Source organism: Rhipicephalus sanguineus, chromosome 5 (assembly GCF_013339695.2).
Source record: "Rhipicephalus sanguineus isolate Rsan-2018 chromosome 5, BIME_Rsan_1.4, whole genome shotgun sequence".
Lineage (NCBI taxonomy): Eukaryota > Metazoa > Arthropoda > Arachnida > Ixodida > Ixodidae > Rhipicephalus > Rhipicephalus sanguineus.
The window spans coordinates 31,296,435-31,440,613 of record NC_051180.1 but is presented as its reverse complement, the minus strand read 5'-3'; the positions used below and the strand labels follow the sequence as shown (position 1 = coordinate 31,440,613).

The 144,179-nt window shown below is 45.2% G+C and overlaps 1 protein-coding gene across 1 annotated transcript; it reads right to left on the bottom strand.

Moving 5' to 3' along the window:
• Nucleotides 1-40,286: 40,286 nt before the first annotated feature.
• On the bottom strand, nucleotides 40,287-112,495 carry LOC119393430 (hemicentin-2). Its single transcript, XM_049416248.1, has 13 exons — nucleotides 111,850-112,495; nucleotides 69,685-70,047; nucleotides 68,933-69,043; nucleotides 64,741-64,947; nucleotides 63,288-63,602; nucleotides 62,250-62,504; nucleotides 60,891-61,175; nucleotides 59,188-59,511; nucleotides 57,755-57,880; nucleotides 55,914-55,941; nucleotides 42,215-43,699; nucleotides 41,625-41,798; nucleotides 40,287-40,656 (listed from the first exon to the last, which is right to left on the bottom strand). Exons 1-11 carry the CDS (start codon nucleotides 111,995-111,997, stop codon nucleotides 43,477-43,479), a joined length of 2,385 nt encoding a protein of 794 aa, XP_049272205.1. The 5' UTR covers nucleotides 111,998-112,495; the 3' UTR covers nucleotides 40,287-40,656; nucleotides 41,625-41,798; nucleotides 42,215-43,476.
• Between the last annotated feature and the right edge of the window lie 31,684 nt (nucleotides 112,496-144,179).

Below are 144,179 nucleotides of genomic sequence, written 5' to 3'. Positions count from 1 at the left end.
GCCTTCCGAGTGCGCATGCTCCGCGGCACTTCAATGATTTTGCGTTCTGAATGATAAGCTTGAACATCGCTAAACTTGACATTGGCAAGGCTCGGCGTGCAACCGTTCAGTGAACGATGAGCTCGCTGGCATGCGGGATGTACCCTCATTCTCCTCGTTTCACTATAGAGGTCATCTCGGTGACACTGGGACGATAAGTGAAAGCATCGTAGCTATATCTTGCCTATACAACAACAACAACAATAATAATAATGATGATGATGATAATAATAATAATAATAATAATAATAATAATAATAATAATAATAATAATAATAATAATAATAATAATAATATCTGGGGTTTTACGAGCCAGAACCCGCGATATGACTATGAGGCACGCCGTAGTGGAGGGCTGCGGAAATTGCGATCACCTGCTGTTCTTCAACGTGCACTGACATCGCACAGTACGCGGGCCTCTGGCATTTCGCCTCCATCGAAATGCGACCGCAGCGGCCGGGATCGAAACCACGACCTTCGTGCCAAGCACCGTGACCATGGTGCCACCGTGGCAGACCTTGCGTCTGCAGGCTTGTGCATGTAGTATTGGTATAAATAGGGGCGACACCCTTCAAATCCAGCTATAACACACAATATGCATGCATAGCTCGCCAGTGTTTCTAAAGTTGCTATGTATTGCGCTGACCGTTGTAGAGTAGTGCCTACAGCATCCATTGATGTGTCACATTGTTTCCAAACTGAGCTTAGAGCTCGTATAGCTTCGTTATTCGAGGCTCATCGGCCTATCTAAGCTGCTCAGCTATTTCAAGACGAAGGAAGCATTGGCAAGTGCGTTCGAGGCGGCCGAGAAACGCCGTTTCCCTCTTGCGACATCCGCCAGACATCGTTGAAAGGTTTAAGATTATCCGCAAGTTGACAGCTGAAAAATGCAGCACGACAGCGGTTTCCAAAGACAAGCTGCGGCTGGGAACTGCTGAACCTCGTCGGAAGACCTCGTGTAGGCGAAAAGTGACAACGTCCCGTCTTAGCCTGCGGCTCAGTTCTCGTAAGGTGGCTATGAAGCCGGTGCATCGTTGTTACATTAATTTATGACAGTTTTTTTTAAATTGAGATGGTATAAGGAGATGTTGGCGCAGAAATAAGGCGCCGGCTATTCCTTAGCTCTTAGAGGGTCGAACAGAGAACATAACAGTTCTTCCTCACATATCAGGAGTTCATATCAGTGTTCCGCAGCGCACTATACATCCGACCGCGTACACTAAACTTGAATAGGGTGCGGGGAAAATAAATGAAAAGAAAGAATGACGAAGCAAAAAAATAAATAAGTGGTAGAGGGGGGCGGGGGGAGGACATGTGAGTGCGCAGTTTCCTTATACACTCTGATAAAAAAAGAGGTGCAACGTGCGACTCTTTTCAGTGAGACCTGACTTGCCACGTATCTCTCTCTTTAAATAGAGTCATGTGCGTGGCAAATCAGAACTCACAAAGAAAACTCAAGGGACTCTCTTTTTTTTCTTATTGGTGTAGATTATTGGACCGAAGGAACACCAATAGCGCCTTGACCAACTTAGAGTTTCGAAATCAAAATTGTACACGCGAGTACAAAAATGCGCACCCCATGCAGGGCATGACGCGAACCATTTTTTTCGAAATCAAACACACAGTTTCTGCAAATATCACTAGTGACCAAGCTAGTTTCTTGGAAAAACTTGAAGCCGTGTTATATCCTCCTTAACAGAGGAGGCACTTACGAAAGCGCACAGTCACCGAGCACTGACATTCGAAAAAGACAGAACCCGGAGGTAAGCCCGCAGGCTTTGTAGGTTTCGCAATCGCGTGCTTAAAACGGGCCAGCGAAGAAGCCGCAAGGCACGCACGTGACTAACGACTAAAGAACTAAAAAGCGGTCGAGTTCAAAAATATACAACTAATCTTTATTCGCAACGCACAGCGTATGTACATGTCAGCTGATAAAATCCCGGCTCTAACGGAATCTCGAGCGCTGTTGAAGCGGCATGATAAGTAAAGCTCCAGTCAGGAACAATGCTTCTTTGTGAAAGGCGAAAGAATTTTTTTACTAACTCTTTCCATGGTGCTTGGTTGACATTCTCCTTTATTCATCAAGTATGCACACAAAGGAGTAAGGAACGTGCGGTGACCAGACTGAGAATAAGAGGCTCGCAATGTCAGAGTTATTGCGAAAAAGATTACATCAGTCTCTCTGAAAGCATTGTACAATTTCCACGCAATAATACAGGAGTGTCACACGTGCCTTCTCGTTTTCTATTATATGAAAAGCCTCAACTAACCTGTGCATTCCTGTACATTTTGAACATTGTTAGAATTAACACATTATCAAATTTTGCGACGCTTGCGTGTTGAGCCCGGAATATGGAGCGCAGCTCCTGGTATGGCGATGCAATTTTTCGAACTGCTCACTCTCTCAGTTGCACAGTACAAAGACAGTTCATTTTCTATCATCAATGGTTGCTTGCTATATAGCATAACGATTCGCTGAAGCTGCGGACAACCGGTGCCTGTCACACCAGGAACAATGTGTCGCTTCAGGGACTATATGTTACTGTGCTGACAATGCATGTCGTGAATTCATGGCGAATTCTGGCGCAATTAGGGTTACGCGAAAAGAAAACGAGACAAGGTATGCTACTCTCAAATGCCAATTTTATTGGGTAACGCTCCTACCTTGAAGTCCTTCGTAGCCGAAGTCGATCGATCGTGCTCGCTGCGCGGGACTACAGGCGACCCTATCGGAATGGCGAAAAATAATTAGGAGCTTTCTTTCTTTCTTTCTTTCTTTCTTTCTTTCTTTCTTTCTTTCTTTCTTTCTTTCTTTCTTTCTTTCTTTCTTTCTTTCTTTCTTTCTTTCTTTCTTTCTTTCTTTCTTTCTCTGTTTCTTTCTTTCTCCCTTTCTTTCTATCGCATTTTGCGCACTGCTCTCTCCTAACATTCTTCCTTCCTCCATGCCGGGAATTCGACCTTCACCCACGTGCTTAGCAGCGCTGCACTTCTCTTACTGCCGGCAACAATGACGGTCGTGCGTGAAACAATGATAGGCAACAATGAAACGTTGCAACGTGAAATGACAAATGACCTCGATAGAAGATGAGGTTTCTATGCCGTAAAAGGCTGATTGTCGACAAGCCCACGGTCGAGACAGCCTCAGTTATTGGAAAATGGCGCAAACAAATACGCATGTAACCGGCGTACCTTCGAAGGCCGCATTTGTGTACACCCGCATTTCCGTATATACACTCGCCAGCGCCGTGTTTTTCGTTAGCGATGCCACCGCCGCACCGAAAGCTGTAACTCGTATAAGCTTGGCTTAACATTTTCGTCTTCAAGCGAATCACAGCGTTATGGTGGAGCCCTTTCTTTCACGTGCAATCGACCCTTTTCATAATTGCAAAGCTAGCTTTCCTGCGATGCAGTTAGCCCAACTATAGTGGCGGCTTGTCACTTCTGCAATCAGCGTGTTCAAGCGCCGTTTTCTTTCGCAATGAAGCGGAAAATATATACTCCGCTCTCTTGATGCAAACACGCATAATGGACAAACCCCAGCACGCGCAACTAGGACGTCGTCTCCACTTGAAGCACGACAGGTGCACCCATTGGTTGGGCGAACGTGCAGCGCGGGGAAGCGCACTTGCGGATTATGAAAAGGGCCTAATAATTTCTGAACCGCCAGTTTGAAATCTTCGATAAATTCATAGGAACTTGCCACCAAGAAGAAAAAATTTCGAATGAGGCACGAATGCTTGAACCACACCAGCGTAACAAATAAAGGAAGATGTGGATGCTCTGCGGCGTCCGCACCGGGGACATCAATTGAGACACGTTTCAGTGCCTGTTTTCTCGTCTCTGCCGGATGATCACCGCTGAACGCGGCATCGCGTTCGTTGCTTTCGCCAGTCCAGATGCCGAAACGAGAGAAACAAATAGACGAGGAAGGAGGAACCAAGAGGCTCGGTCGCGGCGTCGAGATAATAGACGGTCTCTGGAGTAGCGCATCCCGAGCGGCTCGGTTGTCACGTCCGTGCGTACCTTGCAGCGTGATCGGGGACACTGGAGGCATCAACACGCCCACACACAGAAGACAGATCGGAGAACCTTTTGTCCTCTGGCGGAAGCCGGCAGATTGCAATAGGATTCCAACCCTGGTTGTGAACAGTTTTGCTTCCTTCCAGATAATATCCCGTCAACCTTACATTCCAACTCTTTTCTGTCTGTGCTCTGTTTTCCAACCATGCACCCGACTGCTTTTGCTTTTTTTCTTATTTTTCGAGGGAGACGCAGTAGAGAGGGGATTGTTATCTGGTGGGGGGAGGGGAGGGGGTTCTGTAAGGCGGTCAAGAAGCGCAGAGTGATGCGGCCAAATCATTCCCACTAGAATCTCCCCTGTCCACTACAGCTTAAGCAGAAAAAATATAAAGGGAAGCATCTTAAGACAGATGGGAAACTTCACTTCCATGCAGCTCCCTCTGTTCTACAGTGGGTGGCATCTCCTTCGGGAAGAGTGGGTTCTCCGGACGTGGAGGCTTTTTTTTTCGTCATTCGCTTGCGCGACGATGTGTGCCCAGGCAAGAATGCAGCTACGATGATAGTTTTTAGAAAATATGAAATTGATATGTGCACTTATCTTTTTCAGAAAACCGCACGAAGAATTTCTTCACGCGGGGCAGAGAAATTGGTCGTCAAAGTAACCCAACATCGGCAGAAAATTATTTGATACAATTATTTCAACATAATGAGTATTCTTATGTGGCCGAGGGAAGTACGACCGTGCGGACGTACAGTTTTCTCAACCAGCCTGCATAAACTTACTTACGCATTTGTAAATTGATTGAAGTCACTTTTCAAATGCGTAAGCTCTTTGGATAGCGAAATTCAGCGATGCAATTCACAGTGTGCTTATGGGGTCCTACTTAAACAACGCTATGGTAAAATCTAGCGCGTCCCCTTTTTTGGAAGGCCACACTGCTCAGCTCGAACCTGGCATCACAACTCTGGGCCGTCCAGCGTGCCAAGGAAGCCGCTTCGAGACAAAGTCTCACAACCGCGTCCGCGGTGGGTGCCCAGGCCCACTAAAAAGACGCCGGACTCAAATCTCATTGATTTGACAATAAAGTTTTCGTTCCTTCCCATTTGAGGCTTCTCAGCGTTCACACGACAGTCCACTGATAGCCACGTGCCGCTTTTGGAAAAAGTGCGGTTATTGATTTCGTCATTGATCCTGAGCGCTAACAAATGAGAAGCATTTCTCTTCTGTTTACCTTTCGTAATGACCTCCCCTGTTGAAGATAGCGTTTTGCTTTCTTTCCGTACCCGCCGTAACAGCGGGTTAACGGGCTCTGCTTTAGAGTCGATTCAGAACACGTATATGAGGCGTGCTTACACGCTAAGGTCGCGACAATGACACGTAATATAGGCGACTGGGGCAGCTACCGTCAACGCAAAAAAAAAAATAAAAGTACTGTGGCTACCTTGCGCGGCTAGAGCACAAAAGGGACCCTTTCACGCGTTTCCGGTTTCTTTAGCATTGTCCGTGGGGTATGGTGCATTGCTAGGCGCCTCGCCAAAGAATGAGCAAAATCTCACGAGGCGAAGTTGATGACTGTGCTTCCTTTGGCCGACCACACGAGGCCGCCATTTAGTAACTGTAACCGCCTGAAGATTTTGCATAGTTGCTGCTGAAAGGACGAACTTCGCTTCGTGAATACTGGTCATGACGCATTTTGTACCTGGTTACTACGGATTCGAGGAAATATCGCTTGGGATTTTATCGTAGAACGTAGTAAGGTGTGCAAACATGGACACGAGAGAAGGACCAGAGAACACACACGCGGCTTTAGCGTTGTCTTGTTCTCTTCTCTTGCGTACGCATTTGCTCGCCTTTCTTTTTTTCCGCGGTGAATCTCTACCAACAACTAGGTCACCTCTCGACCGGTTGAGCCGGCCATGCCCAAAAGGACGCGATGAAATGAAGACATTAATGCTGCACGTTGACTCGCCCACTGAAAGAAACCTAAATATCAATCCAGTATGCTGAACATACTGTACATAAGAACTCTTATACTATACATATGAACGCATGGTGAAATATTTTTATTGCGATAGCAATTATATGGGCACTCTCGGCTGATTTATGCCGTCGCCGTCATGCCCCGGATATGTATATATATCTATATGTATAAAAAGGCACACAGAAAAATAAAGCAGAAGAAAAAAGTTTTGGAGTACCCGACCGCGGATTCGAACCAGCAACCCCTCGCTCCCCAGCGCGCTGCGTTAGACAACTCAACCACACGCCATGTATGCGCCGGCGAGGCATTTTTATGCACCATTTACCGCTGGTGGTACGGCGAGTCATAAAAATGGCTCGCCATACCACCAAACTGCGAGCGATTTTTATGGCCGCAAAGTTAGAAATTGGGCTAGTTGGTTGTACATGTTGGAGGGGAAATGCGCCCCAGTTAACTGAGACTTAACAAGGCTAGAGGACGGACGAACGTAATGAACCCGACAAGCGCAATAGTATCGCAGTAGTATCGCGCTTGTCGTGTTCATTACGTTCGTCCGTCCTCTAGCTTTGTTAAGTCTCAGTTAACTGTAGCGCATTTCCCCTCCAACCACTTTTATGGCTCGCCGGCGCATACATCGCGCAGCGTGGCAAACGGCGAGCCATTTTTGTGCGCCATTTACCGCTGGTGGTAAGCAAATATCGGAGAAGCGTGAGCATGTTTTCTATCACGCAACGCTCCTAATTTTCTTTCGATTTGAAAACTGCCCTTGAGACGCGCACGACAAAGTGGTCTTCTAACGCGATAGCGTTAAAGAGCTCGTATCGCAGAAATTCCGCTGTCGGCGTCGGCGCGGTTGGTTGTGAGCGAAAAATCATCATCTTGTCCGTGATCGAAAAATCGAGAAAGCTGCAAATAAAAATAATAATAAAAATATTGGGTCCGAGTGAGAATCGAACCCAGGCCGTCTGCGTGGCTAGGAGATGTTCTACCACACAGCCACGCCTCTGCTTGGAGCTGCATCGAAAGTAACTTTCATGTTCCCAAAAATATGCGTCATGTATACGGGTGTCACAGTACGAGATGTAATATCGCAATAATATTGCTTGGTACAAGCGTACATTGCCATCGGGCGTCACACCATGTCAATATCATAACGACTTGGTGGTTTAAAGACAGCCACCCATTACAAAAAGGCACACACATTACTGCGCGTATTCCCTGAAGACCACGTAATGGGTGCATCGCAACTTCGAAAAAGTTCCTCGCGCATAATTGCTCCTGGTTTAAAGCATACTACCCACTACATAAGGCACATACCTTAGTGCGCGCATTCTGTTAAACACGCGTAGTGTTCGTAGTGCGCACTAGGGGCAGGATATGGCTATAGTGTTCAACTCTTGAAGGCGAAGCCCCCAATTTTTTCTGTACCCACTCGTGATGTGGAAGAAAAAAAAACAAAGAACACCGGGAACACCTTGCACCAGACGCCTCCGAGTCGCAGGAGACGCAGGCGGTCACTCCACTCGCCGCACTTTAAAAGAAAAATAAATATCTAAGAGCGTCTGATTCTCCATTGTCGACATTTGCAGACGTAGCGCTTCATTTTCTATCACGCAACGCTCCTAATTTTCTTTCGATTTGAAAACTGCCCTTGAGACGCGCACGACAAAGTGGCCTTTTTCTGTACCCACTCGTGATGTGGAAGAAAAATGTCTGCGTGCTTCGCTCCAAATGTCGTCTAAAGACGATAGAACAGGCGCTGCGTGTGATATGGACGCCATCTGGCAATACGTCGGGAAACATGAGTACTGTGTTACGGGCTGGTAGTCCCGGCGCAGCGGCAGGAGAAGACCGGCGGTGACCAACGCGACCGGTGGGGACGCCGGCCAGCCCGAACACGCTGTTTGGCGCGATGCGCCGAAGGAGAAGAAGCGTCCGCAGCTCAACGAAGTACTCTCCACAAACTCTCTTATTTACACGTCGCCTGGGTAAAACAGGAATGCCAGAGCGGCACCCCCTGTCATTCGTACAATGCAATATTGAACCGAAACCGAAACGCAACATGAGCTTGTGCAGAGGGCACGGAGGAAGACAAGTTTCAGCGCAATCGCATTTTCAGCGCAGCTTAAGAAACTAGGGTCTTTAAAATTGCGTATCTATGTATTTTCTATTAAAGGAACACACCACCTAATATTTACCTAATGATGTTGCGCCTCAGATATGCGTAATATTTACTTTTTGATCGTCAACGTTCACAAGTATGAACAGCCGTACCAGTTCAAGATGGGTGGGCGGTAAGCAAGTGGTTCAACTTTGGCCAGGTGGCTGAATCGGGTGACGTGCCGACAAACAGGAAGACAGACAGAAAGACAGACCAAAATTTCTGCGTTTAAGTTCCCCAAGAAAGACTATCGTCTTTAAAAAAAAAAAGGAGAACACCGGGCACACCGTCTGCCACACTGGGGCAGACGCCCCAGCAGGAGACGCAGGGGGTCACTCCACGAGCCGCTGTTTAAAAGAAAAAGAAATATCTAAGAGCGTCTGATTCTCCATTGTTGACACTTGCAGCTCGTTGGTCAAGCACATAGACGTAACCACTGTGACAGTTCTTAGTTCACGCTTGCCCTGTGCATGCCTGTGCGTTATTTTAGGGCATCCTTCTTTGTGCTTCAGCGGCGCGCTGCAAGTATCGAGCTGCTTCTGGTTATTCGTGTGATATTTCAATTTCTTGCTATCGCATTCATTGCTTCACCCTCGCGGCGAAACCTGGACTTTTTCGTTTACTTCTTTACTTTTTGAGCTTCCGAATGTTTCTTCTAATGTTATCAAACACCCACCACGGTGGTTATGACACTCGACTGCTGACCCGAAGGTCGCGGGATCGAATCCCGGCAGCGGCGGCCCCATTTTCAGTGAAGGCGAAAAGGCTTGAGGTCCATGTACTTAGATTTAGGTTGATATTAAAGAACCCCAGGAGGTCGACATTTCCGGAGCCCTCCAATACGGCGTCTCTCATCATCATATCATGGTTTTGGCGCGTTGAACGCCAACGATTATTATTAACGTTATCAAACACAGTTGACAGGCCTATACAAGTGGAATCAGGGCGTCAACAAACCATATACAAACACACTAGAAGAAGTCCACAGCGGCTCCACAGCCACCATAGTCCCCCATAAAGAAAGCGGCAAAATCCCAATAAAGAAGGGTGTAAGGCAGGGAGACACCATCTCCCCAGTGCTCTTCACCGCGTGCTTACAAAAGGTTTTCAGGGCCCTAGGTTGAGAAGAGTTAGGGATACGAGTTAATGGGGAATACCTAACTAACCTTGCGGTTCGTTGATGATATTTCAGGAGACGAATGGCAACTCATGGTTACTGAATTGGACGAAGAAAGCAGACCCTTACGTCTCAAAATTAATATGCAGAAAACTAAGGTAATGTGCAACAGTCTCGGAAGAGAACAGCGCTTTGCGATAGGTAGCGAGGCGCTGGAATTTGTAAAGGAATGCAGGTAGTAACCGCGGAGCCGAACCATGAGACTGAAGTAACCACGGATGGTATGTCAATAATGCGTGTTGCTGGGAAAGTCGGTCATACACCATTAAACAAGGTGCTGCGCAAAGGAAACACGGACAATGAAGTGAACGACGACGGTCGCAGACTGACGACTGGATTTTATTGAAAACCAAACGCATATTTATACGACAGAAACCGCAAATTCATCTATGCGCATGCGAGGAACCTGCTTTCATTATCGTACAATGTTATGGAGGTATCACTGACGCAAATGTCTCTTTTTTTATTGAAGAAGAAAGTCTCGTCAAGCTCACGTGCCAACTGGTTCTGACTACGCCTCAAGATTTCTGTTGTTGCCAGCAAAGGCTGGCGCGGTTTGTACACAGGCAGCCGACGGGCATGGGCTGCAGTGAAGAGGCGAATTAGAACCTTGTCTGTTCTTTATCGAAAGCTGGTGTTCCCTCAGTCGTTCATTTATACACCGGCCCGTTTGGCCAATGTATACGTTCCCGCAAGTCAGAGGGATTTCATATACCACCCTCGTCGAGCACTCGACGAACTGAGTGGCGTGCCTTCTAGTGCGAACTTGCACGCTCCATTTGCAGAGGCGATGCGGGTGCATGGTGAAGCCAGATTGCATGGGGCAGAAAACACCATCGGTACACCCTGGCGATTGCCAATCGCCATGGTGGGCCACTCCCGCATACTTCGATTTAGATAACGCTCCCGCATACTTAGATTTAGGTGTACATTATAACGCCAATGTGCAAAAAGATCCGAACACCAGTACTATGCACTACGTTATAGACGCCCCCTGGTTCCGCAAGGTGCAGCCTCAAAGTATTATTTTATTTTATTATTGTGCATGGTTTCATTTCTCCGAGCTGACTACCTTTGAAAAGCAGGTGCCTCGGGCCGAAAGAAGGCCGTTACGTCACATTTTATGTAACTTGGTTGAAACGGTGTCCCTCAGAAACATGTATATGTGCGTAACTGGAGTAGAGCTGCAGAAGAGCGTATACGTACTACTCAACCGGGCTGCACCTTGAAACTGAGAATGCATTGAGTCTATTGCTGCAAGCCCACGTGTGTTACAACCGCATACAGGAGTGTGTGGTTTCCGGTTTCCCAAAACTTATTCAGTGGAATTTTTCTTTGTGCTTTAACATCCACGGACAGGCGCGTTAAGGCTCTCGTCCTGAATTATAGATGTAGGCTTCTCTTATCTGACGGCAACTTTGCTCTTTACTTGGAATACGAAGCTCTGAGCCAAAGGAAAGCGGTGACACTTTCGTAAGAAGTAGAAGGAAAAAATGTGAACTCATCACCCATCACCGTCACGGCCGCGTCTGTCTGATTTGTTCCCAACTCGGGCTCAGGCCCCTACAAAACCCAGGTATAAACTTTTCCGAAGCCGCGACACTTCAGAGAACGAGTTAGTAGCCACCGATTGAGCTTGCACTCGAGTAAAAATGAATAAATATACTAGCGGGAAATCCAAGCTGCGGGTTCTTCGTCTTTTACCTCTCTGTGACAGCTCGAGCCTTAGCTCTCAAATGTTTGTAACGGCAGCCGCCGGTGGTACTGTGTTGACAAAAAACACGCAAAGGCGCTTTAGGTAACGCAATGTTCCTTTTTTTTTCAGATCTTTGTGAAACATCATTTTTTGCACGCTTTTATCGTGTTTTGTTCGCCTCCTGCTCAGAGTTTGTCAAGAGGCCCTAAACGCCCAATGGCCCTAAACGCCCAATGGACTTTACGAACATTTGTGAACTGATAGCGCGTCTTTGTATTCCGTGTGTTTACACTAACTGCCCCTCTGTTATTTTTTCAAGCGAAGCTTGTTGTGAGTTACAGATATCGGTGGTAGCTGTGGCGGCGGCGGCGGCGTTGTAAAGAAATGCGGCAGTGTACAGAAGTGCAGCCGTCGACGGTGCGCCGGTTACGCGCATATTTGTATGCAGCGTTTTGACGGTGCGCCGGTTACGCGCATATTTGTAGAAGAAGCGTGCGGGCGTTCAAGGAACGCCCACACGCTTCTCCAGTCCGGCCGTGCTTGCGCATGGAATAAAATGAAGACCAGAATAGGAGGATCATTTTCCTCTTAAGGGAGCTTTCCATCAAGGCGGTTGACTTTAACTCGCAAGCAGGTCTATTACGCGTAATGATGACAACTTTAAAGCCTTTAAATAAAAAGGACTGATCTAACCAATGAAGATGGCGCCTGTGCGCAAATGGTTGTAAACAGTGGACGATGTCACCTTTGCAACTGTGAGTTAAAGGACGCGCTAGGATAAAGTAGGAAAGCGTTATCAATGGTTCTAACAATTGTTTCTATTTTCTTTTTTTCTTTTTCATTTAATGACACACGTATATTTACCAGTACTATCAGATTGAAATGTTTACGTCACAAAATGAGTATACAAGAGAAACAAAAGTAGCAAATTTACAAGACACCAATTTTAGGTGCGAGTACTTCCTTAAAAAAAAGAAAAAAATAAGGAAAGGATTTCTTCACCGGAAGTGAGCTTACAATAATAGACTTGCTACTGAGGGATTTAGAAAGTCAGAGACCGCGTCTAACTATAGCAAGAGCGGGTTATTCCGGGATAACTATATCCTCATTTAAGACGTTTTCTTTTTCTTTTTTTGTGCGGTGTCCATCGGCGATTAGAGCGCTCTGGAAATACAGTATGGCCGAGCGACTCTGTGTATGAAAAGTTTAAAACTGCATAGTACGCGTTTCGCGTTTTTGTACTCTCTTTTAACTCGGTTGTAGCGCTTTCTATTATCGTGGTTTACTATTTATAGCAGTCTTTGTTTTTTGCGTGTCATTTAGAACTAACAATTCTCTGCGAGAGGGAACAAGATAGTAGATGAAAGAAAGGCGCCGATGATAACCAGATACATTTCCCACTTTGCTGCCCCAACATTAGCTTTGGTTTATGTGGATTACCTATAGTTCAGCAGTAATCTGAGCCGTCAGTATCCGTTGTTGAAAAGTGCAAAAAAAAAAAAAAGAAAACTGGGAACTCGGGAAACTGCTACTCGCATGTGTCTCCTCCTCTAATTTCTTGCCTTTTGGTTTTGTCTTCTCATTTATGCTCCTGTTATCCTACATAATAAGTCCTCTCACTTCTTATCGAAAAACACAATGTGGAGTTTTTCCTACGCTTGCAGCTTCTTGAGTAACGCCGGAATGGTAGACGCGGATGAGCGTCAGCTCGACCCGCGTATTTTGTCTTCTTTTCTTTTATGTTTGTGTTTGGGCAACACAAACAAATGTGACCGATAGGGCATTGAACGGTTCCTTTCATTCCCTCTACAGAAGAGCGCAATCGCTGACAAAACTCTCTCTTTCATGGTTTCACGGGTTTCATGGGTGAGTGACCGGGCCCTATAGCGAAGGGTGTCCGTGCACCTTCCCGGATAATTGAACGTTGTAATCCGGATTGATGTTCCGCCACGAACCTACGGTCGTGTAACTCTAACTCGTTCGCTGTATTTCTTTGTATACGGACACACACGGGATTTCGAAAAGAAGATCCACGCAGCAGCGTCTCAGAAGTACTGATTTAGAGATTACTGCAAATAACGGATTAAGTTGCAATAAAAGGGTACAGAACGCGCCCGCCGTGGTGATACTTAGCGCTTCTTGCTCGTTAGAACGGCAACAACGCGGTTGAACCCTTCGACTGAGCGTTGCGCCCCTCCATTCTAGACCATCGCAAGGTATAGAAAAAAAACTTTTCATTCGGTATAAAGCAAGGAAACAATTAAACCTCAGTATTGAGAAGTTATCGATCGTTTTTGTATCGTCTTGTTTATGTACCTTTGTTACGCGCCCGCGCTCTCAACTCGGTATGATTGAACACAGACTAGCCCGCTCAGCTACGCTACTGAAATAGCTTACTGCTACTGAAATAGCAGTAAGGCGATCTCAATGAAGGGCCCCTAAAGAACCTCTAAAAACAAAAAGAACGAGCACATTACTCTCTCCTAGCGTTTCCCGTCTTTTCGGCAGAATTAGTGACGCCAGCAGTCAGCTGACATGACGACATGATGAAATAAGCTCTCCATTGGTGCATATATAAGGGATATCAGTTGTGAATTGTCTCCTACCCTGCTTTGCCTTGCAGTCGCTCGCCCGTTTTGCCTTGTCTCGCGTGGCTGTCATACGCGAACAACTGATTTCACTTCGTTTTGTGCGTGTTCGACTGCGCCAGCGGAGATAACGGCGCGTACTCGAAAAGCGCGAAATCGTGATAGGCTCTACGCTTAGTGCTGACATTGACAACGTGTTTTATGAAGTAATAGGTGGCGAGGAGGAGATAGTGCCTGTAGGAAGGGTAGTGAAGGCGAGAGAGGAACCACTCTCTCGTCTTTGAACTCGAAATGGTTTGGGGGCCCTTTAAAGTTTGATTATGTCGCGCATTCTAAGTACTGCTCATGCTTACGAAGTCAGTTTTAATGCGAGCTTCCTGGAATTATTATGTTCACGTGGTCGCCTTATTTGCTCGATCCAGATATGGCGCAATACTGAAGACTGGCCCAACTGCTCGTTTGTTTCGTTCTGATTTATGAAGGCAGTACAAAAACCTGGATGGTATCTTTGCTGAGAAGCACAAGCTACGCGAAACAAAGCGAAGGTTTAGACATCGCGTTTCGTCTCTGACGATGGTTCTTCCACTTTACGTTAGTAGGGTCGAACGCATGAAATGACAGAATAAAGGAAAGTGGGGTGGTCGAGATGTAGATATATTTTGGCCTTTGGAAGAAAACCTGGAAGCATACCATTGAACATCGAATCAAAATTTACAAAGAGTTGCGGGGGTAATGAAACCTCGCCGAAAGTTTCAGAAGTAACATTGAAAGGCGTCGAGGTTAGCGTCCACAAAAGCAGGAAGTTGAAGCTGTCTCTTCTGTAGCGTGAAGCGCAATGAAGTCTATACTGCTAAAAACGGAGACAACTAATACCGCTCTGTGAAAATCGATCCTTCAGATATATATAATAAGCAAAAATTGGCAGCGCCCATCAAAAGCGTGAGTAAGAACGCTAGGATGAAATGCCCCAACGGCCCCTCCTGTGCAACTCTTCGCTTTTGAACAGAGATTTCGTTTGAGATAATGATGACTTCCGGAGCTCGGCCGCTTCTTCTTCCGTTACACTCCCTTCTGCTTCGTTGAGTTTTTACCGATGCCCATGGCCTACAGATGTAATCATAAAGTTTCGGCAAGATTCACTTGGCGATGACGGCCGACGTTAATGCGATTAGGATTTCAGCAATGTCCTACAGCGACACCCCGCATTCTTGAAAACAAGATTATTTACAATAGGCAGCGGTCGTATTGAAGTTTACATTGTCTCGGGTTCGTTATTAATTGCATGCGGGCGATTGCATATCCCATTGGGCACGACATTGTACAGTCTCTACAGCAGAAAATCTGAAGTCAAAGTAGCTTCGACATTGCGTCATTTTCATTATGTGTTCTTGTATAGATTGGCGATTGATAAAGCCGTCGTATGTAGCATATATTAACTGTAATGGAGGATCTGAAACATATTTTCGAAGGTGTAGCTTCGATCGACGCTATATAGGAGACGACATGCAGATTAGCCCCGCCATGGTGGTCTAGTGGTTATGGCGCTCGACTGCTGACCCGAAGGTCGCGGGATCGAATCCCGGCCGCGGCGGCTGCATTTTCGATGGAGGCGAAAATGTTTGAGGTCCGTGTACCTAGATTTAGGTGCACGCTAAAGAACCCCAGGTGGTCGGAATTTCCGGAGCCCTCCACTACGGCGTCACTCATAATCAAATCGTGGTTTTGGGACGTTAAACCCCAGATATTATTATATTACATGCAGATTATGCATTTTGTGACATTGCGCATTCGCTGTTGTTCCTCGAGTGCCAGCAGCCTCAGGTACTGTGGATGGAGGTAGAAGCAGTATGCTACAGTGGTAAAAGCCGGTTAACAATGGTGGTCATTAAAAAAAAATATCTGGTAATGCGAATGTAGCGAACCGTGGCCTGCGCAGTACGTACTGCAGCTTTTGATGTTTTGGTTAATGCGCCATCATTCGGAGCGTTCAGAAATTGGCGCGTAATTAGAGCGGGTTGTTCATGAACATTCATTCACACATTTTTAGTTTTGTCACAGTTACTTCACATCTAGCGCGATACAATACTGTGCCCCCCCCCTCTCCCCCACCCTTTTCAGGAGAATGAGGTGGAAATTCTAACCTTGACTGAGACTTTCGACGCGGCTTAAGCATAAGCAGCTCGCATATTTTACCAGGGTAGCTGTATTTGGACGTATAATAACCCACACCACGTTGCCGTATAAGCAGCCTCCTCATTTACTAAATGAGCGTGCGCTCACTGTGGCATGTGTAGCTGGACCTCATTTGTTTTTCAGGTACGTTATTACGGCGCAGCTCTAGTTAAAATGAATCTTTCCAGCGGAACAAACTTAAACGCAGAATAAAGACCTGAAGGACAAACACTAGAAGGCTGTAATTTCTTTGAGCGCAGTACAGTCCCTAAAAAAAAAAAGCTACATAGGCTACCGTTCTGTCGCTTTAACGATGAAGCAAATGAAGCGTGTCACTAGCAGTTATCCTTAATTAAGTACACGACAGCATAGTTGCAAGGCAAGCAAATATGATGTACATTCACGTAGGCGTTCACAAGTACACTCGCGTTGATTTGCCATTGCTAGTGAATTTCAGTTTGTTGGTAGACTTCATACCGATTACGTATGACGGTTTACTGGAGACGCGTACTAGATGTGCAACGCTGGTATCGACACCTGATGATGAAGAGCCTAACCAGACACACACACACAGCTAACATTACCGCGAAATGTACAGCAAATATGCCGTTCATTCACGTAGGCGTTCACTAGTTAACTAGCGTTGATTTTCCATGACTGCAGCGGGAAAGAAACAAACTAAAGGAAAATGAGTTACGAAATGGCAGGGTGTGAATAAACGGTGTTCGGTAAAAGCCTTTTCATTATAGCATGCCCACGCCATTCACACCTTGTGGTGAGCTTTTTATTTCTTTGTCCTATGCAGTAAACTAACGCCTTCTTGTAGTAGGCAATCTTAATATAACTCTTTATACGCGTCAAACGCACAGTGAGTAATCAGTATAGATAACATTTCTGGGCCTATATAACTGCGGTGCCTAATCAGACTACAAGTTGATTATTGCATAACATTATCTGACATTAACTTAATTTGCCCGATATACAGTAATTGTCCGCATTAATTAGCACCGCCTTAGCCGTTCGAGCATTCTTGCTCCTTTGTCAACTGAAGTATCATGCCTGTCTCTTTTTTATGACTGATACGTTTTATGCAAGATTCTGGCGCCTTCGTTGGCGTTGATTACTCCACTTCGTTTGACAAAAGAAGTAATAACGCAGTAAAGGTTCAGGAGACTGGAAAACGCAGAAAATAGATGTCACGAACAGTTGCTTACCTGCTCGCCCGAATAAAAGGAGGAACTGTGGCATGCGGTAAACGAAGAGTAAATGACTTACACTCTCCTCTAAACATTTGTGAATGCGTCTAAAAACACGCACTTGTATAGCATCTGTACATAACTACATAACAGAACACACGAAGACACAGCAGCATCAGATGTGGGGCAGACACATAGAGAAGCGAGATACATAAAATCCGCGCCTGAGGTCCACATCGAAGACTGATGGTCTGGCTGACCATGAATACGACTGACATGAAAAACCAAAGAACAAATGGAAGGGGGATAAATTCGCGAGCTATATAATTCCGTTCACTCGGGAAAAAATGCAAATGGAGGCGCCGCAATATTAAATCGTGACCAAAAGGAATGCCACTGTGGTCACGAAGATGAGAATGTTGGGCATATTCTTTTGGATTGCGTCAAGTACGCAAATGAAAGAGAAAAATTAAGGAAGAAACTAGCAAGTTTGGACAGACGCCCCCTCACCTTACGGAAATTACTTGGACCGTGGCCTGAAATGCATCTTCAGAAAAAGGCCAACATCTTCGTGAAAGACTTCTTAGTGCACCGGACTAGATAAGCGCTTCTGATGAACAGCTATGTGTTGCTATATACGGAATGATGTTTTAGTCTATATACTCTGGGCAGAACTATAACTGTGTACGTGTGGACGCTTTATTTCAATGTAAACTTCTGCAAGCAAACTGTACATTACCACGTTATTTTAACTCGTTTCAGTGTGCTATACGTTTTTTTTTTTTAGTTGCTCAATTCTTATTTTGGGTAACCCGTCTTTTTTTCTGTCTTCGCTGCAGAGCTTATAGAAATGGTGTGGCTGCGGTAATATAAACCTCAACTTCTTCGCAGCAAGCCAGTTAAAACAGAACAGAACAGCAAAGCAGTGTACCACTACAGGGATGTTCTGGAAGTTTGCACATAGATTCAAAGAAACGCTGAAGAGAGAAAAAAGATTTTTTTTTTTCGCATTACATAATTAGTCTTTCGCAATTTCAAAAGTCCGATTCTTGTACCGAGAAGAGGCCCCCTCAAGGTTCCTGCGCCGACTCCCTGTGATGTCGTAAATTTTGACGACGTCTACCAGGGCCTCAGTGGCTGTTAATTGGCAAAAGTGAAGTACATGGTCCTCTGAAGGAGCCCGTGATTTATTGCGAGAAGTTTCAGGAAATATCTTTTATCCAGTGCGACCAAAATACGAAAAAACACTTTCGAAATCTCTGACGTCGCGCTCACGCTCACGTGAAGATATTTCTGCACGAAATGTTTAAGAATGGTACTATGACCTTCATTTTATCTTGTATAATAAACCTATGATAACGAAATAAATGAGAGTAGAGTTTTCGAAGAACAATTTATCCATTTAAATTAATTCATTGTTCACTTAAGAGTCCCCTTCAGTAGTTTATATACAAATGTTATTCAGCCATTTTTCGAGATCGCAATGGATTGCAATGATTCTAAATCTCAGAAGTATACTGAAGAAATACTAAGTTGTCTCTCGGATGAAGCACTGGCATTCTTGTTTTAACCTTAAATTTTTTTTTCTTCAGTTCACTCTAGGTCGGTAATCGGGAACCGAGAATACATTGTAACAAGCTGCTGCATATTTTTAACGACCTTCGTTTAGGCGCGACATGAGTGCTTCGAATAAAGTTCTTTTTTTTTTGTCATACACTGATAATATTTTGTCTACGATAAATAAATAAATAATTAGTCTGTCATTATTGGCCCGCAGTAGCCTTACATAAAACCTGTAACGATGTGTTTTTGTAAAAGTTTACGAAATGACTGCCTTTCTTTCAACGTTAGCGTGGCTGTTATGACGTACACCGTTGAAGGGCCTTAGCGATGCTCAACAGGTAGATTCACCCCACGTTCTTTTGAATAAAGAACATGATGCTAGCCACAGCAAGACTTTTTTTAAGAAAGGTCATTGATATGTTTTATTGTTGTTGGCATCTTTTATTGAAGAAGGCTGTGTGTCGCAAAATTGATTCAGCGAAACTATCTGCTGTCGCGTTGTCCTAGAAACCAACGAAGATGACAACCGCGTGAAGGCAAGGAAAAATAAGAAACAGGAAAATGACTGAAAATTTTGTTCTGAGTGTCTGAGTAGTTTTTGATGGGTGTCGCTGAGTGGACAAGCGTAAATCGATTTTGATTTTCCGTTGAAGGCTGTCGCGGTGGAAATCGCGACAGAGTGAACCCCACCGCTGAGAAAAAACAATCGCCCTAAAATGTTGCCGTAGTAAGCCTTATATCCGGTTGGCTGATTACTTACTGGCTGTAAAATTGGCACGCCTAACTAAAAAAAAAGGAGTGTGTCAACTTACAGGAGCCATTTTTATAGCATCCAATATTTCTCTTTTTTTTTTTGTTTAACGTTTTTAAGATGCCCCTATTGGTTTGGTTGTGCGGAAAAAAGAAAAATCACGTCGTAAGAAACAGCGTGAAATTTGTCGTTAATGTGTTCTGCCAATGTCAACAGGCAGGAGGATAGAACCACAAGGAACATTAAAACTTTTATTTTTGTCGATTAGCGTAGTCGTAGTTTGCTTATATTCCCATGTTTCTCACATTTTAATGTTTTCACATCGAAGGAGGGGGGGGGGGGGGCTTGCCGCAATCAGGAAGACAGTTTACCGAAGGCCGATCGCCTTTCTGGGAGACGCGAGGTTGACGCTTAGCCTCGACCTCTTCAAAGGTTGAAAAAATGGCGTCTTTCCCTCATTTCACAGAGCGTTCATGTTTACATTCTTCATTCTATGTTTCAGCAATCTTTTTTCTCGGTCTGGCTAAACGAAGACGCTCTTGATAAGCTTACTTCCCATCATACAATGACGTATGTTTTATTTGTGCATCTTAGCAAGCGCAACGGAACGAACACAGAAGAAAGAGACACGCAAAGACACTAGCGCCCGTCCTGTTTACACGTATTCTTATTCAGTGTTTGTTCCGTTGCGCTTGGTGAGATGCACAAGTTCTACATCCACCAACTAGCCCAAGTTTATGCGTTGAGTACCTTTTAGGTCATCTTATGGCGTAAAGGATACGATGACGCATCTTTTACGTAACGAAATATCCGGGGATCTCGTGGCACCTGCGATGCGTAGTGATACGAAAAGAGCTGCGACGTTTCTTGAGATCTTGCGTGTGACCCTTGCGACTGTCCTGAAAGATTAGCGCTTCACTTCGCATCACGCCCACTGTTTAAGTAATGAATGCCCGTCAAGAAGGCTCAGCGGGCATTAGGTTTTCAGCTTGTACATGTCGGGGTGTCCAAGTCGATTCTGAGCAAGCAACCTAGTGCTCAGCAGCAAAACGACAAAGCCTCTAAGCCACCCACGACCGGTGCGACCATCGAGCGTTTCGCAATGCCATTGATCGCGCTCGCTCAGTAGGCCCCACACATCGTGAATCTTGCATCAGGTTGCTCGGTAAAACACAGTATCCCGCATCGCCTAAACTTTTCAAGAAGAAATTGTTCAGCGTTGACTTGTTTTTGCTTTCCTATAAATGAATGTTTCCTTTTTTCCGAGAGAAGACGAAAAATACTCCTGATTTGTTGTGTGGAGACCTGCTATTTCTTTCTTGTATATTTTGTTTTAAATAGGTCTATATAATCAATTCGAAGAGCCCGGTATAAGCAGTGACTGCGCGAGAGTAACGATGAAAGCAATCAGCGTTGAGAGTGAAGCAAGAATGCCTAAAAAAAGAAAAAAAAAACATACCGTGGTTTGCCTCTCTTAGCTAAAGCGTTCACTGTTGTGCAAGATTGTGCATGGGTTCAGCAAAAACATTGAAGAGGAAGGATGGGAGGAAGAAAACAGAAAGGCAAAAGGGAAGACGGTTAACCAGAAGAGATTATGGTTGGCTACCCTACACTGGGAGATTAAGGAAGGGAAAACGAAAGATAAGAGAAAGGGGAGGGAAGAGAAGAAAAAAGAAACATGGCTGATCCCTCTCTCATAGGAATCGGCATAACATGAAAGTAAAACGTGTCTTCACAGACGTAGTTGAGCGCTTGTTGTGCATTGTTTCGCCCCGAGGGCGAAGGAATGAATGCCATAGCAACAACCAACTTGTAATGTCACGCGAAGAAGGGCAAGCAGCTAGAAACTTGCAACGCGCTGCTCAAGCAGAAAGGACGCACGGAGCGAACATACACGGGATGAGCGCGAACTAACAACTGTCACAGCTCGACAGTTAAAGCGCGCTAGTCAAATAAAAAAAGGACGACACACGAAACGAACGCACAAGTATACAGAGGATGAGTGCAAACTGTCACAGTTGTAACTTATTTGTTTATGTGCAGCGCGCTCCTTTCGCAAAAGCGACCGCTGCAGTGAGCGAAGTGACCTTCGTGCTGTCTGTAACTTCAACGAAACTTGCGGTGAGAGCGCAAGACGTACAAGATAAGCGCGCGCGCACGAGCGACCACACCCTGTAGAGGCGCACGCTCATCTCAGCACGTGGGGCGACGACCTTTAAAGCGCGCCTATAGTGTACTAGAATAATTCTAGTACACTATAAGCGCGCCCTTCGAGCCCTTCGCGCCATCTCGAAAACGAAAATACGCTGATGTACCCCGATCTCTGAGTACTGCCACCGGCAAATGGTGTATATAAAAAGCACGCCGTTAGCAAGACGAAGAACGTGCCGTCTGTGGCCGAGCCGTTACGCGCTGCGCGCTGGGGATCGAGGGGTTGTAAGTTCGACTCCCGGTGACGGAGCTTTTTCTTCTAGTTTTTTCTTTGTCATATGTTAGCCTTTATATTTTACAATGTCATATCCGTGACGGAAATGCGTCAGTGGAGCCATGGTGGACCCCGGCATAAAATACTTTCGTGTTAAAAAAAAGGGGGGGGGGGTGCAGTGGATTCACTGCAGCCTGCGGGATTGCACCACAAGTCAGAGGCGTTCGCACAAGCCCGTCGTCCTCAAAAAGCACAAGAGTGCCTTCACTGCCTTGTGGGTCGATGCGACAAAAAATCTTTAAAAAAATACGATTAAATCGACAGTGCTAAGCGGGACAGCGCTTGATATGAATGACACTTTAAAGCCGATTAATCAGAACATATACCTCCTACTTAAAATCCTCATTCTTTACAAGAGGAATAGGTCTACAAGAGGAATAGATCACGTGTATGTGCGTTCGCAGTAGACGGAAAAGTGACCCAGACAAACGTCGTCCAAATAATATAAAGTAAGGCAAACAAATGCAGAACTTACATGACAATTAGTGACACAGTTTATACGAGCATGGGTTCTCTTGCATCAAAATACGAGATAAATGAGCAGGATGTCATTGAACCTCCTTGCTAGATGCGAAAGTGTAAGTCTCATAATCTAGATATGAGTTTGCCCGAACAAAGAAATTGCCTTACTTCGGTACGTATAACCTTCGTTTAGTTAGTCGCAGGTGCTTGAGCTACGTGCACACAAAAATCCCTGATAACAAAGCCGAGGAATAATGAACGCACGCAAACGAAAACCGCAGCCTTGACCAAGGTCTTGCGTAAGCAGAAATTTAGCCCCGTTCTCCACTAAACTCACCGTCGTCAGAGTCCCTAACTCCCATTATGGGTCATCTTTAAAGTCATTTCACAAAGCGCCCGCTGTTTTCCCAGCACTGTCAGGTTCGCCGCACTCACACTTTCAATATACGGCTCGGTTACCCTAGAGGCGCAAACTTCTTGTGGTGCTGATTACCCGAGACGACAATTCTGACTATTCTTGCGTTCCGTTTTCTCTCTTGTTCGGGCCTTGAAAGAGGAGCGCATCACTCCCTCATCATTAAGAGCCCCAGAGATAGCCATGGACTCGGTTAGGGAGCTGTGGGGAGTAGGTTTTTTGCGAGGTTGGTCCGTGAACGCTAAGTCACTGATTAGGTCCTTCATTTTGATGCTGTGCTACGCGAACGTCACCGGGAAAGGAAAGTAGCCGTATGCAGTCGACAGGAGAAAGACCAACATCAGGACGACGTTAGGTGCAGCTCCTAATTACCGCGTCGAGTGCCCCCCTCGCACGTACTCCTGGAGACTGCTTCTGCGAAGAACTTCGTAACAATGACGTCGTTAAGCAGGGCGGCCACGAGATCGCATTAAATGGAGCGCATTCCGGTTTTCCCAACAACCTTCCACGAGACTAGAGTTCTTTTTCCTTTTGCCACGGCTCGCAGTTTCCTTTGTAGTGCTTTCTCATGGAGCAATGCGGCAACGCGAGAGGGTACGAGAGGGTACAATATTATACTTCGCGGCACACTGTTGCCCAACGCAAAATTTTCACTTAGAAGCTACACTCGGAATATTGTTCCAGCTCTTTTGAAGTTATGAGCACTGGGAATGTAGCAGCATGCGCATTAAGCAAAAAAGAAAGGGAAAAGGAGACAGAGAAGTACCTTACATTTTTTTCACATAGTCGCCGCACAGTGCCAAGCTACAAAAGCATGACGCGACAGGTATGCTCAAGCTGCCTTCCTCTGAGTTCAACGAGGTTTAAATCACTTTAGACGCCATATATATTTTTAGACGACAGCATGACGGTGGAAGCTGTTCATCAGCTATAATGTGTCTCGCACGTTCATGTAAATTACCTCGAAAAGAAAAATACAGTGAAGAAAAATGTCACAACGACGCTCATTTACATTTCTGAATCAATAACATCTGAACCTTGTTTATGTATTATGGATGATGGTTTGTTCTGCTGTGCACCTAAAACTGCTAAGCAGTTTTTAGTTGATCTTTTAATTAGTCTCACTTGGCATCAAGTTACCGTGAAATTCGAAGGTGGGAAATTTATGCATAACGCATATACGAACTGTGCATGGGAATCATCGTGCGCATAGGCATGCAGATAGGAGAGAGGGAAGCCTCCCCCCCCCTTCCCTAATCCCTCGTCTTTGCACTGCCTTTTGATCGGAAGTGCTTCCGTGAAAGGGGGTTCAAGCACGCCTATGGTCGTGCTTGAAGCTCTTATGATCCATCAAGGAACACGTTTTTATCGAAGAGCTACCAGTCAGCATAATATTATCGTATTCGTAAAATGCTACTAAATGTGTGTACATATAAATTTGATTCTGTCTTTTTTCTTTTCCCTACATTCGTGTACTTGAAAATGTGAATGTGAGTTGCGATATAAATTATATGGTTAACATTGTACTCGCTAATTAATACTATACCACAATATGTCATCTTTGTAATGGATCCATAACTGGCCATATTGGCTGTGAATCCAGACGTTTTTTCATAAACTCTGTGCATATTTTTAGTGAAAATAAAAACCATTCTTCTTCAAGTTCATTGACGAACGCATACCTCTACCACCATTGTGGTTCTCGCAGAACAAACTTGCTGAATCTTCTGAGAATATGCGATGTGCTTGACCGTGTTGAAACCCGTCGCAGTGTCATAGTTAAATCGGACGCGCGCAGTGAATTTACGGTTGCGAATGGGTCCCTTAACACTATGGCAGAACAGCGCATAATACTGGACAGTGAAACAAGCAGGACACAACGCTGGCTATGAACTGTTCATTTTTTGTTTATTTTTTTCCCCCGTTTTCTATACTTTTCTGAACAGGCAGATGGATCAAGCACTATCAAGTGACTCGGCCGGTCGGTAAACTATCAACTTCGATAGAGATTGCCAGTTTACGTAATGCAGTGAATATCAGATTTCATGAAACGACGGTCAAAGGCGAAAGAATGGCAAAACAGAATCAGAACTTGACAGCCGGTACGAAGATAATTGAAACAGAAAAAAAAACGACAACTAAAAAAACCACGGAAAACAAACGACTAAAGCTAACAAGAAAAGTTTGTTGGTTTTTCTTGGTTTTTTGGTTTGTCCGTTTTTGCTGCTTCGTTTATTTTCGTGCCGGCCGCCAAGTCCTGATCCTTTTTTGCTTTTCTTTCGGCTTTGAAAGATGTTTCGTGCAATCTGCTTATTTACTGCATTACGTAAGCTGCTAATCTTTATCGAAGTTGATAGCTTGCGGGGCCGCCGAGTGACTTGATAGCGCTTGTGCCCTCTTTTTTATTGTTCGCCTGCCTATACAGGGTGTTTCAGCTAAAAAGCACTAAGTAATAAAAAATAAGCATAGGCGCTACGAGTCTGCAATTAGCGCAATGTTGTTCTGAGCCATGTAGAGCAGGTCAGATTATTTTTTTCAATCCGCCAAGCTCGGCAATTGACAAAGATTACTTAATGAACTTTTCAAATAATAACTCTGGAGAACAGTTTTTAATACAAAAGTTGTAGCGCTTGTTCAGAAACATCGAATCTTTCTATCTGTGTTAAGATAACTCCCTTGCTTAATTCTTTTCCGGCCTTTCTTTAAAGCGCGCGAATTTTAAAAAAATACCACGTGACTGCCGCCAAACGCGCGGCGCTCTAGTGCCCTCAAATATAAGTTGAACGAATTATCAAAGGCTGCTTCGTGCACGGAGATCGGTGTAGCAGGTTATCGGTGACGGCGATGGACGTTAAGCGACAAAATGAGCATACCGTTTCCACAACAATAACAAAAAATTCTTCATCAGAAAAGCGGCAGCCACGGAACAAATGCTGCATGAGACCGTAGGTAGCATTTGATGTAGGGTGGGCATTTTTTTCTTTTTTCGGACCAGTGACGAAACAACACATTTGAAGGTGCGAGGGTGACAGCGCGGTGTAGGACCGAGATAAAAGATGCACTCACACGTTACGGCCGCTCTTTCGTAGATCTTTTTTTTTTTTTTGGATCGTACGCCTCTATCGTCATTCAGCGTCCATCGCAGTCACCGGCAGCCTGCTCAATCGACCTTCGTGCGCGGAGCAGCCTTTGAAAATTCGTTCAACTTACATTTGAGGGCACTAAAAGCGCCGCGCGTTAGGCGGCAGTCACGTGCTATTTAAAATTTGCGCGCTTTAAAGAACAGCCGGGAAAAAATTAAGCAGGGGTGTTTTCTTAGCATAGGTTAAAAATATCGATGTTTCTGAACAAGGGCTACAACTTGTTAGTGAAAACGTTTCGCTAGAGTTACCATTAAAAAAGTTCATTAAGCAATCTTTGTTAATTACCGAGCTTGGCGGATCGGAAAAAAATATTATGACGTGCTCTATATGGCTCAGAACAATACTACACTAATTAGAGATGCGTAACACTGATGTTTAATTTTTTAATACTTGGTACTTTTTTGCTGAAGCACCCTGTATATGCTCTGCCTTTTCAATAAAAGAAAGATTATGACAGCTTGTACCGGTCTGCCAAGCCTGAAGGAAGAGCGGAGCTGGGGTGCTATGCAGGATGGCCCGAATTTGGCGAAACTCGGAACCTTTCCAAGCTCTGGAGACACCCCCTTTTCAACGTGCCAACAATACGAAAAGGTCAAATCCATCCCTCAGCGCGGGCTGCTTTCCAGTGGTTACGATGGAACGCGGCGTCACGTCAAGGGCGGTCGACAAAGTTGGGTGGTGTCGTCAAACTAGAGGCACCTTCTTTCCTTTGTCTGTCGTTACACTGAGTGCAGAAGTGCACCCATACAAGAAAACTGTCAGAAACTTTTACTAACGATATTTTTTTAGAGGCACGGGCTGTTTAAATTCCCTTTCAAGCGTTTAATGTCTGCACTAAGTATCCTTTAGAATAATCAGCACCGTGGACTCTGAGATTAGCTCCTGCCAAGCGCCTTACAACACCGCGGCCGGAGCTAATCGCCGGGGCCACGTGTGTAATCGTCATGATCGGCCTTTACCTTCTAGCGTGTTGCTTGGCCGGAGCGCGCCCGGCTCTTCGTCCTCTTGTTAATCGTCTGCTCGCTCTCCAAGCACGTGCGCCCGGCTGATTAGCTAATTGGCTGGGTGGTATACCTGGCTAATTAAGTCAGGACATGCTATGACCAAGCTAATTAAGCCAAGTCATGCTAACATCTAGCCAATTAAGCCACGTCTTACTGAGACCATGCTAATGAAGCAGTGTAAAGCTAAGATCATGCCGATTAACATGACGCTAATTAGGAATGAAGTCAATAAAATCACGCTAATCATTGCCTTACTCACTAAGGTTATGCTAACTAGGATCATGCTAATTATTTCCATAATAATGATTACGCTAATGAAACCTGTCTAATTAGTGTCACGTTTATTAAATAATTACAGATTAATACATAACTATTGTACATGATGTTAAGATTTAGCTAATTAGTGCCATCGAAATTAAAGACCGTACTGACGTGGTCTTTACTCCGAAGCAGACCGAGCAGACTGAGTAGACGAGCCGCGTAAAAAGCTGGAAGAAGCTAGGTGATCTCAAGCTCCTCCAATGGCCCCAGCCTTGCACAAGTAGTGCAAGCTCACCAAATTATTTTATATGCAAAGAAGCTGCTGCTTAACGTCCACCGCATGAAACGCTTGACAGGCACACCGGCACTATGACAGTCACGACTTGAACTGGGGCCTTTTCAGAATCAATAAGTTTGTACTCGAGTTCGCGCGTCAGTCAGTTTGATTGACAAACGCCCGCGGCGAAGATCGGGTCCACCCACCGCGTTTGCTGTTGCCGAGGAGCAATGCTCACGCCGCAACGCCAGCCAGTGGCACGATTCATCTATGAGCTTAATAGCACAGACTATGCACACACGCACGAAGAACTAAAGGTTATATATCATCACGTGGCTACAATGTCTCGCATTCAATTTTACCGCGCTCAGGACGTACCACTCACAGCCATGAAGCAAGCGCTCCTGGTGGAATTTGCGGCGAGAAACTTTGCTATTTACTTGTTTTTGAAGACATTGTTTCTACCGTATCTTTACTGCAGAAACATCTTCAGACGTGTAATGTAAGTAGCAGTAACCTCTCCATTTATTTATCTGTAATTTTTCTAGAAAAGCGAAACGAACTGCACGAGAGTGCTGCGTGTGCGCCCTTGTTGCCTTCGAGAGTGAAAATTTGCATGCTGCAGGTGGAACGAAAGAACTTGCCCGAAAGAGTACAAACGCCCACGAACACGCCTGTGGGAGGCGCGATGTTCAGTTGGCAAAAAGATAGCGCGACAATCACGCTAACGTCGCTGCACTGTTGAAGTGTTGACCGAGTGGCTGCGCTGACGCCTTTGCACGCGGTGTTCCTTTGAAAAGCGCCGCGAATGCCGCACTTGAGTTTGTGACGCCGTGCTCGTTCTTGTGGCCGTTTTTATCGCCGCTGCTATCGCGCGCTCCGCACTGTCTTCCTGTCATGACCGCCGTAGTGCGAGTTCCGAGCAAACTCGTGTTCCCGAGAAGCTCGGGCCATCCTGCATAGCATCCCTGGGCGGTCTTTCTTGTTTCTCTTTATTTCTTTCTTTCGTTCTCCTTCTCTTTCATTGTCTTTCTCTTTGTTTCTTGTATCCCATCGGTTCCTTTGTATTTCTTTCTTATTCTGTCTATCTATTGCTTTCTCTTTCTCTTTCTTTCTTTCTTTTTTTCTGCCCTTTCTTTTTCTCTGTGTATTTATCGCTTCCTCTTTCTTTCTCTCCCGTTCTCTCTCTCTGTTTCTTTCTACCTCTCTCTCTCTCTCTATGCCTTTATCTGTCTATCTTTTTATCCCTTTATTCCTTTTACTTCTCTCTATCTTTCTCTTTCTCTTCTATTTTGTCGCTTTTTTTTTTCTCTCACTCTCTTCTTCTCTAATTGTTTCTCTATCTCTTTCACCTGTTCGTTTTCGTTTATGGATCGCACCTGCTGTACTCGGTAGTGGGACTTGTCCAATTCCTGTGGCGCATATCCGCCCGAGGGTTACGTTCACGATGGACAGATTACGGCTGGCTTAAACAGCTCCGCTGCTAAAAAAAAAAAACAGTTAATAGTCAGCACTGTGTCCTGTGTGTATCACTGTACCGTATTCTACGCTGTTCTGCCATAATGTTCATGAACCAACTAGACCACCTAAGAACCCTTGTGCGCATGGAGGAAGGAATACTAAGGAGAGGCCCTGACGTCACATTCATGAAGCCTCCACATCGCAGACATCCGCATCGCCTCCTAGCGAAGGCGCAGCGAAACATTTCGCGACTTCCGTGGCGACGTTTGCAAGCGCATGCGCGCATCGCGAAACTTTGCAGCCTTTTTGTTTGTTTGTTTGTTTGTTTTTTCGCCGTGCAAGCGGTGTAGTCGATTCACGCATGCTGCTCTTGGTGTGTGTTCTTTAGGAAAGCTACGCAATGCCCAGCTGTTGCGTATACCCGGTGCAAATCGCGTGCACTGCGGACAGTACCGGGTGTCACTTTTCATGTGTACGTATACGTTCGCTTCATTGCTGATCACTAAGGCATGGTATTTGCGTGCGAAGCTCTCGGATGTGCGCTCTGTTGCTTGTTACTCATTCTGTCAACTCAGAACTCATGTGAACTTTTGTTTTTGGCGTCTGACGCGCCGTACATAACATGCGCTGAAGGCATCGTACGTTTTAGAGGCTGTGTCGTTCAACGAAAGGGCAATAAACTTTTGTTGTTATTATCAGACTACGTGATGTATGTATGGTTCGGTGTGCGCTCGCTGCGTGCTTGTGTTGTGTGCGCACTGGAATTACAAACTTTACGTGCACGATCGCCTATACAATACAGCGGTGTCCTCTTTTCGACGTGAAGTTACGTCAACTATAGGTTGGAGTTGCGCCGCAACCGCTAATCGGGCAATAGATCGGGAAATCGGGCTACGAGAAAGGAAAAGAGAGATCTAACGCCCTGTAGAACGCGTAAGTCACGGCTAGGTAAGTTCGAATACGATGATGCAGGGGATGAATGTTTTTGATTACGGCACGTGCCGGTACTTTCTGTACTGTTGCACAAAAACGCTCCACGAAGAATCTCAGCACGCAGTGCTCGGGCCTGCCACGCACGAACAGTCTGGTAAACGACTGCTTGCATCGTTTTACTACGTGCAAACCGGACAATACGCGCTAAGTTTACGTCGGGACTTCAAATCCGAGCAGAAGCGAACCACCGCGGAAAGCACGCCGCGGGGCGTCTGCTGTTTTGTTTGCCCCATACCGGTTTGTTTGCCCCATAAATCTGACGTCACTTCCGCCACACTTTTCGCAATGCATTGGGATACGATAGGGCCTCTCCTGAGTTTTCCTTCCTCCATGCTTGTGCGTCCCCTAACTTGTAACTTCAACGTCAATTTGAAGTGCGAAGCTCGACTGTTGTGATCCTTGCTATGCGATGCCTTTTACGGTTTGAGTATCCGAAAAAACCGGCGTTTACCAGGTAAATTCGTAACATTAGTTGTTTTTTTCTTCGTGTCAAAGTCACTTATAGAGGCAGAGAGAAGTAAATAGTCAAACAGCAAAAGGGACCAAGAGTCAAATAAGGCTATCGCTTGAATCTAAACAATCAGTGAACGTGCCTTACTCGTCCGCGTACGTAAAGCTTTGCCGAATCCCAATGTTCTTGAAATGAATGTAACATCGGAGCTTCCCATGTTCGGAGGGATCACACATTTTGATTTTTTCTTTAAAACCCCTTTCCTAATGTGTAGCGTATAGTTGGCGCATAGGTGCGTGTGTATGAACGCAGAATATTCAATATAATAATACCACGAAAAAAAAAACGGATGTGCTGGACATAACTGAATTGCAGCACTTATGATCTACACCACGAAAACTGCAGGAGCCTGAACAGTCACAGCTACGTAACCACCAATTCTTAGCAAGAACACAAGAAGGCGCATCGCTTTTGCTTAGGACAGTTGTGTACTTATAATGTGTTGTTAATAAAAATTTATCCCGATTTATCGGTACTTTATTCACGCAATATTTCACTGGTACATACTATGTGGACAAAGTAGTGCACACTGCAAACGCAAACTAGCCGAATTGGGCGTTTTAAGGGCTACAATCCTCCTTAATACTACCTTCATCTGGACAGTACTACCTTAGGGTGTAATTAGGTGGGTGTAATAAAGTTCTGCGTCCTCAATTTTACTTCGTTAAGAAATTATGTGGAAGAAAGGAGGTAAATTCACTATCTGACGCCATTCGTCGAATGGAGTTAGAGGAACAAAAAACTCCCATCTCATTTCCTCTGGCATGTTTTCTCTTTTTTTTTTCGAAGCTTTCCGTAATGCCTTCAGTGCTGTCGGGCATGCATGCAGCTGTACGGGGGAAAGAAGTAAAAGAAAGAGGCGGCATGCTTCAGCGCACTAAAAATCCCTTGCACAGATAGCCCAGAACGGCTGGAGAGGAAGCAAGCAAGCCCTTTGGCCTCTGCAGCCTACTGCGGCCCGCCCCCGCCAGGTCAAAAGCAAGCCAGACGAGGCGCTACCGAAGTGAAATGGGACAAAGCTTCCCCCGCGTGCGCGCAAGAAGAAAAAAAAAACAAAAAAAAAGAAAGGAACGTGAGGAGGGAGTAGTTCCCGCGGCGGCGCGATCGTCGTAGCCAACAACCTCCTTGGTCGTAGCTACGCCGGCTAGGCCTTGTAAACGCCACTTCTCAAGTGATCAGCTGTGTCGGTCGTGTGTGCGCGTTTTGTGCCTGCAGCCTCACTGTGTTCTCGCCGCTGGATGTGATATGCGTGGTTTGACGACAGTGCGACATGCTGCGCTGCGAGTGCGATAATCGCGACGGCCCGTCGACTCAAGCGAGCGTGCCGCTGTGCATTACCAAGCAGATGATGGGCGCCCTGCGTGCTCGGCACAGTCAGGAACAAAAATGGTAAGTAATACTGATGTTCTCTCTCTTTGCGAGCCCTTATCGTCGCTTATGCACCTGTAGATGACCTTCTGCACATTGCGTCGCTTGAAAAGTGCTATGAAAAGCAAGAAAAAAAAGAAAGAAAAGAAAATCGGCATGTCAAGCTTGCGAAATGCCCGCCAGCGCACCATGAGCGTGGCATGTAACCCATGCTGTACATTACACGCATGTCATTCATTGTTTCCATGTTACCAGCTGTCATTTATGTACGTCATACAGTCACGTCACGCTATACCAGTCTTGGTATGATATCAAGTTAGAGAACCGGACGCGAGTGCACCAGTCTCCATGCCGTAAATGACATACATGTCGTTATTTTCATGTTACTATATGTCATTTATGTTCGTCGCACAATCACGTCACGCTATATCAATTTAGGTGTATGTCAAGCTAGCGAACCGGCCGCGAGCGCACCATGAGCGTGGCGTGTGTACATGACATGCATGTCATTATTTTCATGTTGCCAGCTGTCATTTATGTTGGACGTACAGTCAGACTGCACAATACCAATTTTGGTGTATATGAAGCAGGCGAAACGGCCACTAGCGCCCCCGAGACCATGTTGTCAAAATAACGCCATACATGACAAGCGTGTCATGATTTGCACGTTAGAAACTGTCGTTTATGTGCGTCATACACTCTTGTGACGCCATACCTATTTTGGTAAATATCAAGTTAACGAAACAGTCGCAAGAGAACCAAGAGAGTGACGTGTAAATCATGTCGTTAATGAAATGCATATCATGATTTTCAAGTTAAGACCCATCATACATGTTCTTCATGCAGTAGTGTCATGCCACACGAATTTTGGCATACATCCCATTAACGAAACACTCACACGAGCTATGAGTCGTAGGTGGCTAGATAGATGGGTAGATAAATCCGTTCAAAGTCGTAGAAGTGTTTAACAAATGCTTCGCATTTAAGTCGTTAATCTCAGATAGCAATGATGTGTGATGCATGTTTTGGAACTTCTGTGAATATCACTCATGCTTCATACGACCAGTCAATCGACCCAGGAGTGCGCCCTGATAAAGTTGTTTGCACGATATAATTTTCTTGCCTGTGATAAAGCGTGAATGAGGCATGATGCTTTCAGGGAATATACATTAGAGCAAAAGGCCACGGTTATCACATTGTCACATGATAGAATGTGCATAAAGGACAACTTTCTTTTCGATTTATTCTTTTCTCCAACTTCATCTGTTTGTTTTAATCCTTCGTCATCGTGTCAATTTGCGTACATTGACATGTGACAAGACCGTGCGCTCTCATTTTGCAGCATCTACCTTGGATGCAGTCAACTACCCTGGACATCTTTCTCCCGCCATGCAACTGTGAGAACCCACCGAAGCACAGATTGTCAGGAAGTGAAAAGACTTTTCGGCAATAATTTTGCATTGCGCACTCTGCCCGTCTCCTGAAATAGCATATTAAGGTACATAAGCACTGTACCTTCATACATATGCATCAAGGAACAGTGAAATAGCATATCAAGGTACATTAACACCATTAGCTTGGATTCATTTAGCTAGAACGAATAAATCATGTTAAAGCTATACAATAACAGCCATATCATGTGACAGACATCTGCTAAGTGCAGTGTGTATTGTGAAGCACATGCGTTTTATGGTATTGAATGAATGGATAAATGTTTATTCCAGAAAAATATAGGAAATGGGCCTCAAGAAAAAAGCGACAATGGTGCCTTGAGAAGTGCACAAGGCCCAGTAGAGCAAAAATAGAGACAGAGCAGCAGAAACGTGTGCACGTTCAAAGGCAAAACATATACGCATACAAAAAGAAACAGGAAAGACAAAGCAGAAGAAACGTGCACATTCAAAGGCAAAACACCTATGCCATCTGCAAAGTGACAAAATCAAAAAGGGTGAACATTTACGCTAGTGAAAACAATGAAAAACAGTGAAAACAGAAAAGAAGGAACGGCCATTCAACGGCATGGAAGGAATGCAACTTCATTGGTCGCGTATCAACAGTGGAATTTGCCAAGGTTACGTGTGCATATTCTAAGCCATTAGGAGATGTGCAAGGCTAATTTAATCGCATTGATATAAGTCAGCTGTTGAGTCTGTTGAACCAGATTGTTCAATCATCTTGTTTATTCCCTCTCATTAATTTGCTGTTTTGCATTATGTTGCCATAGTTTTCAAGGTCAATACATAGTATCATGACTGTTGACACAATTTGACAAGGTGAAAGCGCTGTTATTGTGCCCAGGCCTTAGTTTATTCTCACTAGAAGTGCGCTGTTTATTTTTGCCATGGTTCAGTGCCAAGTTGCCCAATCTTCACTCCTAAACAGAGTAGGTGCGGTTAATCAAGACCTTGCTAACATTCACAACCCTTTTAAAGTGTACTTATAATGATAACTTTACTGACATCAAAAACTACCCACATAATGGTAAACATGGCAAGAGTACACTTCTGGTGGTGTTTCGCATTTTTTTTTACATCCGTTTGTTTTTCGCCCTGTGCACACGAAGTGAAACGCTCACAAGGAAATACTTAGCAGCATCTCAATATTGTATTTATTTCGTGTTTTGACAAAATGTCTGCAATAAGGATAGTCAAGTGCGAATCTTCGGTAAGACATTCATTTTTATGTATACAGAAATCTTAGTGGACTTCTTTTTTGTGTAATTTTCAGGAATACACTTCTGGCAAAGCAGCAAGTGTTGCTTGCCCACCAGTCTGTGTTCCAAGTCAAGTGTATTGTGGGCATGAGTGTCGGCAGGATTTTGTCTTGGGGGTGCAAGGCGGTGTAACGTGTCGGCCTGGTGAGCAGGAAAGCATTGGTGTAGCTTGGGTGGGGTGAAGTGCTGGTGTATCTTGATGACGGCAGGTGCCCTTTGTGCGAACCCCTGCCGACACCCATGATTGTGGGAACATCCTGATGTGCCTCACTTTACACTATGTCGAACAGCTCGTACATCTTACCACATTTAGGCCAACACTGGTATTGATGCAGAGTGTTATGCGCAATACTGCGTGCAACCTTTCTGATATCGTGTGCATTTGAAAATTTCGCATTGTTTAAAAAGACGCTGAGTGGACCCAGTGTTATTCAGCAAACATAAGTCTTAACAGGGGCAGTTGGGCGAGTTGGTGTATATTCATAGTTAAAGAGGGTGCAAAAAATCACAGCAAAGAGAAATGAAGGGGACAGGATGACGCGCTAGTAGCAACTGAAGTTTAATCGAAACCACAGAAAGATGTAAACACACAGTACGAAAAAATTACAAGACTAAACAATCACACATCCACAGAGGAATGAAGGGGGCAGACAGGACAGTGCGCTACTAGTAACTGAAGTGTAATCAAAACCACAGAAAGATATAAACACACATGACTAAAAAAGCCGCACATGTTCAGCTTCAGTTGTTAGTAGTGTGTCGTTCCGTCCCCTTTGTTGCTATGTGTTCTGATTTCGTTTTCACGTTTTCCTTACCTATGGAATGAACTCCTGACTGTTTCACAGTCTCTATATATGTGTGGTCAATTTTTATTCATCCTCATGGCATATCAAGTCCTAGGATCTAATGTGCAAAGCGACCAGTCACTATTTACAGGAATTTTTTTATTTAGTGCCTGTGATTGCCTAATTGCAAGTTGACGTTGCAGCCATGGTGCTTGGATTATTTTCAATGTGGTAATTATGTGTAAGCCATCAAGTGAGGAATTAAGGATGAACTTTTGAGTTACAGAAGGCACTAGCTGGCATAAAAACATTGAAGCATGACTGTACTTGTTATGCATATTAGAAGTATTGGTACACTGCAGTCATGTGATTATGCCGACAAGTTCCCAAGCACACTTCCAGAAATTTACGATGGCTTCCAGGTATCTGTGAGTAAATATGTACAGCAACATATGAAGGCAATCTTGTAATTTTGTGGGTATTGCTGAATGCTTTTATGCACCTTGGTAAGTGGACCTACAGTCAACACCACAGGTTCTTTTTTTTGCTTTTTTGTAGGAAACTCAACTCCAAAATCATGTGCGACATGTTTTGATGCCATAGGGCAAACTAATGCAATAAAAAACTGTACAACTGCCTGTCTACACGGTTTCATATTTCCCAAAAGTGATGCTAGCCTTATTGTACTAATTAGTTGCCTTCGTGTGTAGGCTGACACCAAGTTCCTTGGGTAGCTTATTTTTTGGATTATACTTACATACTGGTATGGTGAAGTGCACACGTTAGTGCGCATCATGATGAGATTTTACACCCTACTTTCGTATTGCTTTACTGCTGTGAATTATGTATAGTGCTTAGGCTGTACTGTATATGTTGTTCCACGTGTTCAGTTTTGGGAGTAGGTTCTGTGCACGACGATGGAAATATATACCTATATCCTTACATTGACACGAGAACTGCTGCTGTTTTGATTACAATAAAATGTTGCAACCACTGGTTCTTCTATCAATTGAAGTATCACTGCTTGTCGTGCATGCAAATTGAAGAAATGAATTTGTGCTTGCAAAACAAATTGCTGAAACACTGCCTGCTCAATGTAACTGCTTGTGTTTTATTACCAAACACATTGAACAGATGATTCACAGATTATGACACATTGTAGAAGATAGGCAACAGAAAGACAGAAAGTCATCACTGTGTTCTAACGTAGATTGGGTGATCTTTTATCAATAGTAGCATAATTGAAGGTTGCTGTTGTATAAATAAAGTTTAACGTAGTGTGCAGGTGGACGAGCGAGTGCACATATGATAGTTTTTCCAGTTTTCTGCATATTTGCTACAGTCCTCGTGTTTCTGTGTTACATTTGTGAAATTCTGAATTGCAAACAAGCCAACCTCTCTGCTGCTGTGGTGAAGTAATTCAACAGAACCATATTTTCTCAAGAACAGCTGTTCCATTGAGGAAGAGGGTAATGTTTTTTTTTTTAATGGGTACTGCATCATCTGTCTGAGGGGAGGGCCAAGTACACATGGACGTTCACAAGAGAGAAGTGCAAGTACATTAACTTTTTTGTTTTGTGGGAGACCTGTCACTGGTAAACTGGAGAGGTTGTCCTTGACCTTGGGGCACGCGTTAGGCATTCACTTTAACGCGGTGGCGTGATGCTTACCAATAAAAGCTAATTAGTAAGAAATGTAGGTAGTATCCGAGTATGAAAGCAAATAAATACTGAATATGCGTTATAGAGAATCACTGAACGCCGCGCTAAAGCGTGCATTGCGAATAAGCGCTAATTGCGGAAATAGATAAGCGTTCAGCTGCTCAGAAGGCGCTGCTCGCGGCTGTACGCGCGCATTCAACGCACTTTATGTAGGCGCGTTACAATGTCCTTGTAACTCTGCAATTTTCTGCGTGTGTAATTTTCATATGCGAACGCAGGCGGTCCGCGCTAAAGGGTGCATTGCGAATAAGCGCTAATTGCGGAAACAGATTTTTGTTCAGCTGCTCAGAGCGCGCTGCTGCCCCTGCGTGCAGCTCGCGGCAGTACGCGCGCATTAAATGTACTTAATGTAGGCGCGTTACAATGTTTTTCTAAGTCGGGCCTCTGCGTGTGTAACTTTCATATGAGAACGCAGGCGGTCTTCGAACCGCTCATAACACGCTGCCGCATCTGGACGCGCGCAGTTCGCGGCTGCAGAAATAACGAAAATTGCTCCACAGCATACGCTCATGGAATGCACATACGTTCGCTCATCTGAACATACCTTTGTCACGCTGGTATTCACGAATTTAGCGCGAGCGAAGAGGGCACACGTTTATAATTTTTCTAGCGGCACGACACGGTGAACCGGGAATTCGGAGCCGAGGGTGTTTACGTCGATCGGCTCGGCCTGCATGACGCCCCACGAATTATGTATTAACCTTCCGCAAGAGCAAACACACGCCGATGGTACAAGAACAGAAGTTCGAAGTTGTGCCGATGGGCTACCAGCCGCGTTGTACATACATTGGTACATATATAAGCCCACGAAAAAAGCAAGCTTGCAAGTGGTGGCGCTGTGGTGTAATGGTTATAGTGCTTGCTTTGAGTGCGTGTGGTCGCGAGTTCGATTCCTGTGCCGTGCGTACTTGTATGCAAATGTCATGATTGTGCATAAATACTTTGATGTCCATTTTCTATTATGTCCTAGTGATGAATAGTAGCGGAAATTGGCCGGTGAACGTAATATACTGCCTCAATATACTTTTTTTTTCATTTCGCGACCGCTCTAGGGCCTCGTATAAAAGGAGGCTTTAACAGCTCTCAAAAGAAGCAGAAAAACTCTCAATGCGCTCTGTTCAAGCCCCCAAAATGGCTTACATAAAAACACCAACTTTACCTCCAAAAGGAGGCTTTAAAAGCTCTCAAAAGAACCAGAAAAACTTCCAATGCGCTCCGTTCAAGCCCTCAAAATGAGTTCAATAAAAACACAAATTTACCTCCTTAGTTCCGTGTAATCACTCCCTTAAAGGATGTAAATAAAACCTCCTTTTGAACCTCGTTTTGAAGGGGGTTTTGCGTAGTACCTTTTGGATGCACGTTATGCGTCGAGCCCGAAACTCCCTAAAAGGCTCAAACCCGTTTGCAGTGCAGTTCGCAAACACCAGACGTCGCTTGCCTGTGTAAGCACAATCCCCTGATAAAACTGGCGTAGCTACGCGCTCGATAATTAAACATTTAACGCTACGATAACATTTGCAAGGGTTGACGCTTGGGCAAGTTGGTGTGATTCATTTCAAAATGCTTCTTATCGAAATAAAGACTAGTTGGAAGTCAGCGCTCTTTACCTTTGTTGTCTCGTCCCTTCCTAATCGTTCTATGGGCTGTTAACATTTTGAAATGGATACGATAACATATTCGCAAATTACCGCATCTTGCCAGTTATACCCCATCACTGAAGGTTAATCAGAGCCCGTCCACATCGTGAGGCGACGGCACGTGATCAAGTCAGGTAGAGAGGTAAAAAAAAGCAGCTCTGAAAACAGAGCTCTCTATGACAAAGCTATATGCTACAAAAATTTTCAAAATATTTTAGCGCACATACATCACCATCAGAGGCATAGCTCCGCGCCTGCACATGGGCTGGAACCGAAAATGATGACGAAACAGGTTGCGTTTTTTTCTTCATTTACACAATATGTGTTCTCGCACTTACAAAAGCTATGTTAGTATATTACACTTTCCCTGATACACTACATAAATAACGCACTTGAAAATATCAGTTTGCGTGCTACTGTCGTTGACAGCGACGCAGTTTCGATAGGAGACGACAAAATAGTGCAGATGACAAGACAGAGAGCAAGATGTAACAACATGAGTGCTTATGTTGCTTTGTGTTGCTTGCTCATTTTGCTCCTTTTACCCTTGTCAACGCTATACCGACTAACCCGCGCTTCTCACTTCTCATACTTCGCTGTTTCGTTTTCTTAAGGCGCTCTTTTTTAGTCGAGCTCGGACCGGGGCACACCTTGACCACCTCAAGCGAAGTTCTTTTCCGCGCACTTCCCTACTCCGTCTAGATCTCATATGAAGCCGTTGACAGGTTTGTTTTGACAGAGACTGCTGCCAACTTCTGAAAGAGACGAGCAGCCTCGCGGAAGGACGGTTTAGCGCCAGTCTTCTGCTTCTCTCTGGTCACTCCAAATTCCACCGCGCCAAGTTTACTCGCGGTGTGTCTCCGTTATTACTCGGCGACGCAGTGCGCGACGTTGTCCGGAAGTGCCTTTGAAACGCCGTTCTGCTTTCCATATTTACGACGTGAAGGAAATGCGACCGCCGAGGCTTTAGCAAACAGCTCGTTGGACCCGTGGGACGACAGAAGCCCCCGCGGGAACGCGTTCTCCTGGAAGTAATCGAGAGTTATGGAGTACAGTACGCACCTCTGCGCAGCTATTGCGACGCCGGTTTCATTTGGCCGGTCCGCTGACAGTGGTATTGTTGCGTCGAAACGAAGGCTCTTTTTTTCTTTGCTAAGTGGCCAAATGTGGTTTGTGCCGGACGGCTATCGCGGCGTTGTCTCCTGCCGCAATTTTGTCTGAGCCCAGCGTTGCTTGCTCTTGAGCTTAGAATAACAGAGAGCTGAGATCGTTGGTAAGTATTCACTCTAAAAATACAGGGCGTGCAAACACGGACACAAGAAAGAAGTCAGGACACCACAAACGCTCTTGAGATAACTTTCTGGCGCAGTTGGACTTGTGTCTGTCCTCGTGGTTTTATGCAGGACATCGTGGGTGTGAAATAAATGGAACTTCGTGTATTTTAAGACGTCTGGCTGTAGCACCGCAACATAACATTTTGTCTGTTTCGCGCGCCGTATTCCAGGACGTCTGCGACGTGGCTGCCTCCCTCAAATTCACTGGAATAACACTTTTTTTGCAATATTGCCAGAGTGAGTCCCTATATTTAGTGTCCCAATTTAGTTGGCGGATAACTGTCGGCTTATTTTTTTTTCTTAATAAGCGTGCAATATGAGTACACGTGCGACCTCAGCCGAATGAAGAATAATGCAAGCGTTTTCCATTGTTCCCAAGATATTTATTTGTGCCATTCATTCCTTCGCTGACCGGCGTGTTGCCGACACTTTTTATTAAAAGCACCTTCTGGATGAAATCGCTGCAGTCAACTTTATTAAACGTGTTTAAAAACATCCATGTGTGTAGGCACGGTTTGTACGTTGTAAGAGAAACGGAAGGATCGCTTCAGCTTAGCGAAACGTCCATACGCAAGCCCACATGATTTGGGTTCGTAATTTTAACGCCACCGTGAGAAGAGCTGTCTCCATCTTGTGGAAATGAAAGGGAACAAGCAGGATTGATGACTGATGAACCGTCGCTGAAGTCTCTTATCACAAACCACTGCTTGGCCTTCGGTTTACCTTGTCTTGACATAAATCCTGCAGATGAAAAGAAGAAATTATGTGAGAATATGTAACAGAAAATGCGAAAGCAAAAGACAGGAACAGCTTCGCCCCAATGTCGATGAATCGGTAGCGATAGCGACGCATTGGACAACTACGCAAAGTAAAATTCGTACTTTTATCGGCATTACATATTTCAATAAAGATTCGCTTAACAATTACACGAAGAAAGCACCATGTCACGCGTACACAGATAAACATGAACACATCTCACTCAATGACTCGCGAACGTTAGCTCTACCTCATAAATTTGGCGTGGCGAACAGTTCAAACAGATGTGAGCAAGTGCATCGCGTTGCCTCTCTCTTTAATGCATTTACAAAACGTTGAGATAAAACGAACTCCAACGCAAAAGATGCGCAGGAAGACAGCGCGCACGCAGCCAAAAGCAATCTGCATTCGCCCAGCACCCGACGACGCTTACAGATAAGACAAAGGGCGCTAAAGTTGTATGCAGCCGTGTCACCAGCTGATAAAAACAGTCGTTCGCTGAGCCGAGTCTATAAATTTCTTTCATTTCATCCCCATTTCCTTTAATTATTATCATCTCTATTTTCACGCCTCCGATTCACCATGTTATGTTACACTACATATGGGAAGCCAGCCGGTCTGTACGCTGGCTTAACTCCGTGCCCTTAACTATTTTTGTGTCCATTTCCTCCGCCACACGGATAGGGTTGCCAACCGAGCCAGTGCTTGGTTAACCTCCCTGCTTTTTCCCTTCGCTTCCTTCTCTCTCTTCCTTCTGCTCCACCATAAACGGCAAACAGTTTAGTTGAAACTCTTGCAAGCTGTTTTTACAATACCCGAGCAACGACCAAATCGATCTTATAGATCTGTCTTACTTTCTTACACATGGCCTGACGAAGATTTCTTTTTCGGAAGAAACTACGTGTCGTAGTCGTCAATAATCGTTGTCATTGTAATTACCAATCATCACGAACCTCCTGCTCTGTCGTCGTTCACGTGGCGGTGATCGGCGACTCTACACCAGTGCAGTACAGGTCCTGCGGGCGCGAAGACTTTCGCGTCTGTAGCACACTCGAGGGCGAACAAATGCACGGAGATGACGCCTGCCTGCGGTCTTCGGGGCTTGCGCGAGGGGCGAATGTTGTGAGCTGAAACAAAAAGGCAAAAAAACGTTCTAAATATCCAGGCGCAAGAACACTGCATACAATACTTCCGTCATATGTGCCCTGAGCAAACACTTACGTGGTCTTCTGAGTCAACATAACGACTGCGTCAATGTTTACGAAGCTGTAGTTTACCGCGCCACATACTGAGCACGTAGTCTCAGTCGTGCTATAGTACTTGTAAGAATTTGGGAAAAAGAAAGAAAGAAAGAAAGAAAGAAAGAAAGAAAGAAAGAAAGAAAGAAAGAAAGAAAGAAAGAAAGAAAGAAAGAAAGAAAGAAAGAAAGAAAGAAAGAAAGAAAGAAAGAAAGAAAGAAAGAAAGAAAGAATCAATGAGAGAAAGGAAGAACGAAATAACCAATGAAAGATAGTCTATATGAGGGATGTCCTTTATGAATTACCTTGATTTGTACAGGTTCCACACAGCCCGACTCCAAGCTGACTGTTCCGGGGCAGCAGGTGTCGATCATAGACGCACCGACTACCTCGCCATGCAATGCTGATACTGCTACGGCTCGGTCTGCACGGCTTAAAGGAGATAAAATAAATAAATGAGGGTGGACAAGTAAACAACATGCTTTCAAACACTCGTGTACATAGATTTAGGTACGAAGGACCCCTGGTGATAAAAATTCATTCGGACTCTACCGCTAAGACAACCTTCACAATTACATCAGTTATCGGCCCATAAAAGCCTCATACAATAATTTGTGACCTAAGGAATTCCCGCTACGTTTAGCACATTGTGCCTCTTGATTGCTAAATATAGAAAGCTAATTCGCAAATAGAAGTGGAAATGTTTAACATTTTCATTCATTTTTTGAAAGTTTCGGCTTCCTTTGTCGTGGGAGAAAATTGCAGTCGCGTCTGGGCCGTCAAATGTTTTTCTTTTTTTTTGGTGGTGATTGCACATTTGAAGTCTAAACAAAGTACGCAGTCACAGAACTCTATATGCTCATCCTTAATAAAAAAATAAGCATGTTCCAGCCGTTCTGTAGAAAATAGCCTGGTCAGGATCTCTGCGCGAGAACAAGCTTCGTGCGTTCTTGTGATTCAAACTTTTTTTTACGGTAGATCTCATGGTGCGCCTAGTTTCATAGTGCATAATTATTCCAAAGGAGGAAGACAAAGGCTAAACCAAAGCGATAATCATGAAGCACGTAGCTCACGGAAATTTCTTTTTTTAAAAAAAAGGTATCACAATTTCTTAATAGAACTCGAAGCTCAACGAAACCCGTTTGCTACAAGTCAAGTGCAAGGCTCCTTTTGTGAATGGCCGGCCATATGTTGTGAATATATCAGCACACTTATTACAAGGCGAGTAAAAATATTAGTGCGTCTTGTTTTATAGTGCAGAAAATGTTCGGTCTCGCTGAAGGAGCATGATCCATGGCGACTATTTATATCTTGTTATGCCTCCGTTAGTGCTTGTCAGTATTAGTGACAAACTGGCTCGTTGTGAAGTTTCTGCGATAAGGGAACATCGCATCAATGGAATCAATGATGAAATTATGACACACAGAAACTAGAATAGATCCCATTAAAAAAATTGACATCCGATATGCATAGCCGAATAAGTGCTCACACACAAAGGAACGACACACAAAGATATGTAAACAAAAAACAAAAGAAAAACATCGCCAAATCGAAGAATAGTTGGTTCTTATCGAGCACTGTCGCTATAACTTAAGAATATTAATGTGCGAATGATAACCAGATAGTGCTGGCTGTTTCTAAGAGTGTGTGTGTCTCTTTGAAACCGACTACAAGTCGACGCCAAATGTATATACTCGCCTGACACTCCGTACTTGCTCGTGATGAGATCTGGAGACTGGTACACGACCTCACCGGAAGTACACTCGCAAAACGTCTTCTCAGGGGAATACCTGCGCACAAGGAAGATATGTTACCACTTCTTTTGCTACTTTGTGTGGTCCGCCAAGTGAGCGCGTAATTCCGTCTCTCCTCTTTTTCGTCCCTTTATCCCTCTCTTCAGTGCACGGTAGCAAACGTGCCTCTGGTTAACCTTTCCTGCCTGCTTTTCCTTACCTCTCTCTCTCTCTCAGGGTGAACATTATTTCCATTTGCGAGAAATCTCGATTTCGTTGCAAGTTTCCAGACATACACTCTGTTGTAGTGCTTATTCGTACATGCGATGGGGTGATGGATATTAAAGGGCTGCAGTAACAGCGTTACAGACATAGCGCCATTCGTACTGATTATTCTCATTCTTATATATGTGGCAATACTTTATAACAATGATTGCAAATTCAAGAGCAGTCTAGGAAGCGGACAAGTAATAATAGGATTTGCAATATGTAATGACACAATAGAAAATGTGAAAGTGAACAGGAGGTCATATATTCCGGCTTTATACGGGAACCAGCGCTTTCACAACGTGGCGCCTCGCTTTTGTTCCCATTCCCTCGTCAGATTAACAAAAAAAAAAGAAAAGTTCAGTCATACGCTAAGCTTAAACTAACATTTATTTCTTTTTTTTTTCATTACTTTAAGCGACAGTCCCAGATTTCTTTATTTAAATGAGGGAGTTCAAGTACTGCTGATTCCAGGAGTGACGTTTAATGAAAACCCGAGTTTCCAGTACAGTGTCGCTGTACAAGTTTCTCAATAAACCACTTTCACATTTATTTTTTTTTTCTTCTTAACTCGGAACGTTTCAATCCACCACTCGAACGCTTTCGTAAAGGCTATGCTGTCGCTGTATAACTTTTTATTAGGCAACCTGCGCGACATGGTCCAGTCAGGTCGTAACATTAAACCCCGTAACTTTCGTATCAGTCAAACGCAGCGCGTAATAATAGAAAGAGTTGCACTGTGGTGTTGCAACGCCGCTGTCGTGTTCCGGAGTTTGCTAAATGGCAACAGCTATTACGGTCCTGTCGTCCGCAAAAGTCCGGCACACGAATTGTGTTTCGCCCCGCGGTGCATGCGCTCCGCAATCATTCCAAGCCCTGCACACGAGGCACGGGAGCCAGTGTGTATATGAACGTTTTACGACGACGCCTGCCTCATATAGCGGGAAAACGGGTGGCCGGGCGGCGGTGCACTGCAAACCGTTTCACACCCTTATAGGTGTATTTGCGATAAAACACCTATCGTACACCCTTTTTTTCTGTCAATATTATCCGATAGGGTGTAATGTCTTCTTTGCACACCCTTCGCACACCCTTTTTTCATTTTTGGGTGTACAATGGGTGTATGTTCTGTTAAACACCCATGGGTGTTCTTTGGATTTTACACCTATGGGTCAATTCACGCAGTGAATTAACCCGTAGGTGTAAACAGGCATCGTTGTACTGCTGAATGCAATTAACTGAGACATTGAACACCACGGGCAACGCCTCCTGAAACCACGGGTCACCACCCTGTTCGACAGAGCGTCTTGGCACAGGATACTGTTTCACGAGGCACCTGAGTGTGAAGCTACCTGCTCGTGAATCAGTAATGGTTCACCTTGGTCTGCTAAGCTTGCCACTCAATTTTCATTCTTTTAGTTGTGCATCACAAGTCTGCTGTAATTGCAAAGACGCACGTATTTTGCCTACTTTATTAGGCAAGTGGTTGTGAAAATAAAATATAGCATTGTCGTGCCTGAGGTTCTGAATGCAGTGAGTCAACTGATGTTACTTATTTTGAGCTCACATATATTTAAGCCTTTACATCCAGATTTATTTTTGAGAAATCATTTCCAAAATAATTTCATTTATTGCTTGATTGGATTGACACGTTGAATGAATGCCCGAAATACATTCGGAATAATATATGTATTTGTTTAGCATTCATAAGCATTTGTTCAGTTTAGAGACAGTTGGCTTCACTGCTCTGTGATCGTCGCAAACACCTCTCCTAACGCTTAATCTATAGCATACATATACAGTGAAATCTCGTTGACACGATTCTGCATAATACGTTTTTTAGCCTAATACGTTTTCGTTTTTATTTCCTGCCAACATCCCTTGAAAATAATGCATTTTCATGAGCATAATACCATCACATTTTTGCCAAAACTGGATAATACGACCGCGAAAGAGGATCTTGACCGATATATCGAGAAATCATGCGTTTATTCTTCGCTATGACAGCTCGCACCGCGTTCCAACAAGCCACGATCTGCGCGTAGCAGAGCCGCTGAGACCACAGCAGTACCAGTTTAGCGGCGAAAAGATCGCTGCTGGGCGATCTTTTCTTTGAGATTATATATTACATATATATTGCCGCTTTGTGAGGGCCTCCCCTCCAGTGAAGGGAGACTTTAAGCCCTGCTTGTAGTCAAGCAGCCCTTACCGTGTCGTCGCAATGCTTACTGCGATTCGAATACCCAGGGGCGTAGCCAAGGGGCGGGGGGGGGGGGGTTGGGGGGGTTCAAACCCCCCCCCGAAATTTTTTAGTTTTGCTTGCGTATATATACACGTGCACAACACACGCACGAACATACATAAAGTATGGTTGAACCCCCCCCCGAAAAAAATTTCTCGCTACGCCCCTGGAATACACTGTGTAAAGCATAACAAAACACAACACTGCCGCAGAAAGAAAGCTGCGCCCACGCGACCCAACAACGGCCGGGGCGCCACCTCCTCTGCCGGCGCAGCCGCCGCTAAAGCCGCCGCGCGTGCGCAGCGCGCGGAACAGCTCTATCACCACGTGACCTAAGCAACGCGCTCAGACACGCCGCCGGACTCCATCGTTTTCTGCGTGTGTTGTGCATCGCCTCCCGATCGGTCGAGTTTTGCAATCGGTGTGTTTCGGTTGTTTGAAGTGTGCGTGCGCTGTGTGCTCGTCCTTTACCTTCTGCCAGTGCTGCTTATTACGAAGATGCACTATACTCAAAGGGAGACCTGCAGCTTCATATCGTGGAGCACTCGAACTGAAACGGTATGTACCACTATCACGTTGCTACGGCCAGCGCTTTGTTAACTCCGGGAGCGCGATCTAATGCCGTTAACTAAGCTTTTCTTAACTGGTTGACGATCGGTGAGCATTTGTTAACGTAGCGAGCATATGTGAGTGTATTGTTTCATCGGGATGAAGGCAAAGTTGTGTGACATTAGGCGCGGGCAAGCTTTGCTTTGTTTGGTGTTGAAAGCAGTGTGCGCATGCGCGGCTGTGATTCGGTGGGGGATTTGAACGCAGTTGTGGCGGTGCCCTCCTGTCGGCGGTGGTGTTGGAAGGGGGCCCCGCTCTCGATGAACCACTATTTTGATTTAAGAATAGTTGGGTTGTGACGGCGCCTGTTACCTCTAAGCGTCAAGCGTGTCTAAGGCGCGTATGCTTCGGCCTGTTGGTAATTCAAGTGCATTTTTTTCGCACAAGAAAAAAAAAAAAAACAGGACAGAAAACAACGACGTGGTGTCCGCGTCGTTCTTTTCCGTCCGTGTCCGTTTTGTGCGCTAAAACTACCGTGATGCTCGGGTTGATGCGTGTGGGTCATTTTAACGCAGCATGTTGCTTCGTTTTAGGTACGCCGCGCGAAGCTCGCCTAAGTGCAAATACATTCCGTTTCGTTAAATTTGTACCGACGTTTTAATTCATCCGTAACATAGGTTTCCTGATAATGCCGGCACCCGTGCACGGGGAGCCGTTCGTTAAACTTGACTTGTGTTCGAATGAATTTTTCATGTCTGTGTGTGGCCGAATCGCCTTAACTACCTGAACTGTGCAAGCGCTAGTTCGAGCATCAGTGTGCACGTAGACGTGCGCAGGGTTCCCCATCAGGGGGGAGGGAAGTAGGAAGGTTAATCGCTGCCCCCCTCCCCCCGCTTTACTACAAAGTCAAAGTAGGGGGCAGACTTCGCGCCCCCCCCCCCCCTCTGTCTGAATTGACTAGGGGGGTGCGCCCCCCCCCCCCTTCTTGCGTACGCCTGAGTGCCCGTGTTCGAGCACAATTTACAACGCCTCGCTTTGGCGTTGTAACTTCGCTAAATACTTTTACATGTACAAACATTAAAAAACGCAGTTTGTACGACCACCTCCAATGATATTATTTGGTAAAAGACAAGCCTAATGATTTATAAGACATTTGATTATAAGATTTATAAGACATTCAAGGCTGCAACTTGCAGCCTTGAAGAGAAGTCCTTGTGCAGAGTTTTGTTTTATATGCTTTTTATCGCTGTGCAGGAATCCTTCATGCCACTAAAGAATGCTTCTTTTTCTTTAAAAATGCGGATGATATTTGTCAAATAGTACTTTCTCTTTCCCAAACAAGCTAATTGCACGTAGAAAAGCTGTTAATTCTCTCCAGTTCCATATGGGCCATGTTATGAGCTTCATTTTTGGATGGTACTATCGTGAACAATATGAGCTCGAACACCCGAGCGCGTGGCGAAATGCCTTGAACCTTACGTCGGCTGATTCGCAATGGCTAGAGTCACTGTATATGCTACCTTTAGGTAGCAGAGTTGCGCATAGGTCCGGCTAGCAACCAACGCTATGCGGTGAAGTCGCACTCCGTTTGTGCAGGCGACATGCCTACCGTGTCGGCGATTAACATGTCTCGCGTGTCGAAGATCGGCGATAAACATTGGCTGTCGATGGATAGTGTTAATTCATTTCGCTGCAGCGGCGGCGTCGAGAAATACAAAAATTGGCCCGAGCGCCAGCTTCTCCGCAATGCGTGGTTGCTAGCGGCGTTTGGAAGACAGATGCGCAACTCTGCTACCTACAGGTAGCATATACAGTAACTCTAGCAGCGGCGGCTGTCGGAAACAAAGCGGAAAGGGCGCCGCGCTTCCACTAGCTGTTGACCCTCCCGCTTCGATATTGTTGATGCGAAACGGCATCTTAGAGTGTGTCAGTGGCCGCTAGCGGTGATATGAATTCCCATCAACGCGAACAGCCACATCAGACTAGATAGCTGCTGAGATATCGGCTGTGACGTAGACTGCCACGATGCGCAGGCCATGCTTGCGCATCGGTATCTCGATGGTGACGGCTGAGGATTTTGCTGAGCCTCATTTATTTATTTTGTTATCATTGCTAGCGGTCATTGGCACGCAATCAGCCGACATCTCGCAGCAACGCTAGCGAGGCGGGAGTACCAACAGTCAGCGGAACAGCGCCCCCCCTCTCCCCTCCAGTTTCGGCAGCGCCATCCACGTATCACCCTATCTCAGTTTTAAGGCTATTTTCCACGTGCTCTCATGTTCGAGCTCATATTACTCACGATAGTACACGGTACAGAAACTGTTATTTACTGAAACAAATAATTGAAGTCTGCGTAGCGCTTTCCAGACAACGATCTTTTTATTTTTTATCATGCAGGGAGCGAGCGTTCCAATAACACCTTTCAATGTGTACGATGGCCCCGATCTTCCCTATGCAAGCAAGCTTTTCCTCCATGTGGACAAAGAACTGCTCTTCAGTGGCTCCAATGCCGAAGAATGAGTAGCTGCACTCATGGCAGCACCTTGGCTGTTAAATATCGACTGCCATCACAAGGCGTTCAACGTTCTCGTCGCTCTTGAATGGCTCCTTCTTGGCCAGTGGGTAATGACTCCGAGGACACAAGTAGTAAAGCTCCTGAAGATTTTCAAGAAAGCCTAGAAAATAGGCCTTAGCTTCTGCTTAAAGTATGTCGCCACCTGTGATTAACTCGAGCTTAAGCCATAAAGTTATATTTTCATATGGTAACGAGTAGTTATTTGTTTTACATTATACAGAAACGAATACTATGGCGGTACTAGTATTTCATTTCAATTTTTTGCTCATTTTCTTGTGACATTTTAATACAAGCCATATTGTCTCTGCCGATTTCAACATGTTCTCACAGGTCATTCCACTTTGTGGGTTATTGGCTTAGTTTTTATATTCAAGGGAGTTTGTGACTTTTTTGCAGTAGTTTTAATAATTGAGATCTTTTGCTATTGAAACTTTTGCTTAACAAAACTGCCAGTACTTGTCAGTGAAATCATTGCATCGAATATTGTTTTAAAATTTATTTTTGAGCTATATGACAAGCTTTAAGTTTTGTCAATATTTTTAAAGGAAATAAATGCTCGTTTTATTCAATTACCAATGATTCTGTTGTCTTTGCTTGGAAAGGGATAATCTTTAAATTTCTCTGAACATGCCCGTGTAAAATTTGATTGAACTGTTGTTATGTAGGTAATGCTTCTGCAGGGCTGTCGTGGTCATAACGTCTCTATTCCCATGCATTTCCTGCATATTACCGCATTCAGCATGCGCTGCAGCGTGCGCGTCATGGCCCGATTACTCACTTTTTTGTGTTGGAGCCAGAATCCATTGCTTTTGAGAAAGTGGGAAAGATTTCATAATTCCAGCAATGTGCACAGTTTTCTACTTCACTCATGTACTTTCCCAGAAAAGAGATAATATGGAGGCCTGCTGTGGAAAACGACATTCTGAGTCCTTAAAATGTTGCGTGAGTTGTCACGGAGCATTGATACCCTGCTCGTGTATCAGCTACAGCTGTGTGATGACAGTGTTTACCCTACTAAGAAAGTCGACAACGGGCACAATGGTGTGGGCACTGCTGGAATTTTGAAACTTTATCAATCCGCTTTCTCATCAAGGAATTACACATTTCTGAACTATCTCTTTAACAGAAGAACGACCAGACCGTACCTTGTGTGTTCCTGTTGATTTCAAACACATGCACTGATGTTATGCAGCCCATTTAAGACGATGGCACCTTATTTTATCAACTGCATAAGTGCAGGTATAAGTGGCACCAATATTACCCTTCTTAGGAAGGGCAACTACAGCGGGAAAATTCATGCTGGGGTGCGCCCGAAGGGACCAGGTGTCTGTAGTGCCCCAAGGGGGCTGACAGGGAAGAAGGTTCATTTGTGCTTCTCCCTGTAACTGCTACCTTTTCGAGGGCGGTTTCATCTATTACACCCCACTCGCACGGGTGTAGCTTGTTCTAAGACCCATACTGCACTATACGGCTGTGTTACAATGAAGCATGTTAAATCGAATTCCTCATTATGAAGTGGAAATAACGCCCTTGCGTCATATTTTGACACAAACGCCTTGGTCATTTGTGCTCCATGTCATTTGTGCTCCTTGTTTGGCGACATACGCGATGCCGCTCCACACACTCGAGAAAGGTCATTGAATACCGTAGAATTTGTCTCGGATGTACGAGCTTTGTGTTTATAAAAGCTTGGCTTTATTTTGTACTATTGGATAATTGTGTGAACATCTTGCAATGTGTGTCAACACATTTTAGGTAATGACTTTGTATTCAGTAACGATTGCACTGTATATGTAAGGGCCATATATGCCGTGCTTCATATGCACCATAAAATCAGTGCTGCTGCCAGCATTTTCCTTCTGTGGCAGGAGCCACTATAATAGGTCATGCGCTCTTGAAAGGACTGGCTAAAGGGTAAGCTTTCTAGCGTTTCAATGGGAGCCAACTTGGAGGGGGGAACCACTCGAATTATGGAAATTTTTGCCTGGATGTTTGGGTGTAATTGTGCATAAACACCCTAGCGCCCTTTTTCTCGTTTGGGTGTAACGTGCTTTTACACCCTACACCCTTTTTTTCATTTGGGTGTAATATGCTTTTACACCCAAGCACACCCATTGGGTGAAAGTTTGAAATTACACCCATTGTATAGGTGTAATCCTGCTTGGTACACCTATTTTTTGGGGTGTAGGGGTGTGAGTTATAGACACCAAGTTACACCCATACGGGTGTAAAGTGGTTTACAGTGTGCTTCGAATCAATCTAATAATGAGCGTGAAGCGTGCCGTGAAACTTGCCTTGCCGCTCGCGGATTGATTCAACTTTGTCGACCGTGGAAGGCGCGGTGTGTGTTACACGTAACGGGCGCGCACTCGATCAATATGACAGCGCGGCGTGATTTCGATGGGAACCCCTTGCAGTGACCGAGAGGCCAGACGAGCCGGCCAACGGTTGGATGCATTAGAGCGATGGTGTTCGCCATGCGGCGATCGATAGGCCTAGCCTCCGCACGTCGCAGAAGACCGCGCCCACCAAAGGCGGGAGTACAAAGCGCGGAAGAAAGAAACAAAAATAACGCAGCTCGTATAAGAAAAAGGTTGAGGAGAGTGAAGGGATTATGCAAAAGGTTGGAGAGAAAACCCCGGAGAACGTTACCAGAAAGGCCCGGTATACTGTATACCAAATTACGCGCCTGTAATCGCGTGCACCGTCGACGGCGTCTCGGAGATTGTTTGCATTATGCAAATCCACGGCAGCTGCTAAGGAAACAGTCACGTGGCCGAGAAGCGACGAACAAACAACTTGGAATACGCTCAGCTGCACCTCAGCTCACGCCTCCGCCATCGATTCGCATCGTCTCTCGCTATGAACACACGTTACGGTGCCGCTGGCTGTGGCTCGCGCGGGCAATTCCAGGTCGCCGTCATAATCCGAACGACACGGCGCAGCCATGCGAGGCAATAACGCTACGTGTTCACAGCGTCCCGGCTGTATACCGACGCGAGCGAGCGGCTACTTTTAAGCGGTAAACGTGACATAAGGTGCATAAAAGTGGCGCAGCAGCCGCGGTGTTTTTTTAGTATTGCCGTAACAACACCGGTGGACGGAAAGGGGCCTCTGCGCACTGTTTACATTGAACTGAACCGTATAGACGTTTTATTACCGGAAACGCCAACGTGTACGTGCTGTAATTTCCGACGCATTCTCGTAACGTGTCGCAACCATGTTTTCGAAATACCGAAATACTACGTGCAATAATTTATTTTCAACTAACAGCCCACATTCACTGGCGGATAGTTATGTTTCTTATTTCTCTTTTCGTCTATCAATCTAGCTTACAGCCTTTAGTGCTTCTTGACCCATCTTAAATCGGTCTTCACAATCCTTCTAACTTTTTATTAGCTGAATCGTAAATGAGGTAGACTTGAGATTGCAGTTCACTACACTAGGTATCAAGGAGGACGCATCTAAATATCCACATCCCAAACATATATAAGTGATAAAGAGCGCTTTCCTTTCAATATTGCAAGCTCCTGTATACCCGCTTTCTTGGAACTTGTCTGGTGTGTGTGCTTGATCTGTCCCTCGCTATTAAAGTGTCCCTCAGCATTTCTCTACATCCAGGTACGGCCGACCTTTGCTATCGTGTCAAACAGCCGTTGCACTATCAGATAAAGGCCTGTCCGCCCATGCGACCGCAGTCACGTTATGGTATAAAGGCATCACCACAACTTACACGACGCGTCTATACCCACCTCAACTATTTCGCCACGGACGCATCCGTCCCGCGGCCTAGGATTCGCGCTATGCTTCGCTTCCCCTGAATTTCGGCCGCGTTTATTTCTTTTGCTTTTGGACGTAACGCTTCCTCTGGATTCATACCCACCTAGCTGAAGACAGTAATGCTGAGAAACCATTTACTACGGAGAATATTTACGACGTATAACCCGTCATGTTTCAGTATAAAGGTGTCCTTCTTTCCTTTTCGCTAACCATAACACCGACAAACCGTGGGAGCCATGGCCACGGGGCAACAGGTGCAACCGCTTTGTATGCGCCAGAAGCATTGCGAAAGGCGACGTACACTAGCGCAATGGTGAGAATGGATTGCGTGAGCCCGTCGTGAAGGAGGCGCTACCCATTTCTGTCCACCAGGAGAATGTCGAAACAAGACACTCTATTCCGCCCCTTGCTATAGGACAAGATAAAAAGGGATGCTGCCTTTTTTTATCATACTTCACCATACGCTTTCACTACAGCGCTTACTATTTCACGCCGGGATGGTTTTCTCAGAAGCACTGTCCATAAACGCGACGCCCTTATGTGTTGCACGCAAGCGAAGACAAACGGACCCCCCCCCCCCCCACTTTCACCCTGAACAAAGAACTGTTCACTTCATGATGATGTACTATGAAGTTACTCGCTCTATATGCCAAGCTAACTGTAGCCAGGCTTTTACAACTCAGATTTCGGGGACCTCGCAGGCGAAAAACACGGCGCCAGCGAGCCTACAGAAATGCGGCCCTTGAAGCTTGCGCCGGTCGCACGCGTTTTGTATGCGTCGTTTTTCAATAATTGATGCTCTCTCGATCGTTGGTTTGTCGGCGACCAGCTGTTTCTGATATGGCAATCTGATCTTCTATCGAGGTCACTTGTCATTTCAAGTTGCTACATGTCGTTGTGGCCTGGATATGTGCGCATGGCCGTCGTTTCTGCATGTAGCAACTCAAATGTAGCGCTGCTAAGCACATGGACCAAGGTCTAATTACCAGCGCGAACGAAAGAAACCGTCAGGAGGAATCATTGCGCAATGCGTTAGAAAGAAAGAAGAAAGAAAGAAAGAAGAAAGAAAGAAAGAAAGAAAGAAAGAAAGAAAGAAAGATTCGGCAGATCCCACGTACCGTGGGAGTCGATGTTATGCGAAGCATGCGGCGGGTAGGTAACTGGCGAAACTTTTTTCAGTGAGCTACACGTTCCTAAATGATCCGAAAGATTTGTATAAATTTTATACGCACACATATATATGCTGAAGAGCCGCATATGTGTTATATAACCAGTTGTTTGCGATTGGGTAACGCTGCCAATGGCAACGTGGGTATTACAAACACCAGAAGCGGTAAGGTGATATGTAGTGCTTATACGTGTCCCGAGAACACACGCACGTTTCACGAACCCGTGTGCATGTGTGGAAGAAGTTCTTGACAGTCCTTGAACAAGTGCGTCATCACCGTGATCAGTGAGCACCAGCAGCTGGTCATGACTTGTTATAGTATCCGGTCGTGATCGTGGTGACGAGGGGTCCGTGTGTGGTGAAGTATGTGGTATAGTAGAGCTGTTGGAATTAGTGGACGCCTCGGTCATTTCGTCGACAAATTGCCTGTCGACAGAGCCGGCGACATGTCGGAACCTGAAGCCACCCTTCGCGTTGGTGAGGTATAGGCCGTCGAGGCTGGTAGGCCTGGATAGTGCTACGTAGACCAACATCAGTGGCTGGTGTTTGTCGTATTCGTAGACTACCTGGGCGTATGTGGCCTACGTAGCCTAGACCACAAAGCGGCTGTCAGTCAATCTGGCATCATCCTCGGTCAGCATGGGGCCATCGCCCAGCCTCGTAAGAAATGAAGAGGAGACTGCGTCGTTCTGGCGGACGAAGTGCACTTTACGGTGCGATGATGAGGATATCATATGTAACTTTCGTTAATGTATTCCTCTGGGGTCGAGGAATGCTTCAATATATCTTGATCAATCATAGGAATACAAATGTAATCTTTATTAGACTGCTATAAAAGCGGAACCAACACTGGAACTACAGACGTTAATCTGATATGACGCCTGCATCGTAGGAGTATCATGTAGTGTTTATTGCGTTCTTTTAAAATTAGACAGCCAGCACCACAACCACAATTGACGTTGCACCGATATAACGCCTGCGTATGCAGTTTTTCCACACCAGTTTATAGACCTGGCGTGGCTCAGTGGTAGAATATCCGATTGCCACGCAGAATGCTTGGGTTCGATTCCTGCTGGGATCATAATTTTCATCCTTTCCATTCGTTGAGTCAACGCTGCCGATGTTGGTTTTCCTTAACGCTCTAGCATTTAAGTTACCAATGTCTGTTCTCGCTGTTCCTGGGTAGATATAAACTGTCAATCACCTGTGGCGCATACCCGTACACCGCGGCCCTTGGTAAAAGGGTATGTGCCACACCTGTCTAGTGAAAAGGGTTTGACGACGTACGCGACAGGATTTTAATGTTATTCATGTCCTGAACCGGCAATCATATTCGTCAAATACTCTTACCCTCCCATGCAAATTTTGGTCTACACCAAGTTAAGGAGGCGATCATGAGAGCAGCCAGACGTAGGCGGCTAGATAGATAGATAGATAGATAGATACGTAGATAGAAACGCTCAAAGCGCCAGAGGTTCGCTAAGAAATGCTTCGCATTTAAAAGCAGTGCGTGCACGCACGCACACACCAAGCATCGCTTGTCCCCATATTCCCGATAGAGCAAGTGCTACTAAATTTCTTTGAGCACCACTTCCACAGCCCTGGTTAGGAAACGAAAAAAGAAAAAAAAACATGAAAGAGGACTTGCAGAAATTTCAGGCATTAACTATGAAAGGCATAGATTACTCACTTCTGAAGCTGTACTGCATGTTTTGCCTCTGCAAGAGAAAAATGAAATGTTTGTTATCAAAATATTAATGGCCCAAATGACAAATTCAGGGCCAACCCACAAAGCCATCGTTTACTCGACAATAACTACTGCTGCCAATACCAGCAGTGGTTTTTGTCGCGCGGTATTTCTCGCAGTGGTATTTTTCTCGCAGTGGTATTTACTCGCGTAGTACCAGCCTGGCGCTACGCGAGTAAATACGGTTGATCAGTACACACGCCACCATTCAGAATTATTTCAATATTAAGCGGATAGGGGTGCATTAGGATATGCTTTAACACATGGTACAGTTACTTCACGTGGCAACTATACTGTTTTGCTTTCTTTTTGTACTAGCTGCATGATATTTTTTTTTATTTTTATTTACAGGTTCTGCAGGCCTATACTTAGGCCCAAGCAGGAGGGGCAACAACAACAAAAAAAGTACAATGTCACAGCACTTAATTAGACAACTTATAGTGCACTTGCACAACAGTGTTACGGCACATAAAGAGTGATCAGAACACCCATGCGCAGCAGAAGTCAACTAACTACATTACTCGGGCACTGCGAATACACACCATATGGATACATCATTCAGAACTAAACAAAAAAAGTTTCAAGCTGTTTTTCAATATCTTCAGACTGAAAAGCACTTATTGGCAAAGAGTTCCAGTCAGCAATAGTCCTAGGAAAAAAACTATTTTTAAAAGCAGTGGTACGGGCAAAAACTGGCGCCAATGAATATTTATGCTTATGTCTTGTTTTTCTAGAAGACAGAGGTTTCACACAGTTGGGCAGACTTGTTGTAACTTTACCGGAAAGAATTTTGTGTAGGAACGTTAACCGATTAATTTTCCTGCGAGTTTCCAGTGTTTGGATGTCGTTCAGTTGCATAAGTTGTGTTGGCGAATCATATCTTTTATATTTGCTAAATATAAATCTGACAGCCTTCCGTTGAACTTTTTCAATCAAGGCAATATCTTTTTTACATTGAGGGTCCCAAACAACCGAGGCATATTCAAGTTTTGATCGAATGCAGGTGTTATACGCCAATAATCTGGTCTCCTTCGTGGAGGATTTAAGTTTCCTCTTAAGAAACCACAGTTTCCTAAGTGCAGCCGTGCATATGCTTGTAATGTGGTCTGACCACGTAAGTGACTTTGTCAAAGTGACTCCTAGATATTTGTATTTTTCTACGTCTTTGAGTGGGTTATTGCGGAGAAAATAAGTATAAAGGCTGGGAGTTCGTTTTCTTGTTATTCTCAAGATAACTGTTTTGTCACTATTAAGTTCCATGCCCCAGTTTTGACACCACTCGTCTATACTTGTAAGAGACTGTTGAAGTAATATGTGGTCATTTACACAACATATTTCTTTAAAAACAACACAATCATCCGCGAATAATCGCATATACAGCCGCATATACATATACAGCACATATACATATACAGCATATACAGCCGCGGTAACTGTACTGTCCAAAAATGAAATCTGTATTATATAAAAGAAGTTGACGCGCAGACAGGACGCAAAAGAAGAGATCAGAACAACACAAACACCGAGTTGCGTTGTTCTGACACCTTTTCTTATGTCCGTGTCTGCACGCCAACTACTTTTATCATCAATCCGTACCAACTATAGCTCAAGTTCCTGTCCTTCTTTTGTCGCACCTCCAATGCCAATTCAGTATGGCACTAATTTCAAGATAGGCCCACTTGCTCTTATGCCCACGAGAGCCTTAGAATGCCTTAGAAGGCTCACGCATTAAAAGGCAAAAAGTAGCCTTCGAACGCTTACGAATCAAAAGCAACTGCACTCACCTTTACGCCTCCGCCGACGCTTCCAGTGTCTCGCAGCTGTAAGCGAGACCATAACAGAAGCCAGCGCGACGACAGCCGCGACGAGAAAACCTAATACGTGGCCTGGCAGTTTCACCGCAGTGGAGTCTGCGAAGCATAGAGTAACGAGGCAAAAGCTTCAGTAGTGACAATCCATCGTCATTGGTCTTGATGCTATAACACAGTCTAATCTGCACGCCGCTGCCTTTGTACGAGCGTTCGCATTGTCGCTGCCCGCTTCATCAGTCATTTAGCCTGCTACGGTTTCTTGAAGTCACTTAACAATGTAGTACCTTAGCCACCATTTATAGCAGCAAGGATGAGACGTTCTCGAATGTGGAGAAGGGTAAAAAAGCTCTTGACAGCGAAGATGAGCGATGGCCATGTCCAATGTATAGTTCGCATGCTACATTTTTTTTTTCGAAGCGAGAACCAAGTGCATAATACTCACTACTACATTGCGATGATCTTGAGAATGAAAAACCACGCGCGTAGAATTTCGCTTCTTGTCATTAAAATAATAAAAATCAATAGCACTTACCTCAGTGGTTTAATGGCTATGGTGCTCGACTGCTGACCCGAAGGTCGCGGGATCAAATCGCGGTCACGGTGGGCGCATCTTCGATGGAGGCGAAATTACTTGAGGCCCGTGTACTTAGATTTAGGTCACGTTACAGAACACCAGATGGTCAGAATCTTTGAAGCCCTCCACCATGGCATCCCTCATAAATATATTGTGGTATCGGGACGTTAAACCCCAACAATTATTATATCGAAATGCGACCACCACGGCCGGGTGAGCAGCCGAGCACCGTAAACACTGTACCAACGGGGCGAGTTTACGAATGGGTTTCACCACGGAGGAAGGAAAGCTAAGGAGAGGCCCTCGCTTCACGGATGGGTCTCGGTAAGGCACCATATAGGTCTCGGTGCCGCCATACTGGGCTCTTAACATTGCCGTTTTGTTTCTTTAACAACTAAACGAACAGCGCTACGGTGGACGTATACTCATGGAAATGGTTGGGTTGGTGCATTCGGCGTTTCCTGACCTTATCGATTCACGTCACGACGTAGAGAAATAAGAAAAGATTAATTTAACAGCCCAAGGTGACGGTGCCCGTATTATCTTACGTAAAATCGTCTAATAAAAAAATCGAGTATTTGGGGAGTATTTGTGCCACACAACTGTAATCGTGATTTACTTCGCGTACTTTCTTTGCGTTATCTCGGTACTTTCCGGTCACGAACGGCGTGCGCGCTATCGGCATGACATAGCATTCTTGATAGGAAAGTTTCAAGAGCCGGGTTTTCATGAAAGGAAACGTGAGCAAGTCGGATGACGATTACAGATGTGTGGCAGATATACTCCACAAATACTCGATTTTTTTCTTAGAGTGCATATGAGTGACACTCACCATTTGTGTGAGTAGGTTTGTGCAGCAGCGACAATCCGGCGGGAAGGTGGACCTCCGCGTCAGCGCTGCGGCCTTGGGAGTTTGCGGCGTACACGCGCACCAGCAGGGAACCTTCCTTGGGCAACCCTGCGAAGCTAAACTCGGGCCTTCGAGAGTCGCTGGCATTCCGCAACATCGCAGGCGGTGACGTCGCCGTGCCGTCAACGAGAAGTTCGGCGAAGAAAGTCACCGGGAGACCACCTGTGGAGCCCGGTACGCAGGTGACCGCCATGCCGTCTTGACTCTGAGCAGTCACCGTGCAATTGTGCGGAGTTCCTGGCGGCGCTGCGGAAATCGCGACAGAAAAATGAAAGCAAGAAAAAAAATGAAATAAGGAAAAAAGGCAATGTAGAAATCTACAGATAGAAGGAGTGAAATAAAAGGAAACAAGAAAGTGAACGAGGAATGAAGCAAGGAAGCACGCAAAGAAAGAAAGAAAGAAAGAAAGAAAGAAAGAAAGAAAGAAAGAAAGAAAGAAAGAAAGAAAGAAAGAAAGAAAGAAAGAAAGAAAGAAAGAAAGAAAGAAATGAACTAAGCAATCAAACAAAAAAGAAACAAAGAAGTAAGACAGGAGATGAGTCTATGAAGGAACGTAGCCATGACGGAGCAAAGACAGGAATGAAGCAAGGAATAAATAAAATGTCAGGAAACGCAATCAAAACCAGCAAATTCCTATACAAAACAAGTAATCAAACTTCGAATTAAAAGGTCTTGCGAAAGAGGTGGGATGACGGAACGGCATTTAATTATCTAAATGGCTGACTCATTGCCCAAGAGATCGCCAAATTGACAAAGCACTCAGGAACTCTATACGCGAACCAGGAGATAAAAAAAGTAACATATGCTTCGCCGTCGCTGAATGTGCACTAAGATATAGCACTTAGAAACTCTGGTAATATAAGTGCTGCGGTTTTACGTGTCAAAGCCACGACACGATTATGAGACACGCCGTAGTGAAGTAATTCCGACTACCGGGGGTTCTTTAACGCGCAGCTAAGTACAAAGATGTTTGCATTTCGCCCCCAAGAAATGCGGCCTCCGTGGCCTGGAATCCAACCCACGCCCTCGAGCTTGTTAAGTGCGACGCTTTACGTGCTGAGCTATTACGGCGGGAGGAGAGAGACAAAATATTTTATTGAAGTCGTTGAAAAATGTCGGGTGGGGCTCTTAGTTCATACCGAGCCCCAACAGCCGCTGCTGCGTCTCGTGCCCGACGGATCAGCTCCATCTAGCCACTTTGGCTTCCGTCACGCAGCATGGCCTCCCAGTATTGCACGGTTGAGATAGGAGAGGAGGTGACAAAGCGCCCGGCCAGCGGACGCTTGACATTCCAGCGTTACGTGAAATAACGTCGGTAAGGCTCCGCAGCCAAGGCATTTGTCAGGTTAGGAGGTTGGATGGAAGATGTAGAGGAAGTCGAGGTTGGGGAATGTGTTGGCCTCCGTTTGACGGTGGTTAGAAAGGCTGCTGCCGAGTACGCGTTTCCTTCGCGTTTCCTCCACCCAGCCCTATCTGCAGCACAGCCTCATCGCAGACTGCACTTATAACGCTGACCAACTTCCGTGTCTATCCCTCCGTCTCTTCATTTATTACACCCCCGTATTCAAGTCAGCCCGGCGCTATAAATTCAATCCAAACTCGCGCGAGCGCTGACGCGCACCCACCGGGCGGCACGATGCGGAAGGCGCACGGTTCCCGCTGCTTGCCCACGTTGTTTGAGGCCCAGCAGAGGAGCAGGCCGTACTCGAGCTCCCTGCTGGCGACGGCTCGGGCGAGGGCCCGGGTTCCGTTCACCGTCAAGCTGTTGATGCGCCCTGTGCGCTTGGTGGTGTTGGCCAGCCACTCGAAGTGCAGCTCGTCGCTCGGGTTGGCGCGTACCTCGCAAGCGATGCGGAGCTCGGGAGACGCCGCGTACTCTTCCCTTTGATTCTCTGCGCATTCTGGAGCGACTGAAAAAAAAAAGAGGAAATGAATCGAACGTAAATGCAATTACACGAGGAGCAGCTGAATAAATGATGTTCGTCATTTTATTAACGATGACATCAAATGTTTGTAGGCGAGTCGTTCTGTTTGTGAAGACCGGGAAACGTTGAGGGAATTTGAATTGGTCGAGTTAAACGCAATATTAGACTACTGAATAGGCTTCATTTTACGAATACGTGCCTGTTGAGCAACCTAAACTTGATATGATAAATGGGTTAAGATCAAAGGATTCCTGGAGCACTGAAAAGAATGCGTCAGTGGGACAGGAAACGATTCGAGCGCTCTAGAACTTACTGAATTTGAGCGGTGCAAACAGACTTGATTAGTCTGCCTTCCCTCAGACAGCTTCTACGGGCGATAGATACGGGTCCGTTAGTTCTATCTTTCTTTCCATCTTTGTTTACAATTTCCCGAGCGGAATCGAATGTGTTCTTAGCTAACCAGATTTCAGACTGTTGACGCTCTGTGCTCCTATCTAGCTCATAGCGCCATTAAACGGCAAACATCATATATTTCTCTATCATTTATGTTTATTGCTTTAATTACTGTTAACAGGACACTAAAGAGGTAAACGATTTTTATCGTATTAGCAAATTAATCTTTGGCAATATCAAAATCCCCACGCTTGCCGCGAGAAGACATTGCGCCACCTTGAAATTCTCGCATCATTCAACGTGACGCCATAGATATTTGATGAAGTCTACTAAGGCCTACGTAGTTCCTTTTCGGTGAAAAATGAAGTACATTGTCCTCTGAATAGACCAGAGGATTAGCAAAGCATGTGCCAGAAAATTTCGTTTAGCCAATGCCTCCAAAATACGAAAAATATACTCTGAAGTCCGTGACACCACGCGCGGATAGTTTAAAATGAAACTCTGACCTGATTCTCTCCTTTATTATTAAACCAAGGATGGCGAAATCAATCTAAACCGATTTATTGTTTCACCTTAGTGTCCCTTTAAAGACATATTTTTTTTTTAATATAAATGCGCTTGAACAGCTTTTTATTCACGGTAAAAGGAATTTTCACTACCACTTACATTGCACAGAGAGCCTCAGTTGGTTGCTGAAGCTTTCGCCGAAACGGTTAGAGGCGAGACATTCGTACAGTCCGGAGTGTGCCCTGCTCACGTTGCTCAGGTGAAGCACCTCGTCTCGCCACTCCAGCAGCTGCCCGTCGCGGCGCCACCAGATGGCGTTGACGGTCGGGTTGGCGCTCCAGTCGCAGCGTAACGTCGAGTTCTCGCCTTCGTGTGGACGGAGGTCGGAAGCTGTGAGCGACAGCTGCGGTGGATCTGCAAGGAGCGAAGGTCGGAAGTATGCGTCAGACTTGAGGCAGTTATCAGAAGAGTGCAGCCCATTTAGTCGGGCATGGACCGCCTTTACATTACTCACTTTGGGCCCTGCAGATTGCTTTTTATTGCGATAGCAATAATAGGCGTATTTTTGCCGTCGCCGTCATGCTCCGTATAAAGTCCGAATCGATAACATCGCCCCGCGCATCGCATGTTCTATGTGCGAGCGAAAGCTTGCGAAGGCTGCAGATGGGCGCTGCTCAACCAGAGATGAATCGCGCCTGCAGGCTCCGTTGGGCGAATGATCATGAAGGGGTGCCGGTGGGAGGCTGCGTCGCTCGGGCAGCGACTACGAACTTTGACCCTAAGGCCGTGGTCGCGCGCGCTAGCGCGCTAGCGCGCTCTCCAACTTAACGGACATGAGTAGACGGCTCCTGCCCTTGTATGTGATGGGCTCTCACCGCGTACTCCGTGTTGAGGCGGCAGACAGTCGGAAAACCGCTGCTATCCCTGGAGCGGCCGTATTCCTTTACGCCGGCGTTTTCTAGAGATAGGCCAGATCGGGTCCTTATTGAGTTAGCTTACAGCTTCGCCCTTGCGGCGAAACTGTAACGTTTTTGCACAATACAGTGCACGACACAAAAAAGGGGGTGTCACCTGCCTTTATTCATAATATTGTCTACCTTCTTCACCTGTTATGCCTCTTCGTAGGGCATCAGAACAAAAAAAAAAAGAAGAAGAATATGGCATTGACTGAGGAACCTCCATCATCCATCAACTCACACTGAACGTTAAGCGGAATTGAATCGCTGATCTCGCTCCCTGGAAGGCTCGGGTTGTCCGCTCGGCACGTAAGCTGCAAGCCGTGGTCCTGGGCGCGAACCACGAAGCTCACGGCGCTCAGCGTTAGGCCAGGCTCTCGAGACAGCAGGCGGTCGTGCTGCAGGCGCTCGCTTCCTTTGAACCAGGTGACTTGCGCCACGGGACGCGCTCCCCGCGCCAGGCAGCGTGCCTCGGCAACTTCGCCAGCCACGAGGGCGGCGCCACTTGTAGGTGTCGACAGTGCAGGTAATGACACCTTCACCTCGGTGGGTTTCACTGATGCAGCGAAATAATGAAGACATACGCATCATCATTGAGTACATGTGCTGCGACGTTAGGTGAAAAACAGCAGTAAGTATGCGAAAAGCGTGTTCTTTCATACCGTTTTTATTATAATAAAAGTTATTGTATTGCCCATTTTCTTTTGCATTTGTTCTTTTTAAAATAAAGATCTAGAATACATATATAAAACCAAACAATTCTTGATTTAGACAAGTAAAGTCGCTAATCCCAAAGCTATCGTTTAGTGAAGTCGGCGAATGTCTGGGGTGCATAAGAGACGCAGTCACGCAAGGTGAAGAACTGCAACAAATGACTCAGACGGCTGCCTTTTTTATATGGTGGTTATATAAAGGAGGAAATAAATGGTTTGCCTGTTCCTCATTGTTGGTACGGCTGGCAGTAAAAGCTGAGGTCGGCATACCTACAGGCTCTTTTGTTCAACTATAATGGGTGATATGACATGTTGGTGGTGACAACGAATGGCGGTCCTCATAATGTAGGTCAAACTGGAAACACTCCTACGTTTGATAAGTTTTTTGAATATATGGCTATGTTTTTGCATTGAAGGAACACTGCGAAGGTAATCATAGGCATGGTGTCCCAGGTATCATGCACCTAGTTTTCAAAAAAAGAAAAGGAACAGTTATGTCACGCGAAAATAGGCGCTATATAATGTACCCAGTACCGCGGAGCCGCCGCCAGTAATGTTCTCATTATAGACGTGTTATTAGTAAGTTACGATAAAACGTCTAACTCGTAAAGCGCTGTCCTAATTATGGAAAAGCTAACGAGGAATTTGTATGCATCTTTTAAGGCACGCCAAACTGATGTATTTTCAGCAAACGTAATAAATTTAGCTTACTTTTTCCCTCCCTCTAAAGAAATCCAGCGAAATATAAAACAATAAATACCACGTGACTTTCCCATAGATATATAATCTCGGTGCACCCTAGTTGGGAAACTCGCTGTACTACGGCAATCGTGGCTGTCTCTTCAAGCGCACCATTTTCGTGAGTCTCGTACTGACGTATCGCCAATCAGACCGCGGGTAAAGCACACAACAGGGATGGAACGCGACACATCTGATACCCTGAGCACGACAAGCGAGCTCACTGTTGCGCAGCGAACTCACGAGTGAGGTCCAACTTGAGGCGGGCCGACAGCTCCTCGGTGAGGTTGTTATTCGAGGCGGTGCACTGAAGCGCGACGAGAAGGTCTCGCCGTCGCAGCGGACCCAGTCGCAGCTCGTTCCGCACGACGCCTTGCGGCCACAGCACGGAGAAGCTGGCATCCAGCACTTCGCCGTCCTTGTACCAGACAACTTCGGGCGGAGGATCTCCTGAAGGCGCAAGTTCGAAGCACATTGTTAAAATGCCGCGCAATGTTCACTCGTATGCACTGTCTCTAACGAGCGTCAAACGTATTCGAGAAATTTGCCTTAGCAAGACTTGTGTTTGGGCACGTTCTGTCTTTTTTGTCTGCAACAACCAAGCACAACGGTGCCATTACCCTCGTCAACCTCATAGCTGTCGCAATCTGTCAGTCTCGGGCAGTGGCTTTCTGCCTAAAAAGGAAAATCATTCCTCTGGAACTTCAAGCGTTGTTTGGTTGAGCGCCTGTCCTGTGTGCCTCTTGTCTATGTTCCCGTTCCATAGCGCTCGTTTGTTCCGCATCAAGTATTAGAGAAGTCTCTATGTCATTTTCCTGTACGCTGACCGCACGAGAAATGCCGTCCCCATCTTGTCACCCGCCGGGTTTGCCTAGTGGTTATGGTGCTCGACTGCTCACCCTAACGCCGCGGAATCGAATCTCTGCCGAGGCACCGGTATTTGGATGGCGGCAAACTGTCAGCGGCCTGTGTGCTTAGATTTATAGGTGCACGTTAAAGAACACCAGGGGGTCGAAATTTTTGGAGTCTCTCTGACTATGGCATCTCTCATAATCATATCGTGGTTTTGGTACGTATATCCCAACAGTTATTATTATTATTATTATTATTATTATTATTATTATTATTATTATTATTATTATTATTATTATTATTATTATTATTATTATTACCTCATCTTGTAGATGGCAATTTACGGACTCGTATCGACATGCAATTCTGTACTTTTTGAGGCGAAAGCCTTAGATGCCTCATCAAACGCGAAAATTGACAGGCGTCCCGCGTCGGCGGCTCGGCGTCCAGAGGCGTCTGCGTTCAACGGCGTCGGTGCCAACACGAGTGATGCAAAAAATGATCATCACGTGATGACGTCAGAATATGACGTCACAAATCTCTAAAATTTGTGACATCATCACATGAAATTGTCGCTTGGTCAAAAGAACGCCGATCACGGAGGCAATGCAAAATCAGGTGAGGTGCAGAAAGCTTGCAGCGCCTTTGATCCTGGAGGCAGTGAAAAAACACGTTAGGTGCGTAAACTTTAGGGCGGCGGGGCAGGAACGATACATAAACTCGGAGAAAGAAAGTGGCTTTCGCCTTCTAGCCATCTTAGGCGAATTCATAAGGGACCATGTGATTCTTTTTCTTCGAATGCGCCCCCAAAAAAGAGAGGTTTTATGTCCCCATTTTTATCAGACCTGCATTTTGTCTGGCACTGCCTGTGTGCAGTAAAAGTGGTTGACGTTAAGCACTCTTCCTGCCTTCTTTTTGTGGTCTGTTCATTTTCTGGCGCAACTAGCATGTCAAGTGAAGACAACCCACTTGCCCCGATTTCGGTTTTAACGAAGTTCACTCATGTGTGCCATCGATGACGTCAAGGTGATTAAGTGCGTTGATCTCACGACAGATGTGGACGACTTCGTCTTTGGTGAAAAGTGAATTTATTCAAAGGACACACACACACACACACACACACACACACACACACACACACACATCGATTGTGTATATATATATATATATATATATATATATATATATATATATATATATATATATATATATATATATATATATATATATATATATATATATATATATATATATATATATCTCAGGGCTCGTCATATCCGTCATATCGACTATGCGTCATTGCAAGATGTAGCGCTGTGCGCGAGGCATAAACAACACTGACAAAGCAATTCCATAACCTGAGATTTGCAAAGCACTTGCATTATCCAAAGCACACACAGGGCGGTATCTGAGACGGTCGCATGGCAAAAAGAAAAATACGTGGAGGACATGGTGCAGGCATTTGTATAAAGTGCCATTATGTGTGCAATGTGGGGCGCTTTCATGATATCTGCGTTCCGATTGCATTTCTTGCTTCTTTGTTTGATCGATACGCCGTCTAATGTGTGAGACGGTCATTGATCTCTGTATATAGACAGCAGGCGTCTCTGTCCTCGGGTGCCTTCGCCCACTTGCCACATTCCGATGGCTGTGTTCCGAGGCGAACTAATTCGCTTCTCAGAGAGCGACACGCCTCGCCTCTTTGGAATGCCGCGAACAGAACTCTGCTCGCTCTTGCGTTGTTGCTATTTTTTTTTCTTTTCTTGCGAACTCTGCCAGCACTGAAGAAGGTACTGTATTCCGATTACTGAGCAGAGTTTTCAATAGATTCTGCCAACATATAACAATAAAACATCAATCTTGCATGAGTTTTATTGAGTAGGCAAATTAGATTAAAGACGGCGCGCTACAATTTCATGCTTTGGTTTACATTTATCTAAAGCCCCTTCTTTCTTTTCCTCTTGTTTCATCCTTTGAAGTTGATATCACGTCTTTCGCCATCCATGGAACTGCGCGTATTACCTGTGTCTACTAGTAGTTGAGTATACCGATTTGAGACTGTGATCGCCATTTCATCATGGGTTCAAATATCGCTCAATAGCAGCGACAAAGCAGGCGTTTCGTACATTTCATGCATCTGTCTTTATGTCTCTCCAAACATCGTGTGATTGGTTTATATCTTATGCGTACAAAACGATGTAGCTTTAAAAGATCAGTGCTTAAAGCAGTTTGCCGGGCTAATTCGAATACTGAACTTTGATGTATTTCCATCGCTTAAGCGAAATAGGAAACAAGACATGCAGATACGGAGAGAATAAGGGACAGTAAGAAAGCTGGCTGGGATCAGTTTCGCAAACGCATTAGGCCAAATAGTTATACGTTCACAGTAGATTTTGTCGAAGGGCAGATAGAAATTCTCCACGCATGATAAGAGTAAAATATATGAGAAATACGGTTATGAAAGGTCATTTGATATTACGGCCTATAAATATTCCGAATGAAACCAATGGAAACCGAAACGGCTGGCACTACAATTTCCTTTTTAAAGACAAAGCTTTTGTACACCTTTTTTAGCTAATGTCTTTGTAAGCGTTTTCGTATTTATAAAGACCTAAGTTGAAGAAATAACCATTGCCTCTTGCTTCAAATCCTTCAACTTAATAAAACATATTGCTAGCCTGTCGTTTTGAAGTATTCAGTTGTGAAGGGCATCTAGACCCGTTGGACGATAACTCGGAAGTCTTTTTCAATAAAATTTTCACTCAGATGACGATAACAAAACATTTTGCCAGGAACGTCTCGAGATAGTTCTTTTTAGCTTGTGTAATAACGTTTTGTTATCTTTGTCACACAAGTTCACTCTTCCTGGAATAAAATTGGCTGGGTGTTATTTTCAATCGAATATGTTCAAATCTGCAAGTGCAATTCAACGCTGATAATAATAATATCTGGTGTTTAACGTCCCGAAACCACGATATGATTATGAGGGACGCCGTAGTGGAGGGCTCCGGAAATTTCGACCACCTGGCGTTCTTTAACGTGCACCTAAATCTAAGTACACGGGCCTCCGACATTTTCGCCTCCATGAAAAATGCAGCCGCCGCGGCCGGGATTCGATCCCGCGACATTCGCGCAATTCAACGCTGAGCATCTGGTGTAATAGCGAAATCCAGTAATAGCTATCCTGCGGCAGCTGGACATGACAAACGGGTCCTTTTTGGCGTCTCACTCGGTCCATATAGGTCATCATTATAATACATGGCACACTTGTAGAACGGTTCGTCTGGTCCTTAATTTTCCCGAACATCATAGTGGCTCATTCTGAGTTCGCTGAGAACATTTCGACAGATTGTTGATGCCCCCATGGTAACCCTTCAAGAGAAGCACAGACAGCTTTTTGAGGTTTATGTTAACATCTCACTGCTTTCAAAATTATTTGGGCATCGCTCGCAGCACTGTTTCAGAAAATAAACGTTTATTTCTTCTTCTTCTTCTTGAAGGTGGTGCTTTTTTTTATTTGCAAGGCATATGACCGACCGCATGCGAATTAAGTGGCAAATATTGTAGGGTGGCATGCACTCACCTCCTTCCACTTCGCATACGAGAAGAACAGTGGTGCCCTCGTTGTATGGCCCAAGGACGTCAACTTGCCTCTGGCCGTACTCATCGAGCACAATGAGCTCTCTTGGAGGCACTGCGGATATATATACACAAATGGCAGCTGAACGCACCTTCGCGGGCAAAATTTGTTGCAGAATACGCGAGAGTAAAAGAACGAATGCTTGGCAAGCATATTAACCAGGACTGATCTCGGTTCGCTACTGTACATTTGGAAACGGGAATGCAAAAAAAAAACACAAATTGTGAGAAAAGGAGAAAATCCAGAGCTCATGTCACCAACTCTGAATCGTTTCCCTGTCGCAGATGGTGTGTCATCCGGCAGCGTCGAGAAATCGCAAAATAAGAGAAAACAGACTTGATTTGAGATCAGGGGCTCTTACTTCTACATCTATTCCCACTTTATCACACTGTAGTGCACCTATGTTGTCGCTTATGTAATTATCGAGTGGGACACTTTAGGTTCTTTTGCCTTTGGAACAGCGTGAAAATACGACTTGAAGAGGGAAAGTACGACGTGAAGCTACTCCCCCGTTTCGGCGAACGCCACGCAATAAGACGCGCAAACCATCTATAATGCGTACAGCAATTTTAGCTTGCAGAAAGTTCTGAATACTCCCTGGCCAACTTCTGTCCTTTTTCCCAAGCTGTGCTAACTGTAACCCTGGCTCTCACTCAGACATAACTTTCGTTCTCTTGCTTTCTGTTCATTCTCACCTATGACGCGTAGAGCGGTGTACGTGACTTCAGTGCGCGCTTGACGGTAGTCTACCCGGCAGCGGTACACCCCGGCGTCTTCGGCTTCAACGCGCGTCACTCGTAGCAGCGCCGGCTGGTGGCTGGCCTCAAAGCTCATCCTGGCAGCCAGCTCCTCGTCCTCTTCGCTGGGGAAGTGCCGCGCACCCTGGAGAAGGCTGCCCCAGCGAGCGTCGACCGTGTAGACGGGAGTCGAAGAGTTGTCCTTGTACCACAGGATAAGCGCGACGGGTCGTTCTTCGTTGCCGTCAGGGGTGATGTTGCACGGGAGCCAGGCGTCACCGCCGGCCACGGTGGTCACTTCGAATGGGGCGTTGCTTAATGCTGGACAGGAACGTCAGGTTGAGAAACTTCAGAAGGGTAGAAAAGTGGGCTAGTTGGTTCAACATGATCAAGACTACAGCGCAAATAAAACAAGCACAAAACAGAGTGGGCACGAACACAGCACCATTAGGATAAGGCGGGGCAAAATGAGACGCGGGGCAAAACGCGACATTTTGACTTTGCCGCCCTCTGCAGCTAATACAAAAAGTACCTTTTCTTTATTTCTCTATTTCAGCGATAGGTGCCGGTAGTTTTCGACATTTTATGTGTAAAAGTTGATGATTGCTCACAGCGTTCGCGCGGGAAAAATTGCGCGCCTGATGTCAGTGTGTTCGTGAGCCACCGAAAAGGGACGAAATTCTGCTCGGCCAAATTTTCGGATCCATGCATGAAGCTACTCCGGCATCAGTGCAGCAATGTAATTATTTAGGTTGTTGCTTTATACTACTAGCTACATGCCACCAAAAGTTTAGTTCATTTGGTGCCGTGGGCCAAAGGGGAAATGTTTTTGAATTCGGGTATGTGAGAGGGGCAAAACGCGACAAAAAGGCATTGAATTTCCTTAGAGAGCGTCTTATTAAGTGAACCATTTCTTTACGCTTATTATATATGATATTTCTTTTGTTAAGGATGGTGCGGACGTACAAGAGAATATCATCTAGAGTTTCCTGGGAGGAAAACGACACGAAAAAAGCACTGAATTATCTTCAGGAGTTTCGGCGCAGCACAGCGCCGGGTTCTGTGTGGATTCAATGCGTGGAGTGCAAAGACTAGGCGCATGAAGACTGCGTGGCGGCACACGGAGTGAATTTGAAGTGCTTCTACTGCAAGAACTGAAAGGATAAAATTTTTTCATGCTGTCTCGTGTTGCCTCACGCAGCGTCTCGTTTTGCCCCGCAGGTTGGGGCAAAATGAGGCATGTGGTGCATTTTTTTATTCTTTTTAAAATAATATTTTGAACCGTCACAGCGTAGCCATATTTATGTAGCACATACCTTGTACCCAAAAGAAAGTTCCTGTGTTGACATTTTATGGTAACGAGAGAAATAAAAAAAGGTATTCACTATTTTCTTATTTTTGTCGCGTTTTGCCCCGCGTTACTCTATATACGTAGAATAAAACAGGACACAAAAAAAAAACCTTCATTCGTCCGCCGTTGTCGCAGAACGCTCACACGTGCTTCGCTGAGGTACACTCTTAATCATGTACTGGCCAACTGCTGGCTATATCCAGGAAATTAGACGAAAAAGTGTCTTGTTTCCTGGCTATATCTATCACTTTAAGCGGGACCTGATTAAGAGTGCAGACAATCTTCTTTCTGGTGAACGAAACAGATGCCACACTGACACAGTCACTACCGGATCGCACAATCTCCTCGGCTCCAATAATCGCTTGCGTAGTCTGGTTCACTTCCTTTCTTTCTTGTGCATTTAGCGCTGTGTTCGTGCCCACTCTTTCTTGTGCTTGTCTTATTGGCGCTGTGGTCTTAACAATGCGAAACTTCACATTAGAAGAAATTGTATTTAGAGCAGTAGGACAGATACAAATCGTGGGACGCGCCTCGCATAAGCACAAAACTTGCGTTAAAGTACTAAAACATCCAAGAAATGTAAGCGTGTCAAGTGGAATAACGGTTTTGTTTTGAGTACACTGTGTGACTGTTATGGCACTGTGATTCTGAAACCGGCTGCTGTTGATGAGCGTATAGGGTGACTCGGCCCCTCAGATACTTTTTGCCCCCAGAGTCATCTCTCCTAATACAATGTACGTGACGACGTCCGATCACGGCAAGAACAGCAACACCCCGCAATGAATGACAACAACACATCTGAAAAAAAAAAAATCCAACTTCTCAAACGTCGACCACTCTGCCTGCGGAAACTTATCCCTTTCTCTAAACTTTTGTTCCACGGCGCGTTCTCATCTGTTGGTTCCCGTCATGAACGGAAAAAGAAAGCGAAGCAACGAGAAAGAAATAACACTATGCGGGGCCAATTGATACAAGCAGATAGAAATTGATTTGATATCTTTTCGTCGTTCCATTATACACCTGTTCAGCTTTATATTACGTGCGTGTACGCTTCTCATCTGAAAAGAACTATGGTCGGCAACATCTTTTGGGGGAACACAGCCCATCCTCGTACAACATCCCCTTAGTTCGTGACAAGGAAGACTACAAGGAAGTGAAGTTTCACCCATGATGTGGAGGTGGTGACGCAGGAGCAGGTGCGATGTTGTACGCACCAACTGAGCACTGCGTCGCGCTGCTTTGGTTGAAGTAAAGATTCCCAGATGCGGGCGAGTAGCCTCTTTTCTGGACAAAGTAGAAAATTTTGTTGAGTTGCTTTAAGCCCGGTCCTCCTTAAAAAAGGCAACAGTAGTGTCGTAACCTACTTCCTGTTTGTTTTTATGCGTTTTTTTTTCTTTATTTTATAGCGTCTCCTTTCTATTCTCTTTCATTCCCTTTTTTCCCAGCGCAGCGTAGCCAGCCGGTCGAAGAATCGGCTAACCTCCCTGCCTTCGCGCCTGTTTCTTCCTTCCTTTTTTTTTTGTTCAATCTTTCCTTAATCGTCTTCGTTCCTGTGAGATGACGTAGATGTAGAGGTACGCTTTTTGTTACCTCATCTTTCCTATCCCGCATTTCGCTTCGTACTGGTCGCTCTCTTAGTTTCCTCAACGTCGTGCTGATTTATGAATAGGCTGCAGACCGTGCTGACAGGCGGTCAGCACGCTCGTATTTACGAGCGTCCGAGATACCATGCACAGTACCGTATAGACTCGGGTAAATGCCGCGCATTTTTTTTTCCACGATCTTTACAAGGTGCTGCCCTGACTCGGGACCGAACTTTTCAGATCAAGTTTTCCGCACTACGAATACGAAATTCATTATAATCATCGACTCCTGCCCACCAAAATAAAAGCGAATATTATTTCATGGCAGACTTCTTCGTTGAATAATGCACACCGCGCGTTTAGCTATTCATTTTCATTCTCTCTGCCGCTGCTGTTTGCATTCGGTTCGCGAACACACTAGAGGCAAATGTCGTTTGCGGACCGTCCATGACACTGAAGATGACACAGTGGCTGAGAGAAAGCTATTATCAGTCTCCCCGCCATCATATAGAGCTGAACGTTAACGTCTTACGAAAGTGATCGTAACATCAAAGTAATCGCTCCAGATTAACGCCCTTACCCAACGCGATCGACCAAGCAACAAATTGAACGCAACTCATCCAGCTCACTTAACTTGGTCAAGTGCAACATGCAGGTATCGCTGCATTAAATTTGATTGTGTCGGCGGCCACTCTGACTGGGCGGCGCACGTACTGGTCCCGTGCTATCACGAAACGTTTTTACCGTGCAGTAAGAAGCGCTGTGAACTTGGCAGCCTGATCATCTAACACGAGTCTTGGCTTCCTCTATCCCACAGTCTTCTGGTGGAACCTTCATGGCTCAATGAGAAAGAAAGAACTCTTTATTTGATACTCGTACCTTCGGTGTGCCAAGCGCAGAGCTCCCCGAAGCACACCACCCGGGACAATATCGCTTTGCGGCGTACCGCGGAACAAGGGCCAGACCACACACCTGGTCCTTATCGCGGGAAGCACAGCCGTGCGAAACAAATGACCCTTGTTAATGAAAGCGCCGTGCTGTAGCCTAAAGCAGATAAGAAACGACAGCCACCGAACACAATGTACTTCTAAACGAGGGAGATAAGTAATTATGGCGAATCTTACAATGTATCCTTTTCGTGGTCATGTCATAACTGTTATCGCGGAAATGAAACAAGAAAATGACTCATATTTGGAAACTATGTGCGAGCTCCTTTGAATTAGCTTGTTCTTGCTTCCGTTATGTTGGATAGACTTCGACGACTATGTCCAGCAACATATAGACCGAAACGTATTATCTTCGTTTTTAGAGTTCAGCTTTTAGGCGCCCGTCCCTGCGTTGAGCGGCGTCCCCGTTGCCGTTGCTGTCACCGTCATCGTCAGTGGCGTAATCGCGCTAACGAGTACGTGCCAGAGGAATTGGGCAAGCCCCACTTACGTGTCCAACGAAAACGATGTATGTGCCACAGGAATTGGACAAGAAAAGAAAAAGACGTGCGTTGGTTGAAGGCGCTCTTTCGCCGTCGCTGTGCAGAACAAGAAACATATCGAGAGCCTCGGATACAAGTACCATGGCCATGCACCAGGCCCTGGAAACGACCAGCTATGATTCAATGGCGCAGTTCTGGGAACATCACGGCGTCATGGACGAGGCAGAGTAGATTTCGGTTATCCAAGCGGGTACTCCTAATCCACCCCCCACCCCCCTCATGCTACCCCGCACCGTGCAGCAAAGGTGGGGGAATTATTTTAACCCATGGGTGGCGTCCATCCTAGATTGAAACGTGGATCTTCAGATAGTGCTTGACACGAACACATGTGCCGCTTACGCGGTGGAATATGTAAATAAGGACAACCGAGGTATGTCCAATCTGAATCGGGCGGTGCAAGAAATTGTCAAAGGGAAGGGCGACATGGATTAAACGCAGGCACTAAGGCATCTGGGTGTGAAGATGTTCAATGCGATTAAATAGTGGTATGCAACTGTACACACATGCATGTCTCTCTTAAGTTGTTTGTCTCAACTTATCGCAAAATCAAAACACCTGTGCAGCTGCGCTCAGAATTCGCATTACGTGGCATCGTAATCGTCGGTGAATTTTTTTATTTATAGAAGAAGGAATCCTGCGAAGAGTTGTGAATCGCTCAAGTACGAACACCAGGTAGATTTTTTGTGTGTGTAAGGGTGTGAGAACGCGTTCCGCAAGGAAAAACACGTTAACACTTGTTATAACATGAGCAGAAAACGATTCATAACGCTGTTGTACATCCAATGTGAACTCAATTTGTTGTCTTGATGACATAAGACCTCAAGTAATGAAATGCTCATATTGGTCGAGCACATCCTCTCGTGCGGCTACTGAGCTATTAGTGCGAAATTAATTTCTCGGTGATCATAGCATGAGAACGAAACGAAATCAGTGTACTCTTCTTTTTTTTTGTCGTCATTCGCACTATTGTGAGCGCATTGCCACATGTTATGGCTTTCGCATAAGACAGCCTGCCAGGGCAGTGCAAGCGTAGCAAATTTCTGTATCTACTGGTGTCTGCTGTTAAAACTTTTTGTTCCTTGTTACTGAGCCTACAAAAAATCTTCGTTTACTATCGCTTTCCTGGAGGAGCGGCATTTTATGCGTGTTCGAAAGGAATTTTAACTGTGAAGCACAAGCAGGGCTGGGCAAAGATACTTTGAAATTGTATCGCGATACGATACAAGATACTCAGGCAACAAGTATTGGAGATACAGATACAAGATACTGCCGCACTAATTGTATCCGATACGATACTTGCCAATTGTATCTTAAGATACTTCGATACATTCTCAAATTTATTATTATAGATCCATATAAAGTAGCAGCAAACGCCTATAGACGAAAATGTCTGCTTGGAAATTTCTTAGCTGTGACCTATTTTTTTTTTTACTTGAATGCAATATCTCAAAACTTTTGCCCTTCTTGCTCAAAGTACATTAGTTTCCTTCCAAAAGAGCTTATTGGCGCTTCTTTAAGCTTGTTCACAGGACAACTCTTTATACACTTCGCTGACAGCGAGTCTTGCTTGTCATTTTTTCAATTGATGGGAGTCGCTGTTAACTTGTCGACCAGCTAGCGGGTTGCCATATAATCACAATAACGTCAATAAGAAGCCTTCGCACTACGGCGCAAATACCGGTGTGGACTTTTACCTTCTCCGTAAAAGACAGTTTCCACAATGCCGTATATCCGGACAGGTGTACAGCAGCAACAACGCTGGTAGCGACATTTTTGGGGGTGAGGGGGGGGGGGGAAGCATGGTGTGTACGGACGGGGCTTGAGACCGTTCGCTGGCGGCCCGGCCGGCACACATGACCGCCTCCATCCCATTTGTTTTTATTTTCTAAATAAGTATGTTCGTGAGCTATGCAGACATCACTGGTCTCAAGCATTTTTTTCGTGGAACATGTGCTCACCATGTGCTGAAACATAACCGTGGAACAAAAGCTCTATGTGTCAATCCGCGTAGATTTCACTCGTTGTGTACATCGCTATCGATGTTTCTCGAATCCTGACTCCAAATCCCCTTCAGAAATGACCTATATATGAGATATGGGAAAGGCTTCCTTTCAAATGGCAACGTCATTTTGTTCAAGCTCTCTCCGACCCCACCATCTTCACTCTCCCGGCCTTTGGAGCTAAATTTCGCGACTACGGCCCGCCGGCTATAGCTGAGTTTGAGACCCCTTGTGTATATGTAGATGACGTAAAACTGCAATGAATTTCCATGTCCTACTTAGCTGCTGGCGTAAGGGATTCTTTGTCCATATACTCACTAACGTGCAATCTTTTAGCAATTTTTCTTCAACGAGAGAACATGTGCAACACAGAAATGTCTCAGACGTATTGTACAGTTGCACAAAACGTCGCAGGACACCGCCGCTATTGCACTATTGCCGTTTATAGCTCCCATTACGTGGCGATTAGTAATGCGAAAAATATTTAACAAGCCCTAAAACAGGAAAACAAATATAAGTAAAACAGAGAGGTGGTTTTGTATCAAACATTCACATTGAATGAGTACAGAAACACAATACACACGGCGTCCAATAGCTATGAGCATCAAGTATCGTAGGTTTACCTGTTGAGACAATAGAAAATTTAGTGCCTATGGAAAATTGCCTGAACTGAGGGCTCGTTGGAACGCTCATAAGTAAAACGGAGCATTCGGTATAACAGCGTTTCTCGAATCCCCTTCCTAACATCTTTACGATGGCTTCTAATGATTTCCATTATTATAACGCAAACTCAATTTCACTATTTTCTTAAGCGGTAAGCAGAATATATTGTATTGTGTACTCAAGGCACGCCCACATAATAATATATTTGTTTTCAAAATCGTCTTGGCAACGTGTAAATATATAAACAGTAATAGAAATAAATCAGTTAGAAGAGTAAAGCAGAAATCCTATTTTGGGAGCGCGTTACAAAAGACATACTGCGGTGACCAGACCGGGAAAACAGCGCAGAGACCTAGGTAATGTATGTGATGCAAAATGACAGCTAAGGCAGCACTTGTGCTAATGACCAAATTATGATTTCATAAATTATTTGAACAAATGTAGATGGAAGTGAAAAATACGGTACGCCCTGATATTTTCTGTTAGGCAAACGCTTGCTCTATTAGGACTAGCATCAGTACCAGTGGTGCTAAAGTTGTTAGAATCTTATTTGCATATAAGTTAACTCACTCCATGCAACTCAAACTTACATCCACGAGATCCTTCAATTCGCTAATATGGAAAATCCATGCGACGCAAAGCAACCCCATTCTTTTTTGCACGCATCACATTTTGTTACGGAGCAAGACGCAAGCGAATCTTCAATAACGACACTGTAACATCGTCAAAATTAGCTCGATAGACGCCGCACGCTGTGGAGTACGCGGCACACGACAGTGGCTAAGATCAAGTGTTGCGGCATTGGCGCAACAAAAAGGAAAAGAAATCGAGAAAACAAAAGGTACGTGGGTAGGGAATAGACGTCCGCGTGCTTGTGTTCCTGACCTTCTACCCTCACTGGATGACTGTGGCGTAAAAATAAAAAAACGTTACTGCCCTTAGACTTATTCAGATGGCTTAGGGGCACCAGTACCAGCTTGAGAAGCTGATCTTGGCCAACGATTATTGTTTCACACGGTTGTGTTGCGATAGAAGTATCTTGTATCTTAAGATACACGATACATTATCGAATGTATCGGAAATACAGATACAGATACTCGTATTTCGAGACGCATCGCGATACAGATACAAGATACCCATAGAGTATCTAAGATAGTATCTAAGATACATGTATCTTCGATACTGCCCAGCACTGAGCACAAGTGTGATAGTCGCTCTCTTACCATTTTTTAGCGAAGTCTTCTTCGTGTTTGATTCCTGTATTCTGTAATGTCCTGTAGTTACTCAGGGTAGTACACAAAGTGGCGGGAAAGAAAACGTGTTTCATCAATTTCCCATAACCGCAGGCCTAATAATCGGTGACTGCGTACTTATTTTTCGTTCCTCCTTTTTTTTTCTTTTTTAGTAGTCTCATCGTTCAATAGTGTCAAAAAAGAAATAATCGGCTGAAGTCAGCAATGGCAAGTATTTCACCTGGCGCAGCGGAATGCGTGTCAGCTAAACATGATAAAAAAAAATATTAGAGCCCGTGTAGTTTCAGTATTTCCTACTAAATAGCTGGTATGCAGCGCGGCAATAAAAAAATATATAAGCGCACATACGTGTTACTGGTGCTCACAACGTTCATATTTAGGACACCAATATGCCCATTCTGTGAAAGTTTTTAAAACGATTCGAATAAACTGTTGTGTTTGCCAACCACACTGTATGATTTACTGAACATTTTTTGAAGCAACGCCTTAATAAAGTGCTGCATGCAGAAACTGTACGGCACGAGATGTTAATATACTCAACTTCATTCAAGTGGCGATACACTTAATATGCTTTGGAACGTACAAGTAAAATGCTTCGGAAAAGTAATCTCCTAGTGTGGTAACCTCATTGGCCCTTACGAGGCTCTAAAACTCAACCTGTCGAGTGCAACATCTTGTCAGCATAGTCGAAAAGTCGAAATATCTGCAGGACTGGGCTCAGAAAGCAACAATATTGAAAAAAAAACGTGTACGTATCCTCGCTATATATATATATATATATATATATATATATATATATATATATATATATATATATATATATATATATATATATATGTATAGTCCTGTTTTTCCGACATCCTGTCGCTAATATATATATATATATATATATATATTATATATATATATATATATATATATATATATATATATATATATATATATATATATTATATATATATATATATATACTATATATATATATATATATATATATATATATATATATATATATATATATATATATATATATATATATATCAGAAACATCAAGACGATTTTGTTAAGCTGCTAGAAATATTTTTTTGGCGTCAAGGAATATGGAAAAGGTAACAAAAATGACCACTAATTCTGTTAAATATTAGCTATTGAACGAGGCATTTCCTCGAGTAGCAAGGAATTTGACATGGTTAATTTGAAAAACGTGGCATAACTGACGCGACCAAAGGTGTACTTTTATTCGAATGATTGACACAGTCACGATTTTCGTCAACACTGCCTAGTAATATCCATACGTTCCGCTGTTTACTTAAAAGTGAAAGTACCGATAATACAGAAAAAAAGTGAGCGGTCTCCCAGCTGTCATAACGGCTTTGTGCGCTATGAAACGTATGGTTGTAACGTACGAAAAACACGGAATAGGTTGAGCTGTAAGCGTACCCGGTTGGGTAAAACACAGACCTGAAGCATTATGTCTAACAGGATACGATAAAAGGTTTGTTTCCGTGCGGAAAAATCGGACAGCTGAAGAAACAAACGGGGGTAGCCTAAGTGCCAGAATGTCCTCAAGCCGAACGACTTTTGCTATAAGCGAACACAAATTCGAAGATAATTTCGCTTGTTGTGTTAGCAATAGTGTTGAAACAAAACACTGCGAATGCTGTTGCAGCATGTGGATCATTGCTTTATGCGAGCTTCTGGAAAAAAATCAGACGGAGAAATGTATATCTCCACGTATCTATATCACACACACACACACACACACACACACACACACACGCACACACACACACACACACACACACACACACACACACACACACACACACACACACACACACACACACACACACACACACGCGCGCGCGCGCACCGCGTACCGAGCAATTTCTTACAATCTGATGGGACCTCTATCAAGATCTGTAAAGACTCACATTAACCTACTCATTCTGAACTAACTCGAACCAGGAGAGCCGACAGTGACTCTACCGACAATGACTTGGTGCATATTTCAAAAAATAGTTTCGGAGCACGTGACCCTAGAATACCGGCGTATGTAGCATTTCTCGCGAAAGAGTGGACGAAGCGCTACTTCTTGTTTTTTTATTGCCGCACGCTTGCTCTTCCCTTCGGCCGCCTTTCCATCTTTCTTTCCCCCTACCCCGAGTTTAGGGTAGCAAACCGGGTGTTATAATTCTGTTTGACCTCCCTGCCTTTGCCCTATTTTTTCTCTCCCCCCTCTCTCTCTCTCTGCTAATGTTTTTGCAGTCGAGCTACCTATTTGAATGTTATATATATATATATATATATATATATATATATATATATATATATATATATATATATATATATATATATATATATATATATATATGTATATATATATATATATATATATATATATATATATATATATATATATATATATATATATATATATATTATATATATATCAAGTAGATCCTTCTCACGGAGGATCTACTTGACTACTTGCAACGCTACGGCCACTCCACCACCATGCCTGCCTATATATATATATATATATATATATATATATATATATATATATATATATATATATATATATATATATATATATATATATTATATATATAGACATGTATCTCTTTCTGTAAGGAACTACAGCGCTTTCTATTTCTTTGAGTCTGTGCTGTGTCACTGTTTGTTTGTTTGTTTTGTCTCTTTTATTCTACCTCGCCTTATCTCTTCCGCAGTGCATGAACGTAAACTTAATCTTTATCTTCCGGTCAGTCTTCCCAACTTTCACAAACCATACACCCATTTCTCTCTTTGCGTGACCAGAAGCTACTATTGGCTATGAGAAATAATCTTCTCGAAGGAGACCACTTGTAAATGCGAAGTTTTGCTGGCTTTTCATCTGTTCCCGAATTTTCGAGGGCCAATATTCGATTTAACACGCCAGAATTCTTCGTAATAGCATAGGACGAGAAATCGTGACGACGGAGATATTACTATAACCGAGCTTTTAAGCTTCGTTTCTTAGAAAATAAGTGCAATTGTGCTCACACAATGCGGGACCCTATTACCAATTCTAGTTTGGGGGGAGGGGGTCATTTAAAATTACCATATGTGATTCGCAGTACCAGCTCGTGTACAACCGCCGTCCCGCGTCTTTCTGTGGGTTCTTTGGAAACTTAGCGCTGGATAACTTTCATGAAGAAAACTACGACTGGCAGTAAGCTGACTGAATTAGAACTTGTTACAGATACGTAATAGCAAGAACGGGACATTTAAAAAGGTAGTAAGTCAATGGCAAGCAGGCCTTAGTTGCACGATACAAAAGCTTCGTGGCCCCAGATGCTACCCACGGAGCGAGACCGGCAGATGATCTTGGCAACATTAAGAAACATAAAAGCATAAAGAGAACACTAGGCACCGGAAGTTCAATAAAAAGAATATTTGTACATTTCTTAAAAGGATTTTCACACAGCGAAAGAGAGGTGGAAGCGATGTATCAGGGTCTCAAGGCGCGTAGGGCTGCTCCAAGGCAAGGGTGCCTTGAAAAAGCGACGTTATAAACGCTAGGTTTCATCGACTCATTAATCATACCGCTGTTCGGCTTCGTTTTTTATCGAAATGTGTTACGCCCTGACGTCTACCTTTGTGCCGAAGGAATACAAATAGGTCAGCAAAATTTGTTCCGGCTCTTCCCGTAACGATGTCGGTACGCACAAAAGGCTGAGCAACATAATGACACTAACTGACACGGGAGAAGTGACTTGTACCGTGTGCTACGGCTGTAATTTATTTTTTTTACTTTACGTCGAGGAGGGTAAAGCTTATCTCATTTTCAGCGGTTGTGATGGACGAGTGACCGTAATGTAAGGATTTAAAAACAACCGACACCATTGGCTGCTGGCCCTGAACTTTATCAACGTATGTCATTCTCGAGAAAATAAGTTAAAAAAAATAATAAGCGCTCACTCTTCCAACCGCATAATTCTTTAAAAATAACTGCAAAGCATAAGGTTTCCTCAAATACATGAGCTCAGGTATTTGATTGTAATTGTTGGGGTTTTGCGTCCCATAATCACGATATGACTATGAGGGACGCCGTAGGGGAGTGCTCCGGAAATTTAGATCACATGGGGTTCTTTAACGTGCACCTGAATCTAAGCACGCAGGTATCTAGCATTTCGCCTCCATCATAATGTGGCCGCATCGGCCGGGATTCGATCCCGCGACCTTCGGGCCAGCAGTCTAGCACCATACCCACTCGGCAACTGCTCCGGGCAGCTCAGGTATTTGAGAAGACCTTATGCATGACAACATAACAAGAACATTGAGTCCTGAGGAACTGAGAGCTAGGCAAGCCGGAGCTTCCCTTCCCCCCTTTTCCCGCACCCTCCCCCACCCGTGGTCGGAGCCAGAACACCTTATCCAGTTATCGAATTCTTGAAGCAACCTCGTGCAAAAATAGCTTCCGATGGTATCTTTCGTGTATACAGGGTGTCCCAGCTATCACGCAGCACGATTTAAAAAAAGAGGAAAGGCGTTACGCGAATCAAACCTACAGCATATTGTTCCTATAGTACACTAGAGTAGCCACTGCTTTTTTTTCGTTAATGAGGTTAAATTAATTAGTCATAATTATATTTCTAACTCGACAAGTACTCGCCTAATTGTCAAAATGTCAATAAGGCGTATGTAGGCATGTTCAAATGGCATCTAACTGCGCTACTTTCAACAACGTGCTAATTGCGCGCTCATTTTTTCCGCCTGATCAAGAAAGCCCGCGAAATATGAAAAGTGAGACGTGACTAGAGTGTTGCGCGCGTCGGGAACCAGCGCCCTCAAACAGGCTCCCTATGAGGCAGACAGTATCAAGGAAAAAATGCAGAAAAAAAAACGTATCGCCCTACCTGCCACTCCCCGGCCTAGAAACGCACCGCTTGGTTTTACAGAGTCAGGCCGTAATCGGAACACCTGCCGCGTTATCAATGAGAACAGTCGGCCGTGAGATATGGATGACTGCGGCGTACTATCGAACGGATTGAATTCCAGCGAAATTGCACGCATATCGCTGGCGCCCGACCTGTACCCTTGCCAAAATGCGGAACGCTGTCTTTCGCAACAGGCAACAGGCAAAGCGGTTGTTTGCAGTAAGCTTATTTGAGGGCGCTGGTTTCCTTTGCGGGGTGGAAGCGTAGTCACGTGTTATTTTTCATATTTAGCGGGCTTTCTTTATCAGTCGGGAAAAATGAGCGCGCAATTAGCACGTTGTTGAAAGTAGCGCAGTTAGATGCCATTTGAACATGTCTACATACGCCTCATTGACATTTTGACAATTAGGCGAGTACTTATCGAGTTAGAAATATAATTATGAATAATTAATTAAACCTCAATAACGAAAAAAATAGCAGTGGCTGGTCTAGTGTTCTAGGAACAATATGCTGTAGGTTTGAGTCGCGTAACGCCGTTCCTCTTTTTTTTAAATCGTGCTGCGTGATAGCTGGGACACCCTGTATAAATCACAAGAACCGTCAACACTGAGGCAGATATTGGAAAAACAAAATGGAATCTGTAGAGTCTTTAATAAAGGACGTTTGTTGTCACAGAACAGTATTACAAACTACTGTTTGAGTAGAGTTTGCGATTGCGTATTACGTATCATTGTTTGCAGTTGGTTAGAGTCACTTCGTATAGTAAACATGGAACCGTTTAACAAGGGGGCAATCATTACTCATACGCATGAAAGGCGGTGAAATGATGATTACGAGAGGCCAGAACGTCTAAATATAAGCGACGAACGGCCTTTTTTTAAATATTGTCTATTGGTAAAGCACTGAGTCATTTCTTTACAGCTATCTTTGTACTTTTGCTTGCGAGAGCGCCTTTACTTAAGAATGGCTGGCTCTAGAAGTACGTACGGGTCGATTTTGATTCAGCAGTGGGCCAAGAGAACTCTCGCCTCTCTAAGAGCACGAAAAGAGATTTTTTTTCGAGAACTTCTACGTCCCCGTTATTTTCCAAGAAAAGTAAATATATCAACTCCATCGTAAAGCAGGAACGTTCCGTTGCAGCAGCGATGAAGCGGATGAAAAATATGAATGAAAAGAATCACGCGAGAGAGCGTGTTGCACTCAGCACCGCGAGGAAGAAATTGAGAAAACGTGCATTTTGATTTCGCGCCGCCGCTACGAAGTGTGGCTGACAAGTCTTCTTGCGCAGCTGCGTTGTCATTTAATGCTTATTTTCGCGCAAGTAGAGCACGTCTTATAGAAAGAGAGCTCTTTGTATTTAACTTTGCTCACTTGTTTCAAGTTCAGCAGTGTTTTTGTTATCTAAAGTGTCCCTGGTTTGCATTTTGATATAATATTTTGAGAAGTAGCCACTGAAACATAATTATACTTGAAATGATTTGCTATGTGTGTGAGCCTGAGAGTCAGGTGGTGAAAATATAAAACCTGCAACATCCTGGCGGTTGGAAGGTTGTGTATACGGTAGTTCAAGGTTAACTGAGTGTCATAGAAAGCTCTCTGTCGTACGCTATGCGTGAGAACAGTAGTACTCTAGGTCCGCTGGTCGAATAAGACTTCCCTACTGGTCTACCTGGCCCGGCGAATCTTTCGAAAGCTATGTCGCATGATAAAAAATACAAATTTCTGTGTTTTTAAGTGCCAAAGCAACGCTATGATTAGGAGGCGCGCCGCAGTGAGAAGCTTCGGATTAATTTTGACCACCCGAGGTTTTTTTAACGTACACCTAAATCTAAATATACGGGTGTTGCATTTCGCTCCCCATCAAATACGGGAGCCACGACTGGCAATCAAACCCGCGTCCTCAAGATTCGCAGCGTGGCACGTTAGCTGCTAAGCTATACTACAGCGGGGCGCATAGGCGAAATGAAATAATAGCTCGCATTTATCGCTTGATGACGAGGAGTGTGTGGTGGCACAGCAGTGACAAAGCTTTCTCGTATTCTGTATAATTCAAAGTGAGGATAAGCCGTTCATACTATGCATCGTCAATGCCTGGAATGAGGCGTACGACAACAAAGCGCTTTTGTATGCACGAATGGCGTGTCCCGCAATAGCAGTGCGCGAATGAGATGGGCGAGGCAGTGTTGAGATGCGCCAGCACTGTTACACTAAGGGAGTTGGCTGTCATTGCTGAGAAAACATCCTACGGATAGTGCTTCGAGCATAAACTAAGTTGTACTGCTCCGCCTCGCACGGGATGATGAATGGTGGACGGCTCGAGGAGATACCCTGCCCTCCTGTTGCGTTCGATTCCCCTGTTCTTGGTTACTGACGCCGGCGCAACGAACCGTTACCCACAGACGTTACTGTAAACATACGGCAACTGCAAGACTTCCGGGATGCGTAGACGGGAAATTGCCTGGGTTCCCCGTAAGCTCTTCCGTCACGCCCTTTGGCGTCGTCGGAAACGACGGTGCGATGAATTCTTTCACGCTCTCACAAGCAGATATGCGCAAACACGCGCACCAAGGCATTAAGGAGTTCGGAGCTTCTGTACTCTGATTTGCGAAACGAGATACAGGGAGCTAGAAAGATACACGGTTTCCTCAGTGGCATTGTTTTCGCAGACAAGAACGGCTAGTAACCATTGTTGTCTTTTTTTTTCTCTGTCAATGGCAAACCTTATTGGAAAGAGCCTTCCGAGGAGAGCCCGCACTCCAGTGGGCGTCAGTAAAAAGCAGTGCTAGAAAAAAAAGAAAAACAAGATAACCAGATACACAAAAGAGATAGTTTCGCCTTTCACGATCTGCTGGCGCTGCCCGCACAGGAGATGTGATGAGATCGTTCGAGCTTGGCTGTACTGATTAAAGTTTGGCGATAGCTCCTCCATCACTGGCAATCATTGGGTGTTTCGTTGTTCTTAACTTTTCGCTTCGGTTACCACTTGGTTAGTGCGGCGTTTCGGCGTAACCTTTCCTTGATAAATGAACAGCATTATGAAACGGCGCACCGAAAGGACACGAAACACTGACGATGAAGAAGACACGAAGACAAGCGTCGGTTCTCCGTGTCTTCTTCATCGTCAGTGTTCCGTGTCTTTTCGTTACGCCGTTTCATAATGAATCCTTACCAACTCGGCCAACTATCAGGGCTACTGGAATGAACAGAGTATATATACGCCAAATAAGCCGCTAGCCAGATTACATGTGAACAACGATAATGAAGAAGGTCTTGCATTTTTTAAGAATTTTTACAAATTTGTGTTAGACACTGCGAAAATTTTGCAGACCTAAGCAGGATAATTACAAATAAATCTTCAACAAACACTAGTACAAAAAAGTGTGAAAACCTGATGATGTGCAGTTCATGCGAAAAGCAATAGAATTTGTTATTAGGTAATTGAAACAATAAATCATTCCGTTAAGGTTTTCCTATGCCCGAACTATAATGTATCAGTTTAAAGATGCTAGTGTCTAGTATCTTTATAGACGTATGAGAAAAAGCAGGTATAACGATTACTTTAGAGTTAATGAGAAATGCAAGAAGAGTATATTCTAAACGAGTATCTGCGTTCTAGAAGGACTTCGGTATGATTTTAAAAAATAGAACTTATATTTAAGTTTTCATCTGCCGCTGTGACTCATTACCTATGACCTGATGCTGGGGAGCACAAGGTCGCGAGTTTGATTCCCGGCGTGAGCAATAACTCACCCATGACAGCGAAATAAAGAAGCAAAAGAAAATGAAAGTGCTGATGCATACGTATATATGTAGGGGCAAGTTGGAGAGCCCCAATCAATGAAGATTAATCGGGAGCTCTCGAGTACAGCAGTGGTCACAGCGCAACGTGAAATTTCGAGATCTTAGAAGTCTTTTTTTTTTAGCACATGGCCGAAGTTTTCGGCGCGTAGAAAGTAAAAGGAGAGAACACTCATGCTACTAGAGTCGATAAAACTTGAAAGAAAACAAATATATATGGTAGGCAACTTCCCATGCTAAACTGCTGGAAGTGGTTAAAGAATTTTAGTTTGGGTTTTGCTAACCAGAACATCATGTAATGGAAAGTTTATTGTCATGCATTCGATCTCAAGCATTAAAAAAGCAAGCCCTTATATGTCCAACTATGCCCAGTTACTGCAAGCACCAAAGGATGTTTTTTTTTTTTCTGCGCAGATGTTTTAGCTTAAAGACGCTGTGCTTGGAGCGCAAGAATAAGACAACAGGAAGAATAAGACAGCATCAAACCTACAAGTCCTAAATCTGTGTTCACTGTAGTTATTCACGGACAATAGTAATAAACGCGCAGACCAAGTTTCGTTTAAGCTTTTTGTGAAGATTGCCGAAATGTCTGTTGGTAACGGGGTCGCGTATAGCGTCAGACTTGAGGCGGGTTCGTCTGACGTTTTTCCAAGGAGCACTCAAAGAACTGCCGGCGAGAAAAACAATGTGAGCACAACACTCCAGCTGGCAAATGACTAAATATATTTACGTACACGCAGCACGATCGTACGTCCGGAACTGACTGACAGGCAGCAAGCAGCCAAGGAAACAACAACAAAACATCAAAGCCCTACTTTCGAACAGACATGCGTCACTATAACAGCCAGTGCTTGCCTGCTTTATATATATTGGTGACTCCTAAAACGTGACGCGCATTATCGCTTAAAGAAAGAATTAACGCCCACGCGTTGCTGCTCTGCCTACGAAATTTTAAGGCTAATATTGATAAACGCTTAATCATGTTTTTTGCTTTAATTGCACTTTTTTTTAGGTGTCAAAGCCGACGTTATTACTAGCGCACAGGTTAACGTCCTTATTACAGATAACTACATTTGAATTTTTCGTTAGATTCTCGCTTAGGACTGAATTTCTAGCTGTCTTTTAATAGCGTAGCTGTTTAGCAAATCGTTCCTTGTGAGTGGTTCGCAAAAACTATCATCTTAATGGGTATGTGCCACTGTGCGGCTACCTGGGAATGAGTGCAAAGAAAGAAAGAAAGAAAGAAAGAAAGAAAGAAAGAAAGAAAGAAAGAAAGAAAGAAAGAAAGAAAGAAAGAAAGAAAGAAAGAAAGAAAGAAAGAAAGAAAGAAAGAAAGAAAAAGAAAAATTCTTGCCGCAAAAAAATTCTTCATTAGGCGGGATTCGAACCCGCCTACCCTCGATCGGAAGGCGAGCGTTCTTACCATAGGTCATGAGTCAGATGGTCATAACTCATGAGTCGACTCACTCAGACATAGATTGGGCCGTGAGTGGGAGTCTGAGTGAGTCCGGGTGAGTAATATTTCGTCGAGCTTGAGTCCGAGTGATTCCGGCTTAGGAATATTTTAGTGACTCTGAGTCCGAGTGAGCCCTTAGCACAAAATATATTTCTTGATTGAGTCTGAGTGAGCTCCTCCTTCTATTGCCGACCTATTGTCCTATATATTCATCTTCTGCATTGTTATCAATGTTATATCTGCTACGTTTATAGCCAAGTCTATTCACACATGTCAACGCACGAGTGTTCATGCGCCACCTCAATATCTATTGATGACTGGCGTGAGCTCGAGAGGAGGGGGGAGGGGTTCATGACTGCTCCCTGTAAACTCTTTCACGGGAGGTTCTTGATAAAATATCTCATGTGAGTCGTGCATTGCATAAAAAAGTCACAGCTTCGCCGCAAGGGCGAAGCAATGAATGCGATTGTATTGTAGCCCCAATAATAATATCTGGGGTTTAACGTCCCAAAACCACGATATGATTATGAGAGACGCCGTAGTGGAGGGCTCCGGAAATTTCGACCACCTGGGGTTCTTTAAAGTGCACCTAAATCTAAGTACACGGGCCTCAAACATTTTCGCCTCCATCGAAAATGCAGCCGCCGCGACCGGGATTCGATCCCGCGACCTTCGGGTCAGCAGTCGAGCGCGCAATGAATGCGATAGCAAGAAACTAATGCTATACGAAGTGAAGCTCGCCAATGGATACTCTCACTTTGAACAGCGCTCCTTTTGCAAAGGCGGCCGAAGCAGCGAAGGAAACTAGCGTGCTTCAAGTGGCGAGCTGTGACACTTGATAGTTCGCGCTCATCGTCTGTTTGTTCGTTTACCGGCGTTCCTTCAGCTCGAGTGACTTTCGTACGCTCCGTAACATGAGCGCGGACATCACGGTGAAAGGTTGAAACGTCCCTCTTGCCCTCACCACGGGAAAACCGCGCGAGCAGACAGCGGAAGGGCAAGGTTCTCCCTGCGCAAACATAAGAAGCGAGCGAGCTCGCCGACAACTTTTAAATGCGCCCGTCGTGCTCCTAGCGCCATCTCGCTGGTAATGAAGAAACGCTTATAAGCGCCGGCCGTCTCCGAGTCCGTCCAGCGGTAAAGGGTGTGTATATAACGCTCGCCGTTAGCTACGTGGAGGATCTGCGTTTCGTGGCGTAGCGGTTAGCGCCGCTCGCTGCGGAGCAAGAGGTCCCTGGTTCGATTCCGCGCTTCGGAAGCATTTTTCTTTGGGGCTTTTATATATATATACATACTTATACATATACGGTGCATGACGGCGGCGACGGCGATGGCAAAATCCAGCCGAGACTGTCCATATAATTGCTATCGCAATAAAATAATTCAGAAAAACTTTCTGACGCGCGGAATCGAACGGGTGACCTCCCGCTTTCCAGCGCGCGGCGTTGACGGTTAGGCCACGAACAGCTCCGTCTTTTAGCCTGCTGACGGCGAGCTATTTATATATACCACTTACATCAGCATGCTTTCTGAATTACCACATAGATGGCGCGATGTCCACGCGTGGCGCGCTTTAAAGATCGTCGCCCCGTTCTTGCGAACGCCGTTGCTCTTCGCCTACAAGGCGTGGTCGCCTTCGTGCCCTTATCTCGAGGAAAGAAGGGGGCGGCTCGCGGGGGGGAGGGAACGGAGGGTTGTATGCCTTGTGGTTTCCCCGCCATGAAGACACAGAGCGTACGAAGGTCGCTTCGACGGTGCAGCGGCCGCGTTTGCGAAAGGGGCGCGCTGTTCAAACAGAAATAGGTAACGACTGGGACAGTTAGTTCGCGCTCGTCCTGTATGTACCTGTTTGTTCGTTTCGTGCGTCCTGCTTTATGTTTGGGCAGTGCGCTTCCAGTGTCGAGCTGTGACGCATAATAGTTCGCGCTGGTGCTGTGTGCGTTCTTTTCGTGCGTCCTTTGGGCTCGAGCGACGCGCTGGGAATTTCGAGCTGCTTTCCGTTCTTCGCGTTACATTCCAATTTATTGCTGTCGCATTTATTGCTTCGCCGTCGCGGCGAAACTGTGACTTTTTTTCTTTGCGGCTTTTATATATATATATACATACTTATACATATACGGTGCATGACGGCGACGGCGACGGCAAAATTCAGCCGAGACTGTCCATATAATTGCTATCGCAATAAAAGTCACAGTTTCGCCGCAAGGGCGTAGCAATGAATGCGATAGCAAGAAATTAATGCTATACGAAGTGAGGCTCGCCAATGGATACTCTCAGTTTGAACAGCGTTCCTGTTGCAAAGGCGGCCGAAGCAGCGAAGGAAACTAGCGTGCTTCAACTGTCGAGCTGTGATACTTGATAGTTCGCGCTCATCTTCTGTTTGTTCGTTTAGCGGCGTCCCTTGAGCTCGAGTGACTTTCGTACGCTCGGTAACATGAGCGCGGACATCACGGTGAAAGCGTGAAACATTCCTCTTCCCCTGACCGCGAGAAAACCGCGCGAGCAGGCAACGGAAGGGCAATGTTCTCGCTGCGCAAATATAAGAAGCGAGCGAGCTCGACGACGACTTTTAAATGCGCCCGTCGCGCTGCTAGCGCCATCTCGCTGGTAATGAAGAAACGCTTATAAGCGCCGGCCGTCTCCGAGTCCGTCCAGCGGTAAAGGGTATGTATATAACGCTCGCCGTTAGCTACGTGGACGGTCTGCGTTTCGTGGCGTAGAGGATAGCGCCACTCGCTGCGGAGCAAGAGGTCCCTGGTTCGATTCCGCGCTTCGGAAGCATTTTTCTGAATTATTTTTCTTTGGGGCTTTTATATATATATATATATACATACTTATACATATACGGTGCATGGCGACGGCGACGGCAAAATCCAGCCGAGACTGTCCATATAATTGATATCGCAATAAAATGCCCTTGCTGGATTGAGGCCACTGATTACACATATTTGAAGATACAAGATCAAAAGACGTATCGTAGAGCACCGATTAGGTGAGATATTGGCGTTAAAGAGCTCTGGCACCATGATCGAAAAAGCTCATTTTACGCTAACGGATTCATGAGTCGGCTCACTCACGCTCACTCAGACTCAGGTCAAGCCGTGAGGCTGAGTCTGAGTGAGTACGGCTGACTAATATGTTGGTGATTCCGAGTGAGTCCGGTTGAGAAAAAGGTTAGTGAGTCTGAGTCCAAGCAAAATATATTTTGTCCTCAGAGCAAAATATGTTTCTTGACTGAGTTTGAGTGGGCTCCAATCTTTTTGCCGACCTATGGTTCTAACTACTCGGCTATCCAGGCACGCTTTAGCATAGTCTTGTATAGTATAGTGTAGCAAGGGGGTGGGAAATGGAAGTGAGCGTGAGGAGGAGAGAGTGACGGTGAAGATGAGGGAAATGAGGAGGGGAGAGAGTAAAGCTTAGCACAGAAAGAATTCGAAAGAGAGAAATAGAAAGAAATGCAGAAAGAAAATGAAAGAGACAGAGAGAACATCAATGAAAGAGAGAGAAGAAAAAGATAGAAAGAAAGAGCAAGCATTCTTTGCGTTGTCTAGCGACCAGACACCGCATCACCTGGCCAAGCCAGGGAGTACGAGCGACGACGGGTCCGTGCTTCACTGTGCGAAGCTTCGCGCGACTTAGTGCAAACTGCGGGCAGTTTTTTTTTTCCACGCGGATTTTCTTGCTCACCGTTTCTAGTATTCCCGTTAGCGTGTGTAATCGCGAATTATAGCAAAAGCGTTATATGTATACTTGGTTTGAAAGCGATTGACGTGAAGCATAGCCGTCGAATCGACACTTGCGCGTCGAAGCAGCTTAGGTATAGGGATTGAACAGGTTTGCTCATGTAACCCGTGAATAATACGTTGCGTATATTAAAGTGCCAAGGCAAAAAAAAATGTAATCGAAAAATTTGTTTTCAATGCCAAACGCGCGCAGTGGTCAAAACGCATTGAGCATCGCATCGAAATAAGTGCTATAATATAAAAAATGATGCTCAGCAACGAAAATACAAGTTCCCGCTTTTTTTTTTCTTTGCCTGCGTGCTACTGCTGCCTCACGTGCAAACACGAAGTAGTCTTAGGGCGTACAGAAGTGCATACGTGCTCGTATCTTCAGCATAAATGTAAATCTAAATGACCAGACCAGATGCATGGCGACTACATACCGGAAAACTCACGAGAGAGAGAAAGTGAGAGAGAGAATCTTTCTAAGAAGAACAGAGATTTTTGCCGGCGTGTATATAACCGCTGGCGTGCTTCTACGTATGGGGATGGAGAATGAGATTAAGAGTGGGAAGAAAATAATAAAGAAAAGGAAAGAGTATAAACAAACATGAAATGCACAAGTGAACCTGATACTAATATTTACGATTCGGATGTCCACTGCGCCACGGTCACACACCCTGGATGCTTTGCAAACGCGACTTTTATATCTCACACTTTCCTCTCACACTGCTCTCGGTCGGCAGGGTGGCGTCGCCCTCTGGGAGCGGTAAAGTGAAGTAATGCATTATGACCGTGGCCTCCGCGATTAGCTCTTGCAACGCGTCGTTGCTACGCGTCCTTCCCATTCGGCGCGTTTCCAATATGGGAAATGCAATTTTACCAATGCCACACACCGCAAGGTGGCGACCTTATCCCAAGCGTCGACCTCGCTTATAGCATCCATCCATACCCAAAATAGCTTTGCGACGCGCGCCTTCCCCGCCTCCCTGTAACATCGCGTTCCACACTTAAGTTCGCCCCGAGAAAAATCACGGCCGGGCTACAGCAGAGAAGGAATATACGACTCTGGGCTACAGGGGAGACACGACGCGCGCTGCGTTTCCCTCTAGTCCGCTCGTGGTGTTCAGTAACTCTTTAACGTGCCGCGGGATGGCAACCTTAGCCCAAGTTGTGCGCCCAATCAGCGACCCTCTTCTGGCTGTCACGCCACTTTTCCTGATTACACTCGCACCGTTAACTACACGAGCTACCACAAGAGTTCGTTTAATCATTGATAATCGTCGTCAGTCGTCCGGATAAAGATGTACCATGAAGCCTCAATGTGGGTGCATCCACGTTAAACGACGATATATAGCTGCCAAACACTAATAGACATTGTGCAAGCTCTCTTATGTCCAATGTACAGTAAACATTCAACTATTTCTGTCAGGACACTTTTTACTTTCGTGTTATACCGGTTCCTATGATGGAGGGATGTACCATGTCTTTTATTACCATCCAGGCCACAACCGCTTGCAAAGAAATGCGAAACGGCAGAGAACGTAGTTGGCGCAGTGTTCACATTTCTTTCCGTCGTCCCTGTACGTACATCTTGAGCAATAAATGGGAGATTCACGTAGGGCAGCGGGCTCAACAAAGGCAATCCCTCTAAACGTGCATCCGCCAAGCAGAACGTTGTCTCGTATGACAACAACAGCGACCTATACTTTCATAGGCGTAATGTTATCTCGCTCGCTGTTTTCTCGCTTCATCGCTAAAGCCGTGAACCATGCCACAAATCTAGCCAATAACGGGGGCCAAAGCATTAGCGCGATGCTTTCAAGTGCATCCAGGCGTGCAATGGGCAATCCGTTTCAACCTCGTTAAGTGTCTCCCGCTGCGCGACAATGGCCTCGTCTCGAGTGCTACGGAGAAACAGAGATTCGCACTGGATGCGTAGAACAGTGGGGGGGGGAGAGGCAAATTAAATGAACGCTCTTGGGCGATTGTTTTTCTGCTGATCATCTACAGCTCCCGCGGTTAGCCTTCCAATTCGTTCTCGCAAGAGCAGAGCCTAGAGATTATTCCGAGGTGAAAACGTCAGGCAATCTGGCGCCGCCCTGTGCACAAGAGAAATAACAGAAATTAGTTTGTAAAAAATCTGTAGAAGAGCAACAAAAAGCCGCGAAGATAGGTAAAAGCGTGAAATGGTTTCCTGAAATCTATGCACCGCATTCAAGCCGTCACGATTTTCGTTTTCTGTATGGACGACTAATATTGGTCGATATAAGGAGTGTGAATTGAACCATGTAGATTATTCTGTACCGTTTGCGCGTGTGTAGAAACACACGTGGCATTTTCGCGCATGCAATTCTAGGTGGTTAAAGGGGGACAATAGCTATTGGTTTCAGAACTTCAGAAAGGGAGGACAGAAAGGTAAACCTTATTGTCTGTTTTGATACCCGACACCGAAGGAATGGTATTAAGGGATGAAAAGGAAGAAATGGAAGATAGAACGGGTGTAGCCGGATTCTAGTTGGGGGGACGTGGTTTTGCACTGGCAACTTGCTGCGGGCGACAATGCTAGATTTTTTTTTTTTTTGTTTTCTGCATAAACGACCGATATCGGTCGATATCAGGAGTATGAATTGTATCATGCGGATGAGGCCCGTAGCCAGGAAGCCTCTTTTTTTTTTGGGGGGGGGGGGGGGCACTTGCTGAGAACCTTGACTTTTTAAGAAACAACCTATTTTTATTATTTATTTTTGGTAAAAGCACATACTTCGCCGAAAATTCGGGAAGGGGGGGAGCGGGCCCCTAGCCCCCCCCCCCCCCTGGCTACGGGCCTGATGCGGAAGCTTCAGAACCGTTTATCGTATTTCCCATCTTTAGTGTGGGTTATGTTACCTTATTCAATTTTAATGAGAAATGTCGCGGCAACTGGGGATCTGTGGAGATTCTACAGCAATGGGAATGGTGTTTATGTAGTTTATTATAAGTGAGGTTTTATTTAGGCGAAAGCCTTAGGTGCTTCAGAAAAAGCGAAAATTGAGCGGCGTCCCTCGTCGGCGTCCCACGTTGGCGGCGTCAACACGAGTTATACAAAAAATTATCATCACGTGTTGACATTACCTTATGACGTCGTAATGACGTCTTATCGCCAAATTTGTGACGTCAAAATCGCGTGACGACAAAACGCCACATCATTCACTGGTCAAAGGTGGGACGATCCCTGAGGCAGTGAAAAACAAGGTGGGGTGCACAGCGCTTACCATGCCTCCGATACTGGAGGCATTGCAAAACCACGCTAGCTGCAGAAAGATTTCGGAGGGGGGCGCGGGAGGTTCAATATATCCACTAGACGAAGAAAAAAGATGACTTTCTCCTTCAAATCAACTGAGGCGGATGCATAAGGGACCCTGTGAGTTTTTTTTTCTTTCTTTTACAGAGGAGGAAGCCGAGTATTAAGGCTGAAATGCCTGAAGAAGGCCTCGGCTCCGCTTTACAGTATGGCATAAAAATAAAAAAAGAAACATTGTAGAAAGCATAACAATATAAGTACAATATCAGGTGCACTTGCAGGCTTCAGGAGCAGTGTTATGCAAAACACAAATCGCAGTCAATGAAATATTGCTTAGTCGTTCTCTTAAATACACTCAAGGACACAACAAAATTATCTTGTCACATCTTGTCGTTGTTCTTCACAACGTTATACTCTGCAATGATTTCAAGAACTTCGCTGTCCGTGCTCGTGGTCGCTCCTTGGTAAAATAGAAGTTACGCCAAAGCAAGCGTTACGTCAGCAATCCTTTGAAGTTGGTAGTACCTTAAGTCTCAGAGATGCCAATGTGCTCCCAAAGGTTGTTTGACAACAAACTAAACCAGCAAGGGTCGTTCGTCCTTTAGAACTCCGTTTTCATAATGAGATCAGATGGGAAAGAAGGTTGGGCGTAAACTCAAACGCCTTATTGATTGTCTCCAGACATGACTAATAGTAATATTGTGTTCGTGTCGCTTGCAGCATGCACTAAGTGGTCAAGTTGGGTGCTTTCTTGTTTCTGGGTGTCATAATTGACAGAGACATATCATGGAGCCATCACGTATCGTACCTAAAAAAGCGGTTGATTGGCATTTGTCATATGTTGAAGTTTTTCGCTGGAAAGACTTGGGGAATGTCCCCAAGTGCCATGCTACAGCTGTACAGGGTACTTTTTCTCGGCTTCCTGCGGTACAGCTAGCCTGCATTAACGAACGCAAGCAAAACAAGCCTACGAACGTTACAAAGTGTTCAGGCCCAGGCACTCCGGATTTGCCTAGGCTTGCCTCGTAGTGCATTGACGGCGGCTTCTATAGCGATCGCCGGAGACCATCTCATCAAGACACACATTGACGTTGAAACACTCAGGACACATATAAGGCATCTGGCTCGGACTCCCCGCCACCACCTAGCCTCTTTACCAGCAGACAGACCACGCGCATCTTTTTGCCAAACGAGCGCGAGTCTTTACCAACATGCTTCATGCCCGCCGCGAGACCTTCGATTCCTCCGTGGTGCCTGACTTAGCCCAACATCAGCCTAACAATACGTGGCATCCGGAAAAAAGCGGAAATGTCGTCACCTGCCCTTAAACAGCTCGCTTTACTCCTGCTATATGAGAAGTACCAAGGCTATGTACACGTATACACTGACGGCTCCGTTTTGCCAAACAGCTCAACTGCAGCAGTTGTGATACCGATCAAAGCCACAACAATCAAATGCAAGACCTCCCACCTTACGACATCGACGGCAGCAGAGCTCGCAGCACTTCGTGTCGCATTACATTTCATAAGTGATGAACGGGCGCAAAAATGGACTATGTTCAGTGACTCCAAGGCGGCACTACAGTCTCTTCTGTCACCTTTACGACGCGACCCGCACGAACAACTTGTATTTGAGATTGCAGAAGAGACGCACCATTTAACTGAGAAAGGGCATGAAATAACTTTTCAGTGGCTTCCAAGTCACTGTGGCATTATCGGCAATGAACGGGCCGATCAAGCTGCCCGTTCCGCCCATACTGAAAACGATCAACTGTTAATACCGCTCTCCAGAACTGACGCTGCACGGAAGCTCCGCGTGCTTGCTCGCCAACTCACCACGTCGCAGTGGAACGAGCCACACTTCCAGCACGCACGACTATATGCCCTAGACCCAACCCTCAGCCTTCGAATTTCCCCAGGACTTCGTCGAGGTGACGCTACCCTTCTGTGCAGGTTATGGTTGGGTGTCGCATTTACCTGTGCGTACGCGTTCCGCATAGGAATGGCCGACACCGCAGCTTGTGACCACTGCGGAAGTGATGAAACAATTAAGCATATTCTGTGCGACTGTCCACAGTACTGTTCGCAGAGACAGTTGCTTTGCACCGCGCTTGACAAATTGGACGACCGAACTCTTTCGGAAGAAAGAATCCTGCGCCACCGACAGGACTTTACGTCTCAGGAGAAGGCTGTGCAGGCGCTAATGCGCTTTCTGCGTTCAACCGGGCTATCAGAACGGCTGTGATAGGACGTCCTGCATGTGTGTGCATGTGTGCATGTTTTGTTTTGTTTTTATTTTATCTCCCTCTCTCTCTGTCCTCTTTCCGACCCCTATATCCCCACCCCTGTGCAGGGTAGCAAACCGGTCGCTCGCGCCAGGTTAACTTCCCTGCCTCTTCCTTTTCATCTATTTCTCTCTCTCTCTCTCTTGGGTGCTTTCTTGAAGAAACTAAAGATAAAGTCGCGCTGTAGCGCTATTTAGTTACAAAGAAAAGCAAGTTCCCGTATTACAAATCAACTATTTATAAGCTACAATTTTATCTTCGAATTCGAAGGGCAGCGTAATAGAAATGCCAACACCTCTCACGCAACGTAACCTTGTTTTAGGTTCGTCAAGGATATAACCATGTTTACCCAGAATTCAACGTCTGCTGTACTTACAGGTTGCGCAACAACTTTGGTGTTTCATTTCTTGTTATAAAGAAAAACAAAAACATGAGTCAGTTACTAAGGCTAAGTGGCCGGAGCCGCGGATTCGTATCACCAGCAAATGCCCCTGATTTCCGATGAGTCAAGACAGCGTTTTCCTTTGTGCAGTCCTTGGATCCCACGGGATGACGCATAAACAAACACGCCTGTGCTAACTTACCACCTAGAAGTGGCTCGCCCCTGTAATAGTTGCGGGAGGTTTCCCAGAAATCAATGGAAATCAATTATGCTGAGAGAGGACTTTTATTACGGCTATGCTCTTGTGTGAATGACCCCTAATGAAGTGGTGTTTGCACTTGGTCATCAGATAAACAAGCGTTTCCGTTTCCCATGCTGTGTTTGCTAACTCACCGAAAGTCATCGGTATTCCTTCCGACGTTGTCGTACGAACATGATTATGTGGCTTTTTATTGTGCATTAGAGTTCTCGGGCTGGCTGACGTGTCCGTATGCTTAAATACATCGTAGTCGTCGATTAAATAATTTGCTTGATTCAACAGGATAAGTATGTTTTCTAATGCATTGCCAAGAGTATGTGCACTATCGCCATAATAATTTGCTGCTATTCAAAGTGCATGTAAGTACAGTGCCTGGGATAGTTGCTTCTGCGACAAGCGAAGCCGGTAAAAGTGGGTCGGAACCATTGAAATGACCAATGAAGAATGTTTTCATGTCCAAGGTGTGAAGTATAGCAGTGGGAAAAATTTGGCTGTAGGGCGCTAATTAGCAAACATCATCAGTCTTGCGCGAGCAGCAGCATAGCATAGTGTGCACTTTACTCAAAATGGTCTTCTTTATTGCAACTTCCAACCGAAATTGATAATTTGCGATAGGGGCTGGGTTCGATTTCTGATCGCCGTGAAAACACGTTCTGACGGCGATGAAGCGGAAAACGCCCGTTGATCGTGTTTAAACTTCGTAACTTTCTTGCAGTTCTGTTTATCTGGTCTTGCCTTTGAGGTATTTATTTGTCTGTATTTTTTCCTACACGTTATCAGCATTAACTCTTTCTGCTTGCAGTTCAACTTTCGATAGTGCCAAGAAAACGTTACAGCAAAAGAACTACTCTTTAGTGCAAAAAATACATATTTTTTCAATATATTTACAATATGCATTACAATATGTTTATTTCAGGTCTTTAAATTACTGAACCGACTGGCTTTCCTTCTCTGGTGGAACCACCGCTTTGTCTAACATCTTTTATACATTTGACACTGTGGTCTCTCTTTAACGAAGAGGAAATGAAAACTGAATTCCCGGAATTTCTATAAGCGGGAAATTATTTTCGCCTTCTTTTTCAGTAATGCTCCCGCCTAATGACAATGATCTGCCAAGGCACGCAAGAATTCTTTAAAATTAAAGCGCGACGACGAGCTTAAGAAATGGAGCGGCCGTGTGCAGATTATATGAGTATAACGTTAACTCGACAGGTTGCTTTGGGTGTGGTCTTATTACGGAACTATTACAATTCATGAACAGATGTGTCTCGTAGTCGTATTCTTATAGCAGCAGTTACAATGATCGTTGTTATAACAATACGCCTCATAGCTCATCACCCCAGAAAGCCGCACACGGGCCCTCCTGCAGTTCTTGAAGGCAAAGGAATCAAGATATCGACTGTAGATACGCTGCGCACTGTACATGTGTGTTGTGAAATTCGTGCACTAATGTTTTATCTCCTTCGCTCTTTTACCCCCTTCTTTCCTCTTCCCACGGATAGGGTAGCAAACCGGGCGTGGTCTAGTTAACATGCCCGCCTTTCCTGTATCCCCCCTCACTCCCTCTCTTTCTCCCTCTAATAACAGCAGTTGACCACGACGTCCGAAATGCTGCTTCTTGTATACGCTTAGAGGAAAAGCAGAAGCAGCCTGATTATATCATTCAGTTGGCATTTCAAGAAAAAAAAAGTAAAGAAGAAGATGAGTGTAGGATTGGGTGTGTTGGTATAACATGAATACAATTTTTTTGATTTCTTGTCAATAGTTTTCTACATTACGAAAGACATCTCTAGAAACGCCGTTACGCATCATGGGATTAGAATTGACAACCTCAAATTTACTATCTCTAGGTGCACTTAATCTTGGGCACAGCAGCGGGAAAGTATGCGAGGCCATGCAAGATTTCATAGAACAGTCAAAGATATTTACGCAATAACCACGGTTCCAAAGTTCCATAGTTAACCAAAAGCGAAATACGGCAAGATTCTTTTCTATATTGATTTATTTCTCATTTGATGAGAAATAATTCCACCGACCTTTTTCACTTTTTTTGAAGTATTCTTCTCGCAAAATGAACTTGTAAAAAATCTTTTTGTTATACAAAATAAGAAATTATTCTCATTTCTAGTTTTTAAATATTTTTTCTAAGCTACCCTATTCTTGGCCAATCCCCCTGAGTGGGTGTGAGCCAGCAGTGCAGGATCTACATCTTCATCTACATGTTAGCAGAGCAGCAACCAAGAGGAGACAGAAGAGAGGAGAAGACAGAGCGCTAACTTAGAACTGTTCATTTCTTTTAAAACGCTTCACCTTACATACAGCTGTACAGCCACACAACAACCGCAGTTCAACACGTACTCAACCTTAAGTACAACTTCTGTTTATCGGTGAGAGCCACAGAAGTCGTGCTGACGCATCCATCTTTCAAAGAAAACATTTTTGCTTGCTTCGATCACTTCATGTGCAGTCGGATCTCGGACTGTAGCACGTGTGGTTGTAAACCAAGGTTTTCAGATTGTAGCATCATCTCCAAGTGCCGAGATCGGACTGCACGTGAAATCACCGAAGCAACAAAAATGTTTTCCTTGAAAGATGGATGTGTCAGCACGCCTTCTGTTGCTCTCACCGATAAAGAAAATTTATATTTAGCGTTGATTATGTGTGGAACTACGGTTGTGTCCCGCGCATGGCTGTTGTGCGAGTGTACAACTGTACATAAGGCGAAGCGTTTTAGAAGAAATAAACAATTGGAAGTTAGCGCTCTGTCTCCTCTCTTCAGTGCCCTCTTTGTTGTTGCGCTGCTTAGAATTGTAAAGAGGACGAAAGCGACATATTTAAGCTCTCGAAGGTCGTACGAAATGAAACAAGAAACAGGCTCCTAAAGTGGTAACCACAGGGGCGAAGGGAACTTTGAGTTTTGAAGTTTCCTTCTGAACTTAGAGAGGGAGTAAGACAATTCAACTGCGAAGCATAGTTTTTCCCAGATAGAAAAATATAACCCAAGCTATTCTCCTCGACGAAATGTTCACGCCATAGGGCGCTACGTGACGGCCATGAGTGAAGCCGCTAAGCAGATTCCGACTGCGCGGCGCACCGTGTGAGAAGGGTGCCATTATTTCGAGCCTCGACGGGCCTTTCTTCCTCGCCGCCGTCCTGCAGCCCTCATTCCTTGGACGCGCTTCTAAATGGGGCCGCAGGCTTCGTCTGTATGGGCGATTTGGGCTCGCTAACATCTTCGGCCAGCGCTCACCGCGGATTCTGTAACGACGTCGCGAGGGTCAAGCTATTTTTCTGTCTACGTGATGTTTTTTTATGAACTGACCACATGGCATTGGGGACGTTACCATACGGAATATCTCTTCTCACACTGGAGCCAGATGGTGCTTATGGTTTCCTGGTTGTCTTTCGTTCTAGCTCATATTCTAACGAACTCAAGCACTCTTAATTTCGTCCTAGGTAAGTTAGTAGCTAGAACCTTTTTGCAAATCTAGGGTAGAATTTACATGTGATTTTCGTTAGTAATTGTTTGTCATTGGCCTGTCGCCTCCGCTAATATGTCCCGCGCCAGAATGGCTTGATGACTTTTTTACGAACAACTAGACTGAGATTTTTGTGAATAATGACCCTGGTCTAATTTTTTGTAGAATTTATTTGCGAAGAACGTGATTGCGATGTCCGACTTATTGATGCTTGTCTGAGGCTTACGATATTTAAAGTGATGAACATTAAAAGTTGCGGCAATATTACCTCCAGAAAGAGACGATGCGAATGGGCATACGCTATACACAGGCTTCACGTAATTACTAAGTGGAAGAAATTGCTAAGTGCGGTCCACTTAGCGACCCACCTGTGAAACAAGATTATTGGCGTATATTCAAAAAGCTGTTTTCGCTTGCGGCGCAATGCATGATAAGAAAGCGCTCCGGAATATCCTTCACGTCTTTTAATGGATTCGTGTAGTCGGCACCAATTTAAATATGGTTCTATAATTTGTACTTGAATATGCATCGCACGTAGCAGTGAAGCTATATCACGTGTGTAGTGCATTGTCGATGTAGAGTTCTGCACACAAATACTTACGGCGCTCACCTGTTTACTGCATATGTTGGAATCATTTCCGTGCACTACTACGATACTGCGTACTTTTGAGAATCAAGCAATGTAACTGCTTTTTACTCCTTACTGAAGAGGGTACAGGTGGGAGAGTCGTTAAGTGTCTAAGTCGCGTTGAAGTACGCCTCCCTAATATGCAGGCGGCCGTTCAACATTTTAATCATCTAAGCTGCACTTTTTCTACAGCATTCACTTGCGTACGCTTACGTAAAACCATCCATCTTTGTTCCATCAACCATCGCCTTTTTAAAACTGCAGCAGGCTTTGTCGATTTAGTTCCACGGACTTCACCGTGTAGGAAATAATTCAATCCATCTAATCTGCTGAATTTATTAAAGCGCCACCGTGTCTACGATAAAAGCCGCTTTAGATGTATTCTCATTGTTCTCGAGGAAGATTGTAGACTGTGCTTGTCTTTTTCTTTCACAGAATCTACCTTCAAAGCAACCGATACTATCTTCTCCTATCTGCGTCCTTTCATGTCGCATCGCACTAAGACTACGAGACTAAACTATGTTTGAGGTAGTGTCAAACTAAAATAATCTGAAATAACTTTGCGCAGTTGTGAGAAGCGCCGCCTTTTCTTCGTCGAAGATGGCCATGAGGATAATCTGTTTAAATATGAATAGTGCAGTATTGTAACTTATCTGGTAAGTTCTCTTTGCTGCTTCTCTATTGCCAAGTTCTAGAGCGACTATGGAAAATGAGAGTTAAGAAACTAGTTTTGTATTGACGAACTTGTGCCCAAAACAGGAAGAACTTTCTTAGATTGCAACGAGAGCAGCGAACAGAGTCGTCGGTTCTCGAAGATGTCTCACGGGCGAAATTATTGTGCTATTTGTGGACGCATCATCGTAAGTTCCAGATTAATAATTCATTCTCGCGCACACTCGAGAACGGACAGCAGTTTCCTCGGCGCTCGTCTAACCTGATTAGACATGCTTCTATTGATTTTATTAGATGTGCCTAAACTGCGTGAGAAGTATTTTTTTTAAACTTGGAGGAAACTTAGCTTCGCCTTCAAGAGTACAGCTCGATAGCGTAATCAGGCCCCGTGCGCATCGCCTTCACAATCGCTAGGCTGGCTTCGGTTCTCGGTGCATGCCTCAACAGTGTCGCAAGGAAACGAACGTCTGTGCGCGTAAAGTTGACCCTTTCAAACTATTCTTGAATGCCCACTGCAACTACAGTTGCGCTGGACCCACTACACCACAATTCTTTTTTTGCGAATCAGCGAAGGGCTCACTATTCGTTCGTAAGGCAACACGTGAACCTACGCAGCTGCTCACTTTGTTGATGACTTTGCTGATGATTATGATTAAATATGTGTGAGCTCTTTTAGTGCGTAGACTTTTCAAACACCCACTCGTTGCGCAATTCACCTGTTTTGACGCCTGGCGCGCTTCATCCACGCACACATTAATATATTGTTTTTTTTTGTTTTTTTTTCCGAAGCAGTTCCAAGCAATGGCGTGGCTCTGTGGAAGAACGCCTGCTTGCCAAGCAGAAGGCCTGGGTTTGATTGTCACTCGAACCAAAGATTTTTATTATTTATTTTATTTGCATCTTTCTCGATTTTTCGGTCACGGAACACGTTGATTTTTCGCACGCAACCAACGCCGCCGACACGAATGCTGGCACCGGAATTTCTGCGTAACGAGCTATCGCGTTAAAAAAATTTCGGGTACTGTATACACTTTTTGAGGTGAGCAATAACCATATGAAGCCACGATAATCCAGCGAGAGCGAACGCTGGAATAAGGTAAAGCAATGACGCTTGACGATACTTTGGCAGTTAAGTAAAAGACTGATTAACTTTTATTGGTTTTATGTGGTTCTACGCGGTGCAGCCCAAGCGCAAGCTAACGTCTATTCGTTTCTATTTGATTCCTCAAACTTCAGCGCCTGTAAAATATGTAAGTGATAACAAATGAGTATTCATTTTCAAAGCAGTACACCTGTCCGCCGCGGTGGTACTGTGGTTACGGGGCTCGGCTGGTGACACAAAGGTCGCGGGTTCGATCCCGACCACGGCGGTCGCATTTCGATGGAGGCTAAATGTTAGAGTCCCATGTACTGTACCATGTCAGTGCACGGTAAAGAACACCAGATGGTTGAAAATTGCGGATTCCGCCGCTAGGGCGTGCCTCAGTCATATCGTAGTTTTGGCCCGTTGCACCCAAGATATTATTATTGAAACAGTAGACCGGGGCAAGCCCCGGCTCTACTCTATAGGTGGAAGAATTCCTCATTACAGTAGCCCTCTAAGAAAAGAAGTATTACATTCTAGATAAGTGCAACCTGCAGTGTGTAAAACAGAAGCTCCCATAGGACGTAGCACAAGTTCCAGAACCCCTGTGGTGCTGCGGGCAGTGTCGCCGCAAACCAACTCGGCCCTCATTCCTCATGAGAACACTCCCTGGGAGCTTCTCTTATTTGTATAGCATGGCGTATTGTAGTTCTTCTTCCTTTGGCCGCTAGTCTTGCACCGATTCCCGCTTTCCTGGCGCAAATTCTTGCTGAGGGCTAACAATGTTTGTCTATGCGGGCACCGACGAAGCAGAAAGAACGCTTCTGGACAAAATGACGAACAGGACAAAAACTCGACGCTAGCCGCAACAAACGGATGGTGGCGCCTGTCTAGAAGAGCGGTGCTTGACTAGTTCAGTGGAAGGAACGCAATGTGTAGTTGTCCAGGATGGGGTATAACGTGCTCGTAACTAACGGCAGACATGTGCAAACACAAGAAAGGGAGGCTTTGACGCATGAGAGAGATAGAGAAATAAATGGGCGGAAGGTAGAGAGGTTAACCGGAAGCTTCACTTCCTGTTTGTTACACTTAGCCGGGGCGAAGGGTAAGGAAGCAAGACCAAAAACTAGGAGAAATAACGAATGTGCGCGAAAACCATAATGGAGTCCCGCGTAATTTGCTGGAACCGCATCACCACAGATGAATCGTCTACTATGGGGGTTATCAACTGCAAGAGAATCCCTGGAAAACATTAACTAAAGCTACAAGTGCAATAATAATAATAATAATAATAATAATAATAATAATAATAATAATAATAATACTTGGAGGGAGCCTGAGCCTCGCTTTCAAGAGTACAACGTGATAGCCTAATCGGACCGTGTTCGTGTCGCCTTCCCAATCGCTGGCATGCCTTAGCTTCTCGGTGGAAACCTAAACTGTGCCGCAAGAAAAGCCAAAGTGCGGAAGCCTTCCGGCTTCAATATCCACGCATTCCGCGCGACGAAGCACTGCCACACGGTGGGTCGATGCCGTTTAAAAGCGTGCCCGTGGCTCTTTGCGTTATCTCGCGGCTGATAGTCAAGCCGTTGAACAACCTCCGAGACGTGCGTACCACCAACGCTAAATGGTGTACATATATAAATAGCCCGCCGTTAGTGTGCTAGATGATGTGTGCGTGGTGGCCGAGCGGCTAAACGCCTCGTGTCGCTGAGCGAGGGGTCGCACGTTCAAATTCCCAGTCCCACCCGACCCCGAAGATTTTTTATTACTGTTTTATTTTCATATACCTCGAATTTTCTCTGACTGACAACGCTAATTTTTCGCTCCCAACCAAAGACACCGCCCTCGACACTGGAATTTCTGCGAAACGAGCTCTTTAACGCGATCGCGTTGATAATGACACTAAACAACATGCTGCAATTGTTTTTGTATACAGAGATGCATTGACAAAAGTTGATGAATATTTTTAGGGGCGAAGCTCCTTATAGCGGCACCCGTTCGTCCCCGTCGTAGTAGTGTGTAACCAGTCTTAGAAACGGAGGGGGCGTGCACACATGAAGGCTCCCTAAAGACAGTGCGCTGCGACAGTACGTGATATGTATCCATGGAGGAAGGAAAAATAAGGAGAGACCCTGACGTCACATTCGTGAAGCCTCCACATCGCAAACACCCGCATCGCCTCCTAGCGAAGGATCCTCGAAACATTTCGTGATTTCCGCCGTATCGTTTGCAAGCGCATGCGCGATTCGAGCCTTTCTTTTTTTTTCGCCGTGCAAGCGGCGCCGGCGCCGCGGCGCAGTCGATTCACGCATGCTGCTCCTTGTGTGTGTTCTTTAGGAAAGCTACGCAATGCCCAGCTGTTGTGTATGGTTGCGTATACCCGGTGCAAATCGCGTGCTCTGCGGAAAGTACCGGGTGTCACTTTTCATGTGTACGTACACGTTCGCTTCATTGCTGATCACTAATGCATGATATTTGCATGCGAAGCTCTCGGATGTGCGCTCTGTTGCTTCTTCCTCATTGTGTCAACTCAGAACACACGTGAACTTTTGTTTTTGGCGTCTGATGCGCCGTACGTAACATGCGCCGAAGGCATCGTACGTTTTTAGAGGCTGTGTCGTCCAACGAAAGGGCAATAAACTTATGTTGTTGTTATCGGACTACGTGATGTATGCATTGTGCGCTCGCTGCGTGCTTGTTGTTCTGTGCGTACTGGAATAACAAACTTTACGTGCCCGATCGCGTATGCAATACAGCGGTGTCCTCTTTTCGACGTGAAGTTACGTCAACTATAAGTTGGCGTTGCGCCGAATAGCTACTACGCTCACTCCATATACACGAACAAAGAACCGCTAATCCGGCAACGGATCGGGAAATCGGGCTACGAGAAAGAGAAGGCCTAACGCCCAGCAGAACGCGTAAGTCACTGCTAGGTCAGTTCGAATATGATGATGCAGGGGCTGAACGTTTTTGATCACGGCACGTACCGGTATTCTGTATACTGTTGCACAAAAACGCTCCACGAAGAATTTCAGCACGCAGCGCTCGGGCCGGCCACGCACGAACAGCCTGGTAAACGTCTGCTTGCAACATTTTACTGCGTGCGAACCGCACAATACGCGCTAAGTTTACGCCGGGACTACAAATCTGCGCAGAAGCTAACCACCGCGAAGAGCACGCCGCGGGGCGTCTGCTGTTTTGTTTGCCCCATACCGGTTTGTTTGCCCCATAAATCTGACGTCACTTCCGCCGCACTTTCCGCCAATGCATTGGAATACGATAGGGCCTCTCCTTAGTATTCCTTCCTCCATGTATGTATCGCCCTGTCCTCTCCTACGCTTCCCCCTCTTTCTCCTTTCCTACGCCCCCCCCCCTCCTATCTTGCCTCGCGGCGCAGCGGCGCCGACGGAGGCAGCGTCGCGAGGCAGCGTCGCGGCAGCGTCTTGATTAAAAAAACCGACCGCACAACCGTTCACTGACCACCCCGTATATATAGGCACTGGATTTTGACCTCCAAGGTAGTGCGTGTGTGCGATTTCTCCTGTGCGTGATTAAACAATGAAAATTCACAGCGTACATGTAAAATTAAAGTGAGCTGCAAGTTGTCATAACTCTCATGGAACCTTTACTATAAACGCGTCCGATCTCACGTCAGTGATGATGTACTGGGCAGAATTCACGGAAGATTCACGGTTTACCGATGAACCTCCGCAGCTGCGCCCACTCATCATCATTCACTCCGTGGATATGCTGTGATTTTTTTTTTTGCTATATTCGCATGTACTCCTGATATTCAGTTGGGTAGCCGGCTTTAGCATCCTGAGTTGTCACTGTTGCGTTTCGTTAGGCTTCAATAACCGACACAAACCGGAAGGTTCGAATGAAATTGTCAAGGAGATAACGTTACAGCATACAAAAAGGGCTTTTAGCATTGCCGCTTTACACTCGATAAAATATTTACCATGTGAAGAAAAATCTAGGAATATGCGCGGAAGAAGGTCGTTTCACTCACCGATCATAGCATATACATTTAGCTGACGTGCAGCCTATTTCTCCTTCTAAGCACAAGCAACACGACCATACTTTCCGCAGATGGAACAAGTGGCGGCAAATTGCTGAGAAAATACGCCTACAAAATAGACCAACCTTGTCATGCTGCCATTGTCTTACGCTGAAAAGCTCGTCTAAAGCTACAGGCTCAGAAGGGGTAAGCTAATTGAATATTTAAAACACCAAAGGCAGCAGCACGGCGAAACAAATATCTACCTTACGGCGGCGCGATGTGAAATCCTATTTCTATATCGCTATGTACAGTTGAAAGCCCGTTCCTAGTTCACTGTCAGCGAGAATGGTTTGCTGTACCGCGAAATCTTTTTTGCCATGAATATAAATCATGTACTTAAAGGCGCAGTATTCGCAGAGTAATAGAGGAGAAGAGAATTTCGCGCGGCATGACGAAAGATGAAAGGACTGGTTTCTCATTAAATAAAGGGGAAACCTTTGTGGGCTGAGAGGAAGCGGCGTAATCCAATTCAGAAACGCTGAAATCACAGAGTTCCCTTTTCACTTTATCTCTTTTCTCGTGTTCACCAAGATCGCGCTCCTAAATGCCGTGCCGTAACTTCTCTGTTTTGGATTAAATACTCTTGAGCGCCGCCGTACAGCTTGACCGAATTAGATTAAGAGCGCTTGGCGCAGTGTTCAAGTTGTGATGCTTTTCTTGCATTTCTGCAGATCTAGAGCACATCCAGACCGCCGGCGCCAGTACGGAGAAACGATAATGCATGCGAAGCAGGAAGCACTTCTTTCGAGCCTAGACAAAATAGATTTTTTTGATTAAACGTAATCTTTATTATATGTATTACTTATGTATGAATCGGACGTGACTCACAAACTATTGAATTAATGCATTTTATCGACAAGGCGGTGTGTGCAAGTAATTTCGGTCTCTGAGACATGCGGGGACTTGTTTTGAACTGAAAATTTTTGAGGACTATGGTTGCATACCCTTGGTACGACTGCGTTTCCCTCTCTATATTAAGTATCACCTTGTGCAAGAATTCACATAATTATTAAATTTTAAGATGTTTTCATTAACACAGGAAAAAGAAACAAACATCACCGGCAAATTACAGATACCTCATTTATATTTCGGCCAAATAAAAAATAAAGATGCCTATGTATGGCAGGAGTGTTCGAGGTATTTCATCTAATATTAGCATTTTCAAGGAGCATGAGCAGTGGACATTTGTACTATCGTGCTGGTGCTCACCGTGATTTCGTGAATATACCTCTATGTGTCCGTACATAAACTTTTGCGAAATTTTTTCGACGTTGCCTTGCACGTCTGAACTTACGTGCGGGAGTGTTAAAGGAAGCTGGACGGAACGTTTAAGAACCGTTTTTGCAACCCACGCACGTTCGAAAAATACCGTTGTTGACCTCAACGACCTCGCGTGTTGTCAATCATCTTTGGTCGGGTGCGGCAGGCTTCCGTATAGAGCGCCACGGGCAGCGCTAACTAAGGACTCAAACTTTAAGCACATCTGCACTGCGCGGTCGTAAAAATACGCAGACGACGGCGACGTTTAGGTTGGTATTAGCACCCTGTGCCGTCCGTTTCAAACCCATTTTCTCTTAAGGGGGTCAATGTTGCCTCAACCCGTTAAAAATAAGCATGCGAAAATTCTTAATTGTCAGCATAAAAACGCCTTCTGTGTTGTATTTCTAATAGACGTATGAGTGCTGCAAAGAGCGTTATGGCTGGAGTCCGCAACTTGGTCGCACTTCTGGTGACTAACTGTGATCTTCATTGACTCTCGGCGTTTGTTTGCATCCCGAAAAACATGTTGCCTTTATTGCTAGCGTGTTCTTAAGAGCAAGACCACTTTGTAACGTACTGAGCGTAGCGATGACATATGGCGTAAATTTCGTGAAGCACATCGGACTCCTTTTTTTCTGTTTCTTAATATTTAACACAAGGAATTTCACGTAGCGCATTGCGCTATGCACGTCCTAAGCCATACGTAAAAGGGTAAAAAATTGTCGGAAGTAAAATGAAGACATGCAAATGACCGCTCAAATTGTAAACTAAATTAGATTCTGCTCCCCAGGCAGCCTTCATTCGTTAAGGACAACTGCCTTACTCAAAGTTCGAAATGTCTTCTCTGGGCGCCAATTGTTATATATATGTATATATATATATATATATATATATGTATATATATATATATATATATATATATATATATATATATATATATATATATATATATATATATATATATATATATATATATATATATATATATATATATACACGTTCACTGGATAATTATGGACAATGCTGCATTCTCGAAACTATATAGGCGGGTTAGTTAAAAAGGATACAGTGAAACCTCGGTGATACGAATCTCACGGGACCACTGAAAATATTCGTATCATCCAAAATTCGTATCACCAGAAAGCATGGAAAATTAGCATGCGACAAAAGAAAGCTGGCGTACATTTTCATTTATTGTTCTTCAGGGCCGCAGCAACGTCAGGAAGAACCCTGAATGATTGTCAGTTAAGCTTTTGATGTCGGCAATCATACCAGCACTCGGATATACACGGCCCGTACGCGCGTGTTTGATTAATGAACCAGGTGCGTTGTGACCCGCGACAGCAGTAGCCCCCTTCCAAATTTTAGTATGCTTTTTTGCATGACACCAGAGTACTGCAGCGAAAGTAACGAAAGAAGCGCTTTGACGCGGTGGATCAAGGCCACCAAATTACAGAATTATGGTCCTGTGTATGATTTTGTTATCGCGGAGGTGTTGGGGATGTCTTTGGGGAGATTTACGGCCGCGCCCGTACAAGTGCGACCTCAATGGTCGCGCATGTTGACATTGTGAGGCCTGACTCCTGCGCTAAGTCCGTCCTCGCCTTCTTTCGGTCCTCGTCCACCTTTCATAGGATGTCTGATGCACGAGGCAGGCACGTGTAGACACAGTACAACGACAGCAGCCTGCGTCGACGCGTTAGAAAAAAAAAAGCACGGCGCTAATGTCCTCTGTAATCTAAACGCGAAGGCATATGGAGGCACATAAGAGCCTCTAAGATTCGCGCACACAATCTCGGAGGCCGTGACGCGTCTCTGAAGGTTTATTCTGACCGTAAGAAAAGTTTTTCTTACACCGTGATTCTGACGATTTGGCGGTGCCCACGCTTGCGTTCCCGCGCTCGCACGTTCATGGCGCGTCTTCCGCGGCAGCGTACGTTCGTATCAAACGTGGCTGGGTGAAAATCGGTTCGCAACAACCGTACTCCATTACATTGCAGGCCAATGAGCCTTGGCCGGGACCAACGAAAAATTCGTACCATCCCGAAATTCGTATGAGCTGTAATCGCATCACCGAGGTTTCACTGTATATCTTTTTCACTGCATTTGCGCCACGCAAAAGAAAAGGTAGTCTTTGTAGTACAATGGCGCTTCTCGTCGTACTTATGTGAAGTTTCATGTAAACAATACTTTCAAACACAGCTGTTGCTACCCTAAATATGCAGACGCGAAAACCACAGTTATTTTTTGTTTGGGAGTACTTGCCGCTCGCCAAAGAAATATATGCAAGCTCATTTTTTCTCATACCATGAATGGGTATTTTCGACCGTCAATGTGAATTCGATAGACGCGGTGTTGCATGCGTGTTCATCGCGCAGGTATCGGGGAAAGTAGTTTGATAGAATCATTTTTTCTGGGCACAAGTAAAGAAGAAGAAAAACTACGCACTACTTTGCACTACAACTGACAGCAAGGTATATTCTCACCTTCTACGTCCTCGGGGCATGCAACCAGCAGAAGCGTGCATGTCAGCGCAACGGACCAAAGGCAATCCCGTGAAATTGTAATCCAAGCAACGCTTGTCCTCGCTGCCGATTGATTGAGCGACCTTGACATTGTTCCTAATATTCCCATAGTCTCTGGTGCTTCCAGGAATCGCCGGAGTCGGCACCTCACGTCACTAGTGCACAAAACCTGACTGGTGACTGACAAGTACGCGTTGCCGCATCTGGTGCTTCGAAAGAGAGAGAGAGACAGAGAGAAAAAAATATGTTGCACCTTTTCTAGCTTCTTCGCTCTTGGGATTCCTTCGTTGGAGCTCTTAACAAGGGCAAGGCTTAAAAGCTGAAAGTAAAACGTTAGGTACGGCAAGAGACACAGCTCTGCGAACAGCGGCTTTCCTGTCTGGCAGCTGTGCGAAACCAAAACTTTACAATTGTTACTGCCCGCCTAAACTTATAAAAAACGCTAAACTCAGTTATCTGCTAACTAGTAGACGGCAAAGCATGCATCCGATTGAGCAGAATCCTAACTCGGCGATTGAGAGTCAGCGCGCTACGGCGGAGGAGCGCAGCGGCCGGAGACCGTTACAGCGTAAGCCAGAACCGAAGCGAATGCGGCGAGTGACTGCGAGATCCCGACGTGGATGGAAAGGGGGGCGCGAGGGGTCCGTTTGGGGAAGCGAGGGAAAGGAAATGACGGGGGCGCTTCCCGAATCGATGATACCAGCACCATCTGGCGGCCTTTGCTGGAGGCTGCCTCTGCCGAAGCCACCCGCAGTCTCGCTCTGCGTGGGATAAACCTGCGGATAAGAGCAAGTTAGTTTGAAAGAGAGAGGGGAGAAAGCGCACGTAGCACGATAAAAGAGGGAGAGGGAGGAAAAAGGCGAAATCTACACGCAAGAAGGCAGTGTGCATCTAGGCGCGACCACGTTCCTGTGCAGTCAGGCGTGCTCCGAAAACGGTTCCTGACAAGTTGCGCTCGGAGTTTAGAGATGTCTCGGGCTAGGCGCCTTGTTGCTCTTATGACTTTATTCCCGTTATATATAAAAAAGCGACCCTGCCTCTTTAGGTTCTCTTTTCTTTCTTCCTGTGTTAACGCCACCGTAAGCTGCATTATTCGCTTAGATGTGTAGATGTCCTACCTGCAGCAAGTATCTTTTAAGCGCGTTTCTGTTTTAATACTTTGACTGTGAAATTTTAGTTCGTGTTGATCTGGATGGCATCACCTGTTAAAGCATTTTAAGTTCTTTGCACTCGAATGTTCGCCATCATGAGAGGTTTTGATATTGATAGAAACGTTCCTACCATCCCTGGTAATTTTTTAAGCCCCGATACTTAAGTATTGGCTCCGAAGGCTTTTGGAGACGCTGCACGTGACACATTCATAACCAGGGGCGTAGCCAAGGGGGGGGGGGCTGGGGGGGTTCAAACCCCCCCGAAATTTTTCAGTTTTGCTTGCGTATATATACACGCACACATACAAACGCACGCACGAACTTATATAAAGTATGGTTGAACCCCCCCCCCCCCCCGAAAAAATTTCTGGCTACGCCCCTGTTCATAACCCAGTAATGTTCCCGTTAACACAATGCCGAAACTAGAAATTGTTATAAACATAGAAAAATTTAACACTGCTGAAGACAAAAGAGAAAATAAAAAAAATTGTAAAAACGGGAATCACAAAAAGCGCAGCACGAACTTTCCGCTGAAGGCAATAAATAAATTCTCGACATTTTCGAAACAGCTATTCGAAAAATTCACGGGTATATGTTTTCATAGAGGGCACGTTTGATCTGGTGCAATATTTTCGTTTTCCTCTTGCGTACGTGCCACATCTCAACGACGTTATTCCAAAATAATTTTCGAATTGACGCCGGTGTCATTTTATTCGCGTCCGAGCTCACTCATCCTACGATGCTCGATTTCAGGCGCATCTATATTGGCGATGTGACGAGAATGAAGCGATGCAAATACGCAACTATATCTGAGTCCTCACAGAAACCGCCAGTTTCGGTGACTTCGCTTTAGAGGCAGAATGCTTTCAGCTGGACCATAAAGTAAACTAGTGAGGCGATATCTTTCTGCCAAAACCGTAATTCTGCAGTGTCTTGATTTTTTTACACTCAAAGAATAAAAAAAGAGTCATTTGACTCTTTTTTGGCACTTATATAACTCTCACCCATATAACTCTCTTTAAAGAGACATGAATCTCTTTTGGGGAGTCGTGAAACGCACGACTCTCCACTGGCTGTTCCTCATAAACTATTGCCCTCTGAACATCAATGCCAGCTGTTTACAGCGCGAATGGAAATGTATTCGGAAGCCGGAGTAGTTTCACTAGATATCAGAAGACTCTCAATGTGGTTTCCTAACGTAACCATCAGGACAACTTATCGCTGCCATTAAACGTAGGAAAGTATTGAAGAGCAGGTTTTATGACCCTCCTTCGAAAAATATATCGCTAGTATTAGTGTCGTGTGTCTCGAATGCAAAACGACAAAGAAACCGAGAAGCACCGGGTAAGCTCTTCTCTTGCCCTGCGGAACGTTAAGGCGTCCAAGAAGTGTTTCCCAATAGTTGTTTTCCTGCCCTACCGGTACACTACAGGGGTAGGCAAGTGTGATAGCAAACCGCTAGGAAGAGGAGGCAATCTCCCATACATATGCACCTTGACGTGCATACGTTTCATGTAGTGTTTCCCATTTCCATTAAACCGGCGTGTGCTCTTGCAGCTATTGCTTGGCGAACCATCGGGTGCCATCGAATATGCACGCGCCTGTATACCATTACTCGGAACTACACAGAGAGAAAAGGGGAGCGTTTCCTCTTTCCCAGCCAACAAATCGACCACGTCCGTCGATCTTCGCCTGTACTTACGTTTCGCTAAGGAAGGGAGTGCAGCACCTTAATATCGGATTCCAGCCCCTTATTGGTCGTGTACGCTGCTAAGCAAAGCCTCAGCAGCCGATCAGGTGCAACAGGCTATCTGCCACCGGCCAATACTGGTACGTCGCAAAGCCAAACAAGCTTCGCTTCATTTATATTCCAGTACTGCACTGCATCTGCGTGCTTCGTTTTCTTAATGTTCGCTAGCGGTTAGACTTTTCATACGACACAAGGAATACTCCAACTACTGCGAAGTGTGTCACGCAAAAGATATTTTATGGGCTGTCAATCATAAAAATGAAAAGGGCCTAAAGGACACGACACGAGAATTCTCTGTAGTTTCCAGAAAAAATAACAGAATGGAAGTAGGATGCCATAAATAATAGTTTAGAATTTATAGATAAAATTATTAAGTAGGTGATGCAATTAGAAGCCGCTGCTAATGGCGCAATTACCGGCTGTGTATGCCATGTAATGCATGCCTGCTGCATCGTCACTACCCCCAGCAATTTTTAGAAATCGCCTTGACAGGGTGCTAGTTCAGTTGATATCCGTGTTCGCAACTGTCACAAACGGTGAACGTAATAGACGTTCAGCCTTCGAAGTTTTCGGAACTAATAAAGCTAACGGTAGTATGGATGGAACGAATTGAACCGCAGAGAAAAAATTTCGCAACATCGGGCTGAAGTAAACAAGAGTGATGAAACGATTGCTGCAAAATATTTCGCAACACTGCGCGGTCAGTCAGGGACGCTGGTACTCTGATACACAGCTGGCACGAAAAGCTAAAGTATTTTCACACGTAATAAGCTTCGCGCTGCGCACCTGAGGCCATCATGAGGAAGCATTACGCAATAACTTATCTTGTGTTCTTTTGAAGCGTTAAAACAACGATAATTCCTTTTTGTCTGAAGTGAAGCCCAGATCTAGCTCAACAAAAAACTGCGAAGGGAACCGGGGGGAGCACGTGAAATTAATGAAGTTTGAGCTGACTCGAACGCGAAAAGCAAATCGATGGGTGAGATTAACAACAGGTTGGAGCTATGTGGGAGCTTGTCTTACTGCATGCAAGTTTATATATTTTTCTTTTTACTTCAAATCCTAACAGAGTGCGAAATGAGGCACGATGGGGCGCGAATAATACGATGGCTTCCGACAAAAAAAAAAAAAAAAAAAACCCACAGTATTCTGGCGACCTGCTTTCTTTTCTTCAACGTTTCCTTTATTGGGAGATTTTGCACTAAATCTTACTAACGCCAACTACCTCGGCTGAGCCTCTTTGTCATCATATAAATGTCCATTACGGAAAAAAAAATGTGTCAGTGCATTATGCGAGGAATCTCGAAACTGCGATGTTTTTCTTCTTTTTTTTTTCGCCCAGAACCAAATCTGAGACAGCAGGCACGCCCACTATGACAGATGGTTCGGACGCTTTGGCTGCACTCAAATCTTTCCAGAATCAGAATTCAGAAGATGTGTTATAGATTCGGTACTTGTTCTTTTCACCTCCAGGAATTTTTTTTTAATTTGTTCTGAGGAGATGTGAAGAACGCACATTTCTCACTTTACTTCGAACAGAGTGAAATTTTTGCTCGCGTGTACAATCCTCCATGTCGGCCTTACACGTTGTCCACGAGCTTGTTGGAAAGGCCGTTTCTTAGCACTGGTGTGGACGAGGACAAATAGGGAGAGACACTAGACACGTAGGCGCTGCTCACAACAATGAAGTTCATTCCTTGATCGCGTCGAACAAAAGGGCCTTCACTTGCACGTCACAAAATCATGTGACCTTCGTAAGATACAAGAACCAGACAAACCGGACAAATTAACAGAAAAATCACAACAGTGGACTCAGACAACAGATAAAGGTTTACTGTTTGCGCAGGAAACTAATTTCTTTGTCAGACAGCGTTAGCGAAGTCTCGCTGGTGCAAGAGCTGCCGTAATAGTCAATTTGCTCACTTTCTATTATCAATCGGGATCCTTCGCAGTTGCTCTTTCTAACGATGACAGTTTTCTCAAACAACGACACAAACGAGCATTTTTGGCAATGTATTGCCAGAAAACCATCTGTGGGCGTCTTATGACATTTATAGTGGTGCTCTCGATGACGATCGTTCACGCACCTTCCTGTTTGTCCGATATAAAAACGCTGGCACGATAACGGAATACGATAAACACCTGATTTGCACTCAACAAACTTTCTTTTGTGGTTTTTATTGCAGTTGTCATTAGTCTTCGTTTAATTAGTTTTTGTACAGAAGCTTAACAGTTTATTAGACGCTGTGAAAACAACCTGTAAATTATCGCGAGCCTCTATTTTCTTTAAGTTGTGCGATATCTAGTGCATATACGGAATTACAGCTACGTTGCCTTTGTCAACAGCAGGATTTATGCTAGTACTACGTACGGCACAACTACCTTTTAGGCGCCGCAGTACACCTTCAGCTACCGATACTAAAAAATCAGTTGGATAACCGGATATTAAAAGTCGTGACCTTTGCTCACTGAAGCTGCTTTGCATTATGTGGCAACACGACTTATCGAGTGCATTATCAAAACATAGCTTGGTGAACCAGTTTGGAATGATATGAATGAAATGGTAAAAGCGCCTTATTAGCCATGGGTGTGTAACACCAACAGGTGCGGTGATCTTTGAACAAAAAAGATACATCTAGGAACCCTAGGGTTCCGTCAACAGGCGTTTCGACAGTCCAAAACGAGGGATTGAAAACACTTAGGTATATTCAATACGATGTCATTGCATTCGTGCTGCAAAAGCTCCACAGGGTAGTCTACGAACACAATAAAATCGTCTACCTATCTGAAGATTTGCATACAGGTTCTACGTAACGCTAAGCGTAGGGACAAGGCACGATCAAACTTCGCTTGTCCTCGAGAAGTCTTTCATTGCACTACCCCGATATTCAGCGATACCTGCATAGAAAGCATACTCTTCATTTGTGTTTTGCACTCTTTCCCATGGTTCGGATACACTCATATTCTGCAAAATGGGTGTGTAGCCCAGTGGTTAAGACACTCGCCTCCGGAACACGCGGGGCCCGCAGGCCAAGAAAATTGACTTTGTTTTATTCCTTCGTTTTTTTCATGTCGGTGATCATCTTACGTCACAGGAAACATTTTTCTCGTTAGGTCTGCACAGAAATGCTTATACATTTAAAACTAGAGAAGCATAGCAAGAACGCTGACTTTTAACCTACACATGAACACCCCGCCACGGTGGTCTAGTGGTTATGGCGCTCGACTGCTAACCCGAAGGTCGCGGGATCGAATCCTGGCCGTGGTGGCTGCGTTTTCTATGGAGGCGAAAATGTTTGAGGCTCGTGTACTTAGATTTAGGTGCACGTTAAAGAACCCCAGGTGGTCGAAATTTCCGGAGCTCTCCACTACGGCGTCTCTCATAATCATGTCGTGGTTTTGGGACGTTAAACCCCAGATGTCATTATTACCCTCCACATGAACAAGCATACTATGTCATTCAATCAATCAATCAAAGCTTTATTTCCAACAATTCGTTACAAATAGGGGTCCTTCAAGCGAAAAGCTGTGACAAACAGCTTGAAAGTGCCCGAAGGCCGTACTACTCTTCTCTGTCGGCCTATACAGAATACTTTAAATACAGTCAAACAGTCATACTCTATGTGCGCCGCCTGTAACACCAAGAGAGAGTTAAAACACGTTCTGTGTCATTGTTCCCGTTATGATGCTGAGCGACACTGCATTTAAGGCAGCACTGCATTTGCAACGCGGCTTGAGCTCAGAGCTGCGGCGCCTTCTTGGCCCGTTGCAAAACAGCAGCTGTGCGATGCGCAACACAAAAGCGCTGTTGGTGCTTTTGAGGACTACACAATTTAACGAAACTCTATGAATAACTCATTTGTGCATATGTGTGTGCGTGACGGTACCTGTTATTTGTGTGTACATATGTGATAATTGTACATAGCATAGTCAACAGCCGACACCTGGAGTAGCAAGCCAGGCGATGAACCAGGCTAGCACCTCCGGGATAATCATCAAAATCTATCTATCTATCTATCTATCTATCTATCTATCTATCTATCTATCTATCTATCTATCTATCTATCTATCTATCTATCTATCTATCTATCTATCTATATCCACATTTTTAAAACTAAAAAAAAAATAAGGACATCCCCTTTTGTGCACTGCGCTAAATACCGTCATGAAAAATAACAGACCAACTAGCCCAAGTTTCCACGCTTATTCTCCCTGTTCATTTTTTTTTCCACGTTTATACTATCACACGAAAAAAACAAGAACCATAAATTTTGAATATGAAATCGCAGCCCCATATATTTCGATGTATTTGATGCGCCACAAAAGTTTTCGATGCCATGAAATAATATTAATAATAATAATAATAATAATAATAATAATAATAATAATAATAATAATAATAATAATAATAATAATAATAATAATAATAATAAGATATGGGGTTTAACGTCCCAAAACCACGATATGATTATGAGAGACGCCGTAGTGGCGGGCTCCGGCAACTTCGACCACCTGGGGTTCTTTAACGTGCACCTAAATCTAAGTACACGGGCCTCAGACATTTTCGGATGCCATGAAACCTCGACGAAAGAAACATAAGCGCGCTAAGAATTAACGTTTCAGCCGAAACAAATCTACGCAGAGGCGACCAACGTTATAGGTCGATCACTACACCCGGACCTGCAGAGGCAATCATGTGGGTTGCGTATAGACGGGATTGCCTAATCTGTAATGATCAGTACGCCGAGATGGCGAGACTCTGAGGCTTTCGCCACGTGCCCGTCCGCGACTCTCGGTGGCGGCGTAATTACACGCGGGTCCGGGCTTTCCGTCGCCTGCTTGCCGAAGCGATACTACATTCTCCGTTATCCGGCACGCAATCTCCTTGCCGGTCATCTTGTTCTCAGGGTGCTTAGAATCCAAGCCGGCCTTAGCTTTCGCACCCGCAGCACTTTCCGCATACTTTACTGTAGAAGTGCTGATAGGGCCATTATGGGAGGCTCAATCTTAAAATGTTCCGTCGCCCGCAGCGTTCAACGCATTGCACAGAACAAGTTGGCGTTGGTTTAATCAATTTCAAATTATATGACCCCCATCTTTATTACTTTTTTCAACCATATGTGTTGTACTCACTTTGCCGCTATATTTCTCCAACTGCCGCACTTTTCACATAGTCTTGATGTGGAAGTGCTGATATAGACCATGTTGGAGGCCTAATTTTATGCCCTGGAATAATCTCCCGTCGCCCGCTAAGTTATCCGCGTTGCACTAAACGAAACGACGTTGATCTCGACGTATTGAAATTGGCCGACCGCGTCATGAATATTTTTTTTACGATATTCATTGTGCGTACACTGCGGCTGCGTTTTACCAACAGCTTCGTATTTTCTGTCGTCTACATGAAATTTGCGATGCAAACCTGCGCCTAAATACAAACGAAGATGGCTTTCAGTTCTTCTTCTATTAGAGAATAAAGGCTGTCATGTCGACGCGAAAGTTGTAGTGCTGGGTCGCCACTTAAAATGCTTGTCCTTTGATTGTTTTCATTTTTTTTTAGTTAAGCCTTTTGACAAATAACATTTCTAGATGCACATTGTGTGGTCTCTTCGATGATGCGCGCGGTTGACCGACAAAGAAGAGGAACACAGACGACGCTCGGATTGTCAGCCATTCGTTTATACAATGGTTAATGAAATGGCATTTCACTGCATGAATATTTCTTCGCCCCCTCTGGGAGCAATGGTGTACTCGGTATTTATAAAGAAATCGACACCAGGACAAAGAAACTGCATACAATAAACATTGCAAACAACTTAATATACAGAAAGGTCACAACAGAATTCATAAACCTCTTCAAGCCTTGTTATCGTGATTTCGGGGCATGCGTAGTGAATCTGAGCTCTCATATTTTAACGCAATATTTATTTAAGAGAGAAGAAGATTCCGATTGCTTCTGTTTATCGACCTGCTTCTGTTTATGAACAGCATGTCCATCGATGAGGGTGCAGATGCTAAAACACTATGATATGCGTGTATAAGGTAACCAGCAGGCGTTGCGTACCATTTGAATCTAAACAGCCGCGGCCGCAGGGCTCCTGTACTCAGGACACATCCCACTCGGGAGTCGAAGAACGATGTACTACTGTCATTAATGCTTATTTTCTCTATCACTGTATAGAATAAATTTCTGACAAGGAGAGTGAGAAATATTTGTATACGTTCGAGTGAAACAATTAAGGCCATCTATGTGAAAAGCAGAAGCATAGAACACTGTACTTCAAAGTGTGTTTAGCACATCCCTTCTGTTTCTCCTGTCTCTTTTCTTTCCCCTGGTGATGGTTCGGCGTCCAGTTTATTCAAAGTAATGTGCCAGCTAGCCCAACAACGAGCTCTATTAGGAGTTTTTAATAGATTGAATTAAATTGCCTAAATAACCGTTCCCGTTGGGCAATAAACGAGACCTACTAACTTGTTTTTCGTAGCTGTACAGCTAAAATATCGGTTAAGTGTTTGAGTCACCGTCTAAATATCATTCGTGCCCAATCTCTCCATTTTCATTAAAAGCGGCCCTAGCGCTACATTAAAATCGTGATTGCCCTTCCGACAGCATGCGCCTTTCGTCGTTTTCTTGTTTTAATGCGCAATTTTACTAGCCCCCGAAGATCGCCACTCACTCGCGTCTGATGGTGACGCGGCAAAGCGTGACGCAAACAAAACATAGCAAAATCGCTCCGGTTTAGATGTGCGGTTAGACTGATGACCCACGCGGTGTATTTCAAGCGCGACCGGTAAGGAAAGCCATTGTGCCCCACTGTAAAATAAACGAAGAAGCAAGACAGCGACGATAATCATTCGAACCAAAAACCAAACTGCCGCGGTGGTGATGACAGCGCGTTGAGTGCGTCGTTTGTCACGTGGCTATCTTCGTCTCGACCCCGTGCGCCAGAAAATCGCCTGGTGGGGTCCGGGCTTTCTCCTCCTGCGGAACTCTGCATTTCTCAGCTCCCTCAGGTGTTTTCCGACGCGGCCACTGGTGCTATCTCACTCCGTTCGTACCGGAGTGGCCATTTGCCTCGGCGATGCCTCGCTGGCGCTTACAAATGTTGCGAATTGCGCCGCGCCGCTCCATTTATCATGGCGCGGCCTTTGGGCACTATAGGCGTCACCCCAACGCTTGCCCCCCTGCATATAGAGGTGCAGCGTTGTGCGGAAGGAAACGGGCAAACTTGTTTTTTTAATGTTACGTTACGAAAGTTCTCATTACGCTCTATGGGCTATACATATTTTATGTTGTATCTGTGCAGTGCGTTTTTTGAGGGGTCGGAAAAACGCATTCTCTAATATACTCGGAGAGCCGCTAGGGCGGGATAGGTGTAAAAGGCATGGTCGATAAGGAACTATACGACAGCGCACTATGATTTTGCGCACGGTGTTCAGTTGTTTTCTTGCGTTTCTTTTACAGCTTTCTTTCTATTGCAAGTGGTGCTTCTTTAGCCATCACGACTGGTTCCTGCTCTGTGGGCGATGCAGTACGTTGTGTGACGTCACCAACGCACCCACACACTCACGCGCACATGCGCGAGCGACGACAGCGCTGCACAGGGGCGTAGGTAGAAATTTTGTTGCGGGGTGGGGGGGTTCTTGATCTGAGGTGGAGCCGGGTAGCCAGATGCGGTCGAGTTTAATTTTGTGCTCTTTATGTCAGGGTAAACAAAATGCCAAGGTGGGGGGGGGGGGGGGGCACGGGCCGTGTGTGCCAGCCCCTGTACCCTGGCTACGCTACTGGTGCGGCAGATATGTACACCAGATAAGCGAAAATGAAATGAAACTGTTCACTATGTTACGAGGTTTGAACTGTGGGACTGGACTGTGGACATCACAGACGAAATAGACCGCCTTTGAGAATGTTCCGTGTGCAAGCGAGTGCGTTGAGATGTTTGGAGCGTTAAACGTTTCAGCGCCAGAAGTGTTGCAAAGCCGCCGTTATGCTATTCGAATTAACGATGATAGGTCAAACCTGTCGACTTCCTCTGCAATATTTCCCCTACTGCTTGTAACGTGACAAGCGGAACACACCCCGTACATATTTCCTGAGCGCTGGAACGCTATAGCCATACTTTTAAATGCCATGCGTCCTCGCTACTTCCCCGCAGACCGTACAACTATACGCGCTCTTTAACTTCCAAATGCAGGCTACCGTCTACAACATTTGAAGCTACACGAACAATCGAGTGAAGACCATAAACGAAAGCAATTCCAATGGCTCTTTCACACCAGGCTAACGTGCGCCCTCAAAGAGTAAGCATTCCATGTCGAAGAGTGCCCACCCGATTTCTTTGTTCCACTACAGCTGGCATTGCTCAGTTCTCAATATACGCGTGACTTTTATGTGCTGTGCTCGTCTGAGGTCTCCAAATATGCTTTTCGCTACGTGTACTTGCTTCAACGCCCAAGAAGAAAAGAGCGGTTTAACATAAGAACCTTATCCCAGCTTCGTTTTCTGGGAACGACCCCTACGTATTGCTTGCACAAACGGTTGTACCAACATAGGGTAAGATAAATTGGACAGTCTGGTTACCCTTTCAGCGAGGACGGCAGCTTCGCCAAGTTAACGTTGTTCCACGCCGGGAGCAAATTGCCAGTAAGGACTCCGTGAACGCCCTTCATCAGTGATATGCCTGAATGAAATAGAGGGAATTGCCTCTATCCTTGGAAAAATGCTAAGGCGTTCTTGCTGCGCTGCAAGAATGTTTTTTTTTTAATGGTTAGGCGCCGGGTTATATTTTTTTCTTGGAGTCGTGTATTCTCGAACAGGCGCACTAACTAATACACACTTTCAAAAACGTTTCCGACGTGTGAAATATATTCTACCCGCAACCATTTTTTTCCGTGCATAAGGTGCACGAATGGCGTATACAGCTTTTCAAACGACGTTCGAACATATAGCCCAATAAATTGGAGGTAGAGTTATTTTATGGAAGATTGATCTGCCTGGCGAAAAAATTACGCAAGCTATTTCTTGATTGAAAGATGCACTTTAGCGCTTGCAGGGACCTTTAATATTAGGCGTGAATTCAAGCGAAAGATATGCTTATTGATAGAGGCAGCCAGGGAATAAACAGGCGCAGTGGTGAAAGGAATAGATAGTGTACAAAGAAAATGAGATTCGTGAACTTTCATAGAAGTGACTTTTGTTAACTTACAAAGGAAAAAGTCACGTGGGTGTACCTTTACGTTTCATGATGTTAGATTTACATCGCGTGTGAGAAACAGGGACGACAAAAAAAAGACAGAGACTGCGCTGGTCTCTGTCCTTTTCGTCTACGCAGTGAAGCTAAGATCATAAATGATTAACTAGTCCAATCTATCACCCTGCTAAATTAAGGTTTCGTGCACGCGGTTGCATTCCTTAACCCAATTCTAGATATTCACTGACGGAGCTTTCTATACGTCAGAAGGTGTAGGCCTGAAAGTGAGGACATATTTTAACATGAAATATTGAGCAGACCACCAGCGATGTCATGAGCTGTGAATTGTGACAGCAGACGGCTATTGCCATGGGCATCGGTTCATCTTAAGAACAGCTTCGTTTCGATGCACCCAACTTCTTCCTCCGCTAGAGATTACTTCTTCATTAATACTTTCTTTAACTTTTGTTTTACCTCGGTTTGCTCTGTTTACGGCCGCCGCTGTGATTAGTGGTTACGGTGCTCGGCTTCAAACCCGGAGGTCACTAGTTCGATACTGGCCACCCACGGCAGACGCATTTTCGAAGGAGGCGAAAAAGCTAGAGGCTCGCGTTCTTAGATTTGGGCGGACGTTAAAGACTGCCCACGTGGTCTCAATTTACCTAGCCCTCCTCTGTACGGCGTGCCTAATAATCATACGTGATTTTCTCACGTAAAAACCCAGTAATTATTATTAAGGCGAAAGGCTTAAATGCCTCATCAAACGCGGAGACTGACCGCCGGCGTTGGCGTTCCGCGTCGTCGCCGGCGGCGTCAACACGAGTGATTCAAAAAATAATCACGTGATGACGTCGCCATATGACGTCATCCTGAGGCCACATATCGCCAGAATTTGTGACGTCATCATGACATCATCGCATGACATGGTCGCTTGTTAAAGGTGGGCCGATCACGGAGGCAGTGCAAACCACGTTAGGTGGAGAAAGCTTTCGAAGGGGGGCAGGGTTATCAATACATCGACTGAGAAGCAAAAGAAGACAGCTTTCGCCTTCGAGTCGTCTTAGTTTAATGCATAAGGGGACCCCGTGAGTTTTTTTTTTTTTTTTAGAAATTTCTCTATGCATGCTATAGAGTAAGGTCCGTAATGTATCTTGTTACCTACTTATTGTCAAAGGTGTTCTCCCTTATGACAGCTCTAGCATACCCCAAAAGTGAAACTTCAAGCCCTGCTAATACGCTTGCCTAGATCAGGCGCGAACGATATTTCGGTAGGCATTGCCATTCAAGAACATCTCCAGCGTGCTCACTATCTCCAGCCGAGCACCTGGTAGTCTGCCCAGACGCCGTGAGGTCAGGGACGATCGACTTCGGTGCGACAAAGGCGGTGCTCCTTCTGAGTGCGGCCGATGCCCCATCGTCATTGATTTCCTGTCTTTCAACGCACGCCCTACCAGTTGGCCCCTTTCATCACATGTCTGTATCCGTTCGATGAGCTGCTCTCGCTACTTGTGGATGTCGCAGCCCTCAGCCGGCTTCCTGTGGCGGGCAAACCGAAAGGTTGATGGCCCTTCGTAAGAAATGGATCAGGCGGGTGGCTGCGAAGCTTGATTCATCCCCGATAGCGTCTTCATTGTCACCATGTGATACAGCGGAAAACGAAAAAAAGAGAGAGAGCAACAGGCTTTCAAATGACTAAAGAAGAAAGAGCTTTTCCGTGTTGAGGTGCAGAAACGAAAGAACGGCGCTGAAGGAGGAAGCAAATCTGGAAATAAACATTATGCAATACATATTTCTGTAGTCATAATGAAGCAGAAATACATATCAGCACGAACACAGCCATAATTGTTCATCGTTTATAACACCATACCGAAGAGCTTCATTTATGCATTCGCCTAAGACGACTCGAAGGTGAGAGCCATCTTCTTTTTCTCCTAAGTCAATCGATCCTCTCCCTCCCCGCTTGGACTGCTTACTGTATCAACATGGCTTTGCACTGCCTCCAGGATCGGAGGCATTGCAAGCTCTCTGCACCTCGTCTGGTTTTGCGCTGCCTCCGCGATCAGCCCACCTTTGACCAAGCGACGATGAGACGTCGTGTCATGCTGACTTCATAAGGACGTCACGATGGCGTCATGATGACGTCGTATGGTGATGTCATCACGTGATGATGACTTTTTGCATCACCTGTATTGACGTTGCCGACGCGGGATGCCGACGCCGACGGTCAATTTTTCGCGTTTGATGAGGCAGCTAAGGCTTGCGCCTTAATAATGGTGACCTGCCGTTTCGGCATACTTGTTCTCGGTCATCTCACGTGTGAACAATCAAGGTCACGCCGTACCACTGCGGTACCACGCCCCTCATAAATGCCAAGATGTGCATTCGAGATCATCTATATGGTGCAGCATGCCGCGCCGAAGGCTTAGGAGGTGGTGTTACAATTAGCGACACCAAAACACCCCGTTTTGTTCTTGATTGTATACTTGTCATTTCTCACCAATCCAATGCTTCCAATCATGGCCGCAGTAAAGACTATTTCGCAGTGCTCTTCTGTTACAACGACCACAAGTACATTTCAAAAATTCAGCGAACAGAGCCGAGAAACAGTTTTTTCCCCCTCGGAAGCTAAGATTTTGTCTTTAGTGTAGCCATTATGACATGAACTGCCGTTATCAACAACAAAAATCGGTTTGTTTGCAATGGGACTCTGGAAAATTACGTAATATCCTGCTGGTATAGAATCAAGTTACCTGGCAAATCGGTAAAAGTGTTTGTGTTCCTCCATGGTACACGCAGCTACTTCTGCATATAACTGTCTGTATAGTACATAAACACAAAATGAAATTATTCTACAAAGTATGCCGATGCAGAGGTACTTGTCAGCAACAAATTAAGCATGCGCCATCATCGCCGGAGTTACCTTTCTTGCTGTCCAACAACCAGAAGTTTCTTCTTTCTTTTTCGTGAAGGCTAGCTGGCTGTGTTTGTTCACAGGCTAATAGCATCAGGCCCGATTGATACACTCGGGAAAAACAAGCCCGCGGGGACGTGTCAGCGTTAATTGCCAAAGCAAACGCGCTTCTGACAACACCATGACTCTGAAGAGAGCAATGACATTTTCGAGGATTACTTGCTTATCCTGTATACTGCAGGCCCTGTAGCCTCGCGACGCAAGAAGAAGCAATGTAGCTCTATGTATTCGTCAAACAAACAAAGGGGGGGGGTCGCGGCTTTGTATAGGGAACACTCAATTAATTCTCTCGCTTCAAAGCAGTAGCGATAAAAAGAGTAAAATTTTTCAAACGAGATCGAAAGCCGAATACTGGCATTTTACAACAGTGGAGCAAAGTTACAAGAGCTACAGTGTAACCGAAAGGAACGCGAGGGCTCATTATAACGCTTAGTTATAACGCTTAGAAGCGTGTAGAATGGAGAAAGCAAGAAACACGCCTCCGCTCTCCCTCTGCTTTCACGGGTGCTAATAGCTCGCTGAACGACGGCAAGGAGCACAATGAAAGCGCTACTTTGGGCGCCCTTTCATAGCGTTTCTGTATACCGTGTTCTTCCATTCACCGCATCGCTTCGGGCTCAGCGGGGAGTAGGGCTGGGGATACTTCATTTCTCAGGCCTCGAGGCGTCGGAGGCTCGGCTGCCCGATCGCATTAACTCTGAATACGACAGAGACGTGTACGGCTATTTTCCTTCCCCAACACGAGAAACCCTCGCAAAAGATGAAAGCCACTATAAGTGAGGGACGGTCTTGTTTACGAGATTCTCTTGAGAAACAGTTAACGAAACGTGGGCCCGCTGTTGTGCGATGGCCCCCGGATCAGGAAACATTTTCCGGGGCGCTTTATACCGAGGCTTCCGCTTCTTTCTAAAGGGAGTGCATTTAGGGAGTGTTTGCGTTAATACAGTTATTATTGTGGCGAAGCAGTGTATGGCTAGGGCATGTCGGGGAATGCCCGCCGTCCGCGGGAAAGAAACGTATGTGCTACAGAAATTGATCAAACCCGCTGCTCGCCAACCACCAAAAATTGAGATGGCAGCACACTGGCGGAAAGCATCAATTCCCAGCGTGCACGAAAGCGCATGCGACAAGCTAGACAAGACCACGCATATCGCAAAACAGAAATTCGATTAAAAAAAAAATGGCGAAGCTAGCGGTGAGCACTAAGCCGCGCAAGCCTTGAAACAGCGAAACTGGACGATTCTGAAGACTAATCTGGTTGCTTCTAGGTTGTTTCTAGGCCTTAGCTAGTTGATGAGGGTTGTTTCTGAGTTGCTTCTAGGTCGTTTCTAGGTTTAGCTAGGTGCTACGACGTTATAGCCAAGTTCAACCAAGTGCTACGACATTACAGCCAAGTACTGCGATGTTAGCCAAGTACTACGATGTTAGCTAGGTACTACGACGTTATGGCCAATTACTACGACGTTGAGTTTAGACGCAGTAGCCGGCCGAATAGTTTGACGGAGGGATTGACCCCAATTATTAATTAGAGAAGTCATCTTTATTGAGCAAGCTTAGTCGTCGTAGTCATCGTACTCATCGTAGTCATCATCAGAGCAATGTCCTCCGATCTCGGCTCTTAGGAACTCCTCGGGCTCGTCCGTGCCATGAAAGACTTCCAACATGGTTTCATCAGTCACTAGCATTTCTTGTCGTTGGTCCCCTGTCGAAGTTTCCGCTAGTGTTGTATTACCAAGTGACTGTAGGTTTGGCAAATCAGTCATTGGCTCGGCAGCTTTATACGTAAGACGACAGTTACTCATCACAGAATATAAGTCCCCGTTGTGGTAACTAGGACCGGGAGGAGCGTTCCACGTCGGTTTCACAGGCATCTTGGCCATTAGTGCTTTGTGATCAGTGTGATATACGGCGAGAGGCTTGCACAGCTCAGTCATACAAGCCAAGTCAAAGTTCGCATAGATGAAATCTATGCAAGTGCCTCGTATAGTCGTCGGTAGATACTTTTCTTGTGAATTAAAGCACATCACCTTGAACTGGCTGATCATGTAATCATTCAACCCGTTCCCCACCTTTCCGTTCCCTAGTGTTGGGCTAACTGTGGGAGTAGTGGAACGTGCCCAATTTCTGTGGCACATAACCGTTTAGGATTCGTGATACGGCATACATATTTTGGCAGCCTAAACAGCTTCGCAGTTAAAAGACTCATGTGGCTGAAATGTCTCCTCAAGATCGTTCAGGAAACGCCAAGCGCATGCGGCAAGCCAGACAATGTGACGCATGTAGCGGGGAAAAGGCTCATGCTGGTCAAGAAGGAGACATTAAATTCAAAAGGAATTTTCTGGAGAGACATTTCGTATTTAGTTGCAGGATACGCGATCGGCTCAGGTTCTGAGTTGTGTCACCTCTGTGTCGTGTGCGAAACAGTTTCGCTGGTCATCCACCTTCACAGACTATAATGGCTCCTCCATATTTATTTCTTGTGAATAAACAACACTGAATAACGTACCTGAAGAAAACACAACCTTTAGCAGCCAAAGATGTCGTGTGGCAGGACCTGTCCTTCAAGGACTCTGTTGTGTCCGTGTTGTAAAAGAAGATGCTGTTAAACCATGGATTGGTGTTCAAATGAGCTGGTTTATTCTTGTCTCAAACGAACTTTAACGACTGATCTGACCACAACAAAAGCGTATATGTAGATGTACATCAGGCAGCAAGGACGGCAAAGACATACGCAAATACCGTCTATGCGTAGACGCCTGTTCCAACAAAAATTGTCATTGGCTATTCAGTGACGTCATTGTCTCTGTAGCCTTTTCTCGTTTGCTGTTAAACTGTTTGAACGCGTCTAGGTTACAGAAATGCCTGACAGTTTCGGTCAGAAAATGTCTGCTGTTTTTGGATCTGATTGTAGGTTGCAGAAACCACTTCGCGTTCCTTCACTCCACCAGCCTGACTGTGGCTGCAATTTAGGCCCTAAATTTGAAAATTTTCTTCACAAACCTAGTTGACATTCTGGAACCCGCCATGCATTATGAATGAAGCCTGACCTGCGAAAGGCAGCGCCCAAAACTTAGCTTTCTTTTTGTTTGTTTAGCCTCTTTCTCGAGTTTTGATTCTCGAGTTAACCCTCACATTTCAAAGTCTTTTCTCTAATTGTCAGCGACAAGCCGGTGACGTCAAGAAGCGCGAACTCCCATGCTTGAAAAGCTGGCGCGAGGTTTTGGTGCAAGCTAAAGGGCAAACTGATAAATACTTTATCCGCACCGCAGTCTTCTTGCATTAATGTTAAGCACGCGCCTGCATGCACGCTCGCCCGCCCCACTTTGCCATTAGCATTGCGTTTTCTGGTCTTCCAGGTAGTGAGCGGTGAAGGATAAACTGCTCAGCCATTTCCGGCTAATGTCCACAGTGTTACGGAAGCCGGCTGTTAGGCAACAGACCGGCTAAATGGAGCTCCTGACTTCCGCTTTCTTAGCTTGTCTGCCCCGTTCCTCTGATCCTAATAGCGCGCAACGAAGAAAGCGGGCCCGAAACTGTCGGAGCTCAAAACTTGCGGTGGTTCTCTGTCATAATACTGTGCCATTAGGCGCTACACTGTCTCGACATGGTTAGCAACAGGACGACGTGGTCTTTTGCAGGGTTCATTACCTATGAAGGGGAGGCCCCGTGCCACCGCTCGAAGGAAGTGAAGGGAGCGAGGCATTTCCGCTTCTGAGCATTGCAACCGGAGAGAGAGATAAACATTTTAATGAAGCAGGAGATGTTTACCTGGCTGTTCGCCTGACATGCTACTCTAGGTGCTGGGTGACGATTATGATATATACAGTGATAACCACATAACACATACAGTCACACAAGTTTACAAAGTTTCGTTCAGGCTCCTGGCCCGCAAGAAAGTCAACAGCGCTTTCGTGGCACGTAGCGCACAGGTGCTGCTTTACCATGGGCCCAGAACATGTCGCAACTCTAAGCACGATCCCCGTTGAAGATGCAAGGCCGCCTTCAGAGACTGCCTCTCTGATGCATGTCGCTTGCATTCACAAAGAACATGATGTCGATCTTCTTGGACGTTACACTGGACGCACATTGGTGAGTCCGACAGCTTAATCTTGCTCTTGAAGTAGTTGGTGTATGCAACGTTCAGCCTGATGCGGTGCAAGCATGTTTCATCTTGTCTGTTTAGGTCTCGCGGCATATCGAAGTTACACGATGGGTCGATCTTGTAAAGTGGTCCATACTGGTGATTAGCATCTGTCCAGAGAGATCGCTGGAGGCGCCAAGCGTGTGCCGATACGAATGTCACGGCATCTTTTCTCGAGAAAGGTATCTCGATGATTTCTCTAGAGGCGTCATGTCCAGCTTTGGCAGCGTCATCAGCCTGGACGTTGCCTTGTATTCCACAGTGGGCAGGTATCCACTGCAGAGCAATGCGGTGATGGAGGTCGCAGGCTTTGTTGCATAGATATTTGATGTCCATGACGAGTTGTTCCTGCGGGCGTGGAGACTTCAGAGACTGCAGCGCCGCTCTTGAGTCGGTGAAGATGACCCAAGACTCAGCTGTCTGATCTACAATGTAATTAAAAGCAGCCCGTAGTGCAGTCAGTTCAGTCGCTGTAGATGAAGTACGGTGACTAAGAGCGGCAGAGATGGTGACATTGGCAGAAGAAATCCGGACACCAATTGCAGACGATGTAGGTGTAACAGAGCCATCAGTGTAAATATGACAGTGAGCCCTGTAATTGTTTTCCACGTGCTGTAGGGTGAAATATGTTAATGCTGGTCCGGGTGTACGTCTCTTGTTCTTGAACCCAGGCACAAAAGTGATTATTGACCACGAAGAAATTTTCCACAATGGCTCCGTAGGCATTGATGCGCTTTGATAATGGAGCGGGAGCAAGCTCCGCACCACAAGACCGCTGTCTGAAGCAAGCGGATAACCCGGCACTCTGGTGGCATAACGCAAGTGAACTCGAAGAAACTCCTGCTGCAGAAGCACTGCAGCTGATATGCGTCTGCTTTCGGCAAGGGTTCCAATACTTGATGTGTTTTTTTGGTAGGCCAAGGCACACTGAGGGCTTTCGCTTGAGCTCCAGTCAGCGCTTGTATGCTGGTTTGTGACATGCCATGTAACGCAGGAAGGCTGTATCTTAGAAGACCTTCACAGAGAGCCGTATACATTCGCAGCAGGGCACTTACGGAGCAGCCCCCGGTGTTGCTTGATAACATGCGGAAGATGCTCGCGTATGATGCAACTTTTTGCTTTAATATTCGAACTTGGGGCGTCCATGTCATTAGCCTGTCGACTGTCACTCCCAGAAACTTATGACTTGGCACATACTGAATGGGAGAATGCGCTACCTTTAACGTATAGCGCGAAACACACGCCTCGTAAAAGCAACGGCGGCACATTTTTCTGGTGACATCATTAGACCTCGCCCGAGTAAGAATTTTTCGATTGAATTGAGAGCTTTTTGTAGTCTTGCTCGTAGGACACGTCTGTTGCGACCACTGCTCCATATACAAATGTAATCTGCACAGAGAGAGATTTCGAACGATGCGGGGATGCACTTCTCCAGTCCAATGAGAGACATGTTGAATAAGGTTGGACTTAAAACACCGCCCTGGGGAACTCCTCGATGCACTGTGTGCGGGGCTGTGTTATCGTCTTTTGTGGACATGTAGACTGACCAATCAGTGAGGTAGTCCAAGATCCAGCGGTACATACGACCGCCAACTCCAACAGACTTCAGGGTGTATAGGATGGACTCGTGAGTCACGTTATGGAACGCTCCCTTGATGTCGAGGAATACGCCGATAGTGATGTTGCCCGTAGCTTTGTTGAGTTTTACGCAGTTAATGAGACGAATTACGTTGTCGATGCTACTGCGGCCCTTTCGAAACCCTGACATTTGTGTCAGGGTTGTCAGGGTGACATTCATGTACATCAGCAACCAGTCCAGGCGCATCAATACCATCTTCTCCATAAGCTTTCCTACGCAACTGAGAAGAGCAACGGGACGATAGGAGTTAATGTCCGCTGGAGCCTTGCCAGGCTGGAGAATAGGGATGACACGAGCGCGTTTCCAGCTAGGTTCAAGACGCCCACTCTCCCAGCTGGCATTGAATATGGCAAGAAGGTGCATCTTCGCCTTGTCGCCTAAATGCGCTAACTCAGCGTAGCTAACGCAGTCAGGTCCGGGAGACGACGCCTTGTTCGCCAGTGCCAATGCTCCAAGCAGTTCCATGATCGAAAAAAGTTCATCCGCCTCTGTGGTGCTCGTCATCGCTAAAACCACTTGTGCTACACGAGGCAAAGTTGCTTGCGCCACTACTGCAGTGATCTTAGAGCAGAAAGCCTCCGCCACGTCCAACTCGCTGCTGTTACGAGATAAAGCAACTGAACTGAAGGGATGCAGTTGAGTCGGCGTGGTTTTTAGGCTGCGGACGATACCCCATATTCTCGACAGCGGCTTTCTTGGGTCCAGTTTAGAACAGAAGGCCCGCCATTGCCTCCTATCTAGCTTATCCAGGTGACGTTGGATTTGTTTTTGCATTCGCCTGGCATCGCGAATGTCCATCGTTAAGAATCGCCAGATTGTTTCGACGTGCGATATCAAAAAGGCGTCTACCGCGGACTGAAGTCTTCCGACAATGTCCTACGAGCACGTCTTTCAGATCGGCGGCGAATGGCCCGGAGCCTCTCATACTCGACGTCAACCGTTCAATGAGTTCGAGGTGGTTCTAGGCGTTTGGTGCTACATTGATTTGCTTGATTGAGCACAGCCACAAACTCCTCATACGACAATCCAGATGGGTCTGAATCTTCGATTGTAGCGTTGTATAACTCCCAGTTAGTGCAACGAACCACACTCCGTTGCGTGTACTGCTCAGGACAGCCCAAGGAGATGTAGGTTGGCACGTGGTCACTACCATGACTTTCGATGTCAGCAAACCAGGTTCCGTGGACATGAGGTGCGCGGAGATCATGGTGACATCTAGGGCGCTGCATCGGTCATTCTTGATGAAGGTTGGCTGTCCATTGTTAAGAATCGCCAGATTGTTTCGATGTGCGATATCAAAAAGGCGTCTACCGCGGCTGAAGTCTTCCGACCGCCCCAGGCAGGGTGATGCGCGTTGAAGTCCCCGGTTAGTATGTGAGGTCCAGGTGTGCCATCTATTATGACCTGCAGCCTGTCCACATCAAATGTAGCACGAGGTGGTATGTATGCCGCAATCACCGTAAAGGCCAAAGTGTCCCACTTCACTGTCAATGCAGCATATTCATTGGATGCATCGGCTGATATGTGGTGAACATTGAAAGTTAAATCGTTACGAACAGCCATGAGAACCCTGCTGGTATCTATTCCCGTCGAAGAAACTGTGATGGTATATCCAGAAAGACGAATGCCGGTGCGCACTCGGGACTCTGAGATGGCGATCACCGGAAAGCGGTGCTTATATACAAACTGTCTGAAGTCGGAGAGACGACAGCAGAGGCTGCAGGCATTCCATTGAAATACTGTTGCCTGTTTCCTAATGTTCTTGAAAGTGGTCGGCTGACCTGTTAACGCCATTGTGCCAGAGCAGGAGAGAGAAAATCAAGCAGCGTCAGTATATACTTAGCTACCGGGGAGGACATTGGAGTGAGGAAGCTGCGTACAGCGTCGACAAGAGCAGATAGCAACGAGTATATATTTCCATGGTCTTGCCGAGCGCCGCACTCGCGTGATCCACGCCAAGACGTTGGGGCCTGTGACTCTTTCGACAGGCCAGATGAGCGCTCCTGAGCACCTCGTGTGTGAGGAGTTGGAGCTGATGGGCAAGTCGGTAGAGACGGGAACTCATTTGTGTCGTCAATTCGTGGCGGATTTGCTGGCATTCCTTTGTCAACTGTGGGCATCATTGCTTGGCCACCGCCTCGAGGTTTTTGTTTCTGGCGTACCGCATCCTTTGCCAATTGGTACCCAACGTTGTTTTCCACCTTGTAATTGTGTATCCGCTTCTCTTTACGCAAAATGGGGCAGTGAGTTGACGTAGACTCATGTTTTTTCCTGCAGTTAGGGCACTGTGGCTCTTCATTTCCACGTGCAGATCGGTCGTGGTCGCCCCCGCAGCGTGAGCATCGTGCTTGTAACCTGCAGGCACCAGCAACATGGCCAAAACGCTGACACTTGGTGCACTGTCTCGGAGCCTCAATGTACTTGTACACTCGGTAACGTGTGTAGCCCAGGATGACGTACTCAGGAGCACTTTCGGTAACAAACACAATGCGGACGTTTTCTGACGTTCCCAGTCGCCTTACAGATCTGACGGGAGCTCTTTGAAGAAGAGCAGCGAGAATGTCCGCTTGATCAAGGTCTACAGGAACTCCCTTTATGACGCCTACTCCGCAGTTGCTCGGTCGTGGCTCGTAAGCTCGTACAAGTACTCCAGTAACGCTTGAGATTTTCAGTAGACGTTCAGTAGCGTCTGCATTACGAGTATCGACAGCCAGGAGATTCAAACGTTCATTTGGTCGTACTTGTAGTACGCCATCTGGAGCTGTCTCTTCAAAGGCTGTCTTAAGTGCTAGTGGATTGAAGCGTGTGATAACTTGCTCAGCGTTTCTTTTCTTGAATATGATGGCCAAGTTTGGCTTAGGTGTGTTTTCTGCGGGCAAGAGTTAGCACAAGCGACCTCTTCGATCCGCGGCAGTGTTAGACGGGCGGTACATCGATGTGTTTTTCCGAGCCGTCGGAAGAAAGCGCGGTACCATCCATGTATGTAACAGTTGCAGAGGATTCTGACATGTCAGAAAAGTCATCGTCCTGACCTACAGGCAGATTGACGTCGAGACAGGAAATGGTCTCCATGGGAGGACCTTGGCCAGGTGGTAGCGAGAGATTCGCAGAAGATGGAGTATAGTTCTGACCTGTAGCCCTTGGAAGCTGCAGTCCAGCGCCAGAAATAGCCCCGGATGTGTCCTGAAAGAACAGTAGGTTTTCTTTCGCTTTTGGATAATGTGAAGCTGTCCGGCCACCGCTCACTTAATTTCAGTCTGGAAAAGGCGGTGACCACCGCTTACAGAGCCTTGTGATAATGACCTCTTTCAGTGCAACAACAGAGATGGCTATTTGAAATTTAGAGCCAGTTTAGAGCATGCTACATATTAGACACCCTGGTAGTTAAAGCTTGGAATTTTTTTGGCAGCCGATGTTTCTGTATTTGTTAAACAAGGCCGCGAAGTTCTGTTTATGCAAAAATGGCAATCAAATCGAATGCGCACGTTGTTGCGTGCGTGAGTACGTGCGCGCGCGTGTTAATACAGCTGTTGGTTGGTGTGTGCCTGTGTGTGTTTCGGTTTATAATATTGAGATGGGGGGTGGAGGGCAGCTGTGAGTTCCTGTGAGTCATGCCTGCAGAAAGTACAATTTCCAAGCCAGTGAATACAAAACAAATAACAGGGAAAAGAGTATAGGATGCTCCGCAAGGTACAATAGGCACCGGTTGCCTTTTCCCCTCGCGCTTTTTCAAGAACATGGCAAGCAAATAAGTACAAGAATAAGGTTTTTTACTATGATCATGCAAAATGAATGTAAAAAAAAACAAATAATAATGCTTAAAAACACAACCCTCGATTTTCTCTACTTTTTGTTTGGTGACAGTATAATGTTCCATCTGCCCAGGAATTACCTTAAGCGTTATATACCTTAAGCTCCTTAAAATGAAGCGACGCAATTCAAGATGCTGCTCGACAGCTGGCATCGTCTTCAAGAGCTGCACTCTGATTTCGGCAGTGCTCGGCGTTTCCGCATTCAGCAGCGATGATCGCAATAGACGTGGTAGAGACTCGACGTGGTAGTTGCCTTTGAGAACGATACTTGCGAAAATGAGGACCCAGCATGTAGTTATGACTTCCCTAGTTAAGGAAACTAGCTGACCCTAATTAGAGACTAGTGGTCTTCCAGCGTGGATATTTCGTTGTCCCTGTTTTATTTTCGCTTGTAATATGTATTACCTAGTTACCCTCGGGTGAATTAGTGCTCGCGTTGGAGCATTATAACAGTATGCCTACCTTGTAATACAGTCTCACTGAATAGCAGCGTTTCGATATTATAAGTCAGGTTCTCACAACCATCACTCAAAGTTTGTTTTTCTTTTTCCGTTACGTGCCGCGGGAGTACGCGATTGTGCGCATCTCGTTACTCTGCCCAGCTTTCCGGCTGATGGTTTACCGCAACATCACGGAGCCGTGTTTCCCTGCTTTCGTAATACTTATTTGTTCCTAGCGACTGCCTACCGGTATTATACCGAGGTACATTAGAGAACAGCAAATGTTGTTTCCATCGTGGCGCGCGGCTCTGATGGCAGGCTAATCGGATCAGCGCACCCCAGCGTTGGGTCCTCGGTTGGCGAAGGTAATGGTGAAAAATACGCCTCGCTTTACGAGCCTCGTCGCTCCCCCTCACTGTGTCCCGAGCGCTGACAGGGTAAATGGGGCTGCCCTTAACGGGGCACACCGGAGCCTCTGGCACTCCTCGACTGAGCTGCAAGTGATATTAGACGGCCAATTCGCATGGCGGTTATAACGTTAGAACGGGCACAGAGGTTTAGCGCTCTGTGCTTACAGCGGGCTCAAAGAAGCAACAGTGGTTGTGTGCGTTAACCTACTTGGAAGAATACTATTACACATGATTGTGGACTTATGTAGGGCACTCGTGCTTACGCCTGACCAAAAAAAAAAAAAAACAATACGCGCAAAGGTACGGGCCCCGTCTGGAAAATCGGCGAGATTATCTCGGACGCCGCCAGCGAGGCGAGCGAAGGAGGACAAGGGTGTCTGGAGGTGGAGAAGAGTAATGCGCACCGACGATCGTAGTAGTAGTAGTAGTAGTAGTAGTAGTAGTAGTAGTAGTAGTAGTAGTAGTAGTAGTAGTAGTAGTAGTAGTAGTAGTAGTAGTAGTAGAAAGTGGATGTCTGCTTGAGGAAATATACACAAACGAGGGAAGGAAAGGGAAAGCTTATAGTGATGGCCACACCGTAACTGTCTAGCTCGAACAGCTGACAGTGATGGAGGAGTAAAGGACAGGGAGGGGAGAGGATGGAAGCGGACTATTTACATATGTACACAGAGGGGCATAATGTCCAATGGTTTGCTTGTGAAGTCACCTGCTCGGGAGAGTTTGTCACCTAGCCCCGCACACCGGCACCGATATTTCATACCTGCTTAACATTTCAACCATAATGCACTACGCAATCTGACAGCCAGATTTCCGTTTACATTAGTGTATCTTACAAGGGCTGCAGGAATTGAGCCCAAATACTGATGCATTAAACTAGGCGTTCATTTTACGTTACTTTGGACGCTTGCGTTACTATGTGTGCCGTTTTCTATTGGCTAAATATTTATAGAAATATGTCCACGCCAGTATGCTTCGATCCAACAATATCGATGCACACTGGTAGCTTCATTAAGGCATTTAGGCTGATTAGTCCGGAAGAGCTTGTTACGGTAGCATGACAAGAGTCATATCACCATTTGTTTATGTTTTCTTTGCCTCTGCGGTCGTGTGGCGCGTGTGAGCGAGTGCCCTTGTATACGTGACTACGTCACGCATGGATTTAGTTCAGGAGGCAGCGGACACATAGTCCATCATTCGGGTAATCCGACGTGCTACCTGAGGTCTTGGCTTGCAGGAATGCCCGAACACATACCGTGGCGATGTAAGCTTTGTATAAGTCATTTCCCCTACTTTTGATTTCAAACTATTTCCACGTTTCTTACGCTTATCGGCAACCCCACGAGACTGAAATCTATTGTTATTTGTGATACAAGATCCAAGCATTGCTGCCTTTTGTTTTTGTTATTTGAAAACACGACTCCTTTATTTTTGGTCTTTTTTCCTTATTACCTCGTTTAGAACTGCTAAGGTGTCGGTTGTGCCATTAAAATGCCGGAACAACAGAAATCGGCATTGCAAACATTGCTTGATCGGGACTTTATACAGAACACAGTAATGTACACGCAATGCTGTGATCCAGAATGCTGTTTCTTTTTTCTTTTTTTGGTCTTAGGGTCGTGATCTTTCACAACGTCTTGGAAATACACTACCTCGTAAAATGAGGTTCCAAGTTTGACTGAAGGAACGAGACAAATTTCAGTTAACACTGACCGGGACTAACCGAAGCATTTTTTCGTAACACGCATTTACATTCAGTATCAGGGTTGGCGATCCCCTCACTCAGTGAGTATAGAAACCTACAAATTCAACACTGGGAATTCCGGATCGCAAGAGCCTTGGGAGTAAGTATAGGCGAGACACTGTCATCAGCGTGTACGCCAGTTCTTTCCCAGAGTGTAGATGTCGTAGCGCTAGCTCTCTAGCACGTACAGACTTCTAGAGAAGAGAGACATTCTCAGAAGTGACGAGCCACTCGGCGGGGGTAATTAGTGCGCGCACTGTACTGACGCTGCTGCTGTTGCCTGCCGGTTTGAACCGCCGTGTTTCGGCCCGGCTCTCAGCGGAGTTACAAGTGACGCTTCTGAGACACGAACCAGGGTGATAGTCTTAATGAAGGCTGCACATTAAGGGACCTTGCTCTGGAGGCCTCTGATGTCTGCCGGTGCGAAATATGTAGGTATATATAAAAAAATGGAGCCCTCTGCATAATGATAATAGAGGGATTCTTGTACCTCTCTTGCCGCGACAATAAATCGGGTATAAAAGAAAGACAATTTGAGAATGTTGTTATAACCGACACATTAGGCCAAGTAATGAGATAAAATACTTAGCCGCTCGAGTGTTGGAGCCGTAGCTTTATATATGTGACCTCATTCGAGTAGATAAGAAATAGCGTTGTGGAAGTTTCTGAAATAGCCTAACGTCATGACGCGCGCGCACGGGGGGTGTTAGTACAAATAAGGCTCTAGTTCCCTTTCAGGGACCAGAATATATAGAGCGTTCATGTTAGAATTATGTTTTTTTTTTGTTGTTTATTTAGCGAAGCTTCTATAAGTTACGGATTTCAGTGGTGGCGGCATAGTTCGCGAAAAACACAGCGCCGGCGAGTATACAGGAATACAGGTGTAAACAAATTCAACCTCGAGGGTGCGCCGATCAGAGGCGTAATAGTTACACGTGCCGTTTTACAATAACTGATGCCCTCTCGATCTTTGGCTTGTCGGCGACCAACCGTTTCTAATATGGCAATCTGATCTTTTATCGATGTTCGCTTGTCATTTCACGTCATCACATTTCATTGCTGCCTGGATATGAACGCATGACCATCGTTGCTGCCTGTGGCAACTGAAGTGTTACGCGGCTAAACAAGTCGATGGCAGTCCGATTCCCGGCATGGAGGAAGGAAACAGCCAGGAAGGAGCATTTTGAAAGAAAGAAAGAAAGAAAGTAAGAAGGAAGGAAAGAAAGAAAAAAGAAGGGAAACAAGAAAGAAAGAAGGAAAGAAAGAAAGAAAGAAAGAAAGAAGGAAAGAAAGAAAGAGAGAGAAAGAAGGAAGGAACGAAGGAAGGAAGGAACGAAAGAAGGAAGGAAGGAAGGAATGAAAGAAGGAACGAAAGAAGGAATGAAGGAAGGAAATAAAGAAAGAAGAAAAAGAAAGAAAGAAGGAAGGAAGGAAAGAAAGAAAAAGAAAGAAAGAAAGAAAGAAAGAAAGAAGAAAGAAAGAAAGAAAGAAAGAAAGAAAGAAAGAAAGAAAGAAAGAAAGAAAGAAAGAAAGAAAGAAAGAAAGAACATCAGACACGCACCCGCCAAGCTTCGCTTGCCCCCATTTTCCCGATAGGGTAAGAACTCCAATTTTTGTTTGTACGTTGTTATATTAGAGAACATTATCCGAGATTAGCGTCACTAGTCGCCGACGCATATTTTAAACAAATATGTAAATTAACGTTAACGCTGCGCTTAGAAGACGAGCTAGCGGCATATCTGAGCCCGATAGCTTTCGTGAGACTGAATCTTGCATTACTTACATATGGTACCCAGCAATCAATGGCGGTGAAATATTGCGTTCTAATCTTTTTACGTTTGCTAAGTATTACCGAAAAAACCATTCCAGGAAGCACAACACTGCAATAGCTTACGAAATGAACAGGAAGCGAACATTTTCGGGCACACATTTCTTCCTAGTACGCGGCAAAAACAAAAGGAAAGACAGATGGAAAAATTGTGCTTAAAAAAGAAAAGCAATTTCCGGAATTCCACTGCGGTAAATCGCTGTACAGTAGACGATGAAAAACGGTGTTCACGTCGGCATTTCCTCTTCACATTTGTGCTGACCAATCGCAACGGCACTTAGGACATACGAGGACGTGACGGAGAAGCTGAACATCGTGGCCGAGAACGTTTCTGCTGAGAGGGCTTATTATCGTGAAACGTGGATATATGTCGTTCCTTTTATTTGCCCAGTCGTTGCCCCTTCGAGTGTGATTAATTATAGGAAATAACTTGACCGCTATCTTGACCTTCATTCTGTATTTATTTTTGCACAGGCCACGATGCAATCTTAACTCGAGGGATCAGTTTTGCTTCATGTTCTATACGATTTCTAAATTGTCGTATTGGTGAATGAACAGGCTTGTTGGTATGTGTTGGTATGAGCGTTATCATTTTACTCGAGTAGAAAATAATCTACATAATTATCATAAGAATAGAAGCAAACGTCTATACTTTTGCGAAGCCTTAGCCACTGTGCATACCGGACTACTTCAATTTGAAGATACAGATTTAACAAACAAAGCAAGTGTTTGTACGTGTAGTTTGCTAAGAGAGATCTTGCCAAGAGATGTTTGGCCAGGAAAAGCTTTTTCATGACATGCAGTCATGCAAATTAACTGCGCCTTGTTAGATCTAGCAGAGTGGGCGCCATGATGACATAGCTATTATCTTCTTTTTGTAGATTGGCCTCTGGGGTAAAGAAAGCAGCTTTTGAAATAAGCTTTCAACCGCCACATCTTTGTCATTGGCTGCAACCAACACTGCCTATAGAATAGAGAAGTTACAGCTCTTATTAACCAATACAATAGATACGAAATGTATGATCTTTCGTGCATGCGAAATTGAAAAATTAAATTAAATAATTGCTATACTTGCAGAATTTTGCAGATGATTCAGATTTGTGAAATATTGCGACTTGGAAGAATAGGATCATGGGCGTAATTATTAACAAATCTGTAACCGTTAGTGGCGGTTATTCAAATCATTCAACTCCTCGGTCCTTCTCTCAGCAACACGTCAGTGTTTGCTTACGAAAGAGCGTGCCGTTTTCTTTATTTTTCTTTTTTTACGGTACGCTTAATCACTGACTCCTGGCTTATGTCAAAAACGTGCTCTTGCATTTCCCTTCATTAGTGCGTGATGTTCGAAGTGCCGAGCTAGCTTCATCTGCAAAAAACAAACAAAGAAAAAAAAATGATGTGCTTTTTCGCTGTTTCTTGCCCTTTCGCTTACTCGTACTTGCGCAGAGAGTTTGGTAACGCTTGCACTTATCCTCCCTTCTCTAACGGCGCTTAAACATGCTTTTCTTTACTTGCTAGTACTAATCGTTATGTTTAAAGCAGTCGTTCCTCGAATAATGAGCGGCTTCTGAAAATTTATCGAATTAATATCTCGCTTGATCCGCTCATTTATGTCGCTTCCGTTATTTTCTCTTTAAACTGAAGGAAGGAGAAATTGACTGGAAGCGCTAGAAGGCCGAAGGCAAGAAAAATGCAGTAAGTTTTTGTCTCAAGTGCACTAGCTAGTGGTTGAAGGCGATCAAACTTCCGGCGTAGCTATAGGTAATACAGAAAGAAGTGAGTGCGGCTTAGATTCAGGGGGTATTTCCTTCCTTGCCCATTCTGAGTAATCGTCTAGCATCGTAGGTCTCTCTGTTCTTGCAGGTTGTGTCGCATGCTTTGTCTTCGGCAAATGAGCCGAGTATGATGAGACACAAAGCCTAGTTTTCCTGCTTTTTCGTCGTGAGCTTGTGGTGCGGGCGCAGCCGTGTGGTCCATAGTCTCGACAGAGTTGATCGTAAAAAATGGTCTGGCCACTCTGGCACTTGTAATTGCGCCTTTCTCTCCCCACTGTGTCCTCTGTCTTTTCTGTGTGGTCCTGTTCTTCAGTTACCCTCACATAAGCATTCGCTATTTCTTACGTGTCCGCGTGAAGCAAGTATATGGGGAAGTGCCAGCACGTTGAACGAGATTGCGGACAAAGAATACCGAGGACAGCCGACTAGAAAACTCGACGGGCTCCTTTTTTTTTCTTTTTTTTTTGTCAGCCAATAGCTCACAAGACGCTTCCTAATTTTCTGAATCATGCGCATATGATATTATTGAAGTTCCTACGTTATTTGGCGTTGTGAAATGTGCATTCAAGGTGTTAGCAACTTTTTATCAATTAGACTAGGTTTTCTGGTGGAAGTATGCACTCCGAAAATTGCGTGGATATTTTTCGGTCGTATAGCGACGCTACAGTTGTGGTGTCCTTTCAGCTGATCAATAATGGACTTTTTTTTTCAATGCTTAGAACCTGAGCATTGATTTTTTGTACCTCAACAGTATTATTCATTGCCGATAATTGTAGATAGAATTGCCACTTAATAAGAACCACTGCACAAAGATGCCAAAACTTAAAGTATTCATACGGCACTTACTGTATTATCATATGCCGTATGAGTTCACATGGTGGACACCGTTTTTAATTCAAGAAACGACATGAACAAATGACAGTATGGGCACTGGATGCGTGATACATAGGCATTTCCCTATATAATGATAACGCTGATCAATTTATTACAATATAGTTTTTCTGGAGGTCACTTTGAGCTAATTGCTGTTTATTAACTTAATATCATCGCAACAAACTTATAGGACACGTAATACTTTTTAAAAAATTGTTAATTTTCAGCACGAATACTGTTGTTAAGAAATAACCCCATGCCGAGTTATGCTCAGGGGAAATATCAAGGTGCCCGTTGACACCTGCTGTCAATTATCTTGTTTGCTAATAAGAAATTATATGCATTTGATCATGGAATCTCGCAGAGTTTTAAATGGATGTCTGATATATAGTAACCTGAGACGTCACGCAAGTTAGTTATTAGGTTACTAGCGCAGGAAATGAAATATTGTGCGGCTACGTCTCCGTTAACAGCGAGGTATGTATTGGCCGCACGGACAAGAACTGAACGAACAGGCGAATCTCCATTAAAAAAAGTTCAGCCGGTTCCACGCCGTCAAAACCATCGGACAG

Excerpts from the sequence above, each read along its gene's own strand:
- LOC119393430 (XM_049416248.1), bottom strand. The coding sequence starts at position 111,997 with ATGGGAATATTAGGAACAATGTCAAGGTCGCTCAATCAATCGGCAGCG. Across the intron at positions 70,048-111,849 it reads ATGCCCCGAGGACGTAGAAG|CATTAAGCAACGCCCCATTC; the intron begins GTGAGAATATAC and ends GTTCCTGTCCAG. Across the intron at positions 69,044-69,684 it reads CACCGCTCTACGCGTCATAG|TGCCTCCAAGAGAGCTCATT; the intron begins GTGAGAATGAAC and ends ATATATCCGCAG.